At 38.9% G+C, this 140,072-nt stretch overlaps 1 protein-coding gene and 1 long non-coding RNA gene across 2 annotated transcripts; one reads left to right on the plus strand and one right to left on the minus strand.

Annotated features, from left to right (window-relative positions):
* Window positions 1-15,840: 15,840 nt before the first annotated feature.
* On the minus strand, window positions 15,841-75,314 carry Slco4c1 (solute carrier organic anion transporter family member 4C1). The gene is made up of 13 exons (XM_036173710.1): window positions 74,819-75,314; window positions 70,277-70,540; window positions 43,407-43,589; window positions 42,098-42,194; window positions 39,493-39,614; window positions 37,419-37,537; window positions 36,128-36,272; window positions 35,563-35,758; window positions 30,056-30,209; window positions 27,527-27,717; window positions 23,453-23,517; window positions 21,083-21,220; window positions 15,841-18,662 (listed from the first exon to the last, which is right to left on the minus strand). The coding sequence occupies exons 1-13, from the start codon at window positions 75,159-75,161 to the stop codon at window positions 18,502-18,504; spliced, it is 2,178 nt and encodes a 725-aa protein (XP_036029603.1). The 5' UTR covers window positions 75,162-75,314; the 3' UTR covers window positions 15,841-18,501.
* Window positions 75,315-113,878: 38,564 nt separating this feature from the next.
* LOC118573423 lies at window positions 113,879-124,998 on the plus strand. Its single transcript, XR_004943612.1, has 3 exons — window positions 113,879-114,039; window positions 122,717-122,779; window positions 124,823-124,998. It is a non-coding gene; the product is annotated as an uncharacterized LOC118573423 (long non-coding RNA).
* Window positions 124,999-140,072: the final 15,074 nt, after the last annotated feature.

Consider the following 140,072-nt stretch of genomic DNA (forward strand, 5'->3'; position numbering starts at 1 on the left):
ATCACTGGGACCCCCAAAAGACCACCACGGAGACCGAATCCCTTATGTAAAAGCAAAGAGCCTGTATTTTGAGCTCCCGGGCTTGGTCCTTTTGTCTGTCCAACGCAGTGGTGAACAGAGAGCTCTGAGCTCAGGTGGGACAGAGTTTTTATCATAGCAGAGGTTGAGGTGAGGGGATTTCCAGGGTTCAGGACCCTCACTGACTGACAATTGTCTAGGGGGATCTGTAAAACAAAAAAACAGATGTGTGCTAGACTCGGGGACATCTGGCCACTTTATCTAATAGTTGGAATAGTTGGGATGTCAGGTATTTCCTCATCCCTGATTGGATCCCTAGGTGGTATCAGCTTAAGACTTTGCCTGGATCTGGGTGTTGCCTGCCAGTAAGCCTGTCACAGAAGCTGTGTCTAGGCCCCTAAGCCTGTCATGGCAGTTGCATGGTCAAGTTGTTTTGGGCTCCCTCCACAAAGACCAGGCTGGCCTAGAACTCAAAGATCCACCTTCCTCTGTGTAGTTAGAGTTTTTCTGACTGGCCCACAGTCAGGACAAATCTCTCTTACCCACCAGTCCCATAGTTGCTCAGACCCAACCAAGAAAACACACAGAAACTTATATTGCTTACAAACTGTATGGCCGTGGCAGGCTTCTTGTTATCTACTTTTTCTATCTTAAATTAACCCATTTCTGTTAGTCTATACTTTGCCACGTGGCTTGTGGCTTACCGGTGTCTTTACATGTTGCTTCTCATGGCAGCGGCTGGCAGTGTCTCCTCCCAGCCTTCCTGTTCCCAGCCTTCTCCTCTTCCTTGTCTCGCCTACCCTATCCTTCCTGCCTGGCAACTGGCCAATCAGCACTTTATTTATACAAAGTGATATCCACAGCACCTCTGCCTCCCAACTGCTGGGAATAAAGGTGTGTGTCATCCATCCCTCCCCTAAAACCCCAGCTGAATCCATTTTTCTTAATCAATTTCTGTTACCTAATTTCTTTTGAGCATAGAAAAGCTAAAGTGATGGATTCTAATGAACAGTACGAGTACTGTGGCTCGGGTGAGATGCAAACTCCCCCATCATGGGAGAGCAATTGAATTGTAATTCAATAGTATTGATTGTTTATACTACTCTTTACAAAACTCCTTAAACTTATGGAGAATAAGTATAAGCATAGTCCACTTACCCCCTCCCTCTCTCTCCTTCCTCTCTTCTCTGTCCATCCCTTCCCTCCCCTCCCCTCCCTTCTCACTGTTTCTCCCACATACCATTTTGCAGAAAAGGTCAATAAATGTTTGTAGAAGCTGAACACATTTTCCTTAACACTTTTGTTTATTCTCGGTTTTGTGTGTTTGTTTTTGAAGTCCTAAATATGACAGCCAGGAGGAACTCAGGCATGTTCGGCAAGCACTCTCCTCCTAAACTATATGCCCCGATGATTAACTTTTCAATGGTTTACTTTTTTACTTTCCAAATACTAATACTTCTTTTCACAATTTTATTTATTTATTTATTTATTTTGGTTTTTCGAGACAGGGTTTCTCTGTGTAGCTTTGCGCCTTTCCTGGATCTCACTCTGTAGACCAGTCCGGCCTCAAACTCACAGAGATCCACCTAGCTCTGCCTCTCCAGTGCTGGGATTAAAGGCGTTCGACACCACCACCTGGCTCCTTTCACAATTTTATTTCAAACTTTTGAAAAGAAAATTGTTTTGAAACAGTGATGAAGACATAATAAACTTATGAAAACTTCCGAAGAGGCAGTTTTAAAGAAAACCATATTATCGCGTGTATTCCGTAGCTGGACACAATAAATATAAAGACAGTTGATAACTTTTAATATCAAACACATAAGCAGTTGAAAAGTATTATGTTTGAAAAGTTTCCATACCCCCACATTGGGGTTCTCTACCCATGGAATAAATCAGATAAGGCCAAATCAAACCCAATTAAAGAATAGGTTTTAATCTGAGCAAAGCATTCCTGAGTGTTCCCGGGGAAGAAGAGAAACCAGGAGGGGAAACTCCCAGTGTGTTCCCAAGGAGGGGCCTGAATACCCTCCAGCTTCGAGCACTGAGGGTGGGGTATTGGAGCCCAAGCAGATTCCCAACAAGGTTCCCAAACTCAGGTTGCTTTTTTTTTTTTTTCCCAAATTTTATTTAAAATCAGGCTTATAAGCTATTCATTGGGAAAAAAATGATAGCATTAATAGCAAGAACTGTATATAAAGTCCTGGGTGTGAGCCCTGGCCTCTGTGTTAAGAGGGGTAATTAGGCTTTCAGGGTCCTAAGCCCCGATGGTTGCCTGTCTGCCTGTCTGTCACAACCCAAGTGAGCTAAGTCACCTCTTATTTGCTGTCTACCCTGGGGGGCAACTCCTCTCCCAGTGCCAAAGACATCATAAAGATTCCAGACAGCCAGAGTGAACATCAAACAGAGGACAACCGTCTGAGCAAGGTCATCAGTGAGCTGAACGGAAATACATTGAAGATGTCCACTCCCAAGGTGTTGGCAAGCTCGCTGGTGTGCCTGCTCACAAGATTGGGGTTCCTTCAGCTGTAGTCCCTGGTTCCCCACCCCCCTGCTGCAGCAGAGAAGCTAAGGAGTTAGGTGATGACATGGGATTCATCTTGTTTAATTAAAGTCCTGCTCCATTGCAAATAAAGCCTGTTTATGTATGTTGAAGGGAAAAAGAAAAAGGAAAAAGTACCAGTGTTTTTAGCCAGATGTGGCACCTTACACTTACAATTCCAGCTCTCAACATATTAAGGCAGGAATATTGATATAAAATTGAAGCCAGCTTGAGCTACAGAGTAGGAACCTATCTCAGAAAGAAAAGAAAAAGAAAAAAATATTATTATGCAAAAAGTACATTTTAACTGTCAAGATTATTTACTGATTTTCTTCAGACTTTTCTGTGTTTTTGAGGACTAGATTTATCATTTAAAAATAAGTTATAGAATAGTATCTAAAATCCACTGTTGGGGGAGTCTACAGACAAAATCTGTAAAATAAAAAAAAAAATGCATTCTATTTTCAAAATAAAAGAGAGGGAATGGTAATAGAAGCTGACTCTGCAGAATAAACATTTTTAAGTTACTGTCTTCTCTTTGAACTGGCAATCTTTCCAGTGATTTGCAGGGAGGAAATAATTCTGCTAAAGTGAGGTCAAGAATGGCAGTATTGGTTGTGAGGAAAATGAAAGTTTTATAAAAGGGACAGAACTATTCCATTATGAACCAAAACAGAGGCTAGATTTGATAGTGCACAGCTGTAGTCTTAGCACTAAAAAATGAAGCAACGGGATCATAAGTTCTAGGTCAGCCCTGAGCTACACAGGAGGATCCTGTCCCCAAACAACCAAGCAGAAAGGACAGAGACGGGTACAGAAAACAAAGTCCCTTTTACCACAGTAATAAGAACAATACCGCCACCTCCTGGTCAAACAAGAAATTGCAAACTTGAAAACGGAAAAAAATTCGACATTTTCTGCTTTTGAAACGATCATATTTTTCATAATGGGTGCCTCAAATTTGCCTAATGAAATATAATTTCTGAGTTGTAAAAAGATATTGAGTAATACCCAATACAGATAAAACGTGGTTCTGGTATTGGTTTAGTACTTAAAAAAAATTAATGTTAGCATATACTAGTGAAAAAGCCCGGATTCGGGGCCTGGATTCAAGTTCCAGCTTTGGGTCCCTGGAAATATAATTTCCCCAGGCTTTCATTGTCTTATCGAATGTGTAATACATCTATCATATTCCTTAATACTTGGTAGATTAGTAACAACTGATAAGTAAGGCAGAATAGAAAGACAGGAAATATTATGGGAACACTATATTTAAAAGGTGGAGGTTCTCTTACCTTGAATCTGGTTGATGTATTACATCACCTGAGAGGCAAGGATCCAGGACATCTACAATTTGCTGTGAAAGTTGCCAACTCAGAGATGAGTTCCTTTCAAATACAGGTATTTTATAGTAAAATAGCAATGAGCCAGGCTTCAGGCCTGAATGTGTATGACTCCGCTCCCAGATATTTTCTGGGTTATACTGTGGTTATCTTCCCATATCACTTTGAAACAGAATGTTACCTTATCAATTGTAATCATACGAGGCACACCCAGGAACTACCCTGAGGTCTTATTAACTATTATTTGAAATAAATATTTGAATAAAATTATAACAATCTTATTAAAGAAAAATTCAAGAACCATGAAAATCCTCTATATGACTCTTGTTGTTGTTGTTGTTATTGTTGTTTTGTGTTGTTTCATTGTTGAAGACAGGGTCTCTCTGTGCAGCCCTGGCTGTTTGGGAACTCTACCTCTAGACCAAGTTGGCCTCGAACTCAAAGATCCACCGGCCTCTCAGGGAATTGCCAAGTCATGTGCCACCACTGCTGGGCTTGACTCCAGTAAGGGCAATGGAGTTTGATTCTTCAGCCCACACCCTTATGTTGGGTGTTTCTTTCTCTGTCCTCCAGTAACTCGCTCTCTCTTAACCCTTGCTTAGAGTCCATATTAAACCTGAAATTCTCTTCTGATTCACAAACCATGAATCCAGCATTAGCCTGAGTGGAGGCCACAGAGAAGAACTCTTCATACTGCCATGAGTGAAACCATTTTACGTGGAGCTGGGCCCACAGCCACTGATAACAACTACCTTATTTTCACCAGGCTGATCTGTTCTCAACCAAATTTTTTGAAAATGTCATTGTGGGCAGTGTTATCCAAAAGGCTTGTAATTTTCAGATCCATAAATCACTTATCAAAGACAGAGGGAGGTGGATCTCCCTGAGTTTGAGGCCAGCCTGGTCTACAAAGCAACTTCCAAGACAGGTACCAAAGCTACACAGAAAAATCCTGTCTCCAGTAAAAAAGATAGAGTAATTATCAGCATATCACTTACTTCTGTCAGAGGAAAGCCAAGAACTAATATGATCAGGACAACAACAAGATAAATCTGAGAGGAGGAAAAGAAGGAAGGGAAAGCATATTCAGACAGTTTGATGCTGTGATTTAGTGAAGAGAGCAGCCAGAGAAGTTTACAAGCCCACAGCCAGAACAGTCATTTGTACCGTATGGTATGAAAGGTGCAGAAAGGGAGCTGCAGAGCATGTGGCAGATGCATTAGGATGGCCAGTGTATGTAGCTGATGCATTAGGATGACCAGTGTATGTGGCAGATGCATTAGGATGACCAGTATATGTGTCAGATGCATTAGGGTGGCCAGTGTATGTGGCAGATGCATTAGGATGGCCAATGTCTTCAGCATCCACAGCGTGATCATGCCAAATCTCTCCTGTTTCCATTTTAGAATTTCTCACATTATCATCAACCTATGATTCCATATGCTCAGCTCCACCATTCCCTAGCTCTCCGTGAAACATCCTGTGGTGTTATAACCATATGATGACTGAAGTGGCTTATTAAAGGCAGAAAATAAAAATAATTTACCAAGTGGCATCTTCTAATGGTTTTGTTACTTCTGAAAGGAGAACTGGGTGACATTTGACAATGATCCGTCTTTCTACATTTTTTTCCAGCTTCTTGACACCCCTCCTCACATCTCACTCATCTCACCCCCAAAGAGCATCTATATTTTCAAATGAAACCCCATTAAAGACAGAAACCTCAGAAATTGTTCCAATATTTCTTCTATTTTGCTTTCCAATCATGTTTTGTTCTCTCAAATTTAAAAGTTAGAAGTAAGAAATCATGTTTAATTCACTGACAAATAAATATGACTCATGACCCCAACTTCTTCTGGTCTCCGTGGACAGACAGACAGACAGAGTCACACATACACACACATACACACACAAACACACTCAAAGAAATTTAACAGAAATAAGATTTTGTGTTTGTCCACAATCATAACTAGTGTGAGCAGCATGTAGACTAAAAACTGTGGATTAGACCTGCTATATAATACAGCATAGGATATTTCTCTGGCAAAGCTCTGGCTTAGGAAAGAAAACCTACTTCCTACCTTAATATTTTTCTCCTTCAGTGAACAGAGTATCTTTTCTTTTGTTTTTTTGTCTCTTTTTTTTTTCTTTTTTTGAGCTGAGGATCGAACCCAGGGCCTGTGCTTGCTAGGCAAGCGCTCTACCACTGAGCTAAATCCCCAACCCTTCTTTTGTTTTTTGTGTGTTTGTTTTGAGAAAGGTTCTTTAAAAAAAAAAAAAAAAAAAAAAAAAAAGATTGATTTATTTATAGTATAAAGCATTCTGTCTGCATGTATACTTGCAGGCCAGAAGATGGTGCCAGATCTCATTACAGATGGTTGTGTGCCACCATGTGGTTGCTGGGATTGAACTCAGGACCTCTGGAAGAGCAGTCAGTGCTCTTAACCACTGAGCCATCTCTCCCATCTGAGAAAGGTTCTTATATAGCTTAAAACTTGTTGTGGAACCAAGAATAACCTCCTGCCTCTACATCTTGAGCACCATGACATGATATGGGTGTCAGCAATCATGGCCAGTTTCATGTATCTTCTTTGGAAAAAGGGCTGCTGTGAGATAATACTCTTGTACACTGGTTTAATAAAATGTTGATTGGCCAGTAGCCAGGCAGAAAGTGTAGGTGGGCAAGCAGGCTAGGAGAATGCTGGGAAGAGGAAGGACAGAGTCAGGAGTTGCCAGACAGACACAGAAGAAGCAAGATGACAAGGCAGAACTGAGAAAAGTTACCAAGCCATGTGGCTAAACATAGATAAGAATTATGGGTTAATTTAAGTGTAAGAGCTAGTCAGTAATAAGCCTGAGCTAGTGGCCCAGCAGTTATAATTAATATAAGCCTCTGAGTGATTATTTTATAAGTGGCTATAGGACCACAGGGCTGGTGGGGCTGAAGAAAACTTACGATTACAAAGGGCTAATCATAACCTTTACTCACCTTTTCATTTGAATATTTGTCTTTTCACTTCTGAATCCTAGAAGATCTTCACGTATCCTGGATACAATTCTCTGAACAGACACAAGACTGACAAATACTCTTGCCTATCCTTTAGGAGGTTTCTTCATTTTCTAGATTATAATATTTATGATGTTAAAGTGACTTAAATAAATACAAAGTATATACATATATATGCACACACACACATACACATGTACATTTACATATATATTCACAGTCACCAGGCTTTTGGTGTTATGGTTAAGAGACCATTGTCTAATCCCCCAATTTTTTAATTTATTTTTTATTTATTATTATTATTATTATTTAATTTATTTATTTTTTGGTTTATTGAGACAGGGTTTCTCTGTTTAGCTTTGGAGCCTGTCCTGGAACTCACTCTGTAGCCCAGGCTGACCTCAATCTGCCTGCCTCTGCCTCTGCCTCCTGTGTACTGGGATTAAAGGTGTGCACCACTACCACCAAGCTTAGGTTTACTCTTTCATTACCTTTTAATGCTTTAAAAACATTTTTGCTCTTACATACAATATACAGAAAAGCCGGGCAGTGATAGCGCACACCTGTAATCCCAGCACTTGGGAAGCAGAGGCAGGTGGATCTCTGTAAGTTCAAGGCCAGCTTGGTCTACAGAGCTAGTCCGGGACAGGCTCCAAAAGCTACAGAGAAACCCTGTCTCGAAAAATCAAAAAAAAAAAAAAAAATGCAGAAAATACAGTTTATGTTGTAGGAGGTATTGATCCAACTTCTTTGTTTTGTGTATGGAAAATTATCAGTTGTCCATGTGAAATTACATTTAGAAAATACAATCAGATTCTTCTTTGTACAGTAGCAAATTCACATTGTTGACTAAACTAGATTAAGTATCACCAAGTGACACACCTTGGATTGAATCCCTCAAGTCGTTCATTGACAGGTTTCACTGAAGAACCACCCAGAATGTCGACAACAGCATTCCGTTTAGATGGGCCCAGGCTGAATAAAAAGAAGAAACTGAACTCGGTATCAGCATCCATCTTCTGCTTCTTAGCTGGCAATGGGACCAGCCATTTATGAATCCATCTCTGAGATATCACTGTCACCTCTTCCAAACATAAGAAAATATAAACCCATCTAAAATAAGGGGTAGAAACGGGTCCTTAAGTGCAATGGAGGCTTTCTGACATCAGAGACGCTTAACTCGGGAATTACGATGCCAGGAGTTCATGATCACACAAAACTTTCCCTGTGCAGCTAAGAGTTCTTGTCTCATGAATTCAAAGAATGAATTTCTCAGCCCCCCGGGAAGGATGAGCTTTTGGAAAGGAATGCATTTCAAGTTCATAGGTGGGACACCGAGATAAAGACAGACTGCTTCTGCAGCAGGAGCGGATATCAGGGGTGGGTACAAACAAGCTGCTAGTGTGGAGCTTTTCTTGGAATTTACGGAAGAAACTAGATTGTGGTACAGAATAAACCAGTCGGTCCAGTTGGCCCATCAATAAGGTGTCTTTGAATCTCCATGAATCTTCCCTTGCTATTGGCTACAATTGGGATTGTAGCACACACCTGAGCCTCTAGAACATTTCTGGCATGTCTGACCTCAGTTTATGGCATAACATAAACCAGGGTATGAATCATTATCTCTGGCCAGAAACTTTCTGGTATTCCTGGCCAAAGGCACAATCAGACCTGCTAATTAATTCCCTTTTCTGCCTGACCTGCTTCTATCTTACCCTTACCACTTCTTTCTTCAGGTGTTTTACCAGAAAAAGAAGGAAGCCGAACCATGTACCACGTGACTAACGTTCCCTAGCTCTTTGTATTTTCTTTTGTGCATTAGTTAAAATTGTGTACATTTTCTTTCTGTCCTTCCTTTTTCTTCTAACAGAGAAGACAAATTCTTTTAGTCATTCTTTATCTGTTATCCCACAAAAACATTTGGTTCGCATGTTTGCGGAACATAGATTGCATGAGCTTTTCTTCTCTCTCGGTGTGTGGTTCTCTCCCTGTCTTCTGTCCTCAGCCAGTTTTGTAGTATGACAATTCAGATATTAACTGTACTGTTGTCCTGTGTGTGAGGAGTGAATTTTCGTTTACTGAGTTTAAATTTTCATCTTTACGTTTCAGTAACTTGAATAGGGGTGTGTCTGGTTAAGAATTTCATTTTGTTCATCAGGAGCTTGACAGGAGTCTTCTTCCTTGCGTGGTCTAAACTTTCCAACACATTAGGGGAGTTTCTCAGCCACTTTTCTTGGTTTGCTATTGTTGACATTTGTTTATGTTTTGATTTGATCCATGGTTCTATTTATTCCAGGCTAGCCTAAAACAAGAACATTGTGAGTGTATCTTTAAACCTCTGATCCTCCCGCTTCCTCCGCTGTAGCACTGGGATTTCATGTATGCACCACAACACCCAGGTTATGCAGTACTGAGAATTGAACTCAGGCCCTCATCCATACAAGGCAAGCCTTCTGTCAACTACCCAAGCCCCTACTGTTCCTTTAGATATTTTACTGCCCTTTTCCCTCTGTGACAGTTATTGCCTTATATATTGGTGTGCTCAAAAGTATTGCACATTTCCTGAGGCTTTTATTTTTATTACTTTTCATTTTGTAGTCTTCAGATTGGATGTTTTCATTCAGAGCACTTCAACCTTATTGATTCCTTACATCTTCTACGCTTTTAATATGAGGCTAGTATTTTAGCTCATTTAAGCTACAATGATGGTTTTTGGTTAGCCATCACTATGCCATTTTCAATACCCATTCATTCAGATTAAACAGTGACAATTCCAGAATCTAACTTGTCTAGATTCTTGCTCTCCCCCACCTTACAAGTCTCCTGTGATGGATAGCCATGAATGAGTGGCTTATTGATCATCTGATATTCTCTGATCTACCTCTCAATGTCCTCAGCTACTCTAGCAACAACCAACCAGGAAGCAAAATGGTAAAAATGTGGTCCCCTTCCCTCTTTCTGTCCTATAACGATGCCAGGTTAAAATCAGGCTACAGGCTCTGGTTCTTTACAACAGGTGGGGTTTTCCAGAATGTAGCCTTTGAGTCATTTGGTGCTTGTTTGTTTGACTAACTTTTCTTCCTACTTACTGTACATTTTTCAATACCAAAATTTCCTTTTGTTCATTTTTAAATTGTGTAATTCAATGGTGTTTCCTCACTAGTGAATTTGTATAAAATATTTTGCATGTATACTGTCATCTAATTCTTAAAAATGGTATTTTTCTGTTACTTGAGCACATTTATGTGAGCTATGTTGAATACCAAGGCTGCTCTACAATAGTTTCTATTGATCCCTTTCTGAGTGCAAGTGGGTAATGATTTTGTGCAGTTCTTGTCGATGTAGATATTTTGTCAACATAAATATATTGTGGAGGAGCTTGAATTGATTTTCCCCTGATGGAGTCCAGATTTTCCTGTTAAGTTTCTTACTAGGCTAGATATTATGTTTCTACCAGTATTGCAATCTCTGGCAAGCTGAAAGATTGGTCATTGAGATTCCCAGTAACTGGAATGCCCAGGGTCTCTGGCTGTAACTCATCTACTCTAAATCAAGTCCGATTTCCCACTGCCCAAACTGCTGATGTTCACTCTCTACCCACTCTCATAGGACTATTATGATGAAAGAAGGGAAGGACACAAAGTGATTCAAACCTTCTCTGTTCAGATGAGAGAGAGAGAATGCTTCTGACCTTATTGTATAGCTTTGTTTGGTTTACAGGGTGAGATATATTTGCTCTTATCATTTTGCCCAGCTTTGTGGCATAACCACAACCTTGTCAATAAGTCAATTAAATAAACAAGTAATTGTAGAAAGTAGAAAAAGGAGACTTATTCTATATGGCTACATTGAAAAGAAGAGCAAACAGGCTCAATGACCTCCAGGTGACTTTCTGTTTAAACAGAGAACTTAGAGTTATGAATAACTGAACAGTCCCAGTGAAGGTGGGTACTGCCCAGCCCATCACAATTGCCTGAGCTCCAGTTGAGAGGACCAAACAGATGCCATAACAGGTTGCTGTCTTCTCTCAGAGATCAAGCCTCAATTTCAGTTTCCTGAGACTGAACAAGCAGTTTCTGAAAGCGCCACAAACAAAGGACAATCAGTCTCCAACACACTGACAGCAAGGACAAGGAGGCCTGGTAAGTATAGTACTAGGCCAAGGCAGGCCTCAGCCACAATCAGCAAATAACCAAATAAGGACAAAGTCTGGTACTTGTCCAGGCCTGCTCTAAAATGAAAAACTGTAGCCTCAACCAGCCTCTGACTAGCCCTGGCCAATTAGAACATACTGATATGTTTGCTACTTGCTTAAACCAATCATATCTAAAATGACCTAACTTGCTATGAATGTCTTTCTGTATGCTGCAAATATATGTTGCTCTGATTGGTTGATAAATAAACCCATTTGGCCTATGGCAAGGCAGCTTACAGGCAGGCAGAAAATCCAAAAGGAGAGACAGGAGGAGAAAGGATAGGGAGAGAAGACACCAGTGAGCTGCCCAAGGAGCAACATGTACTGGGATATAGGTAAAGCCACAGAACATATGTCTATATATAGATTGATAGTTATGGGCTGATTTAGGATATGAGCTAGCTTGTGAGAGGACTGTCATGGCCATAGTTTAAAAATAATATAAGCCTGTGTGTGTTTATTTGGGACTAAGTGGCTGTGGGACAATGGGTGAAAGAAATTCTGTGGGACGGGAGAAAACTTCTGGCTACATCATATCTAAAATGACCTAACTGCTCTACAACCTTCCTTGGATGAGCTTAAAAAAAAAGCCTACAAGCGGGTTGGGGATTTAGCTCAGAGGCAGAGCACTTGCCTAGCACGCAAGGCCCTGGGTTCTATCCCCAGCTCAAAAAAAAAAAAGAAAACAGCCTACCAGCTCCTCTCAGGGCAGTCACCATTTTGTCTTTGTTTAGAATGGTTGGCCCCAGTATACTTTATTATCTTTCTCAAGATAATAAACACTCTTGTTGATTGCATACATGGATGGTGATCTTCTCTGGGACCCTAGGACTTCTCTAGGACCCTAACACAGTCAGCAAGGTCTGTGATCCAAATCTTTCTCCAAGATAAGCAGATGGCTGGTGGGAAAATACCAATTTCTTGGAGTCCATTTTTTAATCAGTCTAATTACAAAGAGGAACATTGTTTTTTTTTTTTAGAATATTTTCATTGCTTCCAGAATAGTCACAAGGGGATAATCAAATCTTAAGCACTGGCAAGGATACCCAGACCTGTAATCTCAGCATTCACAAAGCTGAAGCAGGACTAAGTGTAATCATTCTATTGTTGGTTAAGAAAATGAACAAGAGGAAGGTGCATACATCAAGAAATATAGTCTTTAGGACACAAGAATATTAGCTTCCAACAACAGCATAAGAACTAGTGGCTGGGAGCTCTGCTTCTCTGATCATTCAACTTTCACCCTGATATCTGGCTCTGAGTTTTTTTTGTTTTTAAGACCACCTAAGAGTTGAACAACAGGGCTCCATCATATTATCTCTAGTGTGATGGGTCCCACCTAATGTTCTTCCATCTCAAGCCTGATCACCTATGGTCAATATTTTCTCTTTCATAATAAAGCTCATTCTGAAGGAAAATTAGTCTTATCTTTCTTCTTCTTTTCTGAATACTTCAGAAACAAGCTATTGAATAGTTTGTTACATCTGCCTTTTATTTTAACTGAATTTTTTCATACACATTCTGATCATGCTTTTCCCCTCCCTCAACTTCTCCCCAGATCTTCTCCACATCCCTACCAACTCCATTCTTTCTCTCAGTTAAAAAAAAATGATTAAAAAAGAAACAGGGGGTTGGGGATTTAGCTCAGTGGTAGAGCGCTTGCCTAGCAAGCGCAAGGCCTGGGTTTCGATCCTCAGCTCAAAAATAAAATAAAATGAAATGAAAAAAATAATAATAAATAAAAAGAAACAGAAACACACACATACCCTACAAAATCAGAAAACAAAAATATTCAAGCAAAAGGTCTTAGTTTCTCTTTCCACCTGCCAATATCTTTTCTCTTTGTCATAACAGTAACCAACATGTACACAGTAAGCATAGATCTTATTCCTGTCTGGACTTCTCACCTACACAACTGTAGATATAAATCGATTGTTGTGTGACACAACACTAACTTTGTTATATCAGCTAAAGAAAAACTAATACTCAAATATAGAAAAAAAAATAATGTGATTTGAATAATGAGAGCCAGGGTTTCTTATAGAGAAAGGTTCTACAAACAAGTGATAGGAAGATGAATGAGTTCTATGGCACTATGCTGTCATTGGAAGTATGAATATCCATACACCCACATGCATCAGTGGAAAGAGATGGGGGGCATGCATTGGTATGAAAAGCTTGGTTCTTAAGTATCATCTTTCAAGTAGGAAGCAGGAAACATTACAGAAGGAAAAATACAAGAATAATCAGGAACGTTCTGTAGCTCACAGGAAATGATAAAATTATACAGATATAAAGAATCAGAACAAAACACAGGTACCAACCTAATAATACCCACATCTATGAAACAATGTAAACATTAATATTTCCCAATGTATGTTTACAAAATAATTAGATAACTTCATAAGCAGCATAATTTGGTAGCTCTTTTATAAAGTAAAATCCTTTACTCCATAATATACTTAAAAGAAGTGATAGAAATAAGAGATAAATATTGGTAGAAATGTCAATGAGGGGAAAGTTTGAAAATGGAGGCCAACATAGGCTGGGTGAAGGTTCACTAGGAGATAAGGTAGTTATCATCTTCATCTATCTTTCTAAGAGATGTTTCTTAACAAAAAAAGGGACAAAAATCCCTACAGTAGTCATTGCTGTCAGAAATATATCTTAACCAACTCATCCAAGTACTATCACATACAGACGTGTACTTGTGTATATGGCACTCCTGGAAGAACATGACACCATTTCTATGTTAATTTTTCCAAAGATGTATGACATCCTTATAAATCACAGAATATATCAGAGAAACCAAAATTGAAGGATGTTTTATAAAATGTTTGGCCTGCCCTTTCCCAAACATCAAGGGCTTGTGCCACAGCCAGTCTTCAAGATTACTTGCTCCAGTGAGCCTGCCAGGGTTGTGCACACGCTGGTAAGGTTTCCTGCCACATAGCATCAGGCACAGTTGGGGGAATTCTAAGAATCTCTTCCCTCACCTGCTTTAGCAAACCAGATATAAACCTTGGCCTATGGTAAAGGTTCTTTGAGGGTACATTACAGCTTGAGTTTGGTCCCTCTTTCATGATCCACTGTAGCAATCAACCTGCCACATCAATCAAGCCCTATACAGAGTGCCACATGCTAAGGAACAGAGTTTTTCTCATAACAACCAAATGAACATATCTTCTTACAAGCAGCTCATCCAATTCCATCAAACTTTCAGATGATTAAACTCCAAGTCATTGTCTTTATCATAACTTCTTAATAGACTTCAAACTAGAACCAGCCAACAAAACTGATCCTAGGTCACTGACGTACAGAGAACAAAACACAGGTACTAACCTGATAATACCCACATCTATGAAACAATGTAAACATTAATATTTCCCAATGTATGTTTACAAAATAATTAGTCAACAATTCACGTTTGTTTCAAGGTAATGAAATTTGAAATTAAAGACTTAACAGTAGACAAGAAGACGTGGAATAAAAGGAAGAATTAAAAACTCTTGATCGGAGGTTGGAAATTTAGCTCAGTGGTAGAGTGTTTGCCTGGCAAGCACAAGGCCCTGGGTTCGATCCTCAGCTCCAAAAACAAAACAAAAAACAAAAACAAAAACACAACTCTTGATTGGAAAGGAATAATGATCCACGACAAATAAACAATGAGTCACAGATACGATTTAGAGCATGTAAAGACCATTAATGTCTAACATGATTTCTTCCCTAGTACTGTACTGGGAATTTTGATAAACCAAGATGAAATGTTACTTTTGTAATTAGCAGATAATTCAAATCTACAAAAATATTTACAAAACCTTATGTATTATTCTTGCATTTTTCAAATATGTAAGTTATAATGTAGAATAATTCTCCTAATATGGTAATGAATGCAATTTTATTGAATTATATACACCTACTAAGATAAAAAGTCACTGGATGGTATTCACCAAGTTCAAAAGCACATTGATTTCCCTTTACCATTCACAAAACGTGTTTAGATTCATAAAGATAAGTTGTCTTTCAAAGACTATATGATTCATTTTACAGTTTGGATTTGGAATGTCCTTGAAAGTTTGGTTGCAATTTGGGGTCATTCCTGGAAGGTGGTTGAAACTAAGAAATTAGAGGAAGTCAGTCATTGTGGGAATGCCCTTGAAGGGTATACTTGCACACTACCTGTTCCACTCCCTCTTTCTGCTTTCTGGCTATTATGAGGAAAGCAATTTGGCCCCCAACCATTATGCCTCACCATGACCTCAGCAACAATGCAGCCAAATGACCACGGACTGTAAGTAAAATATGTTTTTTCTTTGAAGTTATTTTTCCTAAGATATTGTGCATGATCATCATCCTTGATTGTTAATCTGATGGGATTTAGAATCACCATGGTAATAAATATCCAGTCATGTCTGTGAAGAATAATCCAGATCAGATTAATGGAGGTGGGAGGTTCTACCTTAAATGTGGGCAGTACCATTTCAGGGGCTGGGATCCTAGACTGAATAAAAAGGAGAAAGCGTACTGAACAGGAACATCACTTCTCTCTGCTTCCTGACATGATGTCACATGACCAGCACCTGCTTGCCCCTGCTGCTGGGTCTTCTGTACCATGATAGACTATAATCTCACACTGGGAGCCAAGGGACATCTTTTCTCCCTTTACTTGCTTTAGTCGTCTGCCTTTTTGTCTCAGCAGTGAAAAAGCCAAGATAATCAAACACTTAAAACAATGTAATACAAAGTATGATTTAATACGTTACATGTAATTATTTACAGAGTTGTTTGCAACAAAGAAAATAGGTCTCTGTTTTATTTATATCTTCCTTCAATTTACATAGCAGAGTCAAATATATACCATTTTCTCATGTGTATGAATTTTATATTTCTATGCAGTTAAGAAAATTAAAATATTACAAATTTTAAGACATGTTCAGATATGTACAAAATTACAGCAGATCCACCTGCCAGTTATTTTAAAATAATTATAAGCTATGGCAAATATACATTATGGAAATGTATTCTAAAAGCAGCATACTGACACATATCATCTGTATGAATTTACAAGTAGAAACAATGAAGATTACAGTAGTGTATTTACCTCCTCACAAATGGAGGTATCCTTTCTAAATCTAAATGTGCAAGTGCCAAAATTATTGGTTCCCTTTAACCATTTTCATTTGCAAGTTTATTAAAAAATATAAAAGGAATACTTCAAAACTGAGTATGCTAGACAACGTCAGTTTGATGAACACTTCATTATGGATGACAACTGTCTATTGACCTGTTTGTCAGACTGTTTCTATGTTTAGGAAATTTTTTCCTTCTCCCTAAGTGGCAGGACACTCATCTGTATGTATATAGTCTGTTTTCTTCCTTGTTCTTATTTCATGTTTCTTCCACTGAACTTCTCAAGAATGCCATTAAGTTATGGTTTCCCACTGGATTCCATGCTTCCACACACAGGGATGTAGAATGTCTATTGCCCTTGGCCACAGTGGAGGCAGCATTTAAAATGTGCCTGGAAGATGGGGATGAATATGTTCACCTGAGGTATCATGTATATTTCTCTGTCTTGTGATGTCCCTTTAGTGGATGGAACTTGTCTGCTTCCCAAATTCCTGGATTTGGGCTGTATCTTTTAAGTTGGTTTTTGGTTTGTAAATGTTCCTGAGTTAAGTAGGTCTAGACCTCTGTTTCCTGAGATTGCACCTTTCACTTAATATTCAAGGTGCTTGCAAGTTTAACTCCTGCCTCCTCCCTCTTTCTTGAATGTAAGCTTATAAGTGATATTAGGTTCTGAAGTCCTTGACCACACACAGATTACTCCAGACACAGCAACATAAATTTTGTGATTTCTAGTGCTTCTGACTCTGACTTTCTTCCAGGTCTTTTCTTTTCTCCAGACTTGTGCTGTCCTGATGGGGAACCCAATACATGAAACTTATGGGGAACTAAAGGGGAGTGGCTGGCTGGCTGGTTGGGAACCTGATACCAAATCTTATTAAACAAAAGCTTTAATTTGCAAAAACAATTCAAATATTATCACCCTTAGTTTTGAGTGGATCTTTTAAGCACCAAGTATCAAATTCAGACCTTGCACTCAGCTACATGCTTAGCCCTTCAATACTTTTTTAAATTAGAAATAGTATTCACAAGAATAACTTATTTTTCCTGATGCTAAAGGACCAATCTCCTCAGTATTTTATATAAATCTGTCAGGAACCCACACAGATGGGATTTTGTTCCTATGATGTCAGGCATATAAAATACTTGTGCTTCCAGTAAATACATTATCAAATTTAAACTTTAACTAAATAACAACATCTGATGTCTGTTAAATGCAACTCTGTTTTGGTTACTATAAATAATGTGCTAAGTGATTAATTTGGAAACTAAAATTTGAAGTATTCAATACATACACGTTTTATGATACATAAGGCATTTTGATTGCTTGCCATGTTTTTATTACCGGGGCTGTTCCGTTCCTCTGAAAATATGTAATTAAATAATACTATCACAGAATCATAGGTTTTAGTGCTAAAATTCAACAGTATTAATGAATCACCTCCTAGAAATCTTATTCTGAATTGAAAATATGTGTAGTCAATGCTGCTATTTCTGAGGTGGTAGGGCACCGAACACAGAGAAGATAACTATCCTACATTCTACCAGTTCAGTGACTTACTATGGAAATCAATGACAGAAAGGGAGTTATAAAACAAATTACATTGTAAAGCTGCCTTGAATTTCATGAGTTTTAAATAACCAGTTCCAAAAATCATCACATAAATTTGATTAGCTTAAATTTTTGTTGTTGTTGTTGTAAAATTCTCAAATTCAAACTATTGACAATGAAAATTAGAATGTAACTAGTTACAGAAAGAATTTAAAAACACATCAGCATGAGCCAGTGGTGGTGACATACACTTGTGACCCCAATACTTGAGATGTAGTGCCAAGAGGAGGATCAGGGATCAAAGGTCATCCTTGGCTACCTGGGTTCCTAGGCAGCTGGGGATATGGGAAGCCCTGTCTTACAAAAAGCAAAACAAACAAAAACTGATGTTTTAATTTGAGTTTATGCACATATTTTTAGTGTAAACTTTCAATTACTTGGTGTTGGTCACTATTCTTGTTACTCCTTAGTGACTTCACAGTTAGAAAATGGGAGCAAATAAGAATCTGTGTGTTTTGTGGCTTTTGGTGAACTTTAAAGGCACAGGCCTGTGTTCTTTGTTTTGTTTGTTTGTCTGCATTATATAAAAAATAGGAATCTGTACATAGACAACAAACACCCTCAATTGTGGAACATGGGTTTTTAAGTGATGGTCTACATGGACTAGACAATGGTGCCTTGGCACGGTGTGTTCTTACATCCTCTTCTTTTCCTTTTTCATTCTTCATTTTCTGCTTTGTTGAAATCCTCTTCCATCGAAATAGTAGACACAACTACATTCTGACTCTGAAATGACACCTCTGTGCCTGGTGGTGGTGGCTTATAGAGGATGATTGCAAGTCCGTTGAAGAATATGGTGATAATTTTACAAGTAACACCTAGATACAAAACAAACAGACTGTCATGCATTTGGACCATTAGGAAAAACTGTTCCCACTGAGTGATTCTTCACAAATAGAAACTTCCAACTTTAAAATGAATAATTATAAGGAATAAAAATTCTGTATTTTCAAATTGTAATCCACAAGACAGGCTGAGTATGGTAGCATACACCTGTAATCACAACATTCGACCAGCAGAAGCAAGAATTTCACATTTGAGGCCAATTCACAAGGAATTTCTGGACACCTTAAAAAAGAGCAAGACTCTATCTCAAATTAATAATAACAATAATTTAGAATTATTTGATTAAAAATAACTAAATATACATATAAATAAAATATATGACATTACAATTATTTGATTCTTGAGTATAATTACAAAAATAATGCTGTGTATTATGTAAGAGTCAGTAAATCCTGGCATTTCTTTGCCCATATTTCTTATTCTTTTTGAGAAGCTATTTTGCTATGTGGCCCAGACTAGCATCAATCTCATGATCATGTGATCTCAGCTTCATGGGACCTGAAATTATGTATGTGTACCACCACCACACCCCACCCAGGCTCTGTGCTCCATTTCTGAGTTTGCAAACAATGTACTATATTCAAGGGGGAAAAGTAATCAAGAATGAAGAATAATAAAATAAAATATCTCACCATCCATAGATTTGAATAAATTAAAGAAATTTCATGTCAAAAATGGAAAATAATATTTAAAAATAAGAAGGCTGCAGAGCACCTAGGAGACGGCCTGGATATGAATATATCATATTTAATACCCAAATTTGTTCTATCATATCAGCTAAAACCATGATCTATTCAGATTTATCACATAAATTCTGATTTGATTTCAAATAGTTCTTCTTTTGTCACAACTACATAAAGATAAATTAGTTTTCACCATAGTATCAGCATTACTAAGTGTCAATATGAAAAATGATCTCACAGTGTAGTTATTCCAATAGTGGAATCCCCATTTGCTAATCACACCTATCTACTATAAAACATCTGAAATCTAGGAATTCTCCTTGACCTACCTAAGCCTTATAATTTATCAAAAGGTCACTGACATATTCAACTGTCTTAATGCTTGGTTGTTGATTTATGTTTGAAATGTAAAGTTATAAATCTTTTTTCTCTAAATTAGTCTATAAAGATTTTAATACAATTACAATATTTCTCCCTCACCTTTATCCCCTCTAAACCCTCCCATTCAACCCTTCTTAGACTCTTTTAAATTTGTGGCTTTTTAAAATAATTTTTATTAAATGTGTATGTACATATGCACAAATATTCCTAACTATAACTTGCCTGCCTTATATAATGTTACCTGTATGCATGTTTTCAAGGCTGAGCATTTGGTATTGGATAACCAATCGGGGGTTCTTCCCTGGGAAAGATTACCCTGCTCTTAATACCCCTCAGTTGCCTGCAGTTCTTCATATAGGCTTGAGGGCTAGCCACAAGCTAAACATTTGTCCTTATACTCACTGCTAAGTGTGGGGTTCACCCCTCATCAAGGAAATGTTATGAACAAGGAGAATAAAAACAGTTTTGAGTAACAGGTAAAACTGATGAGATTAATTTTATCCAGACAAGCTAATGTTTACTCTCATTGTGAGTTTACATATTTATTATTTATTTATTAAGTAGATATATGTTTCTGTAATTATGAATTCAGATGGAGAGAGAGAGAGAGAGAGAGAGAGAGAGAGAGAGAGAGTCTCCTTATTGCCCAAGCTGACCTGAAACTCATTATGCAGCCTAGGTTAAACTCAAATTCATACCTATCATCTGGGCTCAGGTTCCCATGTTCTTGGATCACAGCTGTATACACCCATGTCCATCTAAGAGTTCTCTATATTTAAATATTGCAATGTCTTACATTGCTATGAAATGTTTAACTGTCAAATTGCTACATACACTATGTATACTATATTTTCTTAATCTTATCTTTAATTTATCATTTAACCAAGAAGATATAGACTACCATCAACAAAATGAATTAAGGATCATGGTAAAATACTTCTAGCAGCTGCAGGACATTCCCCTACTATGGCTTTACATAGTTTCCAGAGCCCAGACACTTAGAAGAAAATCACTCTTCAGGGTTTTCCAATACTCTTTTATCTTTTGTGCTTCTTTTCCCAAACATTTAAGAGAAACTGTTCTTTAAAAAAAGCACTTGATATGTAATATACAGAAAGTGAAAATTTTATTCTTTTATCTAAGAAGACTGAATGAAAATTGCAGAGGCCATTCATACCTTCTGATATCATGTTGGGTAACTGCTTTAAGCCTCAGCACTCTATGATTGCCCACAGAATATCTTGAACATCATACCAAAACTAGACCACAAATCGCTAACCACATGATTCACATTAGTCTACTCTAAAGTTACCAAGATGTCAACTTACTTATGGCTACCAGCATATGGGCCATTCTGATGTTATCATAAATCCAGCAAGCTCCTTTTATTCCACATTCATTGACATCCCACAGAACACACGTGCTGTCTATTGTGACACCAAATATAATTGGTCCAGGTATTGTGCCTAGAGGAATTAACAACGAAAATGAAAATAGGTGAAGATTAAAGCTTATAATCATAGGTTTTAATATGTATAGCTATAGATAGATTTACATAATAAAAATAGGTTTTACTCTATCCACCTGCACATTAGCCAATTCATTCATAAGTCAAAGTGATATAAAAAATTTGTCAACATATTTAAATTATATACTTTCTGCCAGGTGGTGGTGGTGCACACCTTTAATCCCAGCACTCGGGAGGCAGAGCCAGGTGGATCTCTGTGAGTTCGAGGCCATCCTGGGCTACCGAGTGAGTTCCAGGAAAGGTGCAAAGCTACACAGAGAAACCCTGTTTTCGAAAAACCAAAAAAAGATAATAATGATAATTATATACTTCCAATCAATTCAAAAAAGTACTTTAATAGAAAACATTATCACTATGGCCAGTGAGAGGCTCAGCGGGTAATGTTACTTGCTACCCGGTCTAGCAATCTTAATTAGATCCTGGCCACAGTTTTGGGTAACTGTTGCCTTGCTTGCTGACCTTGACCTTGATATCCTCCCTATGCTAATTCCCTGCGAGATTCCACCCTCTTGAATGCTTAAGGGAAGTTCCTTGTCTGTGTATCCTGCATATTGGGCATTAACAGCTTAGGTGCAAGATTGTAAATCATCATAAGTGAACTTCTGCCCTCCAGGGTTCTCCCATTGTGCTATAAACCTGTATTTAAAACCTCCCTCCTTCAATAAATGGCATTCGGGATTCAAAAAAAAAGAAAGAAAAATTGAAGACAGCAGCTGGGTGGTGGTGGCACACGCCTGTAATCCCAGCACTCAGGAGGCAGAGGCAGGTGGATCTCTGTGAGTTCGAGACAAGCCTGGTCTACAGAGCTAGTCCAGGACAGGCTCCAAAGCTACAGAGAAACCCTGTCTCGAAAGACAAAAAAAAAAAAAAAAAAATTGAAGACAGCGATGTTCAAAAACAGGAAGTGGTGATGGTGTCATGGGCCTATGAGGATGCTGACTAAATTCTATCAAATTGTGCAAACAGGAAAATTGTATACTATGTGAATTATCTGTCAATAAAGATCTTATATAAAAAAAGAGAGAGAAAAAAAGAAAAAAAACTAAAGACAATTTTACTTTTATACTGTGTTAAAACTTTTGTATTTTGATTTTATCTGATACAAAAACTATAAATAATAATAAGGTACCATGTAATGTTTGAGAACCTGCAAAATCTTTAAATTCATGCAAATACACCTACATTCACAACATATTAATTATTTGTAGCAAAAGCTTTCAAAAACCCATTCCCCTAGTTTTTTAAAATGTTAGTTTAGTAAATATTTTAGTTTACCACTATCATAAGGTAACAATTGAATCCATCTCTCAATTTGGCTATAATAGATTTAGAAAATAAGAATAAAAACTTTTGGTACACAAGGAGGCTGATAAAGTACTCTATGTATTGCCTGCACATTTTGTGCCTATTTATACACACACTAATGTGGGCATGTATGTATAATGTAACATGAATGCATGTATGAGTGAACATGCCCACATACAGACATATACAGGAATATTTCTTACACACACACTTACACATACCACAAGCAATGAACTTCCACATAAGTAATCCTCCCCACCTCTACATATTACCCATGAGTGAATTCAAACAAATGAAGACTGAAAGTATTAAGATAATAATTCATACCAAATATGCTGTTATTAAAGAAGAGGTGGCAATGGGGCTGAAGAGATGGCTCAGTGGTTAAGAGCAATGGCCACCCTTCCAAAGGATCCAGGTTCAATTCCCATATCCCCATGGTAGCTCACACCTATTTCTAACTCCAGTTCTAGGCTCTGCCATCCTCACCAGTGCAGGAAAAACACCAATGCACATATAAAATAAAATGTATAATAAAAAAAAAAAAAAGAAAAAGAAGAGGTGGCAAGAAAAGAAACTGTATGCTGAGATCCATAATTGATGTTTAAAGTGGATCAGATATTCCCTTGAGGTTAATCCATGGTGGGATTGGAAACAACAGATAACAAGTCACACAAGTGAGATGTAAAGCCACTGTATGCTCATTTCATGTAAGCAGTGCTACGCCATGAATGTTGGAACACAGCTTTCATCGACGACAACTATGCATTCTTCTACATTGCATCATTTTCTTGGTGTATAACATATCCGATTAGGTCAATAACACTAATGAACCAAAACAACATAATGTTTTTAAATAACATACCCAACAACCGCATTAGCATGAACTGTACCCCTAATGCCAGAGACCGCTGTCTGTGATTGACACACCTGCAAACATATTCAAAACAAATGAGAAAAAACATCAGGGCATATATTAATTATAGTCACTCTTTCATATGGACATCAGTTGAGCATCTCTACTCAAGTAAATGTTGTTCAGATGAAAATATTTGTAAAATCTTACATGGGAATTATTTTGAGATTACAAAATATTACTATCAGTAATAAAACATTAAAAATAACACCAAAAAGTCATTAGCCTCTGAGAGTTTCAACAAGGTCCTAGGGAAAAAGAACCCAATTTGCTGGGCTGTTAATCCCAGCACTTGGGAGACAGAGGTAGGCAGACATATGAGTTCAAGACCAGCCTGGTCTACAGAGTGAGTTCCAGAACACCCAGAGCTACACAAAGAAACCTTGTCTCAAATATCAAAGAAAAAAAAAAGCATTCAATTTCAATATTTATCTTTCATAAGACCCCTAAATAAATTAGGCATGGGGGATGTACTTCAGCAAAATAAAAATCACAAATGAAAACAATCACAGGTAACACAGTCAATACTCTGAGATTAGAAGTAGGAAAGGATGCCCACTCTCAGTGTTCAAATACTGTCCAGATGAAGTAGGTAACAAAAAAAAAAAAAAAAAAAAAAAAAAGACCTACAAATTGAAACAGAAGAAACTGCCTCTGTTTTAAGATGGAGTAGTTTCCACAAAAGAACTATTCACATGAAAAATGGAGTTAATAAATTTGAGGATACCAAATCAACATTACCAATCAGTTACACACTGAAATATTCATAAAAGAAACTAAGAAAAAAAATCTCACTTACAATAGAACCCAAAAGTATTTAAATACCTGGGATTTAAAAAATGGGGGAAAAGTCTTGGACATCAAAACAATATAAAAAGATGTTGGGAAATGACACACATAAAAAGAGACATCTTAATATTCACAAATCAAAATAATGTTGTCTACATGCCCATACTCTCCAAGGCAATTAGAATAAAATCCCCATCAAAATGTTAATGAAATTGTTCACACACAAAAAAAAAATAGAAAACACAATCCTAAAATTCATATGGAAAAGACCCAGAATAGCTATGTCAATTTTGGTCAATAAGAACAAAATTGGAGGCATAATATTACCAGATTTCAAGCTATAATAACAAAGCTATAATAATAAAAAGTCTGGGTCTGTCATAAAAATGTACACAGAGATAATGGAACAACACACACACATACACACACATATGTATATGCAACTGATATTTGACAAAGACATTAAAACACATATGGGGGAAGAAGATTTTGTTTAATAAATTATGTTCAGGAAATTGTATATTCTGTATTCACATGCAAAAAAACAATGAAATTTTTGACCCTTCTCTCAAACTATATACAAAATGCATTCAAATTGACTAAGGACTAAACATAAAACTTGAGTCCTATCCTTCCAAAGGCAAAAACAGAAAGTTTTCAACATTCATTTGGGCAACAACACTTTTGGCTATCAGACCATAATATAAGAACCAAAGCAAACAGAGGCAAATGGGGCTGTGTCACAATGCTTCTGCACAGCAAATGAAGCAAAGTGGAGAGCCAGAATACAAGAAAGAATCAGCAAATGAGGCACCTTGGAAGTACTTTATGCATGAAATAAATCATAAACTCAAGCAAAACAATAACAAGAAAAAATTCTAAAAATAGGCAAAAATCTGACTGGGCACTTCTCTGAGTAAGACATAGCCAAGTCCAGGAACAATGTGGGGCACGGTGCTCAGAACCAGTGGTTGTGAACAAATGTGCATGGAGACCACGAGGAGTAGCTGTCTTGCGCTTACTAGTTCGATTATGATAAAGTGAAACAAAATGATCTAGAGGAAATGGAAAAGGAAGCCAGTGTAAACTACCAGAAGGAAAGTGAGTTGCTACAACAGACAGACAGCAGTTTCTCAAAAAAGTTAAAATCATAAGTAACCAGTGGTTGAGCAGAATGTCAAGGAGATCGCCGCACTTCTGTGTTCACGACAGACTTACTGATTTTAGTTAAGCAATCTAATAACTCAACCATCAAAGGAATGGATAAAGAAAGTGTAGTATATAAAATAATTATACCACACAAGGAAAGGGAAATCTTTCCAGTTGTCCAGCATGGATGATAACCCTAGAGTACACTGTACTGAGAAGACTCAGACAATCCAGTGTGATCGCATGCTGTCATTCCTATTTGGACACTGAAGCATCAGCTTCATTGGAAGTATGGGCAGAATGGTAAAATCGCTCAAGTGGTCCATGTGCTTGTTGCCATGAGTGGTGACCTGAACCTAGTCCCCGGCAACAACACAATAGAAGGAGAAAAGTGATTCTTGAAAGTTGTCATCTGACCTCCGTGCAAATGCCGTGGTATATGTGTACACATATGCATGCATACAGATAAATAAAAAATTTAAAATACTTTTTAAGAAGTAGAGAGTTAAGTGGTGATTACCAGAGGGCCAAGGTCAAGGAAATAGTCCAGCTCTGTCTAAAGCTGCAAAGTATTAATTATGCAGGTTAAATTCTGGAGATGGAATGCATAGTTCTGTGACTGTATTGTACATTAAAGGCAGAACAGGCTCAACTATATACAAGTTCAAGACCAGCCTGGACTGTATGAGACCCTGCGTTAGCCCCTGGTCCCTCCCCCATAAACTTATATTATATATTTGAAATTTAATAAGAGTAAGTGCTAATTATTCTTTCTACACATGTGTGCATATGCACAAAATGGTTACTGTGTAAAATGATGACTATGGACATTAGCATGTGGTTATAATTTCATACCATACGTGTATATTTCAATGTACTTAATAGTCATACATACAGATTTAATTGACTAGCCATTGCAATAAGTCTGGAAAGCAATTAAAATGAGCTAGCATCTGTAGCGCCCCCCACCACCACCAAAAAAAGCCTTTTTTGGGCAGAGATTACAAGTAGGTACCACTACACTCAAGTTAAAAACCTTATTATTGTTATTGTTATTATTTTTGAGTATCACTATTAACTAAGCTTCAAATACTCTGACGTCTTTTAAAGTTGCTACTAAAATCACACATATGGGTAATTATAGAAACTGAAGCAATAAACAATAGTTTCTGGACTAAATAATAGTAGTTCTTTCTTTAATGATTGTTCAATGGCAGTCATGGGTGATATCAGCATATAAGGGAGTCATGTGAGAGACAAAAAACATGACTTTTTCTAAATGAGTAAAGAAGCCAGGCAGAGTGGTACAAGCCTGTCACTCCAGCATTTCGGGGCCTAAGACAGAAGAATTAGTGCAGGTTGGAATCCAGCCTGGGCTCAATAGTGAGTGAAATGTGGTCTAAAAATACAAACCCAAACTACATGCACAAACAAGCAAGCAGTCAAAATGTGTTTTATAACATTTCAATTATTTTTGTAATTAATTTTACTTTTTACTGAATGCCTCATTCTCAGATAATGTTGACCATTTTAATTTAATTTAGAATCCATACTCTCCTAACTCATTAGAAAATATGAATGATAGGAGGTGAATAGCAAGAATCAAAGTGCTAAGAAAGAAAAACCCTGGTGTCTGTTAGACAAGAAGCAGAAAGCCTGCTGTTGGGAGGTAGAGATTCTTGTAAAGCAGCATTAGAGAAGGAAAGAAACAGAAACAAAACAATGCCCGGCTAACAGCTATCTTCTTAGCAGTTTATAGGGACTTGACTTGCCAGCACTATTTAACTTAGAGTGAAGATGTTGTGGTTAGGCCAGAATACTTGCACACACCTGAGCAAATCTCCATCTCACACTGGTCATGTGTGAACCTTCAGAGAGACGAATACTAAACAGATGTCACATGGGCAACAGTAAAACGCTTTCTTACATTCGCTTCTATAAACCTCAGACATCTGGGCTTCTATGGAGTCCCAGAGTTCTTGATGCATCATGGTAGTACTGCTTGAATCAATAAAAGCCTAATTGAACCTCTAAGTGCACAACATGCTTCTTTAGGATATGCAAGTTTCAGAGTGCAATGCTTACCTTAATATAGACACAGTTATCGGAGTACCTGCCATAAACGTAAAGACAACAGTAATGAAGAAAATGCCAAGAAATATGGGCAAGTTTGTACACCGAGTTTTACATTTCCCAGCTTTAGCTTCAAAATCAGTACTTTCTGCAGTAGATGTGATCTCTACTTTCCTTTCAATACAGGAACAATTGTAATATACCTGAAATTTAAATACAAAAGGTCAAAGTTATTGTTTACTTTGAAAATATATTTATTATCATTTTGTCACTGTCCTAATCTAGAGACAGTCAATGGTGTTGAAAGTGAGAAACCCTAAGAGGTTAAGGAAATAGTAACAAGCCATGTGTATAAAATCCAATCACTTGTATTTGACTTTGTGGCTGTTACTCCAACTTGTAGCCTATTATCGGCCCATGACATAACACAACTTGACAAGAACATAACAGTTACACACTTTCTGATGTTCTATTTCCATTACTTTCAGTAGAACATAATTGCCCAGATAATGTTTTCCTACTAACTCTTCTTTTCCATTACAGGGGCACAGAGGCATCCATGCTGACAATCTCATTATGTGTGCTAGTTCAGAAGAACAAACACTATGATTTGGATAAGTGCCACAGTAAAATTATCCTGTATACTCTACAACTTTATATCCTTTTTATAACATTTATGGTAACAAAAATAGGAGTTACTACACCTTTACTGTGAAAGCAACCTTACACATAAATAACTTATAATTACATACAGGCATAGATATATGTCTATAATAACATGGCATTATGAAAGGTAACAACAAAAATACCCTATGTTTTGTCTTTGTAGAAAAAAGATCAGTTATTTAGAAACTTTATTGAATCCTAAAGGCATTGTATATTTCAATGTTATCCTTAGTGTAAACTTCTGCACATTTAAAAGAACAAAATTATAGTGAAATGGGGAAGCCAAAATAAGTAGTCTTTTCATGGTTACAAAGGGTAGATGTTTTCTCTCTGATCAAGCAATTCTAGGGCCAGTGTTGTTTATTTGGGAAGAGCAATTAATTATACAGATGAACCTCCAACATGTGTTATTATATAGGCATCAATCAGATGTACATATAAAAACTAGCTTGTTCAGCCTTAACATTTTTAAATTTCTAGGACATTTATTTATTCATTGTGGGTGGGTGAGTGTGTGTATCAGAACAGGTATGGAGGTAGTGCAACAAATGGTGGGAGCCTGTACCTCCACCATGTGGGCTCTGGGATTCAAACTCAGATTTTCACGCTTAACAGCAAGCACCTGTACTCACTGAGCCATGTTGGGTGCCCCAGCCCGAACTTCTTAAGAAGAGAACACCACAGGATTTTCTGACCCACTCTAATTGTATAACTCAGTAAAGGATGTGACAGAACTCTCAGCCTAAGTTACGTTTGCATTTAGGTCATTGACAGAAAAATATTAACAGTGTTCAAAAAACATGCACACATGTGTATTATTTTATTAGATGGGTAACTTTTGTCAATATGAAATAGTTCATAAAAGAGTGTTTGGGGCTGGAGAGATGGCTCCGTAACTAAGAGCACCTGTTGCTCTTGCAGAGGAGCTGAGTTTGATTTCTATACCTACATGGTGGTTTACAACCTTCTCTAAGTCCAGTTTCAGGGCATCTAACACCCTCTTCTGACTCCCTTAGGCAGTAGGCACAAACATGGTAGACTCCCTAACTATAGGAAAATAGTAGTTACTCACCCACCTTGCATGTAGTTCTGGCTCTATATTGCTGCCAAGCTCCCTTGTGGGATTTTTGATTCCTGACAATGAATTTTTTTTTTTTTTAAAGCCACTAAATTTGTCAAAGTGCTTGACAGCAAAGCAGTGCTGCCTTCCGATTTAACATGAGCAGCCCTCTGTTTGCAGGCTAAAAGCTTAAGCTCTCTTGCATTGACTTTGTTTTCCTTTTTTAGACAGGGCCTTACTGTGTCAACTAGGCTGGCTTCAAAGTCACAGAGATCTACCTGCCTCTGTCTTCTGAATGCTGGGAAATAGACAAACTGATGCCACCACATGCAGTACACACCATAGAGGTGGAGTCCAGAGTCTTACACATGAAAGACAAACACACAGCCCACTAAGCTAGCTGCATGGATTGTCTGAGATTATTCAATTATATCAAGAAGAAATAATGTCTGGGTAAATCGCTAAAATATTAAATTATATTTGAGGCTGAACTAATGATTTGGATGATTTACAATGCATCTCTGTGGTGTGTGAAATTTAAAAATAATTAATGAGTTTCATTATATTACTGATTAGTAATCATGCTCAAGGCTCTTATAATTGAGAAAAAAAACAATATAAAATGGTAATATATAACTGCTAGGCTGAGTTCAGCAATAATTGCCTGAGACATGAAGGAAGCAGAGGAAGGAGCCAGGGTTGCTTAACTCGGATGGTGGAGTAAGCCGAAGGAAGACACACTAAGAGGGGCAAGATGATGATCACAAGACACAAGACACATTGCTTCACTGAGACAAGGTAAGAAACATGGCTACCTTTGGTTTCCTGTTTGAAACAGAGGCTAAACAGCCTGCAAAGCAGGGAGAAAAGTACTGGATCCCATCACTTCCGCAGAGGGGGTAATAGTAGGACCGCAAACAGTTGCAATTGGCATTACAAGGAGCAGTCAAATTCCCCAGTTCTCCTGTTCTGTAAATAAGAAAAGACAAAGAAGGTAGATTCCGTGTGTGTGATGTAACTCCTAAGGGACAATTCAGAAGCAGTGGCATCTTGCCACAGTGTCATTTAGTCAGTCACTTACCACAGCTAAATGAATAAAAGAGAAGAGAATTTCTGCTTTTCCATGAGATTTAGCATACAATTAACCTACTTCTACACCTACACTGAAATCTTTGAGGAATGAGGACTTGGGGAAGCATTTTTGATTAGAGTAAACCTTAAGAGGGGAAAAGCGGTCAGGTAAGAATTACTAACACTCTCTCTCTCTCTCTCTCTCTCTCTCTCTCACTCACACACACACACACACACACACACACACACACACACACAAAGTAAAATAAAATGGAGTGAGTGTCTCAGTAAATGCCAAGGTTTCCAGGTGACAAACAGTTATTGGTTCTGGGATTATCTGTAGATAATCTGCTACCCACCATTTGCAAGGAGCTTTCTCCTTAATTATGGCAGGGAAAGAATTGCTAGATATTTACAAACATCCCCCAAAAGTGGGCAATATTTTTAAACAAACAAACAAAATCATTTTGTTTAATACTTTCATATTACCACTGAATCTGTCTTTGCAAAAAGTAAATTTCCTGATCTCAGACTCTGTGATGTGTTTATACACTCTCTTCCTATCTGTAAGAAGTCACAGAAGTCCTGATATACAGGGGCACAGATGCTGTGGGATGTTCTGTATGCTTTGAATATGTGTTGCTCTGATTGGTTGATAAATAAAATGCTGATTGGCCAGTCAGTAGCCAGTCAGGAAGTACAGGTGGGATAAGCAGACAAGGAGAATTCAGGGAAGAGGAAGGCTGGGTCATGAGTCACCAGCCAGACACAGAGGAAGCAAGATGTGAAGGCAGAACTGAGAAAAGGTTCCAAGCCACATAGCTAAGCATAGATAAGAATTATGGGTTCAGTTAAGTGTGAGAGCTAGTCAATAATAAACCTGAGCTAATGGCCATACAGTCCATAATTGATATAAGCCTCTGTGTGTTTATTTGGGTCTGAGTGGCTGCAGACTGGGCAGGACACAGGAAAACCTCCAACTACACACCGAAGTCCTGATATATGGGGGAACAGAAGTCCTAATATACAGCAGCATAGAAATTCTAATATAGGTCGGGGATTTAGCTCAGTGGTAGAGCGCTTGCCTAGCAATCCTCAGCTCCACATACAAAAAAAAAAAAAAAATTCTAATACAAAGGTTTACTCTAATCAAGGATACTTCCCCAGGACCTCACCTATTCATTCCTTCAGCAACGTGTCTGAAGCAGGTGATAAGTAGGCCTTGTGTTGAGTGATGAGAGTACAAAGCTGAATCAGATAGCATCATTCCTCAAAGATTTCACTGTAGGCATAAAGGTAGGTTAATTGTATGCTAATCTGCTGACTGTGGTTTACCGGCATTTAAAGACGCCTTTTAGAAGCTCCACGGCAGGACACATAACATGAGAAAAAGTTTGGAGAAAGGAGGCCTGAGAAGCTCTCTGTTCTAAGTGAGTCTTACAAATGAGCAAAATTAGCCACACAGTGGGTAACTGAAAGAGGAGCGATGGAACAAAGAAGAAGTGGAAATGGTATCTGAAACAAAAAATGAAAAGGAATGTTCCTGTAAGATGTCAGGGTCTAAATTAATAGTTGCCTCAAGGGCCTTGTTAAAAATCAATAACTGTTAATTATTTTAACTATATATGCTTATATTCAACAGTGATATTGTCAAAAGTTCACCAAAAATGTTTTGATGTGTGCACAGTACATATGGATATGTGTATGTACACGGGTTTGCATCTGTGTAGGTGAACACGTGTGCCTGAGGTTGACGTTGAGCAGCTTTTTTGCTTACTTTCTTAATTGAGACAGTATCTCTCACCAACCCCAGAGATCTCTGACACAGGCAGCTTGCTCTGGGTATCCACAGTCTCTGTCTTTCAAGTGATGGGATTAGAAATAGGCTGCCAAGCCCCTCCAACATTTACACGGATTCTGGGTATCTGAACTCAGTTCTCACACTTGCTCAGCAAGCATTTGTCCTCTAAAGTTGCACAGAGTAGGAATTTGAGGAAAGGAGATTAGTTATAACACCCTGAACAAGTGATCAAACTATAAAGAGAAACCAAAACACAACTCGATTATAAAAAAGATTGGAGAAAACTTTTAAACATATAATCAGTAGGATTTGGCAATGGGTAGATGACAAAGCACCATTTCAAGGAATTCAGAGGTACTCCTACTATTTAGCTGAGGAGAACCCAGTTCTGAGGGAGGGATCACCACTATGGTTTTACATATCTCGAGATTAAGAGTTTCAAATCGTCAGACAACTGACCCAAGATTAGAAATCTTAATAGCCATTTGCATGCATATTTAACAAAAATCAAGCTAGTGATAAGGTATGTCATACAGAGTGTAGACATATCTAATTTTCTTCACTGTGGCTCATGTTATAATCTACAGTGTTCACTCTTAAAAATTCACAAAATCTAAGGAGATAGGCAGAGGTTTGGGGAGGTCTACTTACTCCACATTCACCCAGTGAATCTTATGCAGAACAGGAGAAACATAACTGAAAGAGCGAACCAGAGCCACAGACAAGAGAGAAAGCATCATTCCTGCACTGTAAGCAAAATACATAAACCAATGAAACATCAAAGTGTTTAAAAACAATCTACTGAGCCGGGCGGTGGTGGTGCTCGCCTTTGATCCCAGCACTCAGGAGGAAGAGCCAGGCAGATAGATCTTTGTGAGTTCCAGGCCAGCCTGGTCTACAGAGTGAGTTCCAGGAAAGGCGCAAAACTACACAGAGAAACCCTATCTCGAAAAACCAAAAACCAAAAACAACAACAAAACACCAATCTATTGAACTGGAAAATGTTGGTATGTAAGTAGTAAGCAGAGAAGTTTGTGAAGGAGGAGGATCAATGTGGAAGGGAGAAAATACGTTTCTGGGAAATAGAAATCAAATGGTACATTGTAAGGGGTGGGAATGATGGCTGAGGTAGTAGGGGCACATGCCACCAAGCCTGATGACCTGAGCTCAGTGTCCGGAACCCACATATTAGGAGAGAACTAACTCCCACAAGTCATTCTCTGACCTCCACATACATATACACACACAAATGAATTAACAAATGTAAAAAGGTTGTAAGCCATCTTTCCTTCTCACTGGAGTACCTTCTTTGCAACTGTGCCCTTCCGAATGCTGCCACATGTGTCTTTATCGCACATGATTTTATTACAAAAGGGCGGCAGTCTCTGCCCACAGAAAACTAATGATGTACAACAGAAAGGAGACTAGGCAAAAATCAGTCCTCACAACTCAAAGTTAGTAATACAAAGTTACACAGTAGTTTCAACTTAGAATTTCTAATACTTGTCGTATTATTTATAAACACATACTGAAAATACACAAAATGTAAGATGGCATTATGAAAAGCACAGCAGAAATGATAGAAGAAAATATATTGCTTATCATCAAGCTTCAGTCAATTTCTATCTTTTTTATAAAAATTTATGACAAGTTATGAAAAGGAAATTTTTTAATAGAAAACTAGTAAATGCTAATTTCGAAGAATTTTTTTTTCCTCTTTTTTACTTTGCTTTTTTTTTCTGAGAAAAGGACTCTTTCTGTAGTCCTGACTGCCCTGGGACTTGCTATATAGATCAGGCTGATCACAGACTCACAGAGATCCACCTGTCTCTGCCTCCCAAGTGCTGAGATTAAAGGTGTGCGGCACAACACTAGGCTTGTGAAGTGTGTGTGTGTATATATATATATTGCTATTTCCACACTTACAACACAAATTCCACTCAAATTGGTGGCTGAAAGTAGCCTTTATTTTCAATAACATTCACAACCTTGGTAAATACATATCCTTTCTTTCCTTTTTCTCAGCTCCTTAAAACCTTTAAACCTCGTTTTGCTTTTAAGTCATGAAGCCTTTCCTAAGGACAGTCAAATAAATTTGAAAAGACCTCTTTTTGAGAATGCTACAGAACTTTCTAGAGCTCCCAGTATTTTGTTTTCTAATCTCCATTTTTAGATTAAGAATTTACTGTCTCTGTAAGAGGAAGCTCAAAGAAATGTTGACTAAATGTAATGGAGCTTAACCAAACATGTATTTATTTAGAACACTTGGCATCACATTAACTTGAAGGAATGACAGACACGTGAATATAACTACAAATCAAGATTATTGTCATTGGCAAACTTTCCTAAATGAATTTAATGTCATAGTAATGCAGTAGTACACAAAATCTTGAAATCTCATACCTAGAGTGACACCTCCATCAAAAGCCACATACACATGTAATGAAGTAATTGAAACAGTACAATGTGGCTCCCAGCTATGACCTTTCATCTGATCTAGTGCTGGTGGCCCAGGATTTCATAACAAAACAAACCTGGCCAAGAAAACTCACTAGTGGGAGAAACTTGTCTGCAAGACAGAACAAGAAGTCATTTATTTCTCTAAAATGAACACAAATTTCATAGTAAATAGAATGGTAAGTATTATGCAGGTTTAGTCTTATATATATATTTAGTATATCTTCAACCCCAAATAAGAGAATTTTATTAAAAAAAAAATAACTTCTGCTTGGCACTGGTGGTGCACACCTATAATCCTAGCACTCAGGAGGCAAAGGCAAGTGGGCTTTGAGTTTGAAGCCAGCCTGGTCTACAGAGCAAGTTCTAGGTCAGCCAGGGCTACACAGAGAAACCCTGTCTTGAAAATCAAGAGGATAGCTTCTATTTTAAAATATTTAAGTTAATAGGGAATTAGGATGTTAAATTCTCTCTAGGATATTGCCATAGTCTTCTTTTTATAGCTATAACAAAATATCCAAGGCAAAACAACTTACTAAGACAATAGGTTTGCTTGAGGATAGGGAAGAGTACTAGCAGATGGGAGGTCAAGCAAAAGGAAGCAGGATCTGATTGGACTCTGATGATAGGATGTCACAGGACAGGATGGAGAAGACCAGCACGATTCTGTGCTTCTTCCCTATCATATGAATCCCTACAAGACAAGCTCTCTGTATATTTTTCTTCTTTGAATCCCTGAGCCAAACACCTTGCCCTTAAACTGCTAACTTAATTAAAACTTACAACTTTCACAAGGGCAGTAGATATTCAAATGAAAACAAAGCAACAAAGAAGACAAAAATCCCACAAAACCTTACACTGAAATGAACAAACAAAAGGTGTCTCAATTTTTTTAAAAGGATAATTCCTAACAACCTGCTTTGAGAAAGGAGATACTTGCAAATGCACAGATAATATCTGACATTAATGTAAAAAGTATTGAAATATATTTACCCATTATATGATTCAGAAACACCAGCAAATGGCTCATTTTCACATTTTGCATAAATAAATACAAAACTCAGCACAAGTGCTACTCCAGATGTAAACAACGCAAACTTCATCGTATTTTTACACTTCATTTTGAACTTTGAAACAAGAACACCACCTATGATTTGACCAAGAGCAGCTCCAGGGATTAAAACAGCTCCTAATGAGAAGTAAGATAACGAAAAACACATAATTATGCTCAGTTACTCATACAGACAACTGGGAGATATCAAGACCAACACCACCATGGCATCCACAGAAAAAAGCAATTACCTAACATAAGAACACATGTACAAAAAGTATCATAGGTACAGGTGGTGGAAGGTGAATAAAACTAAGTTTTAACAGAATTAACGTATTCTTAACCCAGTTTTGTCTCTTACGTTGGCACAGAATATTGATTTCAGAGAATCAGAAACTTCTACCCAAAACTTCAAAGTGTGAACTATCAAAGGAAGCACTCGCCCAATATAAACAATGTGCTTAATTAGACTCAGTATACCACGTGATAACAAAGAAAGGCTTTTACCTCCAAGGATTGCTGCAAAGCTGGATGTTATTCCAAATTGATTTTCTATAAATTTGGGTAAAAACGTGGCAAATCCCGTAGTAACTAGTGCTTCAGAAGTAGTCGATAAAACTAAACATATAAAGACAGAATTCCTCAGCAAATTCTAAGGGAAAAATACAGTCCAAGTAAATAATTGATTAGAGCACAAAGTGTGTCGTTAACACAGCAGCATAAGAAAATGCAAGCATTTAAACTCAGGGTTTCCTTCTGGAAAGAAGATATAATTTCAGTTCATTGATAGATGTACACACACACACACACACACACACACACACACACACACTACACAGATGAGGACATTTGTATGTGGAGTACCTAGGGGATTGATAGATGACTCACTACTTGGGTCCTTCTGCCTTTATTGACCTCAAGGGGCCAGCGGAGGAGGCAAAAGCCCATTTGGGAAGGTTCTCTTTACTAGGATTAGAGTAAGTATCTATAACTATAAATTCACCCCCTATCAGGTTACTTAAAATAGATTTAAAGTTCTGCATCCACTAAATGGGGAACTTAAAACTGAGCATGGATGAATATTGTTTCATAATTATGGTACTCAGTAACTAAGGACCTTTAGATAGGTATGAAGTTAAGTAACTCCATAGGGATCTATACTGCCAATTGGCCTAATGCACCAAGTTTCCAGGTATGAAGGACAGATGAGAACATTGGTGGTGTAGCCGTGAGCATAGCTGTCTGGTAAGAATAGATGAAAATCTTCCACCCCATGCAAGGGAGGAACTCTAACTTAGGACTTCTCAACTTCCGATAGAAAAAAGGAAATAATAATCAGAGACAATTGAAAATAAGGATGCATGATCCAAAAGGAAGGAGGCTTAAAGCCAGCTAAGTTCACAGACAGTTGATCAATGCATGGCAGAAAGGAAATAGCATGGAGTGACTGACTACAGATGAGGAACTGCTGAATATGTTCTCAGTGAAATAAATCATGCTCTTTCAATTATTCTATTCTGGAGCTCAAAGGGCAATGGCATTCAATCTGAGTTGCATATAAAAGCTTCAAGAGTAATAGATAAGAAAATAAGTTATAAAATGTGAGGGTGCCTGTGCCTTTACTTACATGTGTATGTAATATGTACACATGTGTAAGTATTGTGTTACTATGAGACTGTGGGGGGAAATTCACACACACACACATACACACACACACACACACAGACACAGAGAGAGAGAGAGAGAGAGAGAGAGAGAGAGAGAGAGAGAGAGGAGAGAGAGAGAGATTCTATTTTACCTTCACAGCAGTTGGAAAATCCTTAATACTTTTTCCAAAATTTTCATCTGTATGTTGAAAGGAAGTACTACTATTCTGATGAGTCTGGGAAATTTTGCCAGCTTGAATTTTTGCTGTTCCTGGGGGTTGGGGTGGAGCAAATATGCTTGTTTTACTATTTATCATTTCACCAATCACTTTTTAAATATGCTTACCCTTTAATTGATGTACACTCTGAGTATGTAAGTTCTATTAGTGTTCAGTTTTCTTGTTACTGAAGTTGTGAAATATCTATGTGTGTCATTCAACTGTGCTAAAGGGTAAAATGAATTCACACTCATGAAGAGAAGCCAGGTGTGATGGCTCAGATCTATATTCTCAGCATACAGGATGTTATGCCAAAAGGATTGGCATGAGTCTGTGGCCAGACTGTCAGCCTGGGCTGCAATGTGAGACCCTGTTTAAAAATTAAAATAACAAAACAACAATAACAACAAAAAACAAGAATACCAAACTAACAAATAGAGTTCCAATCTGTGTAAACATTAATGTTTAGTCAAAGAATTTTAATTTAATGACACAGTTTTGTTCCCAACATATATTATTCTTCATTTGAAGTCTGATAACAATCTGAAAACAGAAATGATTTCTTTTTGAGGGGGTGGGCAGTCTTTATAGATCAAAATACATGTGTGGTTGTTTTTCTTCATTCACTAAAGAAAATGATAGACACATGCTTGGAAAGTGAAGTTATATTTGTTGTCTTTCATTGTGGCCCTTTGTTTAAAGCATAGTTCTGTGAATAAATCTGAGAAAGCATCATCATGTGATATTATAATGGAATGGCCCAGGATGATAAAGACACCAATGAGTTCACCTGCTTCCTGTGTATCAAGTGTTCTTTTTCCCATCTCCTCACACCTCCACCCACATCCACCCACCTCCCCAAACCTCCATGCACTCCTTCACCAACCTTCACATTCACCTCTACCCACCTACCCCCACACCTCCACAAACACACTTCTACATCTCCACACACACCTCTCCATACTTCCATCCACCTCCACACACTTTGATACACCTCCGCACACTTCCACAGACCTCCACACACCTCCATCCACCTTCATTCACCTCCACACTTCCCCCGACCTCCACACACTTCCATCCACTTCCACATAACCCACATACTTCCACCCGCCTCCACACATTTCCACACACCTCCACACAATTTCATCCACTTCCACACATTTCCACACACCTCCATCCACCTCCACACAATTCCACAGACCTCCATACATCTCTACACACTTCCACAAACCTCTACACACTTCCCCCCACCTCCACACACTTCCATCCACTTCCACATAACCCACATACCACACCTCCACACATTTCCACACACCTCCATCCACCTCCACACAATTCCACAGACCTCCATACATCTCTACATACTTCCACAAACCTCTACACACTTTCACACACCTCCACAGATCTCCATACATCTCTACACACTTCCATACAAACTCCAAAAGCTTTGTTGCAAATGGCAATGGAAATAAATAAATGCCTTCAAGTTTGAGAAAAATGCTTCAGAGGCAAGAACCCATAAAAGAATGGACATTCATTTCTACTAAGATGTTTTTCAAAGACTTTCTAGTATTGAAATATGGTTTATAAATTAATATAGGACAGAATGAGTTTGAAGAAAATTTTAAAAAGTAAGTACTTGTACAACTATCAGTAATTGGCTTGAATAATTTAACACAGACTGATCCTTGAAATGAATAACCAACTCAACATGAGATAATAGCTTACAATTGTATCTTCCATGTACATAGGCAAGAATTAAGATAAAGCACAAAGGACAAATTTAGTAAAAGGGACTTAGTACTCACTAAACATACATGGGAATAAAATAATCCATAAATATTAATGTCACTATGAATATGTTCTAAGACGTTAGATTTTAAAAGTATGCATTGGCCAACAATGAAGTTCTATAAAACAAATAGGATATTCCATAGTTCTTGTTAATCATCTTGAAAACAACCTAAGTTACAATAAAACTTTTGGAACTTAAAAGAGATGTATTTACCTGGTAAATGTTTTGGAAAACAGGAGAAAGGAATTATCAAAGACCAAGCAAAGATCCAAGCTAAAAGAAATCCAATCCACCAAGCACCCAACCACCGTGGATCATCCTCAGTGACATCAGAACTAGAAAGACAAAAAAAAAAAAAAAAAAAAAAGCCAAAATTAATTCAGTCTTAATTAGAGCTCAGTCATAACAATCAGATGTCTATAATTCAGGTGCAAAGGTTAGGCTGTTTTTAAAATTGTAATGAAGCCATCACAATGAGTCAGAAAATAGATAAGAGACATAGAGGTATAAATGAGGCTTAAGACTAATGCTTGGGGCTCCCAAAAGCCAGCTCACGCACCAGGGATAAATCCTGATCCCACTGCCAGGGGTGCTTAGAGACCAAGCTACACAAGCCTCACTTATGCAGAGGGCCTATGGTGGGACACCTTGCACAGCCTTGATGAAGGGGTGGGGCTTGGACCTGCCTCAATGGAATATGTTGGGTTTTGCTGAGTCCCCATGGGAGGCATTATCTTTTCAGAGTAGGGAACGGGGAGTATTTTGGAGGTGGGAAGGATGGGGGTGAGTGGGAGGAGGGATGAGAGGGGGTCTGGGGTTGGTATGTAAAATGAATAAAAAAATTTAATAAAAAAAGGAAAAGAATAGTGCTTTGGAAAGCATCATAAAGTGAGGGCTAAAGAGATGCCTTAGTGGTGAAGAGCATTTATTTCTTGCTCGTACAAAGAACCTGGGTTCAATTCACAGCAGCAATATGATGGCCCACAGCCACCTGTTAACTCAAGTTCCCAGGATCTGATGCCCTCATCTGGCCACTTCTGGTACTGCACACACAGATAGTGGACAGACAACTGTGCAGGCAGAACATTTATGCACAGAAAATAAAAATAAATAAATCTTTTATAAAACAGCAAATATGGAATGAAGGTTTAATGTATTCAATAGCAAATATAAACATGACAAATATTTTAAAACATACACAGAATTTCTATACATTATTTAGTTTTAGTTTTTTTTTTTTTTTTTTTTTTCATTTATTGCAGTAAACTAAATACATCTTACAGTAAATCACTGATCAATGTTAAAAGTTTCATATAGGCCGGGCAGTGGTGGCACACACCTGTAATCCCAGCACTCGGGAGGCAGAGGCAGGCAGATCTCTGTGAGTTCGAGGCCAGCCTGGTCTACAGAGCTAGTCCAGGACAGCCTCCAAAAGCTACAGAGAAACCCTGTCTTGAAAAACCAAGTTTCATATGGTATGCTTCAATGAACACTTTCTTTTTTTGTTTTTGTTTTTGTTTTTTGTTTTTGTCTTTTCAGACCTGAGGATTGAACCCAGGGCCTTGTCCTTGCTGGGCAAATGCTCTACCACTGAGCTAAATCCCCAACCCCTTTCTGGTTTTTGTTTTTTTTTTGTTTGTTTGTTTGTTTTTTGTTGTTGTTTGTTTGTTTTTTGGAACACTTTCTTTAAATTGTTATTCTGAAATGATTTATTAAATTTTTTATAATAGTTCTTCATATTCATATCAATAAGACCTTCCCCCAGACACGTTACTCTGTCAGTCTTTCTCCCATATTCAAATACCTGATTTTAAGAGCTAACAGTCCTACCCCAGGGACTACCCCTGGACACATTTTATATTGTCTGTAAGAGAAACCCAGAAGCAGCATCACAGAGACCAATCACACACACTAGGTCATCCATTCACTCCTTGCCATCATGTGAAGCACTGTGCAGGTGACTTCTGGTAGGGAAGTGGGAAGAAGGAGCCTCACATTGGGGCAGAAGCTTCTCTATTCAGGAGGAAAAGCCAATCCAAAGACAACAGGGAGTTCAAATCCAAAAGATGTACTGCAATTCATGTGTTCCCCCCTTACTAACCAGTGTGTGTATCTACCGCTGAATAGAACTATTTGGGGAACTGAATAGGATAACATGTAATATAAACTAACACAAATGTGCTGGGTAGAATGTAAGTATTGGATAAATAATGTTAAATATCTTGAGTACCTTGGTTATGAGAGCAATGGAGTGTCTTGTTTTTTAATAACATGGCCAGAGAACCTATTCTCATTCAGATACTTATAAGATAATTAATGTTAATTAATATTATCTGCAGCTAAATCTACAGATAAGCTAATCTTAATTGAATTATTATTCTGTTTTGTTTTTGCTTTATTTAGTTATTTATTTTTTAAGACAGGGTTTCTCTGTGTAATTTTGGTGCCTGTCCTGGATCTTGCTCTGTAGACCAGGTTGGCCTCAAACTCACAGAGATCTGCCTGGCTCTGCCTCCCAAGTGCTGGGATTAAAGGCATGTGCCACCACCACCTAGCTGAATTATTCTTGAATGACACAAATGGCATATAAAGTATATTTTTAAAAATCACCAGTGATTCTATTAGACATCCTTATTTAGTAATAAATATATTATTATGCTAAGAGATCCAGAAAGCAATGCAGGTGCATTAGGTGTTCATATAAAAATGTGTCCTTTGTTTTATTTCCTGAAATCCTCCATGATATTCTGAATGAGAAATGAGATCCACTTTACTGAAATAGAAGGAAAACTTAAAAGAAAAACAGATATTGCCTTACCTTTGTCCCATTTCAACATCAATGTACATTGTCAACAGCTTTCCACCCAACACATAGCCAATGGCAGGGCCTAAGATTGACATAGAGTATCCAATTCCTAGGAAAAGATTAAAGACATTAAGGAATAGTCATATAAACAGCTTTGTTCAACATTCTAACAACAGTGAAGAAATATATGTTATTAATGAAAATTCTTGATGACTAGACCTACATGAAAATTATAGAGATTTTAAAAAGTATATCATGTGAAAGGTATCATTTGGATAACAGTTATGTCAAGGAGTCTAAAAATAATGACTTACCATAAAAACCACTGGATTATAACAATAACAGTTAAACCCAGTAATTACAAATCTGTGTATGTAGCGTAACTGATGGCGAGGATCGTACATACACTGTTTTCCTTTTAGCAGTGATTATTGTTTACAACCTTGTGGAAGAAAACAAGGTGAGGTAAGGAGTCTCGCCACTCCGCATCCTCTTAGAAACCCTTCTTTATTTTACTGTGTCCCAGAATTTAACAACTAGAGATGCTGATAAATCTATTTGTTTTTGGTTTTGTTTTCCAAGACATGGTTTATCCATGTAAACCCTTGGCTGTCCTGGCACTCGCTCTGTGGACCAGGCTGGCCTCGAACTCACAGAGATCCACTGCCTCTGCCTCCCGAGCGCTGGGACTAAAGGCGTGCGCCACCGCCGCCTGGAGATAAGCCTATTCCTTAAAAGCAAGTCATTCATCCTTAGTCATGACTCCTAGTTAGCTGTCTCAATTTTACTAGCAATAGAGGTAAACAGTTTACTACTGGCTATTAGATATTTGTATTGTCGCCATATATAACAAAGCATTTGCAAAGTGAAATGTACTGTATGGGCACCTTCTAAACTTTTTTATTTGCTGCTAAACTTCTTACACACACACACACACACACACACACACACACACACACACACACACACACACTCAATGCCCTCAGTAAAATCCCCTGGGGTTTACACAGCCCACAATTGAGATGGAAGCAGCCGACCTGGTTCCACCTATTCATATAGGTCAGCATGTTCAGGACAGACCACAACCAAACCACGGTGCATCCTAGTAACCGACTTGGTAGAACAGTAAACAATTAAACAAAAATACAATCACATTTACCTAAATGAAATGCCCATGACATTACAGTTACCTTCATTTTGTTTGTTTGTTTTTTTTCTCCCTTAGTGATAGGGATGGAAACCATATGTTGCCCATTCTTCTCCAATTCCCCCTACACAGTGAACAAACAATAAATCAAAATGATGCGAAGAGGTCACTCACCTATATAGAGAGAAGATTTGTGTGTGGGCACAGAGTCATCAATAAAGGCTGTTCCCAGGGTGTAGAGTGGAGTTCCTCCAGTCCCAAGCAACAGTTGTCCCAGGACAAAGACATACAAGTAGTTAGACAGCAAAGAGGTTGAAGGCGCACATCTGGTGCCATTCCCTTCTGTTAAGCAAGTATCTTTAATGGAAGGAAAAAAATTGTGAATTTACAGTTTAGCCAAAACCTTCAATATCTACTTACAAATTACATTTGCCTAAGATATTTCTCCCAATTACTTCATTTTTGTTGCATTTAAAGTGGATAAAGGTACATATAAAAACAAACAATCCAAAAGGTAGATAAGTTACATGAGAAAATTTAGGGATTACTCTCATACCAAAATTGAGAATATCAAGAAATACTACTTGGGATTTGAATCTAAGAAGTTTGCAGACAACCAATTTAAGTATGTCGGTGATGATATGGGGCCAAAAATAAAAATAAAAGTAAAAAATGCAGTTACCGCTTCAGTCCAGAGCTCAGGATATAGGCTAATGGGCTCATGGAGATGTTGTGAAAGCACAAAATAGAAATAATAATTATAGGGCTGGAGAGACGGCTTAGCGGTTAAGAGCATTGATTGTTCTTCCAGAGGTGCTGAGTTCAATTCCCAGCAACCACATGGTGGCTCACAACCATCTGTAATGGATCAGATTCCTTATTCTGGTGTATATATATATAAATATATGAATAAATAAATCTTTTAAAAAAAGAAATAATAATTTTTAAAAACCTACTAGAAAATAAAACAGGCAAAGGGAAGTAAAGGCTGGAGGACTTACAAGGGGAACAATACACTTGACACGTATAGATAAATAAGAAAAATCTAAAACTCTAAGACTTTGTTTGGTGAGGGCTGGAGGGTTGACTCCATAGTAAATCAGCACTTGTTACTCAGGCAGAGGACCCAGGTTCAATGTGCAACTACCACGCGTCAGCTCACAAGGGTCCCTTTTAACCTCCACAGGCATCAGGCATGTATGTGGTACACAGACATACAGGCAGGCAAAAAAACACGGATACACAGAAAACAACAAAAATTTTTAAAATTTTCAAAAGACATAAAAGGTGAGACAGCAAGTTACAGATAGGAAAGTCATACAAAGGCAATCAAACAAATGTGTAATCAATTAGAATAAGAAAATATATACATATTCCAAACTAAATGAAGAGAGGTTTATAATGCCAAGGACATAGAGCAAGCATCACAGGGAATATGATGCAGGACTTTCCACCATGAAAGACCCTTGGAAAAAGTTAATGGGTTTAAAGTGAATAAACATTTCATTATATACAGTTTTGTTTTGTCTGTTCTTGTTTCCTTTTCTTTCTTTCTTTCTTTCCCTTCTTCTCCTCCTCCTCCCCACCACTCTCTTTTGAGACAGAGTTTCCCTGTATAGTTAGTCCTGATTGTTCCAGAACTCCATCAGGTGTCCAGGCTAACCTTGAACTCAGGGATCTGCCTGCCTCTGCCTCCTGAGTGCTGGGATTAAAGGCTATGGTGCACACTTTAATCCCAGCACTCGGGAGGCAGAGTCAGGTGGATCTCTGTGAGTTCGAGGCCAGCCTGGTCTACAAAGCGAGTTCTAGGAAAGGCACAAAGCTACACAGAGAAACCCTGTCTCGAAAAACAAACAAACAAACAAACAAACAAAAAGTGTGCACCACACTCAGCGTATAGTTTGATTTTTCTACAATTGTCTTTACTGTGTTATGTGATTTTTTTGGTTGAGAGAAAGAGAGAGAGAGAGAAGGGAGAGAAGGGAGAGAGGGAGGGGGGAGACCTAAGTCTCTTTTTGTTTGTTTTGGTTTTTCAAGACACAATTTCTCTGTGGAGTTTTTATCTTACTCTTATCTGACCCAAATATTACAAGACTGTCATCCCCTCCTGTAAGGATTAATCCATATGAGCCTACTCATCACCTGGCCAGAGCATCCTTGAAGAAAGGTGATACTTGTGAAGCAAAGCCCTTGGTCTGTGCAGTTACTTAGAGACCTCACTGCTAAGCCTGCCACTTCTTTCTCGGAGTTCTCTTGGAAGAAGCATAATGTTTCATATTCTTCTCTTCAGACACTGGCCCAAATCTGAAGCCCACTAGACTTGACACCTACAAGTTCTTACTCTCCCTGAAGATCACCCTGCCATTCAGCTGCAGTAACTTCCATAGCTGGACCTGCCTGCTTTCCTGGCGTCTACCAGAGCCAAGTCTCGGTCTTTGCTCTTCTACCTTCTTCCTCCTAGCAGTTTGCCTCCCGGGTTGCTCTTCTCTCATATTCTCATAGATGGTTCTTGAGTTTTCCCCTGAGTCCATTTGCAAATGGCTTGTATCAACAGGACTAAGAACCAGCAAATGAGACCCATGGTCCCCAAGTAACACAAAGATACATGACAGATGCTTTACAAGGTGAAAATGCTGATTGTAGTTATTACATATTGTACACACATATTTTCACTACGTTCCATTAATGTGTGACATTACATTACAGAAAAAAAAATGTAAGGGTTGGGGATTTAGCTCAGTGGTAGAGCGCTTGCCTAGCAAAGGCCCTGGGTTTGATCCTCAGCTCAAAAAAAGAAAAGAAAAAAATTAAAACAGAAAACAACGTGCAATTTAACAATAACCACAAGAGGGAGCCTCTATACCATTTATGAAGTCAGAAAACCAGTAGCGGTAAAATAAGTATGTCTTTTCTGTAAGGAAACAACCAGTGGCCAGTTCTATGTATTAATACTGGCAAAGTCCTCAGCATAAAGACACAAGTGAATCCACACATGTGTGCTCAGGCCAACCCTTACCACTGAAAACCCCATAAGCCCCCCATCCCCCACCCTTGCATGGGTCTGTAATTCCAGGCATTTGTCCTAACAACCTACAGGCAGGACACTGCTTTCCCCTAGGCTCACCTACTACAGGCAGGTGTGGAAAGGATGGCCACTGGCCATAAAACCACTCTCGCGGTCGAGTTTCTTATGAGGATTGGGGGAGGAAAGCTCTGGAGAAGCCTGAAGAGGATCATTATAGAAAGAAACCAGACTCCTTAATTACTGCAGCAGGTGTATCAAGATAACTAACTTAGACCAAAGCAGCCCCACTTCCTCATTCTTTGACTTGTTTGCTTGCTTGAACATATTAGTGTGTGTGTGTGTGTGTGTGTGTGTGTGTGTGTGTGTGTTTTCCTCCTCTGTCTCAGCTTTCCACCTCCTAACCAGAACTCTAAGGAAGGAGAAACACTACTATATTTGCTTACATCTGACCATCCCCAAGTCACCGTAGGATCTTCTGGCCTGGGGAACTTAATTCATTCTTTAGTTCCACTCCTGAAATCCCTTAACTTATCTTGTTACTAGTAATTCAGACTCCTATAAAATGTGATAAACAAAAATAATCTCTGATCTTCTGTGTGTAGTTCCCTCTAAGCACCTCGCTCAAGACCAAGACCTTTTCCACTAAGGCAGCTGGTGAAGGAAGACCTAGAAAAGATACAGGAACAATGCTGTCTTCCTGAAGCTAGGGAGCCACACTTCCACATTCATGTGGACAGGCTCTGCCTGAAACTGAAGAGATGCAGGTTGCCCGCAGGGCATCCCTATACTGTCTGCAACAGAAGAGGTGCAGGGTGCCCACAGAGGATCCCTATACTGTATCACTTCTAAAATATGGAAGGTAGAGTGAGAAGCACATACACAAAGAATCCCATAGATGCCTCAGCAGACTGCCTTTGTGGGAATCAAAATCTGAGAGCCTTTGTCTGCATAGACCACCTGCCTGGGATGGCAGCCTGGCCAGCACCTCCTCAAAGAACTTAACCCTAACTTGGCCCTAACCTGGACCATGAAGGGATTTTTCAAAAGAGATGCCACTGCATCTACAGAAGGATGCTATTTAAAAAAAAAAAAATTAACACTGAGGAGGTTGTCCTCACAATTCATAGAGCAGATAAAAAATGTGAAAGCATTTCATCATGAAATGAAGCAGTTGGAGCAAATATTGAATGTAAAAGACAGCAATGCAGAAACAAGGCATCAGAAGAAATGTGAAGGGGGAGCTACCTGTGCTGGCTGGACCAGGAAAGGGAAATTGAAAACCCCACAGAAAGTGGCACAGAGTGGAGCATGGCAAACAGGAAGGGACATGTGGCTGAAAGGGGAATCCCGTGCAACTAGACCACAAAAGCAGGGGGAAAAAAAAAGAGGAGTTAGGAATTTAGCTCAGTGGTAGAGCACTTGCCTAGCAAGCACAAGGCCCTGGGTTCCATCCTCAGCTCAAAAAAAAAAAAAAAAAGACACAGGAAATGTATGTGAGCAAAGTAGATGGTGCCCTGAAACAATAAGACAAAACACCCAAAGACCCAATTTAAGAAAATGACATTCAAATTAACAAATAAGAATTTCAATATATAGATTTCATTTCTTTTTTGAGTAGGTGTTTAGGAGATATATCGCTGAACTACAGCAATGTTAATTAATTTCAACATGCAGGCATGTTTGGACTACTGCAATTTTGCACAGCATACCTGCACATTGCATGTCATGAGTCATAAGAACTAAGCAATTTCTGGAGACAACAGTGGAAAAAAGTTGTTGGGTATTTGTGCCTCCATTCTTATAATGTAACCAGTGAATTAAGATTATAATCTGGCCGGGCGATGGTGGCGCACACCTTTAATCCCAGCACTTGGGAGGCAGAGCCAGGCGGATCTTTGTGAGTTCCAGGCCAGCCTGGGCTACCAAGTGAGTACCAGGAAAAAGGCACAAAGCTACACAGAGAAACCTTGTCTCGAAAAACCAAAAAAAAAAAATATATATATAATCTGATAAAGTTCCATGATATAGTCTCTTCATGTACTCAACTATTTTTTGGTCTCCACTAATATTCAACATCTTATTGGACATACTTTGGAAAAAAATATTAGTGAGAAGTGTAACACTATAAGTGAGAAGTGTAACACTATAAGTAAAAAAAAAAAAAATCCAAGATAATTTAATTATTTCAATGGAGCTTGTCTATAGATGCATTTAATTCTTGGCATGAGTATATACAGAATTATCTAATACTTTAAATTATTTCCTGCATATGTTGTTTTAAACCCATTGAATTCAAGACACCAGGCTATTTTTATTTTTATTATTATTATGCATGTGAGTGTGTGTGTTGTGTGTTTGTGTTATATACACATTTAGGACACATGGAAAGTGGGGATGCATAGGAAAGCCATAGAGGACATCAAGTGACCTGCTCACCACTCTGCACCTTATTCCCTCAAAACAGGATTTCTTACTGAATCTGGAACTAGATTTGGCAATCAGGAAATCCCAGCAATTGTTCTGTCTCCAACTCCCATGGCATTAGGATAAAAAGACCAATGAATGACCACATCTTGCTTTTTACAAGTGATGGGATTTGGACTCGGGTCCTCATGCTTGTGTAGGAAGTGTTCTTCTTCAATGGCTAGTCCAAGGCAATGTTATTATCCAAAACTCATTATCAGGACTGGGACTACAGTATGGTGGAATGTTTGTCTAGCATCCTCAAAGCCCTTGGTTCAATTTTCAGCATTGGAAAAAAATGTTTGTTATTTTATCTGGTAGAAATGCCTTGAAATTCCCATCGCAAATTATTGAAGTGACCCACACAGGTTTCTGTTTTAATTACAAGGCCCCAAAGTACAGGCCAGTGCAGCCTGTCATACAAAAAGAAACGAAAGGTTGGTATTGCACCAAGCAGACAAAACTGCTTTCACTCATTTCCTCATGAAAACCTTCCAGGAACTGCCTACATCCACCTGTGCTGCAAAAAAACATAGCCATCCTCTGGCAAAGAACTTTGAGGTATGTCCCATCCCACTAAGACCTGGTAGGCATATATATCCAAAGTCTAATCAATGCCTAAAGACTGAGAGGGTGTTTTCAGACTCCAAGCAATACTAAGTGGTGTGCTTCTAACATAGTGTGCAATGCAAATAATGGATACTATCATGGGGTCCAGATGCTAAGTCCTAGAAATTTAACTCCTATTGTAGAACTTAAATGACTTCTGGTTTGTCCTTCATCTTCTGGCATGCATACATGTTACTAGTTGTTTTCAGTACATCAAATCCAATTTGCATAATGCTATCAATACGAAAGACCAGCATGGCATTCTGTGGGCTAATGAAATGTTCACATCTTTGGAACTATTGCTACTAGAGGCCAAATAATTGTTAGCTCTGGAGGGATCTCCTATACATTGCATGATGCTGAGATCTGTCACTGATCCTCCTCTAGAGATAGCAGAACCATCTTCTGCTCTAATAGCTATAATCAAAAATGTCTGCAGACATGGCTAATTGTCTACAGCAGAATTTTATGGCAAAAAAGAAACCAGGATGATTAAAATAATACTGGGGTAAGGATGATGTTTGTTGGCTGGTGACTGATGACCTGACTTCAATCCCAAGAAACAATGTAGTTAGTAGAACTGACTGCAGCAAGCTGTTCTCCGGCCTCCACAAGCAAGCAATGCCCTGTACACTCAAAATAAATAAATAAAACATAACAAACAACTTAAAGAACAAAAGTATTATTTTTTTTAAAAGGGTGATGACATGGGCCTATGAGGATGCTGGACAAAAGTCTATCAAATTGTGCAAACAGGAAAATTATATACTATGTGAATTATCTGTCAATAAAGATCTTATATTAAAAAAAAAAGGTGATGACAGTGTGATTGTATTGTGCTGTGGGATGTTCTATATGTTAAGTGTGTTGCTCTGGTTGATTAATAAATAAAACACTGATTGGCCAGTAGCCAGGAAGGAAGTATAGGTGGGATAAGGAGAAGGGGAAATTCTGGGAAGTAGAAGGCTGAGGCAGAGAGATGCTGCCAGCTGCCACCATGAAAAGCGAGATGTAAGGTATCGGTAAGCCACGAGCCATGTGGAAACTTATAAACTAATAGTTATGGGTTAATTTAAGATATAAGAACAAGATAACAAGAAGCCTGCTTCAGCCATACAGTTTGTAAGCAATATAAGTCTCTGTGTGTTTACTCTGTTGGGTCTAACCTGCTGTGGAACTGGTGAGTGAGAGAAATTTGTCCTGACTGTGGGCCAGACAGGACTGGAGAAAACTCCAGCTACAGTATTGCTCTACAGAAAAGCAAACCACCCTGTCTTTGTAAATAACAAGTTAAAAGAAAACAAGTAGTACCAAAAACTGTACCAGGTGTCTAAGAGGGCATGAAAGAGTTCCAGAAAAGATACCAACTCTGGGGCTGGAGCTGGACCTGCAACAAGTACCACCGACCACCTGCCTGTGCTCGAGGTGATTGACAGTTGTTCTCCATTACTTTGTCCTGAGTTTGCACTGCACAAATATGTGGTAAAGAGAGATAATGTTTTCAGAATCATTCCTACATCTTTCAAATCTTTGATGGGGTGACTGAGTTATTTATTCCCCCGAGGATATATAGTCTGGTTGTAAACAGTCTGAATGTTTCTATTCCTTCTTAGCAGCTTCAAAACGAAAACGTTTCAGAACTTTCTGAGATAGATCTGGGAGACTCAACATATCCTACAATTCTAGTCCTTCAAAAAGATCTGCCTTCTCCATAGTTTAAGGACTCTGGGTCCACAAACTAGCTTAGGCTTCCAATGTTATAAAACATTAAGAATCTACTATATAGGGGTTGGGGATTTAGCTCAGTGGTAGAGCCCTGGGTTCAGTCCTCAGCTCTGGAAAAAAAAAAGAATCTACTATATAAAAAATTCAGATTTGTTTTTTGTCATCAGAATTACAATTTTTCTACTTAGATATTTACTCCACTCCTTGCAACCTATGTGGGAACTTTGCTTCTAAAGGTTGACATCATTTTGTATCTAAGGTCACAGTGGGCAGACAATGAGCATTTAGCACAATGAGCATTCAGTAGCACTTTTGTGAATTTATTTTTGAAAAGCAATGTTTATTCTAAGAATACACTTTTAAATGAGACTTTATAGCAAAGGCCTTATGAGTTTATTCTATTTTTTAAACATTTATAAAACCATATAAACTTTAACCCCTGAGAAACATAAGCCATTATGACTCCTGCATTGCTAAAAGACTGATCCAGAAATAGCAGAAATGATACAAGAGTCAAACATAATAATTGACAAATTTGTATGAACTAAACATTAGAACAACATTTAAAAAAATGATATAAATGCAAAAAAGTCAGAATATGTTTAGACACAAAATGCAATTATAAACAATACATGGCGAATATACCAATTTAAAAAAAAAGTCTGTTCTTGGGCCTAGTGAACTCATCTTCTAGCAAATACCTTTAGCAGATGAAATACTACAAGAAGTAATTCAGCACTGCTGAAGTCAAAACACCCGCAGTCACAAAGGCCAGAGAAGGTAAACTATAACCCCATTCCAGCCCCTGGACTGCTTTTATATGTAGGAGTTGATTGAAACACAATACGCCCACTTTTTTAATGTGTTGCTAGGTCCACTTTCTTGAGACAACAACAATGTTAAGCAATTGTAACAGACTGAATAGACCTAAGGCTTATAGAAAACATTTGCTGACCTCTTACACTACAATGTGGTTGTTCAAGAACTGTGTCTCTTTGTCTACTTCTGCAGTGCATGTGTTATGAAAATAACTATGTTTTGCTCTTGATTATAGAAAGATTAAAAACAAACACAATGGACAGGAGTAAAGATTAAACTTTGTGGAGCAAACATCAACTTCAGCAATTACCAGTCCAAGTCCAATCTTGTTGTGTGTTGACTTTGAAAAAATCTAAAGCACCACATTACTCAAAGTTAGCATTTCATTACATGGTTGGCTGAATTGTTTATTATCCAAAAAATATTTGCTGTTCCCCTAGGAAAATAAATTTCATTACTCCATTGATGCTAGGACTAGCGTATATAGCATTTAACATGTCAGTTGCTTTACACAGTAAAATGTGGAGGTGAGCTAAGTCACTTCAGGACAATTGAATTGAGAGCCTAAGACTGACTGGTCATTTCTTTCTTCTACAATTTACAGGATGTAATAAAGTTCCTTACCAACCTCAACCTTCAGATAAAGATGGCTAGACTTCAGCTGTTACTCATTAATGAAAAACACACAGAGTAAATTTGAAATAGGCATGATTAGAGCCATCTCGGGGTTGTTGCTAATACATAAGCCAATGTATCTGTAGATTACAGGTCCTTCATTCAGTCACACCATAAATACATTCAAAGAGTTACATTTTACCAATGTTACAAAATGCTAGGGATGAAATGATAAAGCAGACAGAGGATTTCTTCCGTGAAGATAATATACACATGCTCTCACCCATTTCCCCTCAAATACAATAAAAGTCATTGTATATAATAAAAGCAATTAGGACAGCCAAGGCTACATAAAGAAACCCTGTCTCAAAAAACCCAAGTAATAATTGTTGTGGGATAATTGTACACTGTATGAAGATGTACTATTGTGATTGGTTTAATAGCTGTGAAAAAGAAAGGCAGATTTTCCAGTGAGACATGGAACTACAAGATGGAAGAGAGGTATATGACACAACGTAGACTAATATAAATGGGTTAATTTAAGTTATAAGAGCTAGTTGATAAAAGCCTAAGATAAGGCCAAGCTTTCATAATTACTAAGAAGTCTCCATGTCATTATTTGGTAGCTGGCTGGTGGGACAGAGAAAGACTCATTACATAGAGTGTTCAACGTGGGGGACATATTTCCACATAGGACCTGAGAAAGCTTTAAAAAATGTTCCCAGCACAAACACAAGGCCAGTTGCTGCTTCCTAGTCACAGCATCTCTCAGGCAGGCTGTGGTGTACAGAGACATGGCTCCCAGCCACTGCCTGTAGGCTTGAGCCAGCCAGCACCATGTGCAGAGCTCCGTGGCAGGCTTAAGTTTTGGCTCATGTGGTCAGAGAAGGTTGTAGGTTCACAGTAAAGTGAACCAGACCAAGAAAATCTTTAAACAGATACAGTAAAAAATGGATATAGACAGCCATAGAAAAAATAGTTTAAAAATAACAAAGTCTTGAAAAGAGAATAGAATCATGTATATGTATATATCATATGTAGATATATACATATCATATCATAATAGAATCATATCAAAACACACATACACATACATACATACACACACACACACACACACACACACACACACACACACACACACACACATATACAATTCCCACATAAGTATGAGAAATGCACAGGGCCATCTAGATCCTGTATGGTGCTTTATTAACTTTGAAGTTTTTGAATGCTGATGAGCAAACAGCATCTGCTGAGAGAAATTGGATTGTGGAAGGGACTGTTGAATTAAACCAGTCTATATACTTTAGATGTCTAGGCTTCAGTATGGAAATTAGGAAATGTGTTGCAGAGGTTATGCCTTTGTTTACACAGGAAACTAAAAGCTATAGATTCCTTCACAGTTAATAGAGATCAGATTTGACCAGGGGAGACCTCCTGAGGATCTTGGCTATAGATATGAGAAAGGACTACAGGACAGATGATGTGTATGCTGATCCCTGTGCATGGGAACAGCTCTGAGACTGGATGAAACATGATAAATCTTATTGGCTACAGAATCACAGTGACTTATTATATGCCATCATTTCATATGGCATAGATAGAGATTTGGTTATACAGTCCAAATGGACTTATAAAGTTGACAGATGCCTTTTACCTGCTCAAACATAAGAGAGAAAATCATTTTTAGCTGACTTGTACACACTACACATTCCATACTTGTATTAATGCAGATATGTATGTTAACTTTAAAAGCTTGTGTGTTATCAGAACAAAAGGACCAGACACCAATGAAGACAAGTAGCCCGGGTGATCCAGCCACTCAGAATGCCTCTGATGAAGTTTCCTCAAAATTCTGCATCCAGAACTACTTCAAAGTTGCTAGGTGAAAGGGCCTAGCCTCACAGACTACACTCACCAGGACTTCAGATAAGCCCTACACTTTCCCATCACAGCAGAGACTAGACAACAAATGATACAGTTATCTCTCCCAGGATTTGACCATTATCCCAATTTTCTCAGGGTCCCCAAAAGATGCTGCCACCCACAGACAACAAGAAGCAGTCTAGAAAACATGACATCCACATTCCCAAGATGTGTGGCTGGTAGTTTCTGGTCATTTGGTAGATGTTAATCATCATTTAGAGGGGTTATTTGAAAGTTAATGATCATGATAAAAAAAACAAAAAACAACTAAGCAAGGGAGGTTAAACTCAAATATTTCTTTCTGAAAAAGAAAGACAATATAGAAATTATAGGATAAAAGAGTAGATTATTGAATCTACTTTAAACTAAAAAGCAACTTTTTTTTGTTTTGTTTTGTTTTTTTGTTTTTTCGAGACAGAGTTTCTCTGTAACTTTGGAGGCTGTCCTGGAGCTCACTTTGTAGACCAGGCTTGCCTCAAACTCACAGAGATCTGCCTGCCTCTGCCTCCCAAGTGCTGGGATTACAGGCATGCGCCACCACCGCCAGGCTTAAAAAGCAACTATTAATCTCAAATATTTTACATTAGTATGGATTTTTGTATATTGATACAATCTTAAAATTATTTTTGTCAGAACATACTCTATATATGTTTCTACTCTTGTTTAAGGTATTTTTGTAAAATGATACAAATTTAAGGTTATTTTTGCTATACTGTATATATGTTTCTACCCTTGTTTAAGGTATTGTGCCTATGCAGCTCATTTAAAAATGTATTGTATAATTAAGAAACATAGGTTAGTCATCTGCAAGTCAAAATTGTAGTCATGTTAGGTATGTTTTCAAGGTTAAACAAATATATTTTAGATAGTAGCTGATCTTCAAACACTTCAGAGACCTACAAAATATGGCATTTAAGATGTTTTAGCCAGGAGGTGGTGGCGCACGCCTGTAATCCCAGCACTAGGGAGGCAGAGCCAGGTGGATCTCTGTGAGTTCAAGGCCAACCTGGGCTACCAAGTGAGTTCTAGGAAAGGCACAAAGCTACACAGAGAAACCCTGTCTTGGGGAAAAAAAAAAAGATGTTTTAATAACCTAAGGCTTTTCATGACAATGAGACATGTCTCTTCCTGGCAGTACCAATTTACTTCAAAAAAGGATGATGGGCATCAAAGAACTTCCATGTGGAGCTGCTTTCATTGTGGCAAAGTTATCCACTGGGCAAGAAAATGCACTTGCCTCAACTGTTGACAGTGTGCTTTTCAAACTGGACATGCAGAACACAAAATAAAATGACAGCCGAAATTTACTGAGATGAGGTAGGGGAGTCCTTCAAAATTCCTCTTTCACAGAAGTTTGTTAGATACTCTAGGCCTATAGGCCAAAGATGGATGCCCTAACATTGCGAAAGAACCTTGAGGTAACTGTCCAGTCAGCCAGATGTCTCTGTCATTTCTTAGTGTGGGAAGTTGTTTGCCTTGTACTTCCTGTTTAATCAAGTAACATTATATCCTTTCAGGTCTCTGATGGGGTTGAAGATTAGATAGCTAGCTTTAGTTATAGTTTTCTGTAGTTTTGATAGAAAGTAAATCAGGCACAATACTTTGGACTCACCAAGATAGGATAGATAATGGAGTATTTTCTTTGAATTTGCAAAATACAAATGGATTGAACATTGTAAATGTAATTCTTACTGGATAATTGTTTTTATTGTATATAGTTTTACTGTATTAGAGTTGAAACCTTTCCTTTTTATTTAGACAAAAAGGGGGAAGTGTTGTGGAATACTTGTATACTGTGTGAAGATGTATTGCTGTGATTGGTGTAATAAAAAGCTGAATGGCCACTAGCTAGGCAGGGAGTATAGGTAGGACTTCTAGGCAGAGGAAGAATGCTGGAAAGAAGAAAGGCAGAGTCACTAGTGAGACACAGAAAAAATAGGAGCTAAAAGATGGAAGAGAAAAAAAAAGAGAAAACAAGAAAAAAAAAGATGGAAGAGAGACAATGTCATATGGCAGAATGTAGATTAATATAAGTGGGTTAATTTAAGTTATAAGAGCGAGTTGAGACAAGCCTAAGCCAAGGCCAAGCTTTCACAATTAATAAGAAGTCTCCATGTCATTATTGTGAGCTGGCTGCTGAGATAAAGACTCATTACTACTATTACTACTTCTACTACTACTACTACTAAACAATTATAAGAAGACTCTGAGGGTTGGGGATTTAGCTCAGTAGTAGAGGGCCATGGGTTCGGTTCTCAGCTCCAAAAAAAAAGACTCTGAGGCTGAAGACCAACTGGCTAATGATATTGATTGTCCAAGAAATGACATGAGAGTGGTTCCTTTGATGTTATTTTTGCTTTCTTTATCACAACTTTGGAACAAAACCCAGAGGACAAAGGAAACTAAGAGCAATTGTCCTCCAGCAAGGTCAAGAGTCCCACTCCCGAGGCTAATTGGTGCCACACAGGTGGCTGAGATGTCCATTATCTAGTACTGCTTCATCCATCTCCTTTGCTTCTATGGGAGCAAAAGAGGAAGCCCTACATAGCAAAGTCAGGATGTTCTGCATAGTCAGCGAGAACAAGGCCAGCACACCCTCTCTATGTCAGTAGAATCACTCTTATTGCTCAGAAAGCATGTTCTCAGTAGTGTTCTGTATAGATCCTGAGCATCCACTCAACAAGGAACCTCTTTCCATCATAGGTGTTAGTAAAGGCCAATAGGGATCCTGGACTTCTTCATCTGGTAATAATAATAGAGCACCACCTACACCATCTTGAGCCCATTAGAGTCTTGCAAAAGCCAGAAGCTAAATCAGAAAGAAGTGTAAACAAGCAAAAGTTGAGAGATGGGCATGCAAGATGATCTCCACAAGTCTGAAGCCACCCAGATGTACACAGGGAGGAGCAGGCTAGCCAAGGCTAGAGAGAGACTCTCTCTCTCTCTCTCACTCACACACACACACACACACACACACACACACACACACACACACAGGAGAGACTTTCAATATCAAAAAATCAAATGATTTCATAACAGACTGTAAAGACAACAAAGAATAGGGAATTAAAGAAGAGTTTGTTATTATACATAAATCTGAAATTGTGGGTGAAATGGATCAGTCCCACAAAAGGGACAAGACAAAGGGAACATTTGAATATCCCTGTAGCTGCCAGGGAAATGAACATTTGGGAGGAGAGGACAAAAAAAAAAAAACTGAAAAAGTCTCAATCGAAAATCTGAATGGTATGATGGTTTTACCTAGTGAATTCTAATACACATATTAAAAATTCAAATCAATTCTAAATATCAGGAGGCAAAGCCAGGTGGATCACCATGAATTTGGGGCCATCCCAGCCTACTCATAGAGATCCTGTTTCTATTCCCCTGAAACAAAAAGCAATTCTAGATATTTTTTTCCCTAAAATACAAGGGCACTTTCAAATGAACCCAATGCTTCTCTGAAATTACAACCAAACAGACAGGAAATAAAGGAAAATAGCATATCTTATAAATAGAAATAAAAATGTTCTTGACAAAATATTACTAAATAGAGCCAGACAGTAGTGGTACACAGCTTTAATCCCAACATTCAGGAGGCAGAGGCAGTCAGATTTCTGAGTTAAAAGCCAGCCTTATCTACAAAGCAAGTTCCAGGACAACCAGAACTACACAGAGAAAAGCCTGTCTCAAAAACAAAACAAAACAAAATTACTAACTAGAACTTAGAAGTACATTGTACAAATTACATATAATTACCAACTAAAATTTGCCCTTGGATGAAATGTTGGCATAATATTCAAAAATAAAATGAGAATATTTTTCACTACTCTTACTCAAATTAATCAGGACATTCTAACCAGTTTAGTCAAGCAAGAAAAGAAAGTTAAAAAAGAAGTATTTTAAAATACCACCTTACACCTGTCAGAGTGGCTATGATCAAAAACACTAATAACAGTCTATGTTGGAGAGGATGAGGAGCAAAGGGAACACTCCTCCACTGTTAGGAGTGCAAACTTGTATTACCACTGTGGAAAATCAGTATGGTAGTTTCTCAGAAAATTGGGAATCAATCTACCTCAAGACCCAGCCATACCACTCTTGGGCGTATACCCAAGGAATGCTCAATCATACCACAAAGATACATGCTCAACTATGTTCATGGCAGCATTATTTGTAATAGCCAGAACCTGGAAACAACCTAGATGCCCGTCAACTGAAGAATGGATTAAGAAAATGTGATGCATATACACAATTGAGTACTATTCAGCAGAGAAAAACAATGACAGCATGAAATTTGCAGGCAAATGGATGGAACTAGAAAAAATCATCCTGAGTGAGGTAACTCAAACCCAGAAGGACAAACATAGTATGTACTCATTCATAAGTGGATGCTAGATATAAAGCAAAGAACAATTAGACTGCAACCCACAGAACCAGGGAGGCTACATAGCCAGGGGGACCCTAGGATGACTGTGCCTTATAAGTTTTGGTTTTACTCAATTATTGTGCAAGCCTCAGTGAAACATTTCACTATTAGGATAAGAATTTGTACTGTATCAAACTGATAATAGAAAAATAAAAATGAAAAAAAAAGACAAAACTATCAATCAATATTTACAGAAGGCAGAGTCTGTATAGGAAACACTAAAGAGTCCAAAAAGTAAGTTCAATAAGTAAAAAATAAGGTCAATAAATTCACAAGGTACAAGATAAAATATAAAATTTATTATGCTTCTATTTACTAGAAACCAACACAGACAGTAAAATTCAAAGTAGGATGCTACTTAAGTAATCCCTTCCAAAGACAAAAGAACTTATTTCTGCATGAGTCTAACAAAACAAGTACATCCTTTTCATGCTGAAGTTAAGAGACTGATGGAAAACTATTTTAAAAATTAGTTTGCTCAGGGCTGGAGAGATGGCTCAGATGTTAAGAGCACTGTCCGCTCTCCCAAAGGTCCTGAGTTCAATTCCCAGCAACCACATGGTGGCTCACAACCATCTGTAATGAGATCTGGTGCTCCCTTCTGGTTGGCAGGGATACATGCAGAAAGAATACTGTATACATTATAAATAAATAAATCTTTTTTAAAAAAGAAAAAATTAGTTTGCTCTCTATTACAGTGATAAAGAAGCCACAACCAAAAACAACTTGAGGGAGAAAATGGGATTATTTCACTTTACAGTTTAGCGTGAACAGAAATCTGGGGAGGAACTCAAGGCAAGACCTTTGAGGTGGGAGCTGCAGCAGAGACCATGGAGGAATACTGCTCACCACCTTGATTTGCTCGGCTTGTTCTGCCTGCCATCTTATGCCTCCCAGGACCACTTGCCAACAAGTCTGTCTGACAGAGGCATTTTCTCAATTGAAGTGTTCTCTCCCTGATTCACAATAGAGTAAAACATATGTATAATAATTACTATGAACTTAACCAAGGAGATGTAAGACCTCAACAATGAAAACTTTAAGTACCAATAAAGGAACTAAAGAATAGACTAGAAGATAGAAAGTCTTCCCATGCTCACAGATCAGTAGAATTAATATTGTGAAAATGGTTCATTTGCCAAAACCAATCTACAGATTCAGTCAAATCTTACTCAAAATTCCTATAATCATTTCCACCAAAACAGAAAAATCAATTCCAAAATTCATATAGAAACACAAAAGACTCTGGATAGTCAGTCAAACTGAGCAAAATATGGTCAAAGATACCATAGTTATTGATTTCAAGACAGAATCATGAAAACAAAAACAGCAATATACTGGCACAAAAAATGGACACGTGAATGGAACAAAGGACCCAGAAATAAATCTGTACACAGCCACTTGATTTTTTAACCAAACTGCCAAAAACATACAATGGACAATACTTTTCAATTAAATTTGCTGGGAAAATTGAATAACCACATTCAAGGAATCTCTCGGCATGCACAAGGAATGCATTCAAAATGGATGGAAGAAAACAGGGAAAGCACTTTAAGGTATAGATATAGATATAGGCTTTCTGAAGCCGAGCGGTGGTGGCGCACGCCTTTGATCCCAGCACTCAGGAGGCAGAGCCAGGTGGATCTCTGTGAGCTGGAGGCCAGCCTGGTCTACAAAGCGAGTTCCCGGAAAGGCGCAAAACAACACAGAGAAACCCTGTCTCGAAAAACAAAACAAAACAAATACAAATACAAAAAAAAAGAAAAAAAAAGATGTAGGCTTTCTGAAGAAACCTCCAAGAATTGACACATGGGAATGCAGGAAATTAAGAATCTACACACAATTAACAGAGTCAGGTAACAACCTACAGAGCAGGAGAAAAATCCTTGTCAGTTTCACATCTGTCAGATGATGACCTTCTAGACTATGTAATCAACTCAAAAAATAAATTCAAAACTCCAAACAACCCAGTTTATAAATGAACTAATGAAACAGCTGTTGCTCGCAAGACAAACCACACTTTAAAACCTGTTCAACAACCTTATTCGCCAAGAAATGCCAATTAAAGCCAAACTGAAAATCTGTCTTTCCCTGAACATAATGTCTAAGTATCAAGATAAGGAATATAACAAATGCTGATAAGGGGGAAGAGAAAGGGAACCTTTCTATACTGCTGGGGAATGTAGCACCAAAATCAGTGTGGAGTTCCTCACAAAACTAAAAGTAGTACTACAATGCAGTCCAGCTAGGACACTCCTGGGTATATGCTACAAGTATTCTGGAGCAATACACCACAGTCATATGTACCCATCCATGCATATTTCAGTATTGTTTTTAAGAACCAAGTCGTAGAGTCAGCTCAAGTGGTCATCAACGGATGAATAGATAAAGAAAATGTGATATACATGCACAGTGAAGACATATAGTCTAATTTTTGTTACATTTATTTGTGTTTGCATATATGTGGGTGGCTACAGGCATGGTATGATGCATAAGTACAAATCAAAGAACAACTTGTGAAGGCAATTCTTTCTATTGGTCGTGTGGATTTTAGGGGTGGAGCCCAGGTCACTCTTGGGGTCAAGTACCTTTACCTGCTGAACCATCTCACCAGTCCATAGGAGAGTTTTATTCAGCTATAAACAAGCTTTAGCTAGAATCTTTTAAACCAGAACCATAGAAAGTAATAAGAACTTAATAAAGGGGGGTTGATTCAATAAATTACCTATAAAATTAAGTAATATAAAAATAATATTCTATAGACCCTCTATTAAAAGCAAAGATCCTCAACATACATTAAAAGTAAAACATGTTTATATCCATAGGTTCAACCGCTTGTTTTATTAAAGTGGATTTTAAGTACATATGCATAGATGTGTATATGGATGCATAGATGTGTATATGGATGTGGTATAATGATGACTTGGTGTTAGGGAAGAGTGTATGCAAGTGCAAGGGTAGCATTGAGGACTATACACTGCACTGTGATTATTTTTGAACACGTACATTCTGAAAGACTGAACAATCTTAAATTAATAGTGGGTAACCTAGGTAATGCTATCTTAAGATATACTTCCTTTTTAATTTTGTTTTTATTAGTTTGTCATTTTTCTGAAAGTCTTAGAAAATCCTATTACTATGTTTAAAATCAGAGAATGGAGATTGCCTACTAAGAACGCAACATTCAACTGTGTTTATAGGTGGATCCAATTATCTGAGCTACACTAGGTAATTCTTCTCTTGTGTCTTAACATGAAACCTTGGGGAGCTATCTAACCTTTGCTAATGTGGTGGTTTCAAAATGTTTGGCCACATTTTGGCAAGGCATCAAGACCAAGTTGCTTTTCTGAAATGGAAATACAATCTATGGAAAAGCTTATTTATGTTGGGTCGTAACTCTACCATTGCCAGTAACAGACAAAACCCTGACAGCTATTTTAATTACCAAGTCTCATAATTCTTTGTCCCTATTTAAAGAACACTGAACCTCCCTCCCATCAGGCACAGTCTTAACTATGATATTATTGTCACCCAAACTTCCAGTTGAAGGAATCACAGCTGTCACACAGTGCACAAACAGAACTTCTGCTTGACTTTTATCTGAGTAACTTCATATAGTGTGCAATAGAATTAAAAATAAAACAGAAGAGTACACTAAGGCTGATATTGACCAATTTTGTGCCCTTTTAAGGAACAAGATTACAAAAATAGAATTTCCTCATTTTTTTTTAATCTCACCAGAAACCACATTTTTGCCAATCTTTCTGAGGAAGCTACAAAAAAAATTACTTAATTTTTACCTCCCACGAATTCTGTCTACTCAGACACAGCTATGCTACACCTCACTTGAATATCACATCAGACATCACTTTAAAAATGTCAGTGAAGTCAGTATTTTATTAAGTATTTATGACAAAAGTCAACAATGGTTTCAAAGCATTTCTGTAGTATTCTGAATTTGCTTCTCTTTTTAGCTTCCTTTTTTACACTATAAAGTTTCAGATCTAAAACATTACTAATAAAGGCATTTATGAATAAGAACTTTTGCTCATATGAATAAAGAAAATTTAATTCAACACACACACACACACACACACACACACACACACAGGCTTTGGCAAGTATGATCTGAGGATCCCAACGTCAGTATTGACCAAGAGATACCATTTACATGCTTGTCCCTTTTTTGCATCTCCTCTTCCAGGTTCCTATTTTAGCAAGCATGTGTAAGAGAATTGGTTTGATTCTGTCATAGGTCTGAGTATATGTTTATGACATCAATAGCATGAGAAGTAGAATATTTGCTGAACAAATGACCACTGCAGTATTGAACACACTGTGAATAGATGCTTCCTATAGATACTTATAAGAAGGCATGTCCCTCCATGATGGATAAGAACTAGGCAATAATAAAGGAAGCATTAAATAAAAACAATAACCCAGAGTAATTATTGCTAGATACCCCAAAGTTTACTTTTATCTGAAGCATTTACTAGCCCTGAAGGTTAGCTCTAGTCCTTTTAAGGTATGAATTACATTTAAACTAAAGCATTTATTACATCATGGTGTAGTCTCACCCCTGCTCATCTTATTGGTTGCAGGACAGTGCACTTGAAATATAAAAAAAATAGATAAGTCCCATTTCAAAAAGTATCACCAGGGGTTGGGAATTTAGCTCAGTGGTAGAGTGCTTGCCTAGCAAGCGCAAGACCCTGGGTTTGATCCTTAGCTCAAAAAAAAAAGTATCACCCAAGAAGGAATCCTCATGATCAAACAAAATCACTTATATAGAATTAACAATTAAAACAGTTAAAATACCTTGGGATTCTTTGACATGTCTTCTTTAATATACATGAACAAAGATTCCAAATTTTAAGTGGACAAGCAAGAAAATTCTGCCAGAGTAAATGATAAAGGAGAAGATAGAAACTAGAAATTAGCTCTCATTATACACATTTTCTTGGAGCAATTGTTCCAAGTGAGCTACTCAGGGCCACCAACCCTCCCTAACCTACTAAAACCTTAGAAATCTAATGCTCTGCAAATAGAATTTGTTTCTCATCAAAGGTTACCTTCTATGGGGTAAAAGGGACAGACAATAGTAACAGGCACGACAATTGATAAAGAAAAAGAGCTTTATTGCATTCAGTAATGACTTTCCGTGTTTAAAAGTGACTTCCCAGAGTTTCTCGGAGAGATGCAGAAATTATTTTGCTCTGCAACATTAAAATACTACTCAGCCAAAAGGAATAAAGTTGACCTTGATAAGAACCAAAGTGTTATGTGGTAAAGATTTGTTACATTTTAAATAATACCTTTATCACTCATTAGCTAAGATTACAGTTTCTCAAAGTACATCAAAAGGCCAGGTGTAGCTGGGCATTGACGGAGCAGCAACCTTTTAATCCCCGTACTCAGGAGGCAGAGACAGGCAGATCTCTGTGAATTTGAGGCAAGCCTGGTCTACAGAATGAGTTCCAGGACGGCCAGGGCTACACAGAGAAATTATGTCTCAAACAAAAATACCAAACAGGGGCTTGAGAGATGCCTCAGACGTTAAGAGAATTGCTTGTACTTCCAAAGGTCCTGAGTTCAATTCCCAGCAACCACATGGTGGCTCACAACCATCTGTAATGAGATCTGGTGCCCTCTTCTGGCCTGCAGGGATATGTGCAGACAGAACACTGTATACATAATAAAGAAGTAAATCTTAAAAAAAAAAAAAAAAAGACCAAACAAACAAAAGGCCAGGCATGGTTGTGTATATCTTTAATCCCAACATTCAAAGGGCAGAGTCTCTGGCCAGCCTGGTCTACAAAAGTGTTCCAGGACAATCAAGGCTACATCAAAAATGAGTGTCTAGCTGTGTGTGGCAATTCACACCTAGTTAGAAAGGTGGTTAAGACCAGAGTTCAAGGTCATGCTCAGCTACATAGAGTTCAAAGCCAACCTGGGTTTGACTTTGTCAAAAAAATCCAACATAAAAAGTGAATGTCAATACCAGAAGTGAAAAGATAAGTTTTAAACAGTGTCATATATCAGTTATTTGGAAATCTTTTATGACACTTTTCCATTTTCAAATCAGTAAGTTCAACTTAACCCCTAGGAGTATGTATTTCTCTTACTCTTTAAAACTTTCTCTCTTTTGTATCCAATAACAACAGCCAGAACTCCCCTGTGATATACTCTATCATCTGCATTCAATGTTAATCACCTCCAACCTTTATGTCCCTATAAAATCTCCAGGTGAGGAAAGTTATCTTTCCCTGAGATCTACTTTGTTTTTGTACAAAACAATAGGAAACCATGCTGCTCCAAATTCCCCCTTTCTACCTTTGCTGACTCTCACACTCCTTCTGTGTTGTTCTCACACCTGTAGAAATTTTACATGCTACTCATATGTCATATTTTGTTTTCATCTACTCACTGACTATATTACATTACTTTAATCTCCTCAGAGAGATTAACTCATCCAAAGTGATTTCCCTCAAGTTAAAATCACAGCTATTTCCTCAATGTTCATTTCCAATGAAATTATAAGGCAGGGGTGATTTTGATTCATAAAATGAGTTCATGCTTTTCATGTTATTTTATGTTTTGTTGTTGTTGTATTTGGGGATTTTTACTTGTTTGTTGCTTCTTTTTTCCTTTCCTTTCTTTCTTTCTTTCTTTTTTTTTTTTAAAGGGTTTTCAAGACAAGGTTTCTCTGAGTGCTGTGTTTAAAGGCTTGTGCCACCACCACCCAGCTACATTAAGGATTTTTAGTGTTTATTTTTGTTTTATAACATGATCTCATGCATTCCAGGCTGCTAATTGAATTGTTATGGAGCCTGAAGGTGAACTTCTAATCCTCTGGCCTCTGTCTTCCAGAGCTCAGATGATAGTCTATGCTTTACTCGGACCTAAATTCTGGCTGCTAGAATAGAAAAGTTCCATCCCAGTTCCCTGCCTTAGGTATTATTACATCACTCATGAACAAGTTGTGTCTTAGGGCTTCTAACTTTCAACATACTTGTTTTCCTTTTGTAATGCTAAACTCCAGTTTTCTTTTTTTTATATTTCTCAGAGTTAGATAAATAATTCATCTTTTTTCCAGGTTTCCAGCGTTGTGAAACTGAATTAACTTATTTGAACAAAGAGATTGTGTTGTTGTTATTGTTTTATATGATACTTGACTTCATGAACTAAGGAAGAAGGGTGAGGGATTCAGCTCAATTGGTAGAGTGCTAGCTAATCATGTAAGAGGCCCTTATTCTCCACACCCCAGAGTCCCAAGTGGTAGCATATGCCTGTCATTCAATAACTCCAGGAAGTGAGAGCAAGTGAATCAGAATGTCAAGGTCATCCTTGGCTACACACAGTTCAAGGCCAGTGTGAGTTACAAGATACTGTCTTGAAGGAAGAAACTGTTTAAACTCAAAAAAATTATTATTTAAATCATCCAATATCTAATAAAGCATGAATAATAAATATAAAAATCTTTAAAAAAACAGGGCACTAGAGGTAGTTTTAGTAGTTGTTAACTATTAATGAAATCAGTATGAAGTTATTGGATCATTTGCTGTAAAATTCTAGACAAAAACAGAAAAGGGATTTATGAGTCCAACATTCATTCTGTGTTCAAATGTGTGGCTTCCTTCAGACATAGGATACAATTTTACTCTTGTAGTGTATGTTAAGTGAAAGCTTTTCTCTCTCTAGCTCTCTGCCTCTATGTGCACATGCCATAATGATATGTTTGCTGAGGGGGAAAAAAACCAATCCACAAAATTCAAAACAGCAGCTAAGCATGTTTACATATATTGACAGTGTGAAGAGTAACGAACAACTCTCCCCAAAAGTCGAAGTGGCTCTACCAGAAATGAGAATAAAGAAGCCTTTCTAACACAGTGTTTGCACTTCAAGGACTGGCTTGTGGGCTTGTGCATTTAGGCTAGCGTATTTAAGTATATGTACTGAACACTGGATATAATAAGCATTTCATCCTGAAGTTAAAAATTGTTGATTTCTGCCAGGCGGTGGTGGTGTATGCCTTTAATCCCAGCACTTGGGAGGCAGAGGCAGGCGGATCTCTGTGAGTTTGAGGCCAGCCTGGTCTCCAAAGTGAGTTCTAGGAAAGGTGCAAAGCTACAAAGAGAAATCCTGTCTCGAAAAATAACCAAAAAAAAAAAAAAAATTGTTGATTTCCACTTCTGACTCTGTTCTCACTAATCTTATACACTCTAGGACACAGTCCCAGGTGGTCAAGGTGAACACAGAGGGTCAGCCTGGCTAGCCTCCACTCTGCACATTCACCTCACAGCACATTTTGCCTTTGATGATTTTGTTGGCCACAATTGACCATTCCTGAAATCCTCAAGTTCTTCCTCTAGCCTGAAGAACATCTCTGAAGACTGTTCCTTCATTATCTAGCTATCATCACAGTAGCCTTCCTTGGAACCCATTTAAGAGACCTGACCTTCAACTGTCTTGTTTCTTGCTAATTATGTATCCTTCCTCAAACAACAAATGAAATAAAATGTTTACTACTGTTTTTCCAAGTCCTGAGTGAGATGACAGACATGTGTCCCCAGGCCCAGCTTCCTCACTGCTGTTATCTTAGTACTATGTGTAGTTCATGTAAACAATATTTGTTACAGACACGGCACAGAACCATAAAGACAAGCTGAATTGTCTTATGTCAGTGGTCTACTCGGCCTGATCTACTAAAATACTGAAAAACGTCCACAAGAGCAATAAGAAGCTTGCATAATATACAATAATTACTAAAAGTTTCTGCTCTTGCTTCAGTAATCATCTCAGCTTCAGCTCTGAGCCAGTTCTTCCTACACCCCGCAAATGCCTTTCTTATTTGTAGGTATTCCCCTTTGGGGTATGGAGAGTTGATATTGGCTGTCACTTCAGGGGTGCACCACAGGAGGTAGACTGTGAAGACCACTGACACAGAGGTCAAGGTTTTGTAGAAGAGGTACTTATGTTTTCCTTTATAACACCTGAGGCTTGTCAACAAAATTCCTTTAAGAACAAGGAAGTTAGCAGGGCATGGTGGCACACTCTTCGTCTCAACCCTTGGAAGGCAGAGGCAGGCAGCACTCTTAAGTTTGAGGCCAGCCTGGTCTATAGGGCAAGTTCTAGGACAGAGAGTTCTAGGGCTACACAGAGAAACCCTATCTAAAAAAAGAAAAGAAAAGAAACCTAACCAACCAACCAACAAATAAATAAAAACAAGAAAATTCTTATACAAAGAACCACAAGAAAGTAAGAAAGTTAAGAGCAGGACAGTAGACTTCTCCAGGGAAGAGCACACCAATTGGTTATGCAATAGTAAATGGTCTACTTTGAAAACGTACATACAAGCAGCATTGTACAGACTGAGACAGTTACATTTAAGAAAAAAGGTATTTATTCCTAAATGTAACATTTTATATTATATATACATAGACATATGTACATGTGACAATTAATAAAAAGGCCATGAATTTAGAAGAAAGCAAGAAGGGTCTATGGGAGGTTTTAGATGGAGGAAAAGGAAGGCAGAAATGCTATAATTCTATTATAATCTCAAAAATTAAAAGTTTAAATATACAGCCGGACAGTGGTGGCACATGCCTTTAATCCCAGCACTTGGGAGGCAGAGCCAGGTGGATCTCTGTGAGTTCGAGGCCAGCCTGGTCTCCAAAGCGAGTTCCAGGAAAGGCGCAAAACTACACAGAGAAACCCTGTCTCTGAAAAACTAAAAAAAAAAAAAAAAAAAAAAAAGTTTAAATATACATATATGTTAACCCCGACCACCAAAAAAACCCAAGAAACAGCTGGTTGACTGCAGCAGTAAGGGTCCAGCCACTGCAAACACAAACACATTCATCCTGTCCCAGAATCAGGAGTCTTTTCTTCTGAGGCAGATTAGCTTGAACATTCTGTGCTGTTTAGATTTCAAGGTGTAACAGCATAGCCTATGCTGCAATGTGTGCCTTGTTCCTAAAACTACCCTCAGTGAAATTATGCAGTCGACCTTATGCAATGTTGCCCAATGCCAGATAATACACTTCAATTCACAGTAAGTACTCATTCCTCGAACAGTGTCTTCTCCTATCTTATTTATTCTAAATTTTCCATATTTTAAGTGCATCCTCTCTTCATCCATTTGCTTGCATTTCCTATTTTTATGTCTAAATGAAGTATTCTTATATAATAAGTAAGTGTACTCCTAAAACTGAGTACATAATACAAAGCAAAATGTGAGACTGCCATTTTATTCCTTGTTATCTTGCAATTGGGAAATCAGTCTTGGGAAACATTAAAATTCTAAGAGTATTTATCAAGATGTTTATTTTTATTATATTTGTAATAAATAAGTAAATATATGAGGCTTGACATGGTCATAAAATCCATTGAAATTGTTATGAGACACCACGCAGGTGCAAATCCAGGTCCTCTGCAAAAGCAGCAAATGCTCCTAATGGCTGAGACACCTCTCCAGCCTGCTTTGATATTATTTCTAATGTTAACACAAAAATATTCAAATCCTCACTTTCAACAAAGAATGCCTAAAGGATACAGAAATGGCTCATGGGTTAAAAGCAATGGCTAGTCTTCCAGAGGACCCAGATTCAATTCCCAGCACCAACGTGGCAGCTCACAGCTGTTTATATAGCTCTAGCTCCAGGGAGATCCAACAGACACACATCCAGGCAAACACCAATGCACATAAAATAAATTCATTCTTAAAATTTAAAAAAAAATGCCTATAGTGAGTCATCTCGATTTCTCTTTTCTCTTTCCAGGCCTTTCCCATGCCTAATCCCTAAAGGCTTCTTAATGTTTGTTATTGCCAGTCCCAGAAAGGACATAAAACTGTTAAGGTGAGCTCCACAAGTCACAAGCACATTCCTCTGGCTCTAGTGTAATTGTTTTACCATTAAAAAATGACCGGGGGAGGGGGGGCTTCATCAAATTTCCTTCCAAGCCTTTGAATAATGGACTTTGTTTACTCAAGGTAACATGGTCTGCAGGTCACTCTGACGCTACATGTCCAAACTAGAGCCAAAGGAAAAACTAGGCTTCAGTTCTGAGAAAATGTCCCGCTAGGCCAATTCACCTGTACTGTCCTCAACCAGGAATGTGCACGTCCAGCACACAGAGCTGAAATCACTGCAAGTAACAGCAGGACAAAAGAAACCACAATTCTCGAAATCCAGTGAGCTGGATTTTCTTGAAGGAGTATGTTTCTGTGCATCATATGGGGAGTGAGCACCAGAGAATCACAAACCTGGAGGACCACAGATGTATCAAATAATGTACAGTCTGTCTCTGCAATCTCCTACGTTATGCAATTCCCCCAAAGCACCAGAGGAGACTTCAGACCTTATTCTACTGTCCACATGTCAATGAACCTGTTTCCATGCAAACAAAGGCATAACAGAGACTGACCTTCAAAAACTGATCCCAGTTCATATTTTCCACTGAAAAAGTGTGGCAGGGAAAAGACCAGAGCTCCCAATCCTATCATGAAAGATGCAAACGCAAGCCAGCGAGGTTTGTGTCCTCTCTCACCAAAGAACGACACAAATAAAGACAGCATGCAGAAGGCGATGTCGTAGCTGGATGATATCAAGCCAGTCAGTGAGCTCTTCATCTCATAACGCTTTTCGATGGTGGAAATGCTAATGTTTACTAGGCCATTTACAACAATACCTACAAAAGAGCAAATGCGTTGTTTTAGCTTCAGTACGTGCACAATTAGCAATGAAAAGTGCTAGGTTTGTTCCCTTGTTCTTTTGCTATTTTCAAATGTACCAATTTTAAAAGTCTCTCAAAAGTTAGGCAATCCAAAAACGTATTTCCTCCCCAAATCATTTCATTTTTCATATTGTAAAACTGTATGTTTTCAGGGTGTTCTACAAGAGCGGTGTTTACGACATGTTAAATTATCATTATTTGTCTGAACTCATTTTTCTTTCATTGACGAACAAAAGTCAGACTAGTAAAGTCCCATAAAGCCAGTTTTCTAGCGAGTTCTTAAGTTCAGCACACTCCACAAACTCTTTGGAAAGACGACAGCAAGTACAAGAGACCACAGAGGACGGATGTTACAGCAAGGTTCAATTACCTCCCCAGTCTCAGACATACTTATCTGCAACTACAGTTCACCCTGAGCTAGTTTCAAGAAGAGGAAGTTGAGCTCTCCAGTCTATTTCTTCTTTCTAACACTCTTCACAAACACTAAGTGAAGCTTTGGCTTCCCACTCTAAGATATGGTACTTACTTCAAAGTCGCTTGGCTAATCTAGAATGTGCCTTGGTTACTCAAGTGCTAGGATTATAGGTATGCACACCTAGTCCATCTTTTTAAAATTTTTTAAAAAATATTTTATTCATCTATCTATTTATTTATTTACTTGTTTATTTATTTATGTGTTTGTTAGTTTATTTATTGGAGCTGAGGATCGAACCCAGGGCCTTGCACTTGCTAAATCCCCAAGCCCCAAGTCCATCTTAGAGATATCACTTAAAATGTACAGTGTTGAAAATAAATAAAAACTAAACATTGAGCTGGAGAGATGGCTCAGAGGATAAGAGCGCCGACTGCTCTTCCAGAGATCCTGAGTTCAATTCCCAGCAACCACATGGTGGCTCACAACCATCTGTAATGAGATCTGGTGCCCTCTTCTGGCCTGCAGTCATACATGCTGTATGCATAATAAATAAATAAATCTTAAAAAAAAAAAAACTAAACATCATTTTGACCACTAACATAACACTCTAAATCACATTCAAAATAAAATATAGAAGAAAAAGCTACGTATAGTCTACCTGCCTGTTATAAGAATAATTAGTGTGTGTGTGTGTGTGTGTGTATGTGTGTGTGTGTGTGTGTGTGTGTGTATACTGAAATTGGTTGTTATAGTTGTTATATGAAAGGGCTTCCTAGCTTTTTGGCAAGGTTGTGTTTCTGTTTGTTTATATTAGACAGATGTTGCTGGAAATAAAAATTTGGTTATTAAAAAAAAGGAATAATTAGTAAAGGACTAAAAGGTAAAGAAGACTGAGTGTCCTGTATTGGCCGATTTTAAGAGGTCCTGTCCAGATATAGGTTAAATCCACAGGAACAGAAATGTGACAATAAGCTAAAAACTAAAAGTGATGAAAGTTTTAGTTAAGTGTATTTATGAGCTACTAAGATTAATTTTCAGGGTTGGGGATTTAGCTCAGTGGTAGAGCACTTGCCTAGCAAGCACAAGGCCGTGGGTTCGATCCTCACCTCCGGAAAAAAAAAAAAAAAAGAATAATTTTCATTATTAACTGGGTTGAATATAAACATTTCATAATAACTATAATAACTACAGTTTGTCTTGTTGTTTTATCAAGACTGCAACTGAAAATATACTTTAACAAAATTGGTATAACAGCTTTCAATGTCCTGAAATTGTGTTCTTTTGTTTCTTGGGGATTTTTGTTTTTAGTTTTTTTGGTTTTTGTTTTGTTTTGTTTTGTTTTGTTTTGCTGTGTGTGCGTGCGTGTGTGTGTGTGTGTGTGTGTGTGTGTGTGTGTGTGTGTGTGTGTTTGTGTTTTTCTTCTTTTTAAACTGTAAACTAATTAGTAATTTGGAGATTGTCAAATGACATATATAAAGCATGTAGAAACAACTTTTATAAGAAAGCAGTTACCTGATAACATGAAAATTTTCCCAACCAAACATCAACCCTCCAATATACCTAAGACACTGATTTAAAATTAGTTGTTTTTGGTGTGATGGTACAGACTTTTAATTGCAGCACCCAGGAGGCAGAGGCAGGAGGATCTCTGTGAGTTCCAGGACAGCTTGATCTACAAAGAGAGTTCCAGGACAGCCAGAGTTACACAGAAAAACTCTGTCTTCAAAAAAATAAAAAATAAAAATTAGATACTAGTAATCATTGCTTTTACAGTAAACCTTCATTTTTCAAATGTCTAGAAGAAGATAAGCATTTATCCCTGTGACTTCCCAATTCAGTGCTGTACACATTCCAAGAGCACTGCATTGGAATCAGTTCAGAAAGAATGTAGACTATTTGATGTGTGAGGATAGGAGGCTCCCTGTGAGGTTGAATGCTGAGATACCCATGGCCTTTGAGAAATGCCTGTTCAACCCCTTCCCCAATTTGTTTCTTCCCTAATCAAATGTCTATTAATATAGAATGGAATGTGGACTTTCCAAGGGTAGGGCGATGCACAAGAATATACTTTTCAGCCACTGAAACCTAAACTTTAGCATAAATTAATGTACTGGGTTACTTTCTTCTTAAAGCCCAGTAAATGTTGCTTTAAACTAAACCAGACACCCCCCCACCTAAGAACCAATTCTATCTGATAATAACTTAAAACAATATTTATGTTGAATATAAAGTGTCTTAGAGTAACATAGACATTGCAGAGTGAAATGTAAGGTAAACCAGAAGAACCGTTTTACTTTCTAATTTTACACTGCTATCAACCCACTGCCACTAGCTTTGGTTAACTACATCCAAGACTTAATTGGAAAGGAAACTGGAGGGATGAGAAAGGTGGAAACAGCTGGGTGGTGGTGGCGCACGCCTTTAATCCCAGCACTCGGGAGGCAGAGGCAGGCGGATGTCTGAGTTCGAGGCCAGCCAGGTCTACAGAGCCGAGTTCCAGGAAAGGTACAAAGCTACACAGAGAAACCCTCTCTCCAAAAACAAAAAACAACAACAACAACAAAAGTGGCTCCAGCACAAATCCTCAGGAAATGAGCTGAGAGCTACTTAGCATCAACAAATATTTACTTAGCACCCAAAAGGTGCAAAGAAAGAGGCACCAAGTTCCTTCAAACAGAAACAAAAATTAGAGCAGAAGACAGAGACTTCAGTTTAGGGTTTTTTTGTTTTGTTTTGTTTTGGTTTGGTTTGGTTTTTTAAATTAATTTAGCAAAGAACAAATTGCAGTAACCCTTCACTCTCTCCTGGGTTGCTTTCTTTCAACCAGTCCTTGACTATTACAAAATAGTTTGAGATTACGGCCCAAATAATACCAAACGAACTTGACTTTCAGCATATCTGTCCTTCAAGGTCCTCCCACCTTCTGCCCATCCCTCCTGGGTTTATCTCCTTCGAATAACTTCCCGTTTATTCTATTCCTTGCCTTGGGGGCAAACCAACTTCCTTCAACTTCTTGCTTTCTGCTTCCTTTCTTTGCAAAAAGCCTACCTCCCTCCTCCGCCCGCCACACCTCTCACTCAGCAGTGAAACTCAGTTTAGATCACTAACTCCTGGGGGGATAAATCTAGGCTTAATCTGTTAGTCCCAAGAGAACTGAAAAGAGATCCTAGAACAAACAGACACTTGATAAAGAGCTAATAAAGGTTCACCGCTTCAGGGCTGGAAGCTCTTTCTCCTTTGCTCACTGGGTTGCTCTAGTGCCTATATTCTCAAATATACAGAAAATAGGATTACCCACATTTAATCTATGCTACATAATTTAAGTACTTCTACCTGCTCCCCTCCTTTGAGAAAATCAGTCCACTCCTATTTGCAAAGTTTTTAATTCTTCCTCGGTAAAAACAAATAAACAGATCCATCTCCTAGATCCCAGTAGACTGTACAGTTTTACCATGCAGACCAGACTACTCTAAGGCTTATCATTTTCCCAAAGGAACGTTCTCATAATCTTCCCTAGAGGAATCCACTCTGCTAAACTGAGGCAAAACACAAAATAGCAAAAACTTGCATGCCAGGTTTTAAATGATGCTATCCAAGGAGGAAGCTAGAAGAGGACCCTGAAAGAGGTGGACACCCGCGGGCAAGGGCTTCTACAAGTTCCAAGCCCAAGGTGTGGGGGTGGGGTTACCTAGTGCTGCATTAACTACCAGGTCAATCTGTGGGGTTCCCCTATACCAGCCTCCTCCTCTCTCCCAGCTGGACCCTACCCAACCACCAGCTCAGCCAAAGTCCCCAGAAGCTGGCGCTGGACTTTTTACCTTGCGTGAGGGCCAAGAGGCAGTAGTGAAGCAGAAAGCCTTGGGGCGTATTGCAGAGCTGGAGACACCCGGGATGGAAGTTCCTCCACCCGCAAGCTCCCTCCTCTAGCTCACAAAGCTGTGACCCTGGCGGCTCATCCGAAGCCGGAGGAGTTGAAGAAGGCAGAGATGGCTCAGTTGACTTCTGGGGCTCCTCAGAATCCCGAGGCTGAGAATCCCCATTCTGGTTCTTGGAGGTCACAGCAGAGACCTCCACCTGGGAGGGAGAAGCAGACGCACGGCGTGGGGTGTCCGGGCTGGAAGGGACGAAAGCCGGGTTCTCAATTCCTTTGGCGCTCTGCATGGTCAAGAAGGGTTCTCTGGACTCCTGAGTCTGAGATCCGTCAAAGGCTGGTTTCTTTCCTGGCTCCGCCTCTGGGCAGGTGACAGCGCCCTAGTGGCGGACCAGTCTCCGCCTCCGGGCCCTCCCCCGCTGGCACATCGTGGCCACCGCAGCTTCCAGGACACTCCCGGAGATCTGGGTCCTCCGCATCTCAAGGTGCCAGCGCTGTTCTCCGCCACAGCTGTCGCCGCAGGTAACAACCTCAACGGTCTGCGTGGGCGTGCGACCCGGCCTCCGTCGGGTGAGGGAAGAGGGTGGCAGTATCGCAGTGTCGTGGATGCGAGGGCGGCACGACTGGGAATCTCGGTGCAGCGCTCTTTTCCCAAGCCCTGGGATCGGTAACAAATAGAGACTGTGGGAGTCTGTGGGCCAGCGCTCCCCCTGGGTATGTGCATGAAAGCTGCAAACACATTTGCGTCTGGAAGACCTTTCAGGAGAACCTGCCGCTGCTGCTTTTTTTTTTTCCTTTGTTGCTTATTGAAGTAAGAATCCTGTGCTCCAAGAATCAGGCCGCCCTCAGGTATAATACTTTGAATTCCGCGAACACTAAATAAGACTTTCGTCTGTCAGCCTTCCTAGAAATAAATCCTTCCCTATTCCACCAACATTCACAAGGTCATGACCGTCTTTTTGGTTTTGGTTTCTTCAAACTGAAAGAATAATAAGACGTTAAATACTCCTGCATGGCTTTGTCTGGACAGCATACCCCAAGCCTAAAGTGGAAAATGATCATCATGCAAATAATATGAATATGTGAAACAGAAAGAAAACTGATTGGAGACATTAATACTGTTGCATGATTGACAGTAATTCCAATCTGTTTATTTATTATTTCGTTGATCATCAGAAAGTATGTATTTCCTGTGTGCTAAAGACAAACAGGCAAATACCCCAAACACTGTGGGGCTCTCATTCCAGTAGGAAGCAATCCCTAATAATATGTACACAGAGCCCTACATAATACTATGATAAATGTGCTCTTGTGAAGTATTAGTTTGGATTGTACATGCTGTACTTAGTGGGCTGAGGTATTGAGATGTAAGTGAGATCACTTTGAACATTTGAAAGAAAAAAATAGTCCAGATTGTCATTAGGTCTGGCAGAGCAGAAATAAGGTCTGTTGTGTTCTTTGTTATAGGTCCTTAAGTGAGTATCATTACTGGTGGGGAAGTGTCACACACTGAAGAATCTGTGCCCCCAGGAGAATCAAAAGCCCTCCCAAGGCAGCATGCTGACAGCAGGCCTAATACTTAAAGGGAAGTTGGACTTAGCTCTCCCACTTTGGACTTTACATTATCTGTCTTTTAGTTACCTCAACCTACTTGTGATGGTTAGATTATAACATAACCATTCTCAAAGATCAAAACTAACACTTAGCCAGGTGTGGTGGCACACACCCTTAATCCTAGTACTTGGGATCCGGAGGCAGGCAGATGTCTTGTGAGTTCAAGGACAGCGTGGGGTGCATAGAGAGAGCCAAACAAAAATCTGGTGCCTCTCTGATATGAGATTCTGAAAATGAGAAGCTGTGAGTGCTCAGATTCTGGGGGAATTACCAACACTATGTAATTCCCCCTATCCCAAATGAATTGTATTTAAAGTGGATATCAGTATAAATAGAGATCATCATACTTTCTATGGAATATGAAGTCATTTTCCTACCCAGGAAAGCTGGATCTGATGAAATTTAGTTACCTACAGCAGTGACTGCTGAAAGTTTGAATGAACAAATCCAAAGTATTCTACTCCAAGCAGAGCAGCAGCCACAGTACACACGTAGATTTCAACTAAGGCATCTTCCAGCTCACAGTGTTAGCAGTGGACGTTTGTATAAAGATTAGCGAAAGTGTTGTTTCTTCATCTTGAATACACATTGATGTTTCTGAAAGCATTTTCCTGTTTCATTACGTTCTTTGTGTCCCAGCACACACGGAAAGAAGGAGACTGAAGGGCGCTACAAAGAGGAAAGGAGCTGTCTTGGTCGTGGCCTCTCCTCACAGTGAAAGAACAGTAACTAAGACAATACATGTGTTTTGCCTATGTGTATGCATGTGTACTACGCCTGTTCCTGATACCCCCAAGAGGGTGTGAGAGTTCCTGGAACCGGAGTTAAGGACAGTCGTGAGCTAATACAGGGATAGTGGGAACCAAACCCAGGTCCTCTGCGAGAGCAGCAAGTGGTCTTAACATCTGATCCTCTGTGTGTGTGTGTGTGTGTGTGTGTGTGTGTGTGTGTGTGTGTGTGTATGTGTAGGTCTGTCCATCTGTCCATGTCTATATGTCTATTGTCTTAAGATTTTTGTATCTTACAGCATCTCCCCACATTTTTTCCAAGCTGGCCTTGAATTTGGGATCATCCTGCCTTGGCCTGCAGAGTTTCTGGAATTAAAGAGTCATGTGCTAGTCTCCTAGCCCCACAGAATATTGTAGTAATTAAATAAAAGCGAAGAAACAGCCCAAGTGCTTACAGTATCCTTCTTTTTATCTCGTCTGTTTAAATATCTCATACAATGTGTAACTGAAAACAGTGAAAAAAGATTAGTGCTTATCTACAGTATTTTAATACTGTAATTGCACAGAGAGATCTTTACATTAAAAAGAATTACAATTATAACTTTTAAAATGTTTCCTTGTTTTCAGGGCTAAACATTTGGTGTATTCTTCTCTGGGGAAGACTATTTCTCTGCTCTCAGCATTCCTCAGTTGCCTGTAGTTCTTTGTGTAGGGTTGAGGCCTTGTGGGTGTTCCTCCATCCACTTTGGCCTGTCTATTGTTGTCCTTGTTCAGCGCATGTTTAGACAGTATTGTTGGTGAGACTTTATAGGCCTAGCTTCTGACATTCCTGGCAGACACAGTCTCGCTGCAAACTCCATGATCCTCTGGTTCTTACAATCTCTCCAACTCCCTTTTGATAATGTTCCCTGAGCCTCAGGTACAGAGAAGTTGCGAATGTAATAAATTTAATAAATTTAGTTCAATTGCACAGAGATATTTTTTTCCATTTCTTTAAGAGAATTTCTTATTTCCTATTTAAGGGAGTTTTTCATTAAGAGCCTCTATCATCTTCTTAAAGTCATTTTTAGGATTGATTTCTTCTACCTTGGTATGTTCAGGTCTTGCAGGTGTAGAATCTCTAGGTTCTGATGGTGTTGTATAGGTTTTTCATGCTGTTGCCTGTAGTTTTGTCTACTCACCTCTTCCTCCGCTCGGTGCAGGCAGTGTCTATGTCTGAAGGTGCCTCTCTTGTTCCAATTGATAGTCTTGGTCCACCAGGAGTTCTTGGTTGAATTGATGGTGTTGGGCTCTGTGAGCAGCTTAGTCCAATCAGTGTTAGTGGGTTCTGTCTCTGGGAGCAGTTGTTTCCAATTGGTGCAGGGTGAGCTTATGGCTTCAGTAGTTGTTGGGTTCGCAGGTTTGTTTTGTTTTGTTTTGTTTTGTTTTTTGATGGGGGAGCAGGAAAAGGTAGCTGTCTGGTCCCTGGGGCTCCTATGGCTGGGGCTTAAGGGCTAGAGACCTAGTCTGCCAGTCTGGAGTTGGGAACTTACCTGTTCCCTGTCAGTGTAGGGTGGGCTTATGATTCTGGTGATCTGGTTCAGTGGCTGGGAGGCTCCTTCTTTTGTGTTCTCAGGTTGAGTTTTGCTCATTTGTCAATGCTTCAGCTGATCTTGTTTCCTCAGACTGCAGACTGTAGGCTTCTAAAACCTCCCCGGAATCGAGTGCTGGGATTTCAGAGATATATTTATTACAAAAAATTGTAATTTTAAAGTTGTTTTCTTGTTGAAATATGTATATAATATATACGTGTGTGTGTGTGTGTGTGTGTGTGTGTGTGTGTGTGTGTGTAAACAATCAAAGAAATAGAGGCCATGAATTTGAAAGATTGCCAACTGGGTTGCATGGGAGAGTTTGAAAGGCAGAAAGGGAAAGGGAAAATTATGTGATTATATTATAATCTCAAAAATAAATAATTTTTTTTCTGAGACAGGGTTTCTCTATGTAACTTTGCACCTTTCCTAGAACTCACTTGGTAGCCCAGGCTGGCCTCAAACTCACAGAAATCCACCTGGCTCTGCCTCCCAAGTGCTGGGATTAAAGGCGTGAGCAACCACCGCAGGGCTAAAATTGTTTTCTTAGGGCTGGAGAGATAGCTCAGAGGTTAAGAGCGAGCACCGACTGCTCTTCCAAAGGTCCAGAGTTCTATTCCCAGTGCCCACATGAGTGGCTCACAACCATCTGTAATGAGATCTGGTGCCCTCGTCTGTATACATAATAAATACAAATTTTTTTTAAAAAGGGAGGGGGTTGGGGATTTAGCTCAGTGGTAGAGTCCCTGGGTTCGGTCCTCAGCTCTGGAAAAAATTTTTTTTCTTTAGCATTGAAAATCTTATATACATAGAGAATGAAATATGATCATATCTACTCCCTCTTCCCACTTCATAATAACCCTGTCCCAAGTCTGTCTTATATTTTTTTCTCCAACCCACTAAGTCTCTTAATGCTACCCATCATGGGACACTTACGTGTGACCACATCCTCAAAAAAGAATGATTTCTCACTCCCAGTAGTCATCAACTGCCAGTTACCCAGAAATTACACTGGGCTCTTGGCTGGCTTGATCTGGTGGAAGTCTTATAGATCAGCTGGTGTGCGTTCATGGGGGTGATCAACACATCACACCCATAAGAATATTTCACAGCACTCTTCCCCATTCTTTCTGCCTCTTGGTCTGTGATATTTCCTGATCTATGAGGCAGGGCTGTGGGGAGGAATTAATGTCTTGTTTAGGGCTAAGCATTCAGTGTCTTGTTCTCAGCACTTTGACCAGTTGTGAACCTCTCCGTTGCCCACTGTGGAAGCTCTGACCAAAGTTGAGAACAGATAAGATCCGTGGGCATGAATACAAGTATTTGAGAGGCACTTCGACAGCATGTTTGTTTAGCAGTGCAACAGACATTTTTGTTGTTTTATAAAATCTTTATTGAAAGATAATTCACATAGTATACAATTTTCCTGTTTGCACAATTTGATAGACTTTAGTCCAGCATCTTCATAGACCCATGACATCATCACCACTTCCTGTTTTAGAACATCACTGTCTTCTTTTTTTTTTTTGAATGCCAAATGCCATTTATTGAAGGAGGGAGTAGGTCTTAAATACAGGCTTATAGCACAATGGGAGAACCCCTGAGGGCAGAAGTTCAATTCCGATGTTTTGCAATCTAAGCTGTTAATGCCCAATATGCAGTATACACAGATGAGAAACTTCCCTTAAGCATTCCATTCAGGAGGGTGGAATCTGACTGGGATTAGCATAGGGAGGATATCAAGGTCAAGGTCAGCAAGCAAGGCAACAGTTACCCAAAACAGGAGCTACAGCCCTACAGGTACCCCCTTTTACTAAAAACTGATCAGCAGGTCACCTTACCTGTCATGGAGACACCTGTCCAGGCCACACAGGTGCAGATGAGACCCATGGGCATGAATACAAGTATTTAAGAGGCAATTCGACAGCACGTTTGTTTAGCAGTGCAACAGACTTTTAACAACAGCAGCTTCTACCCCAGGGTGTATGAACTCCCGGCCTTGGGCTTCTGACCAGGGTTATATTAAGATTCTTCTCTTCTTTATACCATTCAGAACAACTAAAAATATTAAAAATGACTCCATTGACTAAAGAGAGAGGGACAATGTATCTAAACTAAAACAAAAAGAATTGCTGCAACTCATCACATGAATCTGGCTGAACAAACTATTATATTTTACACGGAAAGAAATATTGTGGCAATATTAAGAGGTATCATTAAGTCATCAGAGTGCGTTTTTTTTTTTAATAAATCTAGGAAAATATTCTTGTTCAATGTAGATGTCTCAGTTCCCATTTTTCTATACCTCTATAAATCAAATTTTAATATATATATTTCTCTGTATATTTTATTTATTTTTATTAAAATTTCTATATATTTAAAATTGTTAAATATCTATATATAAGATATATAGAGATTTAAATATCTCTATATCTCAAACACAAACAGTCAATGCTTTAGATGAGTGGGTATGTTTAAAGACTGAGTTGAGAGAGGCGTTAGTTCTGTGACTAACAGTTTGGAAGGAAAGCAATGTAGAGTCTGCTTAGTGTCTGAAGAACTGAGACAAATAGACACATAGAAAAAGAGAAATAAGACACAGATAAGATAGATAATAGGTAAGTGATAGCATATAGGTAGGTAGATACATACATATATACATACGTAGGTGATAGTATATCATAATGATGATGAAGATAGATAAATGATAGGTAGATAGATGTATGGATAGAGATAAGATAAAATGCTGATGCCACATACTTTAGGTTTAAAACGTTGTCTGCTCATATTGTGGAAATAGGTACAAACACAAAGAAGAAAGGGAAAGGGATGCATCGTGGGAAGGATGGGAGAAAAAAAAACCCAGAGAATTGTAAAGTACAGGTATTAACAAAATGATCTTGTGCAAAGATAAAGATTAGAGGATTTGTTTTTCAGATTCTCAATCCAAACCCAGCCAACTTGGTGATAAGAGTGAAGTGACCTATGGGTTCAAGTTTCTGTAATACACATGCACAGCCTCTGTTGCTACCAGCATATGAGTGAGAGGATGAGAATGACAACAGATATGAAGGAATTGGAGATTCCACAGGACTAGGCAGAATGTAACAGGGGCATTCTTCTTTGGACAGAAAGATACAAGTGAGAAGAGCACGCTGATACCTATCTCCCATGAGTCTTGAAATTAGCACAAGAGTATTATAAGTAGAAGATAATTGTGGGCTCAGTGTGAAGGAAAATTTCAACAACACCCAAATGTTTTGGAATTTTTTTATCTGGGTATTGAAAGAGAAATATACCTATTAATAGGTTATCTGCCCCATCCCCCATAATAGTTTTCTCCAGTCATGTAGTAAGCCTTGCTCTAAGGCAAATTGAAAAAGAACAGGTTTATTTGAGCAAAGCAATTTCCATGTGGGTTCTCTAGTCTCAGAGATAGAGGCCGGAGAAGCTGGGCCCACAAATGAAAGCAGGGAGACTTTACAGGTTGTAGGTGCAGGGTGATGACGAATCTGCCACAAGCTGTTTTATGCCCAAGTTTGGTCAAAAGCTGAGCCCTTAACAGGGGACTTAGGCAGTTGGCAATTTCAAGGGAGGGGGCTGTCGTAGCTGCCGAGATGTAGAACCAGGCTTTTTGGCACGTTTCCTTTGTTCAGAGATTCTCTGAATGGACAGGGTTTGGAGAGAGTCAGGAATGGGGCTTTTGGATCATGCAGGGGTGAGCTGGAGGTTCCATCTGAACATTTATTTGTTATGATTCTTGTTTCCTTTGCAGTAGATTTAGAAACATCTTTTTTTTTTTTTTTGGTTTTTCAAGACAGGATTTCTCTGTAGCTTTGCACCTTTCCTGGAACTCGCTTTGGAGACCAGGAAACATTTTTTTTTTTTTTAATCCAGAAAAATCAAGATCAGAATATCCCTTTGGATACTTTTTGAAGAGAATGTATGGAATATATAAAGCTTGTATTTTCCTATTACTCATTAAAATGTAATGAGTCTCAAATACATATTTTCATCAATACAAAACATAAATACAAACTCAGCGAAGTGTTCAGTGACTCCTTAGGACCATCCTCAGAGGACTGATAGACAGTATAAGTTTAAGTGAGGGCAAAGATATGCATAATTAGACAATCTAATTATGTCTCAGACCCAGAACCTCCAGCACCTTGGTCTGACAGGTAGTCATGATAACAGGCAATCTCCTTCCAAATCTCTAGCTCTTCCTCTGGCTGATAATAGGCTTTATTTAGTCTTTTCCTTCTTCCAGCATGAGATTGACTTGGAAATTCCACTTTCTCTGAGATCGTTGTTTCAACAGCCTGACAGTAAAAGGAGAAGCACAATCTTCATTTCTGTATAATTGCACTGTCTCAGAAAAACAAAATTAGATGTAAAAACAAACATAAAAAGGTGAGTTTTGTGTGTAAAAACAAGATCTTTTTTTTTTTTTTGGATTTATTTATTTATCATGTATACAGTGTTCTGTTTGCATGTATCCCTGTAAGCCAGAAGAGGGAGCCAGATCTTATTACAGATGGTTGTGAGCCACCATATGGTTGCTGGGAATTGAACTCAGGACCTCTGGAAGAACAGCCAATGTTCTTAACCTCTGATCCATCTCTCCAGCCCCCAAAAAGATCATTCTTAATAGAACTTTTTATTTTTCAGATCTGTTTGTGAGAATTTAGTGAAGAGGCAACCATAATTATCATTCATTTCAAAAGTTTTTAAAGTAATAGATACCATAGCTAAAATTATTTACTTGCCATGTTTTGACTTGGTAACCTTGGCCATGTTAAATTCTGTTTCTTCTAATTTTCTCTTTTGTATAGTGGAACCAATAACAGCTATGCCATATATGCCATAAAACTATGGTGCTACAGTTATATAATTTAATTCTGTAATGGACTTAGCAGAGTGTTAGACAGGTAAGAAGTTATTGCTATTCAAACATTCATAACATACAGATTAAGCATCATCTATATGAATATATTTTACTAATGGCTTATACAACAGGAAACAGATAAGTCATTGACCTTCAGGAGCTGGCATTTCTGTTAGTAGACAAAAGTATAAAGTAGTAAAAACAAAAGTAATTGAAGACAATATGTATAGATGATAAGATATGCAGGTAATGTGTGTAGGAGATAATTTGAAAGATGATCAAACTAGATAAGGTGGGTGGTTGCTTGAGTGGAGATGATAAAAGACAGCCTCCTGGTGGACTAATATTTAAATAGAAATGTAATGGGAGAAAACCCAAAGGAATCACATATGCACAATCTTGAAAGAGTCTGTAAACTAAGCAAACTGGAGACTTTTATACAGAGAGGAAACTTTATTTCTGGCTTTAAACAAAACAAGACAAGTCTGCTCTGTAGTCTTGGGCATAGGAAACTGAAGGAAGGGCCTCTTAAGGGTTTGCACTAAGTTTAGTTACTGAGACAAAAATAAAAGGTAATAATAACTGAAACAAGTTGACCTAGTTAGGGTTTCTATTGCTGTGAAGAGATACCATGAGTACTGCAACTCTTTCTTATTAAGGAAAACCTTTAAATGGGTGGCTGACAGTTTCAGAGATTTAGGCCATTATCATCATGGTGAGACATGGAAGTATGCAGGAAGACATGGTGCTGCAGAAGGAGCTGAGAGTGGAGAAGGAGCTACACCTTGATCAGCAGGCAACAGGAAGTGATCTGAGACACTGGGCATGGCCTGAGCATATATGAGCCCTCAAAGTCCACCTCCACATTGACACACTTCATCCAAAGAGACCACACCCACTCCAACAAAGCTACACCTCTTAATAGTGTCACTCTCTGTAAGCCCCTATGGGGGCCAATTACATTCAAACTACTACACAGGTATTTGTAATCCACGGTGGTTTGGAGACCAAGAAAGCAGCAATCCTTGCTCTGTCAGTCCTATTGTTCTACCATCTCCAATTCCTGTATGCCAGATTAACTCTTCCAAAACAATCTCGGAAGTTCTTGCTATCTTCAATCAAACAAGAGAGAAATGGAGAAGGACACTTCCTGGACATTACACATCCCATTTGCTCGTATCCCAAAGCCAGACACCTTTTACGTGTGGCTAAAGAAAGACCAGAAAAGATTGTCTTAATCCCATGTGTTCAGGAGGTTCATTAATTGCAGACTACAGTTACTAAGGGAAAAAGGATTATGTTGTACCAGAGGTCAGCGATTAATGATGACAGCTCAGAAGGGGAGAGAAACTGTCTCAGTGATGAGACCAAGGTTGCCTTTCTGTCTACGCAGCTTCTCTCTGTCAGAAATCTGCTCCAGCATGTGTATTTTTTCTCTGCGACACAGTGTCTTAGTGTTTAGAGGATAAGACAGATTGGCTTTTGAGTAACAGATCTTTTGAAAATTATATCTTGTGTCAAAGTTATTTTAGTGAAGAGAGAGAGAGAGAGATTTTCTCTCTGCCATATCAAGGAGTGGCTCTTCTCTACAACTTAGGGATGCGCTTCATGTTTGTGCTCACTCCAGCAGCCATGGCTGTACCAGGTTCCTGTCACTGGTGAAGTTGTTTGTCCTCAGTTTTTTAGTGATGAGACACCCTGATGATGCTACTTCAGGATGCCTCAGCTTTTCTTCTGGGAAACACCCGTAGTCATATAGTAACATAAAACCTTGCACCTGGCGGACACAGAGAGGCACACCTTTAATCCCAGCACTGGGTTGGCAGAGACAGGTGGCTTTCTGTGAGTTTGGAACCAACCTGATCTGCATAGGGAGTTTCAAGCCCCTCAGGACTTGATAGTTAGACTCTGCCTAACAAATGAAAAAAAAAAAAAAAAAAGCAACAAACCAATAAATGCAGAGCAAAACAAAACTTTGCACTTCCATGAAGTTTTTGAGATGAACAGATCTGTACCTATCAAGACATTCCTCAGTATTATATAATCAGTCTACTATTTTTCCTCAAAGTTAAGATATACTCTGAAATTTTGAATAATTGAAAATATTACTACAGAGGGACTAAAAGAACACAGAGCTTCTCAAGGGTGAAGAGCTTCTTTGGGGTACTGCCCTGTCTTACTTGTTCCCTAAATGTCGCCATGCTCCTGGCAGAGGAGTCTGAAGTCCGAAGTAGAAAAAACCCAAACAAGCCAACTATGATGGTGGTGCATGCATCCCAGCACTTGAAAGGTGGAGACAGACAGATGGTTACAGGAGCTCCAAGTCATCCTCTGATACATGACAAGTTTGACATAGGTTGTGGTGCACAAGATCTTGCCACAAAAAAAATGTAGAGACAGAAAGATACGCACACACACACACACACACACACACACACACACACACACAGCGGGGTAGAAAAGAGGGGGAAGAGAGAGGGATAGAAAGAATATGCAAATGACACTGGCTCATGCACCAAACTATTGAAGTGGAACAGTCAGGATGTGCTGTTCAGTCACGTAAACAAAGGTCTAAAGAACCAAGAAGCTATTGTTAGTGTTCTCTAGGGCTTTATGTTTTCTAAAGTGTTATCTTTCTCACTAACTGTTCAGAGGATAAAGGCTTCTGCCCCTTGAGTGGCACTCATCTCAGTAAGCAGCCTCACTTCATCTCTTCGATCTCATGGATGAGAGTTGATTTTATGAGTCAATTTGACTGCACCATACTAGATGAGTAAGATTCTGTTGTGTCCGGGTTTCTGCACAACGGTGACATCTAAATCAGTGGACTGAGTGAAGCAGATTGTTCTTTCCCACATAGGTGCACATTAATCAGTCAGCTGGCTTGAATGGAATTAAAGCATGGCCTCCTCTGAGCAAGAGGGCTCTCTTGGAGACTGCTTTCAGATCTAAATGAAATATCAGTTGTCCTGGCTTTCTGCCAGCCACACAATGACAGTTTGGGACTTGCCAGCCCCTCTAGTGATGGCGGTCATTTGTTAGATCATATCTGACATACACACTTCCCCTGCCCACACCAGTTTTGTTCTCTCTTTCGGCAGACTAATACATCATATTAATTCATCAACCAATATGTTTTATTATGGTTCCAGAATATGCCTGGCGGTGGTGGCGCAGGCCTTTAATCCCAGCACTCGAGAGGCAGAGCCAGGTGGATCTCTATGAGTTCAAGGCCAGCTTGGTCTACAAAGCAAGTTCCAGGAAAGGCGCAAAACTACACAGAGAAACTGTCTCAAAAAAAAAAACCAAAAAACCAAAAAAACGCCAACATCCATCTATTTTGTTCTGTTTCCAAGGCAGAACAAAAAGTCACAGCTCTCTCTATAAGTGACTATTAGAGCTTCTGGTTCAGCTGAGATCTAGAAAGTTTGACAAAGGTATAGGTGTTAAAAACTCGGTCCTCCCCATTACCTCCTACTGGGTTGCCTTACCCAGCCTTGATATGAGGGGTGGTGCCTGGTCTTATAGTATCTTGTCATGTGTACTTGGTGGCTATTTATTCCTGGGACATTTGTTCTCTTTTGAAGGTAAATTGAGGAGGAGTGGATCTGGAGGAGAAGGGAGATGGAGTGGTGGAGAATAGGAGGAGGGTAGGGAGGGGGAATAGCAGCTGGGATGTATTGAACACAAACAAAATTATTACAAGACAACAGCAACAAAAGACCTTGCTCCTCAAATTGTTGCTAGTGCGGTACAGCAAAACCTTTAAGACTTGGGGACTAATGGAGATCATAAGTCATTAGGAGGCTATGTCTCTTTCTCTTTCTCTCATCCTGACTGCGAGGTAAAGATTTCTTATTTTACATTCTCCCCTGTGAGCCCCTGTCTCAGCACAAGTTCACAGGCAATGAGGTCATCCAACTGCAGACTGAAATCCCTGAAACTGAAACAAAGATTTCCTGTAGTAAACGAATCATCTCTATTATTTTGTCATAGTGACAGAGAAATGACTAGCACAGCTATCTGTGATGTTCCTTTCTTCCACTAAATATCTGCAGTTTATTTTTGATATAGAAATTAAAATTACTCTTTAAAAAATTACTCTAAAAAAATGTATGTGTGTGTGTTCATGTATATGTGTATGCAATATGCCACAGTGTGCATATAGAAGTCAAGGACAATATTGAGGAGTCATCTCTCTCCTTCCACCATGGATGCCAGTATTGAGTTGAGGTCATTAGGCTTATTTGGCAGGTGCTTTGACTCACTAAGCCATCTTGCTGTACCAAAGTTATTCTTTTGAAACATGAAAACATTTAAGCAACAATATAAAAATTATGACCTATAACCTATTTAATAAAATAATAACTCCCTTGATTTATACTCACCTAAACAAGCAATAGAAAAAAAGGAAAGGCAAAGGTCTATGGTAAAATGACAATCAGTAATACAGAATTAATTGAGGGCCTGAAATTAATAGGTAAAATGTTGATGAGGAAAAGGATGTTGCATACTTTCAGACCATTCACTGGCAAACTACGCATTCATTACAGCATAAAAAGTAGCAACAATAGTGGAGAAACATTGTGGAAATCATGTGAGGACACTGATGATCTGATACTCTGAGGAGGGTATATGTAAGGTATTCAGTGTAAGGTATATGGGATTTTTGTCATACCTACATAGTCTAACTCGTAAGAAATTATTAACCCATTTATGATGTGTCAGTTCCTTGTAGATATTTTAATGAGAGTATGTGACAGAAACAACTTGAGGGAGTTAAGATACACTTTGCCCCAGGATTTCAGTGCATCAGAGCTAGAAAGACAGGGTAGGGCAGTTCTTCAGTGCCAACAGGTGCATGTCCTGCTATGACACTGATCTGGATGCAGAATACACAGTCTGGAACCAGGCTGGATGTAACCTCTGAAGATCAGGCCTTTGGCTTTCTTCCCCTACACAGGCCCCTCTTTCCCCTAATAATTCCAAAGCCTTCAAAGTATTACTACAGTGTTCTAGACAATTGCTTCTGCTGTTTTTTTTTTTTTAATTACTTTAACATGTTAAATAATTTGCCCAATGTTATATGTTTAAATACTAAAACTGAAATTTAAATTCTGGTGATAGAGACAAAGCCTTGGTCTGCATGATAATGTGTTCTCAGTGGTAGTTATATGTCTACTAATAGAACTGTTTTAAACTAATATAAATTTTTACAAAGCATTGAAACTAACTGACAAATAAATAAAAAAAAACATAATCCTTAAATCTAACCCTATCAAAATAAGTATTTTTTAAAAGATTTGTTTTATTTTTCTTTTGGGATGTCTGCATATACATATGTTCACATGCATTTGGGTACCTGCAAAGAGCAAAGGAGTGCATTGGATCTTCTGAAGCTGCAATCACAGGTGGCTGTAAGTTGACCAGTGTGGGTGCTCAGAACTCAACTCTGGTCCTCTGCAAGAGCAACAAACTCTCTTAACACTGAGCCATCTCTCCAGCTCCTAAAATGATGTTGTTGAGGGGAATACTTGTACTCATGTCTCAGTGGATAATATGAAGTCATTTCATTTATCTGGGAATTTTTCTGTTACCTGGGGGTGCTTTTATGAATGGATATTCAGCTTAACGACTGATATAGAAAACCGTTTATTAGATTCTGGAGTGATTTTGAGATATTTAAGAACTGATCAACAAAAAAGATACACAGCAGGTTTTGTTTGGACAACATCTTAACAGGCCTGTTGTATTAGAAATCCTTCACACATGGCATTATCAAGGGCTACAGTTCTTAATGGGATGAGTAGGGTACAGAGGAGCCACCCAAGAAAGGAGGAAGGCACCATGTCCAAAGTGGAAAGGGTCCTAGAAGGATGCTACATACTATTTGATGTTCCTCGCACAGCCAGACGTCTAAATCAGACAGCTGCAAAAGGTAGAGGCAGTTTGGGGATCCTTATAGCTGTAGCATTCACTTCATCTATGGCTAGCATCTATCGGATACAATTTTCACTGGTAGGCAAATTACGAAGGCTGTAAAAGGCCCAAACTATAATTATTGAAGTAATGTTGCAAACAACTGGGTATATAAACTTTTTCTACCAATACCAGTAGACTCTTGAGCTTCCAAGTAGCCAACTCCTAGAGAGAAACAACTTCAGGTTGGAGATGTAGACAAAATGATAAAAACTACCTGTCTAGTCCAAAAAAAAAAAAAATTGACTCCCAATACCACATGAAACCTGGCATGGTGACGCCCTCCTGGAAGCACAGCACAGTGTAGGACAGTGGTTCTTAACCTTCCTAATGCTGCAGCACTTCAGTACAGTTCCTCATGTTGTGGTGACTCCTAACCATAATATAATTTTTTCCCAGGGCTGAGGACCGAACCCAGGGCCTTGCGTTCGCTAGGCAAGCGCTTGTTGCTACCTCATAACTGTAATTTTGCTACTGTTATGAACTGTAAATATCTGATGTGCAGGGTATCTGACATGTGACCCCTGTAAAAGTTTGAGAACCATTGTTGTATGACAAGGACAGCCAGGGCTATACGACACTTTGTCTCAAGAAAAAAAAAAAATTGGTTTTTTGAGACAGGATTTCTCCATGTAGTTTTGGTGCCTGTCCTGGATCTCGCTCTGTAGACCACACTGGCCTCAAATTCTCAGAGGTCCACCTGGCTCTACGTCCCGATTGCTGGAATTAAAGGCGTGTGCCACTGCCACCCGGCAACAAATAAAATCTTAAAAAAGGATAAAAAGGGGTTGGGGGTTTAGCTCAGTGGTAGAGCACTTGCCTAACAAGAGCAAGGCCCTGGTTTCGGTCCTCAGCTCTGGAAAAAAAAAAAAAAAGATAGAAAGAGAAATGGCGGGAAAGAAAATATAGGAGAAAAGGAAAGAAGTAACTTGGGGTAGGGGTCATCTTTTGTTCATTTGTATAACAATTCACATGACAGTAATACAGTTCACAGGCCAGGGGCTAGCAAGATATGTCAACAAGGAAGTCATAGTTGGGTAAGACTGACCACATGACTTCAATGTCTGAAACCCACACAAAGGTAGAAGGGGAGAACTCATTCCTCAAACTTGTTCTCCGATTTCACATATGCCTCCCTAGACTCTGCACATTAACGATAAGTGAAAATTTCAGAAAACGAATTCTCTGGCCAAAGAGCAGCAGTTTACCTCTTAGAACCTCCAGATGAAATCACACTGTATGTTCTTTGGCGAGTAAATACTAAGTGTCAAAGAAGTATTTGTTTAAGCTGATGAGAATATCAAAACTCATTGAGAAGACTGGCCAACTGCCAGGGATTGCAGTGTTTGCTACCCTGAGACTGCCAGGAGGAAGTGAGGTTACCTCTTGGTAAAAATAACCCAGCCTTTTTATTTGTATATTTGCATTTTAATCTAGTGCTGGCTGAACGACTCCTGAATGAAATACATAGTTTTACTTCGGGGATCAATGAGGAAACACAAGTTAGAAATGCAAATTTGTATTCCAAAGGTGTTTGAAGGAGAATGTCAACCAGGAAGGCTTGTAAAGGTTAGAGGAACTTTTGAGTTGCTATAAATGCCTATGCTAAGCTATGCTATGGCATCTTTGGATGTCAAAGAGTAACGACAACTTTCTCTTTTTAAACTCTGACATGTTAGTATAATGTAGAAAAAAAAAATTCCAGCTGTGCTACATATCCATTGATGACGCAAAGAATGTTTACTACAATGCACAGTCGTTCAGAAGCCTGGATGAGCAGAAGGGCTATCATCCTGGGTTGTGCCCCCTAAACTATTACAGACATGGAAGCAAGGAAAGTAAATGATGGCATACCTCTTCATTAATCACAATTAGTAACTTAATTTATGTATTATTATTGTTTTGTGTTTTTGTTTTTTTCAAGACAGGGTTTCTCTGTGTAGCTTTGCACCTTTCCTGGATCTCCCTCTGTAGACCAGGCCGGCCTTGAACTCACAAAGATCGGCCTGCCTCTGCCTCCAGAGTGCTGGGGTTAAAGGCGTGTGCCACCACCGCCCGGCATGAATTAGTAACTTTATAAGGACCACAAAATGTGAGTGGAGTAGAGTAGAATATAGAATAGTGGATGAGTACTATGTCTACGGCAATTCTACATCTCCATTTTGGGGTGATGGTAAAATTCTATGTTATTTACTGTGGTGTGCTCATGGAAATCAGAGAACAAGTTTGGGGGCTTGGGTCTCTCCTTCTACCATGTGGGTCTCACAGATGGAACTCAGGTCCTAAGCCTTGATAGAAAGCACCTTTACCTGGCCAGCCATCTTTCTGGCCCAAGTTATGTGTTTAGTTTGGTTGGTTTTATTTTAAAGACAGGTATCACTAGCTTTTGTTGACATAACGCTCACTGTGTAAATAAGGCTGGCATTCAATTTACAGATATCTGCCTTCTACAGCCTCCCAAGTGCTGGAATGAAAGATATGCAACACTGTGATCAGCAAGTTTTTGAGAATTAATATATTTGTATTTGTTTCTTATTGATCATCTGATACATGCCCACAGAATAATGTCTTCAAATCACATGTGAGTGCTCATACAGTACTGGAGGTCTAAAATCCAAGATGGGAATCTCAAGACTGCTGTTAGTCTGCTGGTATCTTGACTGTAGCTCCCTCTGTCTTCAGCACCAGAATGTCTAATACAGTCTTTCTTTCTTTCTTTCTTTTTTTTTTTTTTTTTTTTTTTTGGTTTTTCGAGACAGGGTTTCTCTGTGTAGCTTTGTGCCTTCCCTGAATCTTGCTTGGTAGACCAGGCTGGCCTCTAACTCACAAAGATCCACCTGCCTCTGCCTCCCGAGTGCTGGGATTACAGGCATGTGCCACCACCGCCCAGCTATACCAGGTTTTTATAAAGCTTTCCTACACTGTTTTCTTTGAGAAAAAAATTTCCTTTGCTACTACTATTGCTTTGAATAGTAAAACTATTAGGGAAAATTACAGAAAATAAAATAATCTTAGCATTGTTGAACCATACAATGAAAACTGACAGAAAACATAAATACTGGAAATTGCTTAGTATAATAAATTTGCTTTTACATTTTACATCTAACCATGTAGGAAGCATGCCATGTGTGAACCTGCAAGAAAGAGTAGACCCAAGGATAAAATGCTGTACTTCTCCACAGGATCATCACAGTTTTTAGACATTGAGACAAAACTAGCTACGTTTGCAGAACAGAAGAAGAACGTCATAAATCAGTGCTGTGAGTTGAATCAAGACAGAAAGAAGAAAGTGAAATGTGATGAGGCAATCATTTCAAAATGCTTCAATAAAACAAACATAAAGATGTGTTTATCAGAAGGATTTATCCTTTTAATAAGTTTTGAAAGTAATGAAAGATTCATTCTGTGTGGCTAACATGCTCTTTATATACAGAAAAGATAAGCCCACAACGTGACCTTTGATTATTCAGTGATGTATTGAAATAAAATTTTCCTTCTCACCACACAATTTCTATTCAACAAGTAATTTTTCTTCTCAATAAAATGTGCATAACCTTTGGAATTTTTTTAATGTGATCATGCTTTAGTAAAGGAGACATATACTTATGGTAGATAGTGCCAGTTGCTTTTCCCTTCCTATTTGTCTTTATAAATCAGTAACCACAAGCTTGTTACAATAGTGGTATGTACACTAAAATATTACTTGTCCAGTGTCCTGCAATTCCGAATGCCCAAGGATGATGTGAGGGTGATCTGGCTGCCACATCGGTCATCCTGTTGATTATCACCTGCAGATCTGACTGCCTAGGCAGGTGACCCTTTTCTCCCTCACCACTCCATGCTCATCCCTCGAAAAGCTGTGAAACTGAGGAAGAGCATGACCTTCTCCCTGCTAGAACCTCCAAAGAAGCTCTCAAGGAATGTCGAAGGAACAGTTCTAGACAACGGAGTCTAAGGAGTCTATACTGTCATTTGATGGGGATTTTGACATGTGGCTTTTTCATGGTTGCCTTTTGAAGTTGTACATTTTCTTGTCTGGTATGAAGATAGAAAGCTTCAGGCATTTACCTTATGACTATGACAAAAAGATCAAAAGGTTAAAGATGGCAGAATAGGAAGATGGAAGTAGTCTGTGTCTTTGTAGCATTCAAAGCTGTCCATGCAATGCTTTCTGCTTGTGAGAGAGGAAGAACCCTCTATTTGCAATGTTTCAGTTATACTGATCATTCTCTGACCACCTCCTTTGATAATAATCTACATCCCAGCCAGGCTTCTTCACTGAAATTGTATTACAGAAAACGGGCTTCTGAATGTGTCCCCATCTGGATAAGATGTGTTCAGTCACTTTACAGAATACCTATTTGTATTGACTTGTTGTTCAAGTATAAATAGCCTGTGCTCACAAATGTTTGCAGAGACTACCAGTCCAAGTTGTTTGCATCTCTTGAGAAATGCTGGGAGCTTTCAGGAGCCCTGCGCTGGACTTCTGGCTCATTGCTCTCTCTTACACTTTTCCAGGAACATCTCTTGTACATCTCACTTCAACTCTGGATAATCAGTTGGTAACTGACATAACAATTCTTGAATAGGCCATAAAGTTCTGATTTCCATCTTGCTTTTTATCTTACTCCAGATTCTGTTTACAGTGCCTCACGTGATGTCACTTTTCTGCATTACAGAAGTTCAAGTCCTGCACTGTCCACTGTTTGGAATGAAGACCTTAGTTTCTGAAAACTGTTGTATGATATTTTGTTTGTGTTCTGACAAATAAAGCTTGCCTGGAGATCAGAGCATGGAGTGAACCATGGGGTAACCACAGAGACCAGGCAGTGGTGGCACACACCTTTAATCCCAGCAGGAGGGGGAAGCAGGAAAATCAGGAGTTTAAGGTGACTATGGCCTACATGAGATTGAACCAGTATAAAAGAGAAACAGAGCCAGGCGGTGATGGTGGTGGTGCAGGATTCGTGGAGGCAAGAAGTTTCTAGTGGCTGCTGCTCTGCTATTCTGATCTTTTAGTCTTCACCCTAATATCTGACTCCAGGTTTTTATTGAATAATACTAATTGGGATCATGCTTCAGAAAACTATATTTGAGACTATGTAATTCCTAATCTAAGAGTAGGAATCTAAGAAGAGCATAATAGTATGTGGTATAAGGAGAAAACAATTCCTGGAAAATGCTGAGTTGAAGGGAGGAGAGCTAAGCTTGCAGGTACTAGAAGCAGTCTAGAAAATCACAGGTTGGGGATTTAGCTCAGTGGTAGAGCGCTTGCCTAGCAAGCACAAGGCCCTGGGTTGGATCCTCAACTCCCCCCTCCCCCCAAAAAAAGAAGGAAAAGAAAATCAGCCCACAAATTAAAGTAGAATCCAGGGTTTCAGTCCGTTATCATCACGTAAGTTAAATAGGAAAGTGAAGATCCTTTCATCTTTAAAGAGTCCGGTTAGATCACTGAGAGGTAGAGCTCATTTCAATATTTATCCTGTTGTTTCAATATGTTCTTAGTTACTGACTAAACAGTAGAGGCTCTTAGCCTATAAAAGAAGGCTTTTATGGTCACAGCTCTGGGGGTTCAGGGGTATTATATCACCGAAAGTTCAGCTGTCAGAGAACTTTATGTAGATGAGGACTGTGAAGGGAAGAGATCACATCTTGAAACAGAGCAAGAATGAGATTCAGGACTTGAGCACTGAGGACAGTCTCCCCTGGAGGGACTCACTCTTGGAGAACAACAATACCTTCTGAGGGCAATGACTTCAATTACTTAAAGACCCCCCCAGGAAAGCACCATTCCTAAAGATTCCAAAATTTCTTCCCATATCACCATTCTAGGATCCAGGCCTTTTAAACAGGGTCCACTGGCAGCATGCTCATACTGTCTTTCTTTTAACGTGAAAATGGTATTTATTTAGCTTTTAGGAAATTAAATAACAAACCAGAATAAAGCAAAACAAAAACTATAACATGTCGTATGACTGATCATGTCTAAGCACAACAGCTCTTATTAATGAATATAAAAAATCGAATTTACCATTCATGTTTGCTCTTTTCCCAACTTTTGCTAAAAGAAAAAAAATCCCAGAGCTACCCCAGTCCCTGCCATGTGACTGAGATTACAATCCCATAGGGAAACACATTTCTATTCCTGGAGCATTTGTGTGAGGGTTTCAGATTCCCTGGAACTTGAGTTAGAGACAGTTGTGAGCTGCCATGTGGGAGCTGAGAGTTGAACTTGGGACCTCTATAAGAGCAGCCAGTGCTTTTAACCACTGAGCCATCTCTCCAGCCCACCCCCCAATATTGTCTTTCAATGAGGGGAGCACAGTTCTACATTGTCAGCTGTGTAGTTTGAGTAGTCCTCCTCAGAGCTGAGGCTTCCACTCGGGTGTGATCAGGATTCCTGATGTGAGTTACAGCAAAGAATTCCAGAATGAATTAAATAAAACAAAACGTGTTGTTTAAGAGAAAGGGCAAAGGGGCTGGAGGTGGTGGTGCACACCTTTAATCCCAGCACTTGGAAGGCAGAGGCAGGTGTGAATCTCTGAGTATGAAGGAGACCAGCCTGGTTTACAGAGCAGGTTCCAGGACAGCCAGGGCTGCACAAAGAAACCCTGACTCAAAAAAACAAAAAACAAAACAACACCACACACCACACACACACACACACACACACACACACACACACACACACAGACAGAGAGAGAGAGAGAGACAGAGAGAGAGAGAGAGAGAGAGAGAGAGAGGTGCAAATTTATTTAATCCCTTATTTCAAGAGTTCTTGTTTTGTTGTTGTTGTTTTTGGTTTTTCAAGACAGGGTTTCTCTATGTAGCTTTGCGCCTTTCCTGGGACTCACTTGGTAGCCCAGGCTGGCCTCCAACTCACAGAGATCCGCCTGGCTCTGCCTCCCGAGTGCTGGGATCACAGGCGTGCGCCACCACTGCTCGGTTTATTTCAAGGTTTTTTTGTCGTTTGTTTTGTTTTGTTTTGTTTTGGCAACAGTCTCATGTAGCCCAGGCTGACCAGAATCTCACTATGTGGTTGGGATGGTGTGGAACTGCTGACCATCCCTCCTGTCTTCACTTACTTAGTGCTCGGCTTAGTTTCTATTTGCTCTTTCATCCTTGAGCTCCTCCGATTTAATAGTATGTGAACGTCTCTCATCTCCATCAGCATAGTCTTCTGTTGGCCCCAGTACACGTACGGTTCAACCTTAAAGTTAATTAGTCAGATACAGTGCTTTGCAACCTCAGAAACTCAATTGGTTATTTTTCTATAGGTCATTTCTGCCCATCGCTGTTAGCTAATTTTGATTATTTTTCCATTCTTCAGTCTCTTATTTATAATTAATTTCATATTTTGGTTGGCTAAATAACATATCAAAGTTCCTCATAAGCTTTCTAGGGCTGCTTTTGTATTAATCACATTTCCAGTGTATTTCTTAGTATGCAATCTTCCACCAAGGGAAAGTTGTGTTGAAAGCTACGGTCCTCACTTCGTTGGGTAGAAAAGTGACATGGAATCTTTAAAGGGCAGGTCCTGACTTGAAGTAAGTACATCTTTGAAGGTACTGATCTCAGAAAGAGCACTTCATGGACGGATCCGTGCAAGACTTCAGAGTATGTTTGAAGCTCAGGAAATTCATACTATGCTATATTTCATTTTTTTGTATTCATTAGGCCTTATGTTAAGACTAGAGCCGGGCGGTGGTGGCGCTTGCCTTTAATCCCAGTACTTGGAAGGCAGAGGCAGGCGGATCTCTGTGAGTTCAAGGCCAGCCTGAGTTACAGAGCAAGTTCCAGAGTTCCAGGACAGGCTCCAAAGCTACACAGAGAAACCCTGTCTCAAAAAACCAAAAAAAAAAAAAAAAAAGACTAGAATAGTTGCTTACTAGAACTCTAATGAGCCCCATACATTAGTATATATATATAATTTTACAGATAGCCAGGGAAAAGCAGAACATCAGGAAGGTCCCATTTCTACCTCTTAGTACTAATGTTGATTTTCATTTGTCTCATGGGCTACAAAATTATTTTGACCTAGATCAGCAGGTCATTCTTCAGTGGCAGGGCCCTGACAGAGACCAGGAAATCAGAAGATAAAGAGGATAAAGAAGGAAGGTAAAAAAGTTTGAGACCAGGCGGTCTCGCACAAGTTATGTTGTATACCTAGCATGTTCCTGGTTTTAGAGAAGGAGCTGTTTCGTCCCTTTGCATGAGGTTCTCAGGGAAAAACTCCTGAGTCCCTGGCCCCAGGCGATTGCTGGTTCTGCCAAACATGTTCCTGGTTTTGAGAACAGGCTATATTCCTTCTCCATATATCCGGGCCTCAGGGAAAGCCTCAGTTGAACAGTCTAGCCTTCAACAATTATCTGTATTTCTCCTTTCATTTTCTGGAGTATATGCGATTTGTTGCTGTCCCAACCATTACTTCAACTTACTGTTTGGCTCTAATGCACACTACTGACGTGGTCAGTGCCTCTCAGCAAAGATAGGTCTATGTTCTTTTCCAACTAGTTTTTACCCATCTGCAGAAGAGATAATAGCTCTCATGTGTAAAAGCATTCTCAGTCTGCCTATTCAGAGTGCTACACGGGGATCTGGGAAAGAGCATGGGACCAAACTTTGGATAGATTTCCATGAGCTTCCATCATCCTTGTAAAGATTCAGGTTTTCTTTCATGTATTCAGTTTATCTGCCTTTGATCAGTTTCTCATCACAAATGGCCCTTGTCAACAGTTCTATCAGTTTTTAGTGCTATATGTCAGTTACCCATTTCATAAATCTCCCAGTTTTGTTTTTTATGCATATCATAATCCTAAATTTATAGCCCATAATTAGTAGGACATCTGACTTAATATTACTACTTATTATCCTCAATGTATTTTCATATTAATATACTCTTACAAATGTATGCATTATATGGAAATGTATTTGTATGTAATAAGCTATTTTAAACTGTTTTGAGGAATGAAATAGAAAATAGTTTATACAAAACATAAAGTTATGCATGTATTTGGAAATTGTTATTATAGCTTATAAAATAGTTTAAACTTGTTTTAGACATATGAACTACCATTTTCTGATTCTTACTCTTAATCTATTTTACTCAATAAATATTGTGTATATAGGATACAATGTTGACTTTTACATATGAATCAATCTCTGGATATTATATTGATAGTTGCTATTATTTTTAAGTCAATAAGTAACACATATCACAATGTGTGAAAACTTATAGTATTCAAGTTTGAAAAACTAGATACTATTGTCATCAATCTAGCTAGGTCTTTGGGATGAACTTACTTTTTTTTTTTTTTTTTTGGTTTTTTGAGACAGGGTTTCTCTGTATACTTTTGCACCATTCCTGGAACTCACTTTGTAGACCAGGCTGGCCTCTAACTCACAGAGATCTGCCTGGCTCTGCCTCTCGAGTGCTGGGATTAAAGGTGTGCGCCACCACCTCTAGACAAACTTACTTTTATATTGTCATCTTAAAGGAACAATCAGAAATGAATTAGTTTAATTTTAATAAAAGAAAACTCAACAGACAATATTATTTTAAGATCTACAGATAAATGCAAGCACCAAACAAATTTCTAGGAAATCAGTATGCTCCAGAATAATATTGAAAAATTACTACTTCTGGCAGCATGACAATTAGAAGAATTGGAAAAAAATGAAAGGAACTAACATTCATCTCATCAACACTTGACTGATGAGTACCTACATATCTAATTGACCTTACCAAATATCTAACAAGAAGCAACTTGATGGAGGAAATATTTCTTTGGACTTGTAGTTCACATGATACTGTTGACAGCAGCAAGGAGAGCCAAGTGGCATAGTCACAGGAGCCTGTCACATTGTACCCACAGCCAGAAGGCAGAACAAACAAGATGTAGGGACAGACTATAAAACCTCCAGCATCCCCTCCCCCTGGACCATTCTCTACAGCAAGGATGCTGCACTCACTTGAGATTCCACATCCTTCCAAAGCAGCAGGACCATCTGGGAGTCAAGTTTCTCAAACTCAGGAGCCTACGGAGAGCCTTTCACATTGCAACAACAGCATTGGATCTGTTGCTGTTGTTCTGAGTTTGAAATCAGTTCACTTTAAAATTTTCCTTAACAGATAATTCTGCATCTTGATTTAAGTCAGCTTTCTGAAATGATTTGTACCTGGCTTTATTAAATCTAATTTTAAGCACTAAGTAAATAGCAAATCTGGAACTAGGGTCAGTGTGTAAAGTGTGTGATGAACAGGTATGAGGACCTGAATATGGGTCCTCAGCTTCCACTTAAGAAGCCAGACACGGGTTGGGGATTTAGCTCAGTGGTAGAGTGCATGCCTAGCAAGTGCAAGGCCCTGGGTTTGGTCCTCAGCTCTGGAAAAAAAAAAAAAAAAAAAAAGAAGCCAGACACAACTACACACCCTACAAAACCAGAACTTGCTTTTCCTCATAATGGTGGGAGGAACTGAGGTAGGAGCACTAAACTTGTTGTCCAGCTTGTGTGGCCAAGCCAGTGGGAACCAAAAAAGAATGTGGAAAGCAATTGAGGAAGACACTTGACCTTACTATCTGGCCCCTGCACCTGCACACACAGACAGATGCACCACCCCTTGCCCCACATACATACAACATATGCACAAATAATGATTGGCAAGTAAACACTAAAGTTTTACTAAATAAAGGAATGATATGTGCATATAATTCAAATGCTTATTAAGTTTGAAAACAACACTGTAGCATAGATGAATTCATTTCTCAAGGAGATTGTTTTAAAACCAACCACCGAGAAACAAAGATGCACTAAGGGTAACTCATGAAAGATTTTGCAGCAAAGGGCCAAACCAGAGGATCTGGAGGGAGATGGGGGAGGAGTACTGTCTTCATATATATACAGAAACTCACCTTGAGACTAATTTCCACAAGTAAATTATGACAGGGTTTGTAGTGGCAGTCCATGTCAAATAAATATGACTACATCTATGATTAAAGTTATCATGGTTATGTTCTGCTATTAAAAATCATCAATAGATGATTGTATGCCTTCTAGTCATATTTATTTGGTCAACTGATTTGGAGTCTTCAGACTATAATTAAGTGACTTTCAATAATTATATTGAGATTTTTACATTATTAACTTGAGTGTTTTAATACCTTCAAGTAGACTGGCATGGCTCCCCCCCCCCCCCAGACAGGGTTTCTCTGTGTAGCTTTGGAGCCTGTCCTGGAACTCACTTGGTAGCCCAGGCTGGCCTCAAACTCACAAAGATCCGAGTGCCTCTGCCTCCCGAGTGTTGGGATTACAGGCGTGTGCCACCACCACTGGCATGACTTTTAAGATTAATTTTCTGATAACACTAAACTCACTCAGTGCCTTTCTGAAATTTTGAGTTATAAGGTATAGAACAGTATAAAAGGTACAAAAAAGTTCTAAGATTTCTAATATAATAATATAAAGTGGACCTACATAGTACATCTATGGTACAGGAAACTATGAGGAAGGGGAAGAAGAATATTGTTGAGTTGTAATAAATAAATACGGAAGAGATGATCCACATTGTGGTATCTCCAATGAGAAATATGGCACATAGGTTCATGTATTTTAGACACTGATGGCACTATATGGAGAAGTTATAGGACCTTTAAAAAGTAGGAAGTGCCAGGCAGTGGTGGCACACACCTGTAATCCCAGCACTCAGGAGGCAGAGGCAGGCAGATCTCTGTGAGTTCGAGGCCAGCCTGGTCTACAAAGCAAGTTCCAGGACAGCCTCCAAAGCTACAGAGAAATCCTGTCTTGAAAAACCAAAAAAAAAAAAAAAAAAAAAGTAGGAAGTTGATGGAGAAAATATGTCACTGGGAGTGAGATTTAAGGATTTATAGCCTTACTCCATTTTCTTTACGTCTCTGCTTCCTGTGTGTTGAGGAGATGTGATCAGTCAGCTTTCTGCTCCCATTAGCATGCCACAAAATTACCATATTACCATAGAGTCTCACCATATGGACTCTAGGTCCCCGGAACTTGAAGCCAAATTAAATCTTTGTTAAGTTGCTTTTAATCATAATTTTTTTTTTATCATAGCAGCAGAGAAGTAACTAATATACATGAGTAGTATATTCTAATACCAGCATGAAGGCAGAATATACCCCAAAATCCCATTTCAAAAGAACAGGAGGATGGTAACGACCAGACTCCTACACTATATCTAAGGGCTGTCATGACTCACTGGATAGTCTGTGAGTGTGTGTGTGTGTGTGTGTGTGTGTGTGTGTGTGTGTGTGTGTGTGATGGCTTATACTACATTATTTTTTCATTTTTATTTATTTATTTATTTATTTTTCTATTATCAGTTTGATACAGTACAAATTCTTATCCTAATAGTGAAATGTTTCATTGAGGTTTGCACAATAATTGAGTAAAACCAAAACTTATAAGGCACAGTCATCCTAGGGTCCCCCCTGCTATGTAGCCTCCCTGGTTCTGTGGCTTGCAGTCTGATTGTTCTTTGCTTTATATCTAACATCCACTTATGAATGAGTACATACCATGTTTGTCCTCCTGGGTTTGGGTTACCTCACTCAGGATGATATTTTCTAGTTCCATCCATTTGCCTGCAAATTTCATGCTGTCATTGTTTTTCTCTGCTGAGTAGTACTCCATTGTGTATATGTATCACATTTTCTTTTTTTCTTCTTTTTTTGTTTGTTTGTTTTTGTTTTTGTTTTTTGACACAGGGTTTCTCTGTGTAGCTTTGCGCCTTTCCTGGAACTCACTTGGTAGCCCAGGCTGGCCTTGAACTCACAGAGATGCGCCTTCCTCTGCCTCCTGAGTGCTGGGATTAAAGGCGTGTGCCACCACTGTCCTGGCATACCACATTTTCTTAATCCATTCTTCAGTTGACGGGCATCTAGGTTGTTTCCAGGTTGTGCCTATTACAAATAGTGCTTGCTATGAACATAGTGGAGCATGTATCTCTGTGGTATGATTGAGCATTCCTTGGATATATGCCCAAGAGTGGTATGGCTGGGTCTTGAGGTAGATAGAATTCCCAATTTTCTGAGAAACCACCATACTGACATTATTTTTTTTTTCAAAAGAACGAAAAGAGAGAAGGAAATATTTAGACTAGGAAATACACAATTGTAGGTTACTCAGAAAGAGTAGCTCCCTTATAATGATGGTGTCAAACTTTAAGGATCTAATTTTTGTTTATGTTTGTACTTTTTTTGTCTTGTTGACTTTTCCTTTCTGAGACAGAGTCCTGGTACTACCCTGCAGTTCATTATGTAGAAGAGGCTATCCTGGGATTCAATACTTAGAAGAGGCTGGCCTCCAGTCTGGTCTAGACTGAGTTCTAAGAAAGCCAGAGCTACGAAGAGAAACCTTGTCTCAAAACACAAACAAAGCAACGAAACCAAAAAATTATCTATAAATAATTTTAGCCAGGTGGTGGTCGTGCACACCTTTAATCCCAGCACTCGAGAGGCAGAGCCAGGCAGATCTCTGTGAGTAGCCAGCCTGTTCTACAGGGTGAGATATAGGACAGGCACCAAAACTACACACAGAAACCCTGTTTCAGCAAACAAACAAACAAAAACAAAAACAAAAAAACAAACAAACAAACAAAAAAAAAAGAGGCTGGCCTTGAGCTCACAGAGATCTGCTTGCCTCAGCTGCCTAAATGCTGGAATTAAAGGTGTATACCACCACACCCTCAATTAAAATTCATTTTTTTCAGATAAGGATGGATCGTAAATTCCTGGCAACATAATTAATGGAGGAAATAGTTTCTGTACACAGGTGGCTTTCTAATTGCCATTTTTCTTTCTTTCTTTTCTTTTTTGGTTTTTTGAGACAGGGTTTCTCTGTGTAGCTTTGCGCCTTTCCTGGAACTCACTCTGTAGACCAGGCTGAACTCGAACTCACAGAGATCCGCCTGCCTCTGCCTCCCGAGTGCTGAGACTAAAGGCATGCGCCACTAACGCCCGGTGCACATTTTATTTTTACATTAAGCATCCAAGTAAAAAATAGGCAGTTGAGTTTGTTACTTTGTGTTTTTTTTTTCAAATTTCAGTGCCTGTTTACTCCCTCTGCATGGCCCCAGTCTTCGTTCAGATACAGGCTCCCTAGTGGCTTCTTTCTTCTTTCTCTAGTCAGGTTTGAATAGATGCACATATAGGAAAACTTCCCAAACAGCCTGACAGTCAATCCCCACACATACACCCCATCGTTTCCACTACCTAATCTCTAGAAAGGAAAACCTATAGTCTTCCAGGGCTGGATACCATCATCTGTTTCTCAGCCATCACCTGACAGGTTTCTGTAAAACAGATACCGAGCTGGGGAGGCACTTGAGGTGGTACACTGAGCATCAGAATTGGGATATTAAATGTTCAGTTAAAACTGCCCAGAATTTCAGCATCATCTTTCAACTGGGTCCTGCCTTTGCATCTGCCCCTTGACTGCAGTGTGCTCTTGGTGTTGTTTCTAACACTGCCAACAACATCTGTCTTCATAAACCACACGCAAGCATCACAAGTGTCTCCTGAATGAGTCTTATGCAACCCAAAAGAGCTCTGAAAGTCCTTTTCCTAAAGTCTTCTGTCAATGAACTCAGAGCCAAAAAAGGATTCCATTCTCTAAACACAGTAGCTCTCTATACACTGTACTTCTTTAGCTTATGAAAACCTTGCATCTTTTATTCTGGGGAATACCCCAAGAGCAGCTAGTGAACATGTAATTAATGAGCCACCAGAGTATAGAGGTATTTTCTCCATCAAACTATATCACCGGGAATTTATGATCCATCCTTATCTCAAAACTGAACATGGGGTTAGGGATTTAGCTCAGTGGTAGAGTCCTTGCCTAGCAAGGGCAAGGCCCTGTGTTCCCTCCTCAGCTCCAAAAAAATAAAAGAAAGAAAATTCTAAAATAGTATACAGCCTACTTTGAGTTATCTAATCCATTAATATGATTATATATATATATATTTCACCCCCCCTCCGGTTTTTTCAAGATAAAGTTTCTCTGTGTAGTTTTGGTGCCTGTCCTGGATCTTACTCTGTAAACCAGGCTGGCCTCGAACTCACAGAGATCCAATACACTTTTGTTTCCACCTTTTTTTTTTTTTATTTTTTATTTTTGGAGAGAGGAGTTCTCTCTGTAGCTTTGAGCCTTTCCTGGAACTGGCTTTGGAGACCAGGCTGGCCTCGAACTCACAGAGATCCGCCTGCCTCTGCCTCCCCAGAGATGGGAGTAAAGACTAAAGACGTGTGCCACCGCCGCCAGATTATATAACTATCTATGTGTTAGTCAGACAAATGGCATCTTTCTTAAAATTAATTAATTAATTTATTTATTTTGGTTTTTCCGAGACAGGGTTTCTCTGTGTAGCTTTTGTGCCTTTCCTGGGACTCGCTTTGGAGACCAGGCTGGCCTTAAACTCACAGAGATCAGCCTATCTCTGCCTCCCAAGTGCTGGGATTAAAGGAGTGTGCCACCAACGCCCCAAATGGCATCTTAAAAATGTCCACTTTAAACACTGGCAGTAGTAGCCCACGCCTTTAATCCCAGCACTGGGAGGCAGAGGCAGGCAGATCTTTGTGAGTTCAAGGCCAGCATAGTCTATGGAACCAGATCCAGGAAAGGTTCAAAGCTACACAGAGAAACCCTGTCTCAAAATCAACAAAACAAAACAAAATAAAAGAGTTCCTTAAACTAAAAATAGAGCAAAAAATGCTTTCTCTCAACTCTTGTCGTTGGGGATTTAGCTCAGTGGTAGAGCACTTGCCTAGCAAACATAAGGCCTGGGTTTTGATCCTCAGCTCCAAAAACAAACAAACAACTCTTGTCTAACATCGTAGAAGTTCAAGCTAATACTAAGTATAAAACTAAAATCATTTTAAAGCATTAAGTAAAAAATATGTAAAACCAACTTTGCATATTTACAGATGACATGATTGTCATATGAATTAAACACCAATTTATAATAATAACCACAAACTTCTGAAACTAGTGTGTAAGTCAAAAATATAAAGTCAGCATGAAAAAAATCAAACCTCACTGCATATCCAATGAAATAAGGGATATTTCAATTAACATTATGAAAGCATTTTATGGCCTCCTTACATGGAAGGAAGACGTGGCTGTAAATCTCAGTGAGACCACAGTATGAGTTCAGGAGGCCAATTGTGGATGTGTCACGATGTTGCCTCACTCGAGGATGTGCTTTAGACTAGTTGATTTCTCTTAAATGGAATACTTCACTTAAATGGTTGATGTCTGAAATGGACCCATTCCCTTCAGGAATTTAGTTCATTCAGAACCTGAATCAGATATCTAATTACTTTGTAATTATGTAATTGTTGATTCATCCCTTTTCTCCTCAGTGCCACTGTAAAATCCATCTAGAGTTTAACTCCAACCTTATTATTTGCTCCTTGTTAGTCTCTGTTTCACTGGGAAACACCAGTGCAGGGTCCAGGTCTGTAAGCATAGACAGCACACATCCTAGGCTGGAGCATACCAAACTTATTTAGGATTTATTTATAATGGGAGAGGGGTATATCCTAGGTCTAGCCTTGTACATACAACACATTGGTCCCCTGTTGCCACCGTGTGTTTTTATAGCGAGACAAGCATTGTAGCAGCATGTGTACCGCTTTGAGCTATAGTAGGTGAACCTGAGCAGTAGAGTTGGCCAGGTGCTACTCCGGTGCACATGTGCAATGGGGAAATCCACATGCATACATTGGCTTTTCCAAACTGTCTTTTCCAGTTTCTTTTTATTTTCTAAACTTCTGAACTTCTCAATATTCCAGCATTTAGTCTTCAAAATTCCTCTTTTTTTCCCCCACTCTGTCCCTATTCAGTCTTCTTATGTTTATTTATGTGTCTTTAAGTTATTATTTAGAAACACATGAATTTCTTGGAAGGCTTCCTTGACCTAAAATCTCATAACAATTGTCCATTTACAAACATTCATTTGATGTCCAGCCAGTTTTTCAAAGATAACATAACCTAAACTACATTTTTTTTTTTTTTTGGTAAATAGTCCCATGTTGCAGACAGACTATATCCTGGTATTTGCTGTATAAAATAGGCTAGCCTTGAACTTGTAGCAATAGTCTAGACTCTACCCCTCACCCCTACCAACAAGTGGGAATTATAGGCATATGTCAAGGCTCCAGCAGAGCAACATTTTGAATTTTTCTCAGCCTCTACTCATCCAAGATACATTTCCATTATTCAATTTCCAAGGCTAAATTCATTTACTATTTATTTATTTGTGTATGTTTTTTCCAGACAAGGTTTCTCTGTGTAGCCCTGGCTGTCCTGGAAGTAGTTCTGGAGAACTAGCCCTGTAGACTGTGGCCTTGAATTTAGATGTCTGTCTGCCTCAGCCTCCAAGTGCTGTCATTAAAGGCACCACCACACCCTGCTCAAGGCTAAGATTCCAGAGTTTTATGTAGTGTGTATCTCTGTCACTCCCTTTCAGCCATCCTTCATTCTGTCATCTCTGCCACGAGAGTCAATTAGCTCAGGATCTGTGCTAATTAGCTCAGTGTTGTCACTCTGCGGCCATCATTCAAATTGATCTTCTTGAATATAGCCTGATTTCGAAAGCCTCCCCATTGAACTCACCAGCCTTGTTTTATTTTGCTCTATCATAGTAAAGGATCTAAAAGATGTAACTGAGAAGCTGTGGTGGCACACACCAATACTAACCATGTTTTAGATATTTGAAAGTTTCCTACATCTACATAATTCATTTTAGCTATTCTCAGCTCCTATTCCCCTCTCTCACCCCCAGCCCTCCCCCACTGGAGCCCTTCTTCCCAGTAAGACTCTCTTACCGTCATGTCTTTTTGTGTGTGGCCCACGTGGGAAGTTACTCAAATGGGGGCAAATTCCCAGGGGCTGTACCACTCAAGAACATCCCCTTCCTCCCGCAAGAGCATTAATTGCCAATGTTCCCTCTGAGAAGACCAGGGCCTTGTGGTTCCTTCCATTGTGTATGATTAAATGTTGATAGGCCCACTTTTTTAAATATATAGTTATTTATTTATTATGTATTCATTGTTCTGGCTGTGTGTTTGCCTGCAGGCCAGAAGAGGGCATCGGATCTCATTACAGATGGTTGTGAACCACCATGTGGTTGCTGGGAATTGAACTCAGGATCTCTGGAAGAGCAGCCAGTGCTCTTAACCTCTGAGCCATCTCTCCATCCCCGATAGGGCCACTTTTATGCAAGTCTTGTGCAAATAACCATGTCTACAATGAGTTTACCGGTGCAGTGATGTCATGTCTAGAAGACATGTTTTTGAACATCTCCCTCTCCTCATGTCCTCCTGGATGATGCTCCTTGAGTCTTGGAGGGGGTGTTAGTGGTCTTTCCATTCAGGGCTGTGCACTCCACTATCACTTTTCCTTGGCACTTTGACCAATTACTTTGAAACCAACCTGGATTGGATAGTGAATTCCAGGTCCATATTGATTACTTAGTTAATTCTGGGCTAGTGGGCTGGAGAGATGGCTCAGAGATTAAGAGCACTGGCTGCTCTTCCAGAGGTCCTCAGTTCAATTCCCAGCAACCACATGGTGGCTCACAACCATCTACAGTGATATCTGGTGTCCTCTTTTGGCCTGCAGGCATACATGCAGACAGAACACTGTATACATAATAAATAAATAAATTAGATTTTAAACAGAGAATCTTTGGTTAGGTGGTGGTGGCCAGCACTTGGGAGGCAGAGGCAGGCAGATCTCTGTGAGTTCAAGGCCAGCCTGGGCTACAGAGAGTTCCAGGGCAGGCTCTAAAGCTACACAGAGAAACCCTGTCTCAAAACAAAAAGAAAAGAAAAATTCTAGGCCAGCCTATACTCCATAATCAGGCCCAATGTCAAGATTCATCAACTGATGAATTAATTTTAGAAACCACAACAACAACAAAAATCACTCAGCATCATGGTGCATACCTTTAATCTTAGCACTTGAAAGGTAGAGGCAGGTAGATCTACATGAGGTTGAGGCCAGCCTGGTCTACAGAACAAGCTCGGTGCAAGCCAAGGTTACCCAGTGAGCCCCTGTCTCGAAATCAAAAACAACCAAAGAACCTCTGAAGAAACATGGACACAAGTGTAATTGTGACCTTCTAGGGTTTGTGTTTCATTACGGTAAAAGATCACAACCCTGAGAAGCACTTGCCATGCTTAAGGGATTTCTCACCGCCTCACTCCTCATGACACTGAGGAGTTCAAAGGTCAGAGAACCTGGAGTGCCGATGCTCAAAGGCCCCGTCTGTTCCCCAGGCTCTCTTGACACCGGGTGTTTGCACTTGCTCCTCTTACTGAACACTACACTTCCGTAGGAACTGAGAGCCCCTCTAGCTACTGAAACAGCATCATCAACCTTGCTTTCACCTTCTATTATTTTACTTCAAGGTACCAATAATTATTTGACATGTTAGCATTTACTCACTCATGTGTCTGTAGACGTATGTTGTGGGTGACAGAATTATAAAGAAGAGAAAGACAATGGGAACACATATATAAACTACTTGGAAGTTAGAAAGTTTGTCTGTTTTCATTATGACTGTTTCCCCAATGCCTAGAACAGTGCCTTACCTAAAAGACAAGCTTATTAGTTACTCATGAACATCTGGGTAGGTGAAAGAAAGCATATTAAGAGCTGAGCAAGCTCTTTTTCTTATATTCAAATGCCTAAAATTATTAAGATTTCTTCTGTTCTTTTATTTCAAGCTCAATTGAAATCATATTCTATTTTTCAGTTCTCTAAATATCTGCTTCTTATCATTTGCCTATAAGCTTATTATGTTCTGCCTGTGTAACTTAGGGCTTTTAAATATATTACTCTGAGATATCGTCCCATTATTGTCTAATTCGGGAGTGAGCATTGTCAGTGATCTCCATTTTAACTATCCTAGAAATGTTTTCGTGTTATACTAGGTGAAATTCATACTATCTAATTTCCTTTTTAGCAACTGTGCTACTTGTTTTGTTTTTTGTTATGTTATTGGAGCCCTAGACTCCCTGGTTCTTCAGAACCAGAGATGGCATATCATTAGACTTCTAAAACTAATTTTATGACAAATTTACTTAATCTGGTCTATCTGGTTTCTATGGACATCCAAATATATCTGAGAACTCACTTTATTTCTACATATTGAATTATTTCAGCCGCCAAGATAATTCTAAATGAGAAAATTCTATTATTTATAATAATCAAACTACAAATACAAAATACAAAAGTACACTTACATTTTAAAGTGTAATATATCAGGAGGCATTTCATTTTTCTTTTAAAATTGCTTTTTACACCTATTTTTTAATGTGTGAGCATGTGAGTGTGTGGATGTGTGCTCCTTGTGGAATTCAGGTGGAGACTAGAGATCACTGGCTCAAGTTTGTTACCACCTTCCACCATGTGGATTCTGAGAACCAAACTCAGGTCATCAGGCTTAGTGGCAAATGCCCTTACGCACTGAGCCATCTTACTGGCCTCAAATACTTTCATTCTATTTATGGACAACTTTCCTCAATTAAGTAAGAAAGTGTTTGTAAATTACCTAATTTGTGTCTAGATTTTTTTATTTGGTTGGGTTTTTTAAACATATTTATTTATTATGTATACTGTGTTCTGCTTGTATGTATGCTTGCATGTCAGAAGAGATCATCAGATCTCATTATAGTTGGTTGTGAGCCACTGTGTGGTTGCTGGGAATTGAACCTCTGGAAGAGCAGTCAAACCGCTTAACCACTGAGCCATCTCTCCAGCCCTTGTGTCTAGATTTATAAGGAAACAGTTTGATGTATGAGTATGTAAAAATTCAAATATCAAAAAAAAAAATCAAACATCACTCCCGTTAATGGATAAAACATGTTGATATTATCAAAACAATTGCCATTAGTTCCAAATTATATTCCCCAACACACAATAAATATCTTTTATGAAATTAAAAATACGGGCAGTGGTGGCACATGCCTTTAATCCCAGCACACAGGAGGCAGAGCCAGATGGATCTCTGTGAGTTCGAGGCAAGCCTGGCCTACAGAGCGAGATCCAGGAAAGGCACAAAGCTACACAGAGAAACCCTGTCTTGAAAAACCCAAAAAAAAAAAAAAAAAGAAAAGAAAAGAAATTAAAAATATTATACCTAACATATTTTGAATCATGATACCAAGAACACAAACACATGAGGGTATGTGTTTGTGAATTGTAGAAAGTACCCACTAATCTGAATGGATGAACAATGATTTCTGACATCAAGAGTTAATAAGCAATGGAAAATCTGAGTATTAGGAAAATATGTCCGTTTCAAATCTGACTAATACAGAGTGTCATCTAGGAGAAGAGTTATATGACAACACAGTGTTATTTCAAACTTTACAGGCTACATCCTGATGTAAGTGTAATTTTATATGAACCAGAATATTAAAAAAATTATGTAATTTTATTATAATAGTCTCTTTATCCTAATGGTCTGTAACCAAACCCCTAATATCTTCAAGTGTGCTATAATAGGATTTAAATCACATCTAATTACTAAGTAAATATTGTTTCTGAGAGAAAATTAATACCCATAAATTAATAGCTAGAACAGATAACTTTTGTGTATATGAGACAATATGTCTATACAGTGGAGATAAAAGTATTGCTTTATGGCAGTAGATCTCCATGTAGGATCTTCAGTAGTACCAGTGGAGCTATCAAAGTTATCTGTAGAGTGATAACACACCATATTTATTTCCAACATAGCAACATAATATTTTCTTTATTAACACAGGCTATATCAGGATCAAAAAAAACTATCAAAATGAAGAGAGAAAAAGAAAATTTTTAAATAGACTTGTTAGTGAGATTGGAAGAATCATAATCAATATTAGTACACAATATTAGTATTTGAAGAGGGCATTAAAATCTTTAAGCATGCTGGGCAGTAGTGGCCCATGCCTTTAATCCCAGCATGATGGAGGCAGAGGCAGGCAGATCTCTGTGTGTTTGAGACCAGCATGGGCTACAAGAGTGAGTTCCTAGGCCCACTGAATGTGGGTGACAGTTGTGTGGCTTGATCTGTTAGTGGGGTCCCTGGCAGCAGGGCCAGGACTTATCCCAGGTGCATGAACTGGCTTTTTGGAGCTGGTTCCCTGTGGTGGGATACCTTGCTCAGCTTTGATACAATGGTGAGGGGCTAGGCTCTCCTTCAACTTGGTATGCCAGACTTTGTTGACTACCATGGGAGGCCTTACCCACTCTGAGGAGTGGATGGGGGCAGAGTGAGAGGGAGGTGAGGAGGCAGGAGAAGGGGAGGGAGGGGAAACTGGAGTTGGTATATAAAATGAAAAAAAATTAACAAATAAATATACTTTTAAAAAATTTTAAAAAATAAAAAAAGTGAAAAAAAAAAGAGAGTGAGTTTCAAGTCGGGCAGTGGTAGTGCACAACTTTAATCCCAGCACTCGGGAGGCAGAGGGAGACAGATCTTTGTGAATTTGAGGCCATCCTGGGCTACAGAGTGAGTTCCAGTAAAGGCACAAAGCTACACAGAGAAACCCTGTGTCAAAAAAACCAAAAAAAAAAAAAAAAAAAAAAAAAAGGCTGGAGAGATGGCTCAGAGTTAAAAGCACTGGTTGCTCTCATGGATGTCCTGAGTTCAATTCCCAGCAACCACATGGTGGCTCACAACCATCTATAATTCGATCTTGTACCCTCTTCTGGCATGCAGGCATATATGTAGGCACACTGTATACATAATAGAGGGGACAAAGTGCCAAAGAAAACCTGTTTTAAAAGTTCTGGTTTTATACAATAGAAGTTTTCTAGCAGATGCCTCTCTGTTTTAATGTATTAAAATCTTGCAAAGCCCTTTGAGTGACAAAAAACAAACAAACAAAACAGAAAAACCAAAAAAAAAAAAAAAACCCAAAAAACAAAAAACTTTTGAGCATATAAGAAAATATAATCACAGTCTACCAGCAAATGCATTAAAGGCTATACTGAACATTCTTAAAATGGATTTTCATTACAATGTGAAAAACTATGCATTTATTCTAAGAATACAACATTGTATATAAATTTTATTAAATTCTTCCTGAAAATATATATGCTGCCATGTGGTGGTGGCGCACGTCTTTAATCCCAGAACTTGGGAGGTAGAGGCAGGCGGATCTCTGTGAGTTTGAGGCCAGCCTGGGCTACAAAGTGAGTTCCAGGACAGGCTCCAAAGCTACACAGAAAGACCCTCTCTCGAAAAAAACAATATATATAAATTTAAAATTTATAGCCTTAGTTTTATTTGGCATGGCTTTCTGTGTATACTTTGAGTCATGTCAGTAAATTAAAAATAACAATGGCCACAAAGGAACCATACTCCACAAGAAAATATGTATCTGGGCCTAGAGAACACATTGTAGATGTACACTGGCAAGCAAAGAACAATGCCTTTGTGATGGGAGGAGCATTCCTAACCACTTTCTTTCCTGATGGCTAATGGCCAAGAGTCTCACCTGTACCAATGTAAGGTCATAACCCTCTACTCCTTTCCTCTTCTGCCCTCCCCACAGCTTCTCAATAAATGAAATGGCTCATGTGTTATGTGAGAGACAAGGGGCTGAAAGATCTCCTGCTGTGACACAGGAATTTGCCTTTGGGATTATTTTATTTCCTTCATCTCTGAGACAAAGGAAACAAACTCTCTTTTCCTTAACAAACACCAAAATCTTTGAACCTTGACTTATTTAGACAAAGAAGAATTAAAATAGTAATACAACAATAAACAGGTTGATTAATTTTCCATCTTATAGTTACTCTATCACATTTGAAAAGGAAAAGACTTGTAATGTTTAACGGTAAGCTAATGCCAGATTCTATGTCTGATGTCATATGTATCGCCCCCAAGTTCCTCAGTTTATATTTAATGACTGATTAAGTACTAATGTAATTTTTCAGTTCATGGCATAAAGTTTCTATTCATAAACATTGTTGAAAAATAATTTGCATAAATTGAGTAAAAAACATGCAAGGTGTAAAATAATAAAGCCTATTTTTTATTTGCTGTACATGATAAATACGGGGAAAATGACTGGATTTTTATCAACTTTAAGGTTGTAATGAAATGTTTTATAGGCAGTTACTTTCCTCTTATTAACTCCATGTTCATCAAATAGTAAAAGAGCTAGTTCTCTGTATTTTAGAAACAAATGCTAGAGTACAGCTGAAAACATCGAAGCAGGTTTTCAATGGGAACTTTACAGCACCCTGGCTTCCTGTGACACCCCCTGAAGTGCTTTCTCCAGGAGATTTCACCTTGTGAAGTTTCTCATGTGAAATCCTGAACTGACACCAATCCTTTCCTAAGACCTCTGTAGGTATTGTCTCCTAATGTTGTTCATATTTAATCAGATTAATGTCATATAGAATCTTTCTATTTCACTAAACGACAACATTGAGACAAGGAAGAAAAAATAAAAAAAAAATATAGGAAATTGAAAGTAAACATCAAACGCATGGAATAAGTGAACTTTTTGTTCTAAGGATTACAACAGGGCAGGCTTGTGTAAAAACGGACATGCCTGTAAATATAAGTAAAATTGAAAAGCTGTAAAGAATTGAGGTCTATCTACTTGTAAGTTTCATACAATTCTTGAAACCTGTCTAAGCAAACAAACTCACACTGTGCTTCAGTTTCCTTGAGTTCCAGGAACAAAAGACCATCAACTAACATAAGTTTACTCTGTTGAGAGTTAGGGTGGCTGAAAGTAAAATGCAAGGTGTTGACATGGCTCCACTGACATCTTCCAGAGAGAATCCTTCCTTTGCTCTCCCTAGCTTCGGGTGGTTGTCTGTAAGTCTAGGTGTTTATTGCTTGGTTTGAAACATCTCACCAGTTTCTGCCTCCCTCTTCCCATGATGATTCTGAAGGTTAGGTGTTTAGATTCCCTTTAGATGAAACACTGTCCATCCCACTCCAATGTTAGTTCTCTTTGCTTGAAAGCATATGCCAAGTCGTTGAATTAGGATTCATCCTAATGCAATATCACTTGATTGCATCTTCAAGGATTCTAAATAAGGTGACATCTGCAGCTACTAGTGGTTAGGAAATAAACATAGCTTGTAAGGAGATGTTCTGTACCCTACAGTTGGGCAAACAATCTCAGAACTCTTTACAATAACATGCATTCCAGTTAGCAGAGCAGAAACAAGTTGGGAAGTGTTTTCACAAATAATCTATTATGGTCTCAAATGTGTCCTGGTTTGTTGGCTCACACTTGTAATCCTATCCTTCAGGAAGCTGAGATAATAGCATAGTAAATTTGAAGTTAACATGAGCTGCAGAGTGAAAGCTTGTCCACACACCCGCCCCCCCCCCCAAATTCATTGACAGTCCTCTAAAACAGAATGTCGTACATATTTTCAACAAGCTAACATCCAAGTTCCAACTGAAAGCAAAATATTTGGTTTCAGTGGTGTTTAAGATGAAGTGACTGGATATTCATTCATTCATTTGAGCATTATATCAAAAACAATATGAGCAAAGTGGTAAAGAATGCATGACTTGCCAGATGGTGGTGGCACACGCCTGTAATCCCAGCACTCAGGAGGCAGAGGCAGGTGGATCTTTGGGAGTTCGAGGCCAGCCTGGTCTACAGAGTGAGATCCAGGAAAGGCACAAAGCTACACAGAGAAACCCTGTCTCAAAAAGCCAAAAAAAAAAAAAAAAAAAAAAAGGAAAAAAAAAGCATGACTTCCACCAAAAATTTATAATCTAGAAAGAGCTAGGCAGTTATAACCTACTGTGCGTTCTAATCAGATTAACTTTGAAAATGTATACTTGTAAAATTTCATCCCAATACACAGAGATTCTTGATCATATCTTGTTGTTATTGCTCTTTTCTCTGAGGGTCTTGCTACCCATCTCCCAAATAAATATACAGAGTCTCATTCTTACTTGTGAATTCCTGGCCTTAGCTTGGCTTGTTTCTAGCCAGCTATTCTTCAATTATTCCATCTAACTTTTGCCTCTGAGCTTTTGTCTTTCTCTATAATATATAATTTTTTTAAATTTCAAATATTATTTTTATATGGATATTTGTGTTTCAATTTTGCATACCAGCCATGGGTTACCCTGTCCTCCCCGCTTCCACCCCCAACCCTGTCTTCCGCCCAAGCCCTCCCCACATTCCCATCTCCTCCAGGGCAAAGACTCCCCTGGGGATTCATTTAAACCTGGTGGATTCAGTACAAGCAGGTCCAATCCCCTCCTTCCAGCCTGAGCAAAGTGTCCCCACATAAGCCCAAGGTTCAAAAAAGCTGGCTCATGCACTAAGGACAGGTCCCGGTCCCACAGCCTGGGTGTCTCCCAAACTGTTCAAGCTATTCAATTGTCTCACTTATCCAGAGGGCCTGATCCAGCTGGGGGCTCCACAGCCTTTGGTTCATAATTCATGTGCTTCCATTCGTTTGGCTATTTGTCCCTGTGCTTTTTCCAATCTTGGGCTCAATAATTCAAGCTCTTACATTCTCTCCTCTTTCTCGACAATTGGACTCCTGGAGCTCCACCTGGGGCCTGGCTGAGGATCTCTGCATCCACTTCCATCAGTTATTGGATGAGAGTTCCAGCACAACACTTAGGGTGTTTGGCCATCTGATCACCAGACTAGGCCAGATCAGGCTTTCTCTCTACCATTGCCAGCAGTCTACAGAGGATGTATCATTGTGGATTTCTGAGGTCCTCTCCAGCACTCTGCCTATTCCTGTTGTCATGTGGTCTTCATTTATCATGGTCTGTTATTCCTTGTTCTCCCTTTCTGTTCTTGATCCAGCTGGGATCTCCTGTTCCCCTAAGTTCTCTTTCTCTGGAAACTTGACCTACATTACTCCCACTGTTGTCCAGGTTGTTCATGTAGATCTCATCCATTTCTCTGTCATTGGGTGATCCTTGTGTCTTTCCTAGGGAACTATTTTCTAGGTAGCTTCCCTGGAGTTGTGAGTAGTAGTCTAGTCATCTTTGTTTTACATCTAGTATCCTCCTATGAGTGAGTACATTCATGCTTGTCCTGAGTCTGGGTTACCTCACACAGGACGATTTTTTCTAGATCCATCCATTTGCCTGCAAACCTCATGATATTATTGTTTTTCTCTGCTGAGTAGTACTCCATTGTGTATATGTGCCATATTTTCTTTATCCATTCTTCAGTTGAAGGGCATCTAGGTTGTTTCCAGGTTCTGGCTATTACAAACAATGCTGATATGAACATAGCTGAGCAAATGTCCTTGTGGTATGATTGAGCATTCCTTGGGTATATGCCCAAGAGTGCTACAGCTGGGTCTTGGGGGAGATGGATTGCCAGTTTTCTAAGGAATCCCACTTTTCTTGTCATATAGGTCCTTCACTTGCTTAGTTAGAGTAATCCCAAGGTATTTTATATCATTTGTGGCTATTGTAAAGGTGATGTATCTCTGATTTCCTTCTAAGCCTGTTTGTCTATTGTATATAGGAGGGCTACTGATTTTTTTTTTTGAGTTGATCTTGCTATGTTGCTGAAGGTGTTTATAAGCTGTATCAGTTCCTTGGCTGAATTTTTGGGGTCACTCATGTATACTATCATGTCATCTGCAAATAGGGAAAGCTTGACTTCTTTCTTTCCAATTTGTATCCCCTTAATCTCCTTTTGTTGTCTTATTGATCTGGCTAGAACTTCAAGTACTATATTGAATAAGTATGGGGAGAGGGGAAAGACTTGCCTTGATCTTGATTTTAGTGGAACCACTTTGAGTTTCTCTCCATTTAATTTGATGTTGGCTGTTGGCTTGCTGTAGATTGCCTTTATTATGTTTAGGTATGTTCCCTGTATTCCTGATTGCTCCAAGACCTTTATCATGAAGGGGTGTTGGATTTTGTCAAATGCCTTTTCTGCCTCTAGTGAGATGATCATGTGGTTTTTTTCTTTGAGTTTGTTTATATAGTGTATTACATTGATGGACTTTCGTATGTTGAACCACCTTTGCATCCCTGGGATGAAGCCTACTTGATCATGGTGGATAATTGTTTTGATGTGTTCCTGGAGTCTGTTTGCCAGTATTTTATTGAGTATTTTTGCATCAATGTTCATGCGGGAGATCGGTCTGTCGTTCTCTTTCTTTGTTGCAGCTTTGTTCGGTTTAGGAATCAGGGTAATTGTAGCCTCATATAAGGAGTTTGGTAATATTCCTTCTGCTTCTATTGTGTGGAACAATTTAAAGAGTATTGGTATTAAGTCTTCTTTGAAGATCTGGTAGCATTCTGCAGTGAAACCATCTGGTCCTGGGCTTTTTTTGGTTGGGAGACTTTTAATGACTGGTTCTATTTCCTTATGGGTTATTGGACTATTTAAATGGTTTATCTGGTCTTGATTTAACTTAGGTATGTGGTACCTATCCAGAAAATTATCAATTTCTTTTAGATTTTCCAGTTTTGTGGAGTAGAGGTTTTTGAAGTATGACCTGATAGTTCTCTGGATTTTCTCATTGTCTGTTGTTATGTCCCCCTTTCATTTCTGATTTTGTTAATTTGGATATTCTCTCTCTGTTGTTTGGTTAGTTTGGATAAGCGCTTGTCTATCTTGTTGATCTTCTCAAAGAACCAACTCTTTGTTTCATTAATCCTTTGTATTGCTCTCTTTATTTCTATTTTATTGATTTCAGCTCTCAATTTGGTAATTTCCTGGCATCTCTTCCTCCTGGGAGACTTTGCTTCTTCCTGTTCAAAGGCTTTCAGGTGTGCTGTCAAGTCACTAGCGTGAGATTTCTCCAACTTCTTTATGTGGGCATTTAGTACTATGAATTTCCCTCTTAGCGCTGCTTTCATAGTATCCCATAAGTTTGTGTATGTGGTGTATTCATTTTCATTGATCTCTAGGAAGTCTTTAATTTCTTTCTTTATTTCTTCCTTAACCCATTGGTGATTCAGTTGAGCATTATTCAGTTTCCATGAAATTGTAGGATTTCTGTAGTTTTTTCTGTTCTTGAAATCTAACTTTAAGCCATGGTGGTCTGATAGAACACAGGAGGTTATTCCAATTGTTTTGTATCTGTTGAGATTTGCTTTGTGGCCAAGTATGTGGTCAATTTTAGAGAAAGTTCCATGTTGTGCTGAGAAGAAGGTATATTCTTTTTTGTTCAGGTGGAATGTTCTGTAGACATCGATTAAGTCCATTTGAGCCATAATATCAGTTAAGACCATTATGTCTCTGTTAAGTTTCAATTTGGCCGATCTGTCCATAGGTGAAAGTGGGTGTTGAAGTCTCCCACTATTAATGTGTGGGGTTTTATATGTGATTTAAGCTTTAGTAATGTTTCTTTTACATATGTGGGTGCCCTTGTGTTTGGGGCATAAATGTTCAGAATTGAGACTTCATCTTGGTGGATCTTTCCTGTGATGAGTATGTAATGTCCTTCATCATCTCTTTTGATTGATTTTAGTTTGAAGTCTATTTTGCTGGATATTAAGTTGGCTACACCAGTTTGCTTCTTAAGACCATTTGATTGGAAAGTGTTTACTCAGCCTTTTATTCTTAGGAGGTGTCTGTCTTTGAATTTGAGGTGTGTTTCTTGTATGCAGCAGAAAGATGGATCCTGTTTTCGTATCCATTCTGTTAATCCGTGTCTTTTTATAGGTGAATTAAGTCCATTGATTTTAAGGGATATTAATGACCAGTGATTGTTCGTTCCTGTTGTTATTTTTATTTTTTTTGGTGGTACTGTGTGTGTACTTCTGTTCTTTGGGGTTTACAGCTGTGGTGTTATCTATTGCCTGTGTTTTCCTGGATGTATCTGCCTTCCTTAGGTTGGAATTTTCCTTCTAGTGCTTTCTGTCGGGCTGGGTTTGTGGATAAATATTGTTTAAATCTGGTTTTGTCTTGGAAGGTCTTGTTCACTCCATCTATGATGATTGAAAGTTTTGCTGGGTATATTAGTCTAGGCTGGTACCCATGGTCTCTTAGTGTCTGCATTCTATCTGTTCAGGTCCTTCTGGCTTTCAAAGTCTCCATTGAGAAATTGGGTGTTATTATGATGGGTTTGCCTTTATAAGTCACTTGACCTTTTTCTTTTGCTGCCCTTAATATTCTTTGTTTATTCTGTACGTTTAGTTGTTTAATTAATATGTGGCGAGGAGACTTTTTTTGGTGGTCTAGTCTGTTTGGTGTTCTATAGGCTTCTTGTATCTTCATAGGCATTTCCTTCTTTTAGTTGGAAAGTTTTCTTCTATGATCTTGTTAAATATATTTTCTTTCTTTTCTTTTTCTTTTTTTTTTCTTTTTGGTTTTTCAAGACAGGGTTTTTCTGTGTAGCTTTGTGCCTTTCCTGGAACTCACTTGGTAGTCCAGGCTGGCCTTGAACTCACAGATATCTGCCTGGCTCTGTCTCCTGAGTGTTGGGATTAAAGGCGTTGGCTAACCACCCAGCTAAATATATTTTCTGCGCCTTTGAGTTGGTATTCTTCTCCTTCTTCTATCCCTATTATTCGGAGGTTTGGTCTTTTCATGGTGTCCCAAATTTCTTGGACATTTTGGGTCATGACTTTGTTTGTTTTAGTGTTTTCTTTGACTGATGAATCTACTTCTTCTAACGTATCTTCAACACCAGAGATCCTCTCTTCCATCTCTTGCATTCTGTTGGTTATACTTGCATCTGAAGTTCCTGTTTGTTTACTCAGATTTTCTATTTCTAGCATTCCTTCTGCTAGTGTCTTCTTAATTTTTTCTATTTCCCTCTTTAGGCCTTGGACTGTTTCCCTTGCTTTTTCATTATTTTCTTTCAGGGACTTAGTGTTTTCTTCTGCTTTAATTGTCCTTTCCTCTAGTTTTTTTATTGTATTCTTCCCATTTTTTTGTTTGTCTGTTCCTCCACTTTATTTTTTTTTCTTCTATGTAAGGCTCTTCATGATGTTACTTATAAGGTTGTTTTCTTCTTCTTCTTCCATTCCATGATGTTCAGGTCTAGCTGTTGGAGAAGGGCTAGGTTCTGGTGATGCTGTATTGCTCTTTATTTTGTTGTATGTACTTCTGCCTTGGCATCTGCCCATCCCTTTGTGGGTTCGTTCTTGGTCTTATCAGTGTACTTGGTCGAGACAGAGCTGACAGATTTAGGGAGCCTCTCTCTGGTCCAGATGGAAGCTCTGGGCTGGATGGGAGCTCTGGTCTAGATGAGAGTGCTGGCTGGATAGGAGCTGGGGGGCTGGACTCTGAGTCTCAGGAAGCCCCTGGGGTCTCCTTATCTTGTCCAGATGGTAGCTCCTCTTGTCCAGATGGGAGTTCCAGCACAGGATGGAAGTCTTGTCCAGATGGGAGTTCTGGGGTGGATGGGAGCTGGGGGCTGGTCTCTGAGTCTCAGGAAGTGGCTGGGGTCTTGGGCAAATGGGTGTGGGGGCAGGGTTTGGAGACTGCAGGGTCTGCCTGCAGTCTTGGAAAAGGGGAGCCTTCCCACGGGGCCTGCCAATTGGGTGGAAACTTGGGCCATTTTGGGCAGGTCCTCCCAGGATGGTGCCCAGGGGTGGGACCCAGGGGCAGTTGCCTCTCTATCCTTTTTTTACTTCTTACTCTATGGCTTGCTGTGTGACTGGGTGGCTGGCCCCTGGTGTCCTCTCTCCTTTTTTTTTTTTTTTTTTTTTATTTGGTTTTTTGAGACAGGGTTTCCTCTGTGTAGCTTTTGGAGCCTGTCCTGGAGTAGCTTTGTAGACCAGGCTGGCTTCAAACTCACAGAGGTCCACCTGCCTCTGCTTCCCGAGTGCTGGGATTTCAGGCGTGCACCACCACTGCCCAGCGACTCTCCTCCTTTTCTCATTCCCATTGTTCTTTTTCTTCTGCTATTTATTCTCTGCCCACCAGGTTCACCTATTTCTCTCTCCTGCTTATCTATTGGCTGTTGAGGTTTTATTAGACCAATCAGGTATTTTAGACAGGCAAAGTAACACAGCTTCACAGAGTTAATCAAATGCAACACGAAGGAATGTAACACATCTTTGCATCATTAAACAAATATTCCCCAACATAAGCAAATGTAACACATCTACCAAGTCCCTTATCTACTCTAGCTTTCCCTTAAGTTTCCCTACTGCATCCTCTTTGAAAGAGCACAGTGTCCTCCTTATATGTTTCATGGAGTTTTCTCTCACAGGGGGTACAATAGTGAGTTGGAAAGAGAAAAAGCCCAGGAAGCAGTGAGAGACTTCATGGAGACAGGATAACCCCACTCTTTCTTTCTTTCTTTCTTTCTTTCTTTCTTTTTCTTTTCTTTTCTTTTTTTTTTCTTTTTCTTTTTTGTTTTTTTGAGACAGGGTTTTTCTGTGTAGCTTTGCGCCTTTCCTGGATCTCCCTCTGTAGCCCAGGCTGGCCTCAAACTCACAGAGGTACGCCTGCCTCTGCCTCCTGAGTGCTGGGATTACAGGCGAGTGCCACCACTGCCCGGCCCATTCTTTCTGTCACATAGAAGAAGTATGTTTTCTTTGCTACAGCTGGTTTTCTTCTAGTGTTATAGATGTCCTCTGCTTCATGTGCGATGTGGCTGTATTAATGGGGCTTTTCTCTGAGGGGACTCTTAGTAGTCCTTGACCACGCCCTCACTTACAACAATAATGCCATCAGTCACCACTTATTCCACCCTCTTTCCCTAGATTTCAGTTCTTTGGCCAACCTCTATCTTTTGTCTGTTTGTATGCAGCCACAGTTTAGACATTTAGCTTTGATATCTCCAATGCATGGTTAATCTAGTACCAATTGGCTTCTTCTCAGTTCTTCTGAAATAATTATTTTATCAGAAAACTAAGTAAGTCCACTCTGTTCTTAGATTACTTACTTCCCCTTACATCTCAGTGATATGACAATTTTGTCTATTCCCATGAAATTTGTGTGTCATTTTACCTTGGTTAATTATATTATATTGTCTCCAGTCCTTACTTTCTTCTCTTCTTAATTTTGCTCTTTCAGTTTTACATGTTCCCTAGATCCACTAATTAACAATAGTCTATTTTCTCTTGTTGATCAAATATTTCTTTTTCTTCCAAGGAAAAAGCACTCATTAATGACTGCCTAACTATGGCTCCAATTGAAGTTTCTCTTCAATTTCAGGTTTGTATTTTCAAATGGATGGCTTTTTTTTGAGCTGAGGATCGAACCCAGGGCCTTGCGCTTGCTAGGCAAGTGCTCTACCACTGAGCTAAATCCCCAACCCATAGGTGGCTTATTGATACAGCAAACTTAACATGTACAAAATTGAATGTAGCTACTCCCACCTCTGTTCTTCCTGTATTTTACATTCTAATTTCTCATAGCACTCTGTGTATCAGAGCACATAAGCCAGCTCCATAAGGACCTAGCCTGATGCTTCCTATCTCTGCCTTTTCATCTCTCACTCCCACATTCTGTCACTTTTGTTTGCTTATTCTTGTTTTCTTTTTCAAGATCCCATGATGCTGGGGATCAGGATCAAACCCAGAGCCTTTTTAATGCAAAATAAGTGCTCTACCATTCAGCTACATCCCCAGGCTCTCATATACTCTTCACACTACTATGGCTACTACAGTCTTGCCTATTACATCACTGAGCCCTTCCTGAAGTAATTCAACTTTATTCATAATTCTTGTCTCTTTTCATCTGCCTATGGGCCTTAAGGCAAGCTGACTCCAACTACAAATTTATGGTCAAGACCTTATTGACCATCTGACTATAACAACTGTATTTTACTTAGCATTGACTTATTTAGGAGTTCAAATAAGTCAAAATGGCTGTTCAGAACATTCCACTATTACTTTTCCAGATATGGGTATTTATCAAGATTTATCCAAACAGACTGAGATAACTCTGTCATTTTTAACTCTTTTCTGGATTAAGATGTTATTTTCTTATACTTCATGAAATCAATGATATTATCACCTCAGCAGCTACAAATGTTGTTTCATTTCCTTAAGCTTCTTTATAATTGTGTCATCTACATAACACTTATCACAGCTGTTACAGAATTTCAGGTCCTATATTTACAATAGTAATATATCTTTTATTGACAAGAATACCATAAAGGATACTTAAAATATTATATTATTATCTACATATTTATATTTTTATATATTCTACACTTTGGCACTTTTATCAAAAATTTATCTTTAAACTTAAAATCGTATTTCAGTTTCATACACCTTTGTAATATAGATGCCCTTGCAATAACACAGCATATGTGTTTATTTTCTATCTTCATTGCTCATCTTAGAATCTAATGAAAACATATGTTTCTATAAACTTTTTTAACATGTCTACTTTGGAAATAAATCAGTTTTGTATGATATATGTCCCTGAGATTGAGATGATAGTGTTAACAGAATATACACTTTAAGCTTAGAGAATACAAATAATTGGTTTCCAGAACACTTCTGCCACATGATACCCTCACCAGCAACCTACGAGCTCCTGTCCTGATAATCCTCTACAAGAGATTTACCAGAAGTTTAAAAATTTTCTGGTCATTCACACTGTTTTTATTTATTTATTTATTTATTTTTTACCAGAGCTGAGGACTAAACCCAGGGCTTTGCGCTTGCTAGGCAAGCGCTCTACCACTGAGCTAAATCCACAGCCCCATATTTTTTATTTTTTAATTTATTTAATTTTTTTTTTTTGGTTTGTTGAGACATGGTTTTTCTGTAGCTTTGGAGCCTATCCTGGACTAGCTCTGGAGACCAGGCTGGCCTAGAACCCACAGAGATCCACCTGCCTCTGCCTCCCAAGTGCTGGGATTACAGGCTTAGGCCACCACTGTCCAGCTTTCAGCTGGTTTTTATGTCAGCTTGACACAAGCTACAATCTTCTGAGAAGAGGGAATGTCAACTGAGTAAATGCCTCCATACGATTTGGCTGTAGGCAAGCCTGTTGGAGATTTTTCTTAATAAGTGGTTGAGGCATGGTGGGCCCAGTCCACTGTTGATGGTATCACATTTGAGCTTGTGGTCCTAGGTTCTATAGCAGTGATGCTCAACCTTCCTAATGCTGTGACCCGTTAATACAGTTCTTCATGTTGTGGTGACCCCAAGTATATAATTATTTTCGTTGCTACTTCATAACTGTAATTTTGCTACTGTTAAGAATCATAATGTAAATTTCTGTGTTTTCTGATGGTCTTAGGCGACCCCTGTGAAAGGGTCACTTGACCTGCACAGGTTGGGAACCTGTTCTATACGAAAGAAAGCTTAACAAGCCACAAAGAACAAACTGGTCAGCACCACCCTTCCATGGCCTTTGCATCAGCTCCTGACACCAGCTTCCTGTCCTGTGCAGTTCCTGTCCTGACTACCTTCAATGATATGGAAGAATAAGAAAAATAAATCCTTTCTTCCCCAACTTGCTTTTGGTCATGGTGTTTCATCACAGAAATAATGACCCTAACTAAAACTGAAGTCTGATTGAATCTTAACAGTATCGTTGAATTTATGTGACTTCACTCCTTTTAATTAAGTGGACAACATTTCATATTGCTTTTTTGTTTTGTTTTGTTTTGTTTTGTTTTTCAAGACAGGGTTTCTCTGTGTAGCTTTGCGCCTCTCCTAGAACTCACTTGGTAGCCCAGGCTGGCCTAGAATTCACAGAAATCCACCTGGCTCTGCCTCCCGAGTGCTGGGATTAAAGGCATGCGCCACCACTGCCTGGCTCATTCAGTATTGCTTTATACTCAGGCAAAGAGTACCTTTGTCTTCAGGTTGTGCTTTACAAGGTTACCCCACACTGTGGTTCCACCCAGCTCCAACCTCCTCAATGAACAAGGAATCCATGAAGAAAAGGAGTGTGCTAACAACTCCAGAAATTTGATATTTCTAATAAATCAGCCTTGAGATCCCATTTCCTTAACCCATAGTGGCTGTTTCCTCTTACTTCAGTCCATCAGTTGAAGAAAACCACATGGCAACCATGTGCACACATTCATGTCCATGTGGCCAAGGAACAAATATTTGCTGGAAGGCAGTGTCTGTACTATAGCTTTGTTCAGGAGGCTTGGTGTGCCCCCCCCACCACGCCTGCAAAAAAGACCCTAAACAATAAGAAAAAGTCTAATAAAAATGGGCTATAAAATTGAACATAGAAATTTCAAAAGGAATACAAATGACTAATACATATTTTTGAGATGACCCATGTACTTAACCATCAGAGAAACACAAATGCAAACTACTTTGAGATTCCATTTCACCTGGCTATTATTAAGAAAACAAAGACAGCAAATTCTATTGAGGATGTGAGGAAAGAGAAACACTAATCACTGTTGGAGCAAATATAAACTGGTGAAGCCACTTTAGAAACCAGCCTGGCAGTTTCTCAAAAAACTACCAGATTATCCAGCTGTACCACTTCTGGCTGGGCATATGCACAAAGGATGCAATTACACAGCTACCTGAACAGCCATGTTTGATGCAGTAGTTGTTTAGTACATGAGTCTGGATGTCTCTGCTGGCCCTCAATATACACTGGGAATCCCAAAGAGGTAGACTCTAAAGTTGGAGAAGGAATGAACTTGGCATCAAGAACAAGGCCAGACAGGCAAAGGGCAAGAGCTTCCTTCTCCCATGTTCATTATATAAGCTGCCACCAGATGGTATGGCCAGATTGAATTGGGTCTTCCCACCTAAAATTACCCAGATTTAGGGTGGGTCTTCACATATAAAAGGATACAATCAGCAAAAATCTGTCACAAGTATAACCCAGAGGCTTGGGTTTTAATTAATTTCAGATGTGGTCAAGCTGACATCCAAGAATAGCCATCACAGGTCTATACCTTGTCAACTTGACACACAATCATATTTCCTTATGTAATGATTAATTTCCAAGTGAAAACAATAACTAGGTCATAATTAATTAAACCTAACATGCTATGATTACCCCAAGTACAGCGACAAACTCATTACATATTTAACCAGGTCATAATTACACCTAACATGAAATAACTAACCCAAGAACAACAGCAAACAAATTATATATTTTAGAATAGGTGTCACTGTTCCTTCAGAGATAATCCTTTCAAATCTCATAACTTAAATATGATGTTACATTACATGTTCAAGAAATCAAGGCAAGAGAAGAAGATGTGTGCACCAACACATTTTTAACAAACTACAACAGAAACACTCATGTCTACTGTGCTTGTTTCTGCGACTATGGCCAACAGGTATTTATAACTTCCTTCCTCTACTACCCATTCTGTATTGCCTCCATCCTCAGCAGGTCTTTTCTTGAAGGAGTGACCCGTACCTTCATTCCTGAAAGACCTACGTGCTTTGTCATCCTACCTGTATTGGGTTGTAGTAGTTTCCTATTGAATTTAATCACAGTACATGGTAACACCAAGAGATGCCTTAAAGGGTCTCCTGCACTCCAGATTTAATCTTTCTTGACTCTTTTCATGGAAAAGCAATCTAATTTCCCCTTGGTAATCAATCACTCCTCCTAACACTGTTATTCCATCCTTATCCTTTGGTTTAAGGGCATCAGAAGACCAAAGTAGCCAGGGAGATGTCTGAGCTTCCAGTTTGTGCTGGATAGTTCTATAACAACTTGATACAAACTATAGTCATCTTAGAGAAGGGAAACTAAGCAAGCCTGTAGAGGATTTTCTTAATTAGTGCTTGACTGGGAAAGGCCCAGTCTATTCTGGGTTGTGTCATCATGCTGGTCCTGGGTTCTATAAGAAAGCAGGCTGATCACCCCATCTGAATGGAGAGGGAGGAGGAGTAGATGGGGGAGTAGAAAAGAGGTGTTCAGGGAGAGGAATGGGAGGAAAGGAGGGAGGGGAAACTGTGGTTGGTATGTAAAATAAAAAGAAAAGGAAGAAAGCAGGCTGAGCAAGCCAGAGGGAGCAAGTTAGTAAGCAACAGCCCTCCATTGCCTCTGCATCAGCTCCTGCCTCCAGGAGGTTCCTGCTTTGTTTGAGTTCCTATCCTGAATTCCTTTGATGGTGAACAATGATATGGAAGCTGTGTCCAATAAGCCCTTCCCCCACCAAATTGCTTTGGCCATAGTATTTCATCATAGCAACAGTAGCCGTAACTAAGACACAGGTCATTTGATTTTTTCTTATGTCTCCTGGTAGAAACACTCTCTCCTCTGGAATCAAAACTTTCAGGGCAGTATTATTTAAGATCATTGGAATAGGAAGCAAAAATTTCCTCATGGGTGATTAGGCCTGATACTGACTAGAAATATTCACTTTTCCACCTCTTGATTCTGGGACCCATGAATTCTGAATGTGGGAGAAATTGATCATATTTTGACTCTGATTCAAAGCATATACTGCCTTCTGGAGCACCTGGCTCCAACCCCCCCAGGATGTAGTCACTTAATTGGTGCTGTAATTTGGCATCTTCAAAGGGCTATTTAATTGTTCTATTAGGCCAGCTGCTTCAGGATGGTGGGAAACATGGTAAGAATTGGGGACTGCATGATCATAGGCCCATTATCATACTTCTGTATCTGCGAAGTAAATTCCTTGGTAAGAAACAATACAGTGTAGAGAATACCATCATGATGGATAAGGCACACTGTAAAACCATAGATGGTAGTTTTGGTAGAAGCATTATATGCTGGAAAGGCAAATCTATAACCAAAATAAGTATCTAATCTAGTTTTTTTTTAAAGTGTTATCCTTTCCTTGAATAAATGGTCCAATATAATCAAGTGGCCACCAGGTAACTGGTTGGTCACTCTGGGGAATAATATCATAGCAGGAGCTCAGTTTTGGTCATTTTGTTGGCATAACTGGCACTCAGCAGCAGTTGTATCCAGGTCAACCTTGATGAGTGGAAGTCCATGTTATCAAGTCCATGCACAACTTCTCTATCTGCCACCATGGCCACTTCGTTCATGGGCCCATTGGACAATGACAGGAATGGCTGGGGAAATAAAATGACTGTCTACAGAATGGGTCACCCTCTCTATTCGATTACTGAACTCCCATTCTGCCTAAGTCACATTTTGATGAGCATTTACATGGGACACAATTATCTTCACATCTGTCACACATTCAGAGAGATCTATCCATGTAATTATTTCCCAGATGTCTTTCTTACCAATTTCCAATCATGCTCTTTCCAAGCCCGTGACCATACAGCCAATCGAATGCTTATATTAAAAAAAAAAACAAGCAAACATGAAAGGAGGGTATTAATTAGTTGTGGAGAAGGGAATAAAGTAGTAGTGAAACTGTCAAAAATGTGAAAAGTTAATTTCAAAAAGATAATCTGGAGCATATAATATTATATTTATGTGATACAAAATGCTAAGCACCCCTGCTTTCATCCATCATTATTGTTACTATTAGTACATAGCTACTGCAGCTTTTGTTGGCCAAGTTTCTCACAGTGAACCACATTTTTCCACTGAGCTCAATTATTTCCCCTCTTCCTTTTTGTCTTTCCAGAATCATTTACCCCTTCCTGAAGAACATCTTCAAAAGTTAAGTGTCTTAGTTTGCCTTTCTATTTCTGTGATAAATACTATGACCAAATGCAGGTGGAAATGGTTCATTTCAGCTTACTAATTACATCTATCATCTAGAAAAGCTATGGTAGGACCTCAGAACAGGAAGCTGAAGAACTGAGGCAAAACCCACAGAGGAATGCTATTTACTATTTCCACAGCTTGCTCAAATCCACGTGCTGAGGAATGATACCATGTAGAGTGGGCTGGGCTCTCCCACATCAATTATTAATCAAGAAAGTTACCTATAGATGTGTTCATGGGAGCAATCTTATGGAAGACCTTTCCAAACTGATGTTCCCTTTCCCAGGTGACTCTATTCTGGGTTAAGTTATGAGCACCTTGAAAAAGAGAGATTTTATAACTATGTCTTTCATTTTAACTTTTTTGGGAAAAAAAAAAGAATATCTGATTGAATGTGGAGTCACATGCTTTTAATCCCAGTATGCCATAGGTAGAGGCAGGCAGATCTCTTTGAGTTAAATCTAGCCTGGTCAACATTACAAAGTCTCAAGATAGACAATCCCTGTCTCAAACAAACAAAGCAAAACAAAATGATAAGGAAAGGGGAAAAAATCTCACACCTCAAAGACTTTTGTGTAGTATGCTAACTTTCTGTTATATGTAAATACCATTATTCCAAATACAACCTGAATTAGTATGGACTATTGTAAATGAGACATCTTACTTATTTTAAATCCATACTTTGCCACATGGCTTGTGGCTTACCAGTATCTTTACATCTTACTTCTCATGGTGGCAGCTGGCAGCATCCTCTGTTCTGCCTTTCTCCTTCCTCCTCAAGAACTGAGAAAAGGTACCAAGCCATGTGGCTAAATGTAAATAAGAATTATGGGTTAATTTAAGATGTAAGATCTAGCTAGCGAGAAGCCATACAGTTTATGATTAATATAAGCCTCTGTGTGTTCATTTGGGTCTGAGCGGCTAAGGGAATGCAAGGACGTGGGAGCCAGGTGGGCACAGGAAAACCTTCAGCTACAAATGGCGCCAAGATGTGGGGCAAGAGTTCCCACCTAAAACCTGAATAAGCTTTAAAAAAAATTCAAAAATGGAGCCAAGAGCAGCTTCCTAGTTGTCTTTCTCAGACCCGCTGCAGCATGTGGGCTTGAGCTATGTGGCAGGTTCAGGGCATGTGGGCTTGATCTATGCCATGTTACACAGAGGTGTCTCCAAGCTGTGCAGTGTGGTAGATATAGCTTTTGCTAGTACAAAAGAAGAAGAAGAAGAAGAAGAAGAAGAAGAAGAAGAAGGAGAAGAAGAAGAAGAAGAAGAAGAAGAAGAAGAAAGAGAGAGAGAGAAAGAAAGAAAGAAAGAAAGAAAAAGAAAAGAAAAAGAAAAAGAAAAAGAAAAAGAAAAAGAAAAAGAAAAAGAAAAAGTAAAAGAAAAAGGGTTTTGGACTACATGCTGCTGGATGGAAGCATAGACCCACTGCCTCCCAGAGTCAGGGGACAGCATGGCTCCCAGAGGTGGGAGTAAATGTATTTCTGCCATGTTGGGAAGCTGAGATGGGCAGAGCCAGCAGCCTCAGCTGTCATTTCAATCCTAGTAATGCTGCAGTTTAAAGCAATAGGTTCACAATAAAACAGATTCAGACTAAATAGTTTACAATGTGTGTAAAAATGTATGTAGGCTTGGAAGAGAGAGAAAAAGGAATATATATATATAGTTATATAAAGAAATAGTTTTAAAAAATAAACTCTTTAAAGAGACAGTAAAGGTAATATAAAAAATAAGCCATGGGGGTTGGGGATTTAGCTTAGTGGTAGAGTGCTTGCCTAGTAAGTGCAAGGCACTGGGTTCAGTCCTCAGCTCCAGAAAAAAAAAAAGCCACGTGAAGATGGATATCACACAGAGAATCTGGGTTGTGTTGTCTTTGGGATTTTTAACTGCAGAAAGATATTTGATTGTAAAGGCTGCTCAATTAAACCAGTATGTACATTTTAAAGGTATCTTGACTTCAAAATTTGCATCTAAGAATATATTGCTTTGCCAAGGAGGTGCTGCTTTTGTTTCCACAGAAAGCAAGAGGCTATAATTTGTTCCAGGTTAAGATTGATCAGATTTGACCTGCCAAGACCCCCTGAAAGGTCTCCAATGACATCATGGCCCAGATGATCCAATACCCAAAAACAGTTTCAAGGCAACTGGCTCAGACAATGCAGCTGCACAGACTATTCCAGTCAGAACTTGACCATAATTCTTTTTTTAAAAGATTTATTTATTTATTATGTGTACAGTGTTCTGCCTGCATGTATGTCTGCAGGCCAGAGGAGGGCACCAGATCTCATTACAGATGGTTGTGAGCCACCATGTGGTTGCTGGGAATTGAACTCAGGACCTTTGGAAGAACAATCAGTGCTCTTAACCTCTGAGGCATCTCTCCAGCCCCTTGACCATAATTCTTAATTTTCTCAGAATCCCCTTAAGATTGCCAGTGCCCTCATCCAGCAGGAAGTAGAATGAGAAGCTATGCCCAAATTCCCAAAATATTGTTTATAAATGTTTATTTTTATGTAAAGAGGGTTGATTATAAATACATTCTCTTTCTTTAAAAAAAGAGGGGGGATAGTATAAACATGACAGGATAAAAGTGTAGATTATTGAAACCTACTTCTCAGTAGCAACTTGTTTTGAAATGTTTTATATTGCTATGGATTTTAGTTTATTGATACAAATTTACAGTTGATTTTGTTATATATATACTCTCATTTAAGGTATTATGTTTGTGCAACCTATTTGAAATTGTAATGGATAATTAAGAAATAGATTAATAATTAGTCATCTATGATAATCACACTTATAGTCATGTTAGTTAAGTTTGCTAGATATGCATAAATATATTTCAGTTAGGTAGGTAATCTTCAAACACTTCAAAGACCTACAGAATATGGCATTTAAAGTGTTTTAAAAACTTAGATTCCCTGGACAGTGAGATGTGACTGCTTCTGACAGCACTGATTTACTTTAAAAAGAAAGATGAACTGGGCAGTCGTGGTGCACACCTGTAATCCCAGCACTCGGGAGGCAGAGGCAGGTGGATCTCTATGAGTTTGAGGCCAGCCTGGTCTCCAGAGCTAGTCCAGGATAGGCTCCAAAGCTACAGAGAAACCCTGTCTCAAAAACAAAACAAAACAAAACAAACAAACAAACAAAAAACAAACAAACAAAAAAAAAAAAAAAAGAAAGATGAGCATTGAAGACACTCCAAATGGAATTTATCTTCTTCTTGGCAAAAATAGACATTTGGGCAAGAAAATGTTCTAACGTGGACTGCTAGACAAAATGTTGTATCGACTGGACATGCAGGACCCATAGGAATGTGACCACTGAACTTTGCAAGGCAAAATGGTCCTTCAGATTCCTGCTTCACAGAAGAAACAGTCAGACATTCTACAGGACACAGAGAGAAGTGACTGAGAGACTCTAGACCTATAGGCTGAAGATGGATGCCCCAACATTGCAGAAGAACTCTGGGTGACTGTCCAGGTAGCCATCTGTCTCTGTCATTCTAGATATTTGAAAGTTGCTTATAATGCACTTCCTGTTTACTTAGGTAATATTATAGCCTTCTGGTGTCTTTGATGTAGTTGAAGACTAAATAGTTATAATTTTCCTTGGTTATGATAAAAGATAAATTAGATATAAAACTTTAGACTTAACAAATATAGGATAGAATATTTTCTTTAATTTTGCAAAATATAAATAGACTAGATATTATAACTATAATTCTTGCTTGGTAACTGTTTTTTTAATTTTATAATTTAATTTAATTTTACATATCAGCCATGGATTCCCCTGTCCTCCCCCCTCCTGCCCCCATCTCTGCCTTCCCCCCAGCCCACCCCCATTCCCATTTCCTCCAGGGAAAAGACTCCCCTGGGGATTCATTTCAACCTGGTGGATTCAGTACAGGCAGGTCCAGTCCCCTCCTCCCAGGCTGAGCAAAGTATCCCTGTGTAAGCCCCAGGTTCCAAACAGCTAGCTCATGCATTAAGAACAGGTTCAGGTCCCACTGCCTAGGTGCCTCCCAAACAGTCCCAGCTAATCAACTGTCTCACTTGTCCAGAGGGCCTGATCCAGTTGGGGGCTCCTCAGCTTTTGGTTCATATTTCATGTGTTTCCATTAGTTTGGCTATTTGTCCCTGTGCTTTAAGTCTCATACATTCTGTTTTGTTGTATGTAATTTTACTATGTTGAAGTTAAAACCTTCCTTTTAAATAGAAAGAAAAGGGAAAATGGATGGGTGATGTTTTTCTGTATGCTGTGAATATATTGCTCTGATTGGTTGATAATTAAAATGCTGATTGGCCAGTAGCCAGGCAAGAAGTATAGGTGGGATAAGCAGATAAGGAGAATTCTGGAAAGAGAAAGGCTGAGTCAGAAGTCACTAGCCAGACACAGAGGAAGCAAGATGACAAGCCAGAACTGAGAAAAGGTACCAAGCCACATGGCTAAACATAAATAAGAATTACGGGTTAATTTAAATGTAGGAGCTAGTCAGTAATAAGCTTGAGCCATGCATGCAGTTATAATCCATATAAGCTTCTTGAGTGACTATTTTATAAGTGGTTGCATGCTCTGTGAGGCTGGGCAGGACCAGAGAAAACTTCAGCTACAGTAATGCACCCTAAAGGTTCCTCATCCTACTCAGAGACACTTGCTCAGCCATGTTCACTGTTGCTTTATTCATAATAGCCAAAACCTAGAAACAACCTATATGTCCCTCAACAGAAGAATGGACAAAGAAAATATGGTATTATTATACAATGAAGGCCTTTTTTAATGGCTGAGTGAATGTCTACAAATATAATTACCCATTGTGTAAATCTATTCAGCCATTAAAAGAAATCATAAAGTTTTTATGTAAATAGATAGAACTAGAAAATATCATCCTAAAGTAACACAGATTCAGGAAGACAAATATGGTATGTATTCACTTACATGTGGATATTTGCTGTTAAATCAGTGATAACCAAGCTACAATCCATAGAAGTATAGAGGTTTAATGTAGAGTAAGCCATAAAATGATCTCCCTCAGGAAAAAAAATCATTATAGATAGATGGGATAGAAACTGGAATGAGAGGATCAAGTGGAGAGATAGGGTGGGAAGAGGATGATGAGGCAGTGAGTATGTGGAGAAATAGCAAAGATTATAGTCCATTTGAGACGTAGTATGGAAATCTAATGCAGGAGCTTTTTAAAATACAAACATTTATAAAAGTATCTAAATGAAATCACCAAATAATGGGAGAGACTGATCTCTAACTGGATATCTCCTGACAAAATGAAGCTTCTAGTATTGAGATTCAGTTATATCTAATTGAGTTTTTGTCCAAAGGGTCCCATGGGAATCTACAAACTATCTAGGCCATTGCCAAGACTATCAGTTGCTCTCTGAAAATGAACAGCAAGGTTCCAGGGCTGAAAACCACACCCACACAATGCACATGGAAAGGTCAAGCTGGTGACAACATAGAGTCTTTCACACTTATGTGCTACTGTATTTTACTTTATTTTATTTTATTTTTTTGGGTTTTTGAGACAGGGTTTCTCTGTGTAGCTTTGCGACTTTCCTGGAACTTACTTGGTAGCCCAGGCTGGCCTCAAACTCACAGAGATCCACCTGCCTCTGCCTCCCAAGTGCTGGGATTAAAGGCATGCGCCACCACTGTCTGGCTGCTACTGTCTTTAGTACAGAAAAGTACTCTGTAGGCAACCAAAAGTGAAAGGTAAACACCAACATAGTCACAAACCCTCTGATCTGCAATGGTGTCTTGTCTGCAAGATATGCTAGGGCAATGGTGGCACAAAGTTTGTGGGAGTAACCAACCAGTATTTGTTTTGACTGAAGGCCCATTCTAAGAGGTTGGAACCCAAACCTGACACTGCTTGAATAAACCTCAGAATTATATAGCCCAGGGACCTAGGATAAAGCCAATAACTGGTGTTGTAAACACACACACCACACACACACACATGCACACACGCCACATCACACACACACACACACACACACACACACACACACACACTCACACACCACATCACACACACATACACCACACACACACACACACACGCACGCACGCACGCACGCATGCACACACGTGCACACACACACACACACACACACACACACACTCATAACATGCTCATGGATGCACACACATGCACACAAAAAACACAAACAAAATATAGCTATAAAAGACACCTAATGCTATTCTCCCATACTCATAAATCAACATCTTGCTCAGCCATCATTAAAGAAGCTTCCTCCTGTAGTAAATGGGAACAAATACATGAGAGTAACACTCAGCTCTAAATGCCATGTTTCCAAAAACAAAACCCTTCCCTTGGGGCTCAGGGAAGCCCCCAGAAGAGGAGGAAAATGTGTAAAAATAATACTAATTAAAATGTTACTAAAGCAGAAACAGAAGTAAATGAACATATGGAGAAAATGCTTTTGAGGTAAATAGCTAAAGCAATTTAAAAAAAAAAATGTAACTTGAACTAGAGCCTTACTGTGAATTTCCAATATCTTAGTAAGTCAGCCAAGATAAGAATTTATCAATGTTTTAAGTCAATACCAAAGTCAGTTCTGTGAAAGTCTATTTGTTTTCCACTTTGAAGATGTAGCTGAAGTAAAGGATGCACTTGACTAGATTTAATGATTTTGCATTGTATTCACAAATCTACAACTGAAAATGGCCAATTACACCAATAAAAAAGGGCATAGGTCATTCAAAATATGAACTCACCAAAGATACCAGTTTCATTAAACTTAGGAATCCTTGAAATTTTTTTTTACCTGTATTTCACTTTTGAATGTGTAATGATTCCTTTTTAAAAATCTGTGTGTATGTGTGTGCATGTGCACATATGTGTGTGTGTGTGTTCTAATGAGTGTACATGTTCATGTGTGCATGTCCATGTCCATGACTCTGAAACCTACCATGCATGTGCCTGTGATGTCAAAGACAACCTTAGTGTTGATCCTTGCCTTCCTCTTTGGTTGAGACAGGGTCTCTCCTTTGTCACCACTGCATGTGCCAGAATTCCAGGGAGTCTCTTGTCTTGACTTTACACCTCACAATAGGAGTGCTCACACAACAGAGGCAGGGTGCCATGTCTGGCTCTACATAGATGATAGTGATCCAAATATAGGTCCACATTCTTGCAGGGCAAGATACACATTCCTCATCCTGCCTTTTTTTTTTTTTTTTTTTTTTTTTTTAAACCTCATATATTTTCTGAACTCTCTTATTCAGTACCGAGGTATTTTCCTGGAGTTATTTAGAAGGCAGTGTAATTGCTTTTAAGCAAAGAAGCTGAGTTTTTATTCACACTGTTTCCTTCTTCTTTATCACTGCTTTAGGAGTTAATTTGTGAACCAGGGTGTATGTTCTGCCATAGCAAAAAGCTATTTTGTCTTCACCTTGCAACTCAACTCATAATTTTTATTCTAACTTTTGTTTCTATTAAAAAGAGAGAGAAGAGAGAAAATGAAGATTAAGTGTGTCCTTAATGGCAATAACACATATTACGTACACATTCAAAAAGAACCAAAGATTATTATTTTTAACATTAACCACCAGTATATAAATATTCAAGTAATATTTATATTTAAGAATATTTATAGTTATAATTTAATGATTTAAAATTCTTACTAAAATCTACTCTAGAGATGAAAACAACACTTTAAAATCCTAATCCATGGCTAGCAAGCTGACAATCTGAGTTCAACCTCTATAGTCTACGAGCTAGTACTGTGGGATGTCTTTCTGTATGCTGTGAATATGCGTGGTTCCCATTGGACAATAAAGCTGCATTGGCCTATGGCAGGGCAGGATGGAGCCAGGGAGGGAAAATCCATGAGGTAGTGAGAGAAGATGAGAGGGGTCGAGGAGATGCCAGCAGACTGGTAACAGCATGCTGCATGGCCACATATAGATTAGTAGGAATGTGTTAAGATGAAAGAGCTAGATAGCAAGTAGCTGAAGTCATAGGCCATACAGTTTGTAATTAATATAAGCCTCTGAGTGATTATTTTACAAATGGCTGCAGGACTGTGGGTCTGGGCAGGACTGAGAAACATCTGGCTACAAGCTGGTATGGGAAAATTGACTCCTGAAAACTCCCATGCATGAATTATGACAGGAACACACACTGTCCCCACAATTAAAGTAAGAAAAAAATTCCTAATCCATAAAGCACAATTAGAAATGTTTCATGCTGGGTGGTGATGGCGCATGCCTTTAATCCCAGCACTTGGGAGGCAGAGGCAGGCGGATCTCTATGAGTTTGAGGCCAGCCTGGGCTACCAAGTGAGTTCCAGGAAAGGCGCAAAGCTACACAGAGAAACCCTGTCTCAAAAAAGCAAAACAACTAACAAACAAACAAACAAAGAACCCCACAATTAAAAATGCTTCATAGGGGGAAGCAGATGCAGAAATCCACAGCCAAGCACTCTGCTGAGCTCCAGGAGTCTAATCAAAGAGAGGGAAGAGTGATTGTATGAGCAAGCCACATTAAGATCATGATGGGGAAATCTACAGAGACAATCAAACCAAACTAGTGGGAACTCACAAACTTTAGATAAATAGCTGTGGAGCCTCCATAGGACTGGACTGAGCCCTCTGCATACAGGAAACAATTGTGTAGCTTGGTTTGCTTAAGGGGCCCCTGGCAGTAGGATCAGAATGTAGTTGGAGAGCTTCTCTCCAGCCCCTGCCAAGCCCTATTAGTCCAACAACCCATTTATAAATAAACACACATGCATTCATATTATTTAAACTGCTTGGCCATTAGCTCAGGCCTACCATTGTCTAGCTCTTACTCTTATATTTAGCCCATTTTTGTTAGTCTATACTTTGCAACATGGCTTGTGGCTTACCAGTGTCTTTACATGTTGCTTCTCATGGCAGCGGCTGGCAGTGTCTCCCCCAGCCTTCCTGTTCTCAGCCTTCTCCTCTTCCTTCTCCCACCTACCCTATCCTTCATGCCTGGCTACTGGCCAATCAGCACTTTATTTTAACCAATCAGAGCAATACATTTGACATACAGAATATCCCACAGCACTTCCCCTTTTCTTTTTTTTTTTTTTAAAAGCAAGGTTTTAACTTTTATATAGTAAAATTTCAGATAATAAAACAATTATCAAGCAAGAATTACAGTTACAATATTAAAGAAGATATCCTATCTATCTTATGTTTGTGAGTCTAAGGTTTTATATCTAACTTATCTTTTATCATAACTGAGGAAATTATAACTATCTAGTCTTCAACCGTATCAAAGGCCTCAGAAGGATATAATATTACCTGAGAACTGGGAGAAGGATGCAAGCATTTTTCGGGAGTCTTGCAAGAGTAGACAGAGACAGCTGGCAGCCTGGACAGTCACTTAATGTTCCTCTGTAAAGTTGGGGCATTTGTCTTCAGCCCACAGGGATAGAGTCTCTCGGTCACTTCTCTCAGTGTCCTTTAGAATGTCTGGCAGTTTCCTCTGCAAAGCAGGAACCTGAAGGACCATTTTGTCAAGCAAAGTTTAGTGGTCACCTTTCTATGGGTCCTGCATGTCCAGTTGATCAAGCAGTCCAGGCAAGAACAGTTTCTTGCCCAAATGGCTATTTTTGCCAAGATGAGGATAAACTCCATATGAAGTGTCCATTCTCCTCTCTGAAGTAAATTGGTGCTGCCAGGAGCAGACATGTCTCATTGTCCAGAAAGTCTAAATTTTAAAAGTATTTTAAGTGCCATATTCTGTAGACCTTCGGAGTGTTTGAAGATTACCTGTCTATCTGAAATATCTCTGTGTATACCTAGAAGACTTAACTAACATGGCTATGAGTATGATTATCATAGATGACCAGTTATTAATCTATTTTTAATTATCCATAATCAACCTGTTTTAAATAAAATAGTGATTTTTTTCTCTGTCCCCATCAGAGGGCTCTTTTGATTTGGGACACAAGAACCTCTTAACCTTTTTTTTTTTTTTTTTTAACAATGTGTTTGGGTTTAGAGAAGGAGTGATCCAATTCCATCTCTAAAGCCAGCTGGGAATTTGGGCGTAGTTTTTTTTTACTACTTCCTGCTGGAGGGGGGCGCTGTATCTTATGGGGACACAAAGAAAATTTTAGGATTATGGAGTAGTCCGTGAGGGTAAACCTCTGAGCCGTTGCCTTGAAACCATTCTGGATGTCGGATCATCTGGGCCATGGTGTCATCAGAGACCTTTCAGGTGGTCCTGGCTGATCAACCCTGATGTATCTTAATCTGGAACAAATCCACAGCCTCTGGCTTTTTGTGGAAACAAAAGCAGAAACTCTTGTCCAAAGCAACATATCCTTATATCCAAATTTTGAAGTCAAGGTACCTTTAAAATTTACATATTTGTTTAACTCAACAGCTTTTACGATCAAATCTTTTTCTGCAGTTAAAAATCCCAAAAGACAAGACAAACCAGATTCTCTGTGTAATATCTATCTTTGTAAGATTGAAACACCACTGTGGCTGCTGGCTCCGCCCACCTCAGCTTCCCAACATGGCGGTGGTGCAGTTTACTGCCAGCTCTGGGTCTGGAGCCATGTGTACCATCAACTATCACAAGCAGTTTTATCAAAGCCCAGAAACTTTTTTTTTTTAACTAGCAAAGGCTAAATCCAACATGTAGCAGAGTAAAGTGCTGCTTATAGATTCCTCATTCCCGCCACAATGCAGGTCAGATGCACATGCCAGGAACCCGTCATAGTAGCTCAAACCAGCAGGCTGCCACTAACTTGAGAGAGAACTAGGAAGCTGTTTTTAGCTCCGTTTTAGAATCTTTTTTCTCAGGTTTTAGGTGGAAACTCTTGCCAACGCGTTGGGCACCATTTGTAGATGTAACTGTCTTGTT

This window comes from Onychomys torridus, chromosome 23, assembly GCF_903995425.1.
Source record: "Onychomys torridus chromosome 23, mOncTor1.1, whole genome shotgun sequence".
NCBI classification, from domain to species: Eukaryota; Metazoa; Chordata; class Mammalia; order Rodentia; family Cricetidae; genus Onychomys; species Onychomys torridus.

Bases quoted from the DNA above. Each gene is read 5' to 3' on its own strand.
- Slco4c1 (XM_036173710.1), bottom strand. From the start codon at position 75,161: ATGCAGAGCGCCAAAGGAATTGAGAACCCGGCTTTCGTCCCTTCCAGC. The intron at 30,210-35,562 runs GTAAATATATTT...TCTTATTTACAG, and splicing joins GTTTCTGAATCATATAATGG to AACAGGAGAACTGGGGAATT. The intron at 18,663-21,082 runs GTAAGTTGACAT...TTTTGTATCTAG, and splicing joins CCATATGCTGGTAGCCATAA to GTGTTACTTGTAAAATTATC.